The sequence below is a fragment of the Taudactylus pleione genome, unplaced genomic scaffold, assembly GCF_031769625.1.
Source record: "Taudactylus pleione unplaced genomic scaffold, aTauple2 ptg001272l, whole genome shotgun sequence".
NCBI classification, from domain to species: domain Eukaryota; kingdom Metazoa; phylum Chordata; class Amphibia; order Anura; family Myobatrachidae; genus Taudactylus; species Taudactylus pleione.
The window spans coordinates 133,696-277,874 of NW_028285672.1; the positions used below are offsets into that span (position 1 = coordinate 133,696).

At 41.5% G+C, this 144,179-nt stretch overlaps 2 protein-coding genes across 3 annotated transcripts; one reads left to right on the forward strand and one right to left on the reverse strand.

Moving 5' to 3' along the window:
• The first annotated feature begins 25,069 nt into the window (after nucleotides 1-25,069).
• Nucleotides 25,070-75,642, forward strand: NOS2 (nitric oxide synthase 2). The gene is made up of 26 exons (XM_088462838.1): nucleotides 25,070-25,173; nucleotides 29,045-29,117; nucleotides 29,452-29,559; nucleotides 30,217-30,365; nucleotides 31,309-31,471; nucleotides 31,779-31,870; nucleotides 33,541-33,682; nucleotides 36,178-36,317; nucleotides 38,706-38,880; nucleotides 42,043-42,144; nucleotides 43,361-43,555; nucleotides 45,321-45,403; nucleotides 45,743-45,887; nucleotides 47,385-47,489; nucleotides 49,051-49,100; nucleotides 50,231-50,405; nucleotides 52,001-52,133; nucleotides 58,002-58,080; nucleotides 60,325-60,506; nucleotides 65,618-65,781; nucleotides 66,742-66,952; nucleotides 69,145-69,232; nucleotides 70,244-70,365; nucleotides 72,532-72,680; nucleotides 74,386-74,580; nucleotides 75,347-75,642. Exons 1-26 carry the CDS (start codon nucleotides 25,070-25,072, stop codon nucleotides 75,416-75,418), a joined length of 3,396 nt encoding a protein of 1,131 aa, XP_088318964.1. The 3' UTR covers nucleotides 75,419-75,642.
• A 10,967-nt stretch (nucleotides 75,643-86,609) lies between these two features.
• Nucleotides 86,610-120,708, reverse strand: IFT22 (intraflagellar transport 22). 2 transcript variants are annotated; one of them, XM_088462836.1, is made up of 5 exons: nucleotides 120,452-120,708; nucleotides 111,980-112,062; nucleotides 107,246-107,332; nucleotides 105,143-105,345; nucleotides 86,610-88,151 (listed from the first exon to the last, which is right to left on the reverse strand). In XM_088462836.1, exons 1-5 carry the CDS (start codon nucleotides 120,488-120,490, stop codon nucleotides 88,003-88,005), a joined length of 561 nt encoding a protein of 186 aa, XP_088318962.1. In that variant the 5' UTR covers nucleotides 120,491-120,708; the 3' UTR covers nucleotides 86,610-88,002. The 2 variants fall into 2 exon arrangements, with proteins under 2 accessions (XP_088318962.1, XP_088318963.1); XM_088462837.1 differs by lacking the exon at nucleotides 86,610-88,151 and adding an exon at nucleotides 100,056-100,492.
• Between the last annotated feature and the right edge of the window lie 23,471 nt (nucleotides 120,709-144,179).

The window sequence follows — 144,179 nt, forward strand, 5'->3', positions numbered from 1 at the left end:
AGATAATGTAAATAGCTCTATTTACAAGACTTGGGTAGCAGTGAAAACTGCCTTTGATGATAAATGACAGGAACTGGAGGGACCGGACTGGGACCGGCAGGAAGACTTGTTGAATTGAACTGATGAGCTTGGAACTTGACTCTGGACTGGAACAACGTGGACAGAACTGATGAGCTTGGAACTTGACTCTGGACTGGAACAACGTGGACAGAACTGATGAGCTTGGAACTTGACTCTGGACTGGAATGTGACAATGGCTGAAAGGAAGTCAGGTAATGCTGAGACGAGGGCTAAACAGGGTAATCTGGAATTACTATGACAAGGGCTAGAACTCTGGTGCAGGCTGAATTGGATAATAGGGAATAACAGGTTTCAGGAAGGAATGGGTAGGTTTGGGGATTTGCAGGCTGGACAGGATAATTGGAAATAACAGGTTTCAGGAAGGAATGGGTAGGTTTGGGAATTTTAGGTTCAGGGAGGGAATAGGTAGGTAACAGGGGCAGGAGTTGATCCACAGCAGGAAGCAAGGCAGGGTGACACGATACAGGTTTACAGAGTGCCAGGGACCAACCAGGAGTAGGACTAACAGCAGAGCACAGGCCAGGTATGCTGTAACAGGACGTCTGGATGCCAGGTATTACTGTAGCAGGTTTTCGGGATGCACCAGGGGTTGCTGTCAGCAGGCTTACTGGATTGCCAGGTTTGGCTGTAACAGGTTTTCTGGAAGCATCGGGGGTTGCTGCCAGCAGATTTACTGGATTGCCAGGTACAGTTGAAACAGGTTTTCTGGATAGCGCCAGGGATTGCTGTAACAGGTTACAGGGATAGACTTGAATGCAGGAACAGCATGAAACATACACCACGGGAAGACGAGATGTTCAGGCCCAGAATGCTATCAGGAGAGGATATATATATCATGGGTCTGGCAGCAATTGGTGGATATACGGACAGGTGGTCTGGTAGTAGCATTCTGAGTGGTGGAAGGCACAACATGCAGAGGGAGTATTCATCTCTGCAGCTCTGAGAATCAGAACCACACCTGTGATTCCAATCAGGGCTAGCAGTGCTCACAGAAAGAGGAGAGACCAGGTGCAATAATCAGAGCAAATCCTCCAGGCAAATTACACACACAGCTCCATGGGGAAGCTGACAGGGGTAAGTCCCAAGGCAAAAAGGTGACAACTAGACAAGGTCGTGACATATACAATATATATATATATATATATATATATATATATATACAGTATAGAAATAGTGGAAAATATATTGTAGGTTATGTAAGGTCTGTTCTGGTGATCACACTATAATATCCTCTTCTAAAAGGTGGCAGCTCTGTCCCTTCAATAAGCCATCTGGTATAACGGTATATGCTGAAATTTAGAAGAGGGGAGAGGGGACAAGCGCCTGATAGTGTGATATTGTCAGATAATACAATGAACAATTTTTTAGAAGTAAGTGAGTACCTGTACCGTAAGTACACTTGTATATTAAGCGTAATAAATCCATCCTTGGACAGGAATCCCTCACGTTCTACCTTTCTAATTGCTCTCTTCCCCCGACTCCAGTACGCCACCAATTTGGATATCCTTAAAAGTGAACTACACTGTTTTGGGTCACTAGCCCTCCTCCCTTATCTGCTGCTCTAATTACCAGGTCTTTGTTATTTTTTAGTTATTTGAGGGCATGTTTCTCTGCGTTGGTCAGATTTTGTTTTTTGATGTCTGTATTTTCTCTGTCCAATAGGTCTTTTTTGACCAATTCTATGAAATATTCAAGTGATGACCTTTGGACTCCAATGGATAAAATTTGGAGGAGTGTTTTAGGTTAGATTTGGAGGAATTATAATTGATGATCGCTGCGTTTTCATTCTTAGCAAAATTACGTTTTAATGTCAATCTCGGTATAAACTTATTCAAATCAATGTACATTTGAAAATTGTTTAATTTTTGTGTTGGAGCATATCTCAATCCTTTACTTAGTGTTAACACTTCAGGTTTTGTTAGAGAAGGTGAAGACAGGTTGAATATGCCATGATCTCTGGGGTCTTTGTCTACTGATAATGTTTTCTTTTGTTGGGGTCTCTTCCTCCTACCTCCTCTCTTTCCTCTTCGTCTGGTAATCTTTTTAATGGAGATGTGTGTGGTAAGTTTTCCCGTGCTAGATATTTCCGATGTGTTGTCGGTGGAGGTTTCGTTAGGGCGGGTGATAAAAAAAGCTCCTCAGTAATTGAATTGTTCCTGCTAAGTGCAGAGAATCTATTCGTAGTAGCCACCAGATCTCTTCTGGGTAAGTAGACCTGTTTCTCTGTTTTATGCCTATTATTTGTACGTGTCTTTGGATTTGATGGTTTGGATTCCCGGTATTGGATACTATGATCTCTGGGTGGAGGTCGGAATCTCGACCAATTTTTCACGCGGATATTAGCATAATCTTGTTTGTTCCTCTGGAATTTCCTTTCCTTATTTTTGATAACATTATCTTCCATCCTTTCCATTTTTTTAGTAAGTACTTCCTGATTGATTTTAAGGTCTTCACTGTCCTTATATTTGTCCAGTGATGATTCCTTAATCTTAATATCTTCCTCCAATTTACAAAGAAATTTGGCTTTCTCTTTGATGATGAGTCTCATTAGGTTGGAGGAACATTCATGTAGAATACGGTCCCACTCTTCCATAAACCTGGAATCTTCCAATCCAAAAGTCGGATTTTTCAGGATCCTAAGACCTCTGGGTATACGATTAACTTTCAGGTAATGTTCTAGTCCCTTAATGTCCCACCATATTTTAGTTTCTTTGGTGAGTGCTTTTTCTAAGTCCCAGAATAGTGAGTCTATGTCCTCCAATGTGCCAGGTTCATTATTTTCATTAAAAACCTTTTTACACCAGTCTATCTCTTAGAACTGTGTGATTTAAACATCCTACTGATAGGGTCGGGCCTGCTGCCTAGTTCCTGTGGTTACCAGTTCTTGAGATAACTTTAGCGCCGTGGGCCGGAAAATATATTGTAGGTAATGCAAGGTCTGTTCTGGTGATCACACTATAATATCCTCTTCTAAAAGGTGGCAGCTCTGTCCCTTCAATAAGCCATCTGGTATAATGGTATGTGCTGAAATTTAGAAGAGGGGAGAGGGGACAAGCGCCTGATAGTGTGATATTGTCAGATAATACAATGAACAATTTTTTAGAAGTGAGTACCCGTACCGTAAGAACACTTGTATATTAAGCATAACAATAAATCCGTCTTTGGACAGGAATCCCACACGTTCAACCTTTCTAATTGCTCTCTTCCCCCAACTCCAGTACGCCACCAATTTGGATATCCTTAAAAGTGAACTACAGTCACTAGTATCCAATAGTTAATGTTTTTTATTTCATGGTAAATAATTTTTAAAACAGTGTTACAATAGAAATTCAAAAATTTATCCTAAAAACAAGGTGGCTGGTCTATGTCCTCCAATGTGCCAGGTTCATTATTTTCATTAAAAACCTTTTTACACCAGTCTATCTCTTAGAACTGTGTGATTTAAACATCCTACTGATAGGGTCGGGCCTGCTGCCTAGTTCCTGTGGTTACCAGTTCTTGAGATAACTTTAGCGCCGTGGGCCGGAAAATATATTGTAGGTAATGCAAGGTCTGTTCTGGTGATCACACTATAATATCCTCTTCTAAAAGGTGGCAGCTCTGTCCCTTCAATAAGCCATCTGGTATAATGGTATGTGCTGAAATTTAGAAGAGGGGAGAGGGGACAAGCGCCTGATAGTGTGATATTGTCAGATAATACAATGAACAATTTTTTAGAAGTGAGTACCCGTACCGTAAGTACACTTGTATATTAAGCATAAGTCACTACAGTCACTAGTATCCAATTCTTGTAGAATCGTGATTTCCAGGGATATACAGGATAGTCTCTTAATCAATGGTGCAGGGTGTTGGACAGAGTTCCCAACATATTTCGCCTCATAGGCTTCCTCAGAGGTTATGAGGGACCTTATTCTGAGTCTCCTTATATACCTGGCTGATCCCGCCCTCTAATGTCTCTGTGCTGTTTATATCAAGCACAGATACTAGAGGAATAGTAGCATCAGGCTTCTTAGTCTTCACCATGGGAGGCACCATTTTGTTGGTGATTCCTCCAATGTATATCCTCCATGTATATCCCTGGAAATCACGATTCTACAAGAATACTCTCCCTTAGGACCAGCCACCTTGTTTTTAGGATAAGTTTTTGAATTTCTATTGTAACACTGTTTTAAAAATTATTTACCATGAAATAAAAAACATTAACTATTGGATACTAGTGACTGTAGTTCACTTTTAAGGATATCCAAATTGGTGGCGTACTGGAGTCGGGGGAAGTGAGCAATTAGAAAGGTGGAACGTGAGGGATTCCTGTCCAAAGACGGATTTATTGCTATGCTTAATATACAAGTGTACTTACGGTACGGAAACTCACTTCTAAAAAATTGTTCATTGTATTATCTGACAATATCACACTATCAGGCGCTTGTCCCCTCTCCCCTCTTCTAAACATATATAAAGTATATAACATGTACACACATATACAGTATGTTTTCTTACAGTACAGTGTGTACCAATAACTCTTTCATTAGGTTGTATATTTAGAAATATTTCCAACATGATTACTGTATGCAGGGCTGTAACTAGAGGCACCATCGCCTCCTCACGGTCCTCGCTTCTGGCTAGGCACCCTACAGCCAGGATGGCTGCTGCAGCATCTTTGGAACGCCCTTTAAATGCTCCAGACAGGCACCCTGCAGCTTGTACTGCCAGTCAGGGCCATGACTAGGGTGGTGTGGCCGGTGCACCCGCACAGAGCGCACATGCCCTGAGGGCAGAGGCGGCCGCGCCCGTGCATGATCGCGGCCACTACCTATCTTCTATCTTTGTATGTGCCAGGCTGTGATTCTATAGCTCAGTCAGCAGGGGCTGTCCTTCACTTTGGCAGGTGTGGGGGTCCCAGTGGCAGTCCTTCCAGCACCCTAAAAGCAGTGCAGTCTTCATCTTCCAGGATGGCTCTTACCAAAAGGGCACTCCTCCGGCTCTCCTCTTTCTTCCTTCGCAGGATCTTCCCTTACAACAGGCCGCTCTCCAGGCTGCAGTGGCTCTAAACACCTCACAGCAGCAGCTCCCTATCCCCAGTCCTGGTGGCAAGCTTCCCCTCGGGGGCCCTCCGAGTCATGGGCACTCCTCCAGGTAGCTGACAACAGTGGGGTCTTGTTCCAGTGTCCTTCTGCTTCGCCAGCAGTTCCCGGTGGCAGTCTATTCAGCAGTGACTCCAGGCTCTCTCAGCAGTCCAGCAGGTGAGTGGCTCCTATCTGTGTGGTCCGGTTCCCAGTGCGTGGAGGAGGAGTAATGCAGGTCCCCCCCCCCATTGGCTGTGTACTCAGCGGGAGTCCAGTCCTGTTCAAAGGCAGACAGGTTTCTCTTCAAATCAGCAGCAGCCTCTTCGGTAGGCAGTCCCCATGGTGTCCTCAGTGGCGCGGTGCCCGACTCCACATATCCAGTTCAGTCGCAGAAAAGTCAGAACCCCCCCCCAGTGCTCCAGGGAACTGTTATTTAACCCTAAGTGCCTACTCAAACCCACCTCCCCGGCTCGGTCCGGCAATTCTCATTGGACAGTGGGCCCCAGTAACAGCCCACCCAGCAGGCCCTCTACCCTGCAACCGAGGGGGCCAATCAATGGGGAGCTTTTTTCCCAGGCTCCTAGGGTTGCTAGCCGGCTGGCAGATCTACCCATAGGCAGTGAAGCCTCAGATGAGACAGGGGTCCCATGGTCAGCCAGAGTTCATCATCCATGGATATTCTAGTGTATAGGGCAGTAGTATATATATCCTTAAAAAAAATTATAGTGGTGGACCCCTTTAGTGCATATAAGGGTGTACCACACCTGTAATGGGCATTACTACTGTGTGGTCATAATGTGTAAGGGGCATTTGTACTGTTGGCATAATGTGTAATGGGCATTACTACTGTAGGCATAATGTATAATTGGTATTACTGCTGTGTGGCATAATCTGTAAGGAGCACTACTACTGTGTGGTCATAATGTGTAAGGGGCATTACTACTGTGTAGCGTAATATGTATAAGGGACACTACTATGTAGGTTAATATGAATAAGGGGCACTACTGTGCCACACCCTTTCCCTACGAGACAACGCCCTTTTTTCATCCGTGTGCCTGCGATGTGCACTGTCCCTGTTTACAATAAGTGGGGGCACCAATGCTCTTTCTGGCACAGGGCACCAAAATGTCTAGTTACGGCTCTGCAGCTGATCGAAGCTCCAGTCAGCACATCACTTGCAGGTGCTGTCAGTCCTGCCCAATCTGCGTGACATAATGATGTTGGGCACTCAGAGGGAGGGCCAGCACAGGGTGCATTTGTGCCCTGTAACAGTACTGACTGTATGCATATTTAGTGTGTTTTTATATAGTCTACCTCATTGCTAGATCTCTGTGTTAGTCAGGGAGGGAGTATACAGGCAATACTCCTTAACTGGTTATATGTGTTATGGGAAATCCTTGTTGCAAATCCTGACGTTAAGACCATGTAGATAATATTGCTGTTAAGTCAGAATGATTGCTAAACCTAAAATTAAACCTTAGGCTATTCATTTGGAAACTTGTATAAACTGCAATAAAGTAGAAATCCAAGCACATTTCAGCCACAGTCTGTTGCAATTGTATTGTTGCAGTTAACACATGATAATTTGTTTCCCCAAAATCGCAAATAGATCACACATCCAGGAATTATGTACAGTACATATTTACCCCCAAATCAACTTTTTCGTTAGTTTAGGCACCCCGAATTTAATTACAGTATTTTTTTAATTCAAAAATATTTTTTTTTAAATACTTTTTTTACATTTTTAAATAGCTATGCAAAGTGCCCTTAAAGTAACCCAAAATCACCTTTTTCCTACTTTTTTTTTTGCAGTTTTCGTTTAATTCGTTTGAGAGTAAACTAAAAAAGTTTGCTTTTTATAATTTTTTTTTCATTTAAAAAAAAATAAGCAATTTGACACCATTTAAAAACCTTCAGTACTTTCCTTATGCCCACAAACACCCATCTATATTGTCCTGCTAACAAATTAAATCCTGCTAACATTGCATTTGGCAGTCAATTTGCAAACCCCCACTGCGAGTACCGCAAATAGGCATTTTCAATTGGATTGGAGAATTCTCGGGAGCGCGCATTTGTGCAAAGTCGGCAAGTTTCATGAAACAAACTTGCTACTCACAATTCGCACCTAATTGGATTGACCTAATTGTTGGGATTTTGATGTGTCAGGATTTTGTCCATGTCGGTATTGTGGTTGTCGGTATTCTGTCCATGTCAGTATTATATCCGCCTGGATTTAGTCAGGCGAGATTTTAACTACATTGATGGCCACCACTTCAAACAATATAACCTCAGTGCTCTAGAATTAAATGCTGTCAGCTGGATCGCTCAATTCGCAACCAGCCAATCAGAAGCATTATCATCATCTTTGCTTATTGTCAAACAAACTCTCCACCACACTACATTTTAGTAAGCCACCTTCATTGCCTCAATTAATATTACCAGATGCTATTTTCTGGAAACTCACATCCCAATATCCTAAGAATTTAGGATGAAATTTAAGTAATTGAACTTAAATAAATCCCTAGGCCTAGATGAGCTTAATGGTAATTACTAAAAAGATGATTTAGGGCCTGATTCACTATGGATCGGTACTGCTTATACGCACGCAACGCAGTTGCTAATATCAGCGGTGACATGTAAATATTTGCATTCGCATTGCGATCGCAGCCTGACATAAAGATGCCCACTTCCCCTTACTCACATCCGTATACTTGGCCAACATAGAGAAACAATCGGTAACATCGAGTAACATCGGACAGTTAATGAAGCCCTGAACTTACTCAGGAATTGCTTACTATTACGCACACTATGACGCCTCAGGCGGCATCTGGTATCGTAGTGGATAATTTATGCACGCCCCTGCAACGGCGTTGAAGCGCACTGGCATGCTTGCGTTCATCCAACCACCCACCCATCACCACCCACAAACGGCACTTCCTGTCAAACACTCTGCCATGGGTCTGCGCAGCCTCTGCAATCGCAGTTCCAATCGCAGCATCTGGCTTGCGCACGCACACTGCGATGCATATGCATGCGCAGTGCAAATTAATCAACCAATTGCGTGCATATAAGCAAGTCCGTTCCTTGCTGAATCAGGCTCTGAATTGTGATACATTTGTTCCATAAAACCCAAAAAGAGAATATAACATACCCCAACTTTAACAAAGTATTTACAAGTCGTATACCTAAACTATACAGAAAATATGGAAGCGACTATCATACCACTTCCTAACCAAGACCTTTAAACTATTGGCCAAAATAATTGCCACAAGACTATATAAAACAATTTTCAGAAATAAAAGCGCACAATGTTTATGATTTTCATAGTGTAAAATTAAAATGAATAATGCTTATTAATTATATTTGTTGATAAAGCTTGATCCTTCTTATTAACCAAGCAGCTGGATTCACTTGAAACAAGTTTGGTAAAATTATTGTGATAAATGTTCTCAAGAGTTATGACATGGGATTATTTTCAATTTTACGTTATATAATTTTAGTTTAAAAATCAACATTTATTCTCTACCTAATTTATTTTTATTTTTAATAATGCATTTTAAACTATAAACAAGTAGCTTGATTACATTTTTTTTTCTCATGATTATTTTTTCTCATGATTAACAAGAGAGATAAAAAATAAGAGACCAAAAAAATTAAACTAATAACTATTTTCCTCTACCTTTCCTAGATAACAAACAACCACTCATTGTGGATGAAGAAGACCCTGAAGATGCATCATCAGAATTTAACATTTCTCTCTGCCTGTGGGCTCGGCAATGGTATAATTGAGGATACAAAGGAACGTCACTGCAGGGAGAAAGTATACAGAGTTGCAACACTCAAGGAGGTGAAGGTCCTGCAGAAGCAGCATTATCAGTGACAAGAGGAATAACAAGGGGAGAGTGGCAGAACCCATGGGTCTAACCTACAATCTGGCACATGTAATCCTGTGCCAGAGAGAGATTAATTCTCAACACTGGCTCTTTTTGTGCAGAGGTCACTTTTTTTTTAATTTACAAATTTAAAAAACAAGAGAGAGAGAGAGAGAGAGCACTCCACAGGTAGTTCAAGCACACATTAGTGTTTATGTAAGCATAACAGCAAGAAACAGCGATGTTTTGTGCAGCATATAGCCCTTTGTTAAGCATTGTGGCCAGAGCGAGTCCCAGCACACCTTGAGAACTGGATGTGCCAGGACTTGTAGTTCACCGCAACTGGAAAGTCAAATGCAGTTATCTCATAATCATATTTATAATTGAATATGTGGTGTACTTAATTGTGACTTATATTTAGGTTTTATTGTAAAAGCAGTCATGTTTTCCCTATGCCATAAGTAGTAGTGAAACATTGATTAAATAAATTTTTCCTTTCATTCATGGGAGCATTGGGGGGCTTTGATATGGAGGTGTATTGCAGGATCCTGGGGACTGTAAATCTCCCACCTCCCATTCTGTGCTCCCTTGGGCTGCTATGACTTCAGTATTTCTAAAGTATTTCAATTAGGTGAGTGTGTGTGAGTGTGTGTTTGTATGTATGAGTGTGTGTGTGTGACCCCCAATGTCCATGTGGCCACGGAATGGGCGCTGGGAGAACTACATCTCCCAGCAGCCCTTGCCCCTCCCACCAGCCCCTGGAGCCTCCCAGGAGCCCCTCTTCAGTAAGAAGAGAGAGGGGAGGCCACCGGGAGCCCCAGAGACCTCCGGCCAGGTAAGTGAATATTTTTTTTTTTAATTTACGCGGCACTGGGTTTTCAGAGCTGAAAACCTAGCAACCATTATTTTTTTAATTGAATACCAGGGGTATCGGGAGTGCGCATACTCGCGGTATTCCTAAATCAGGAGTGAGGGGTGCAAGGTTTTTTCCTTGCTAAACCTTGTGCCCAATTGTATATGACACATAGAGTCCAAAGACCCTATACTTTCAAATGAGGGCTTTCAGTATGGCTCTCTTTAAAGAATTTTCTCCCTCATGTCTGCCTTTTGGTACTTCCTCTGATGAAATTTCTAGTGCAAGTTTACCACCCTCAGACATTTAACTCAGATACACTAGTTTACTCTCTTCTCAAGATTGTACAGTACAGGATCAATCAGTCTGAAAGAAGAAGTCTCGGAAGAATATAAAGAACCAACAATCTGACACTATCAGAGTTGGTTATGCTTCCCTCTGTTCATCTCCAGTATCCTCTATGGTTTCTAGTCATATCAATTCTTCCATTCTTCCATTAGATACAGACTTGGAGTCAGAATTAGATCCTACACAAGGCAATGTTCTGTTTCCTGAGGATCCTCTGCTGTCTGAGCCTATCCTTCTGATCCAAAAATTCCCCCAAGAGTTACGTCTGAGAACTACAACTGTTCGGAAGAAAAATCCATCCTTTCATACAAGATATTGACTGAAGATTGTTAAATCTACAATTTCCTCATACCGAGTCTGAATTTTTTTTTTTCAGTTTTTCTAGTGTCTCAAGTTTCGAGTTCTTGAAGTTTTCTAAAGATTGGTAAATCTACAAGTTCCTCATACCGAGTCTGAAATTGTTTTTTTTTTTACATTTTTCTGGTGTCTCAAGTTTTGAGTTCTTGAAGTTTTTCTAGTGCACTTCCTAGGTGTCCGGAGTCCACCCTGAAAGGGGGGGATACTGTCAGGATGTGTCCTGGGATCGACCACTACTCACCTCCATGCCAGCGTCCTTGGGCTTAGGTGTTCAGTTGCTGGGAGTGGAGGTGAGTGGTGACTGAGTATTCTCCCTGGGATTTGCTAGGGCTTCTGTACGTGTGTCCTTGTTCCCGTAGTAGTGGGCATGGGCACAGCCATGTTGGTCCATATCACCTGACTAGTCTCTCCCAATGGTAGTCCTGCGGTCACTCAGCTGATCCTCTGATCCAATGATCAGCTACCCAGGGGTAATTAGTCTGACTCCAGGAACAGGAAATTGCTGTTCAGCTTCACTGCTCCAGTGACTGTGATACTCTCCAGTGTTTCTCCATGTAGAATCTCCAGTGTGTTGTTTCAGCCCTCACGCTGTCCTCTAGTGTTACTTGTATCAGCTCCCATGGTGACTGAGTGACTGAGTATTCTCCCCGGGGTCTGCTAGGGCTTCTGTGCGTGTGTCCTTGTTCCCATGGTAGTGGACATAGGCACAGCCATGTTGGTCCATATCACCTGACTAGTCTCTCCCAATGGTAGTCCTGCGGTCACTCAGCTGATCCTCTGATCCAATGATCAGCTACCCAGGGGTAATTAGTCTGACTCCAGGAACAGGAAATTGCTGTTCAACTTCACTGCTCCAGTGACTGTGATACTCTCCACTGTTTCTCCATGTAGACTCTCCAATGTGTTGTTTCAGCCCTCACACTGTCCTCCAGTGTTACTTGTATCAGCTCCCATTCTGATTCTCAGTGTGCTACTTCAGCTCTCTCACTGAACTCCAGTTTTTCATGTAACAGCTCTTGTGTTGTTTATTAGTGTGCTGTTCAGCACACTAATAAGCTGTTCCCCCTGTGTTACATGTGTCAGCTTCCATGCTGATTACTAGTTTAGCTCTCAGGCTGAATCCCTGTGTTACATGTGTTTGCTCTCATACTGATTACTAGTGTGCTGATCAGCTCCCATGCTGATTCCTTATGTCATTTGTATCAAGCTCTCATGTTGATGCCTAATATTTCATGGTTCAATTTACATATTGATTGCTAGTGTTTCCTGGAACAATCCCTGTGTTTCTCAGAGCAAGTCTGCAGCTGGATCTCTAGCAATTCTCAGTACACTCCTGTGTCTACATTCCCTGTGTTTCTCAGAGCAAATCTGTGACTGGATCTCTAACAATTCTCAGTACACTCCTATGTCTACATTCCCTGTATTTCTCAGAGCAAGTCTTCAACTGGATCTCTAGCAATTCTCAGTACACCCCTGTGTCTACATACTCTGTGTTCTTCAGAGCAAGTCTGCATCTGGATCATCTCCAGTAAACATCTCAATTCTAGTGTTTCCTAGTGTTAATACATTTCTAGGGTTCCCAGTGCTAACTCATTCTATTATAGTTTCAGGTCTTCCTGACGCTCCCAGGTACCTATCTAGAGGGCCGCGACCTGCTCACTTGGTGCAGCGAAACCCAAACCCCAATTGGAGGGGTCACTGGTGAAGACCACCAAGTGGGTTAGCCTCCGGGCAGGTCTAGCAAACCTGGGTTTGGCCACAATAGGGAGACTTAGTCACTGTCACTCACCTAGTTGTTCCCTAGCCACCCTAACCCCTTGGCTTTTTGTCCTCATCCAAGGAATGTCCCGTAATGGATCGTGACACCGGGTCCCAGGCACCACTAATGCCCACTACTTCCCCCAGGTCCCACCAATGCTGATGCCCACAAAGGACAGCCAAGTCTGTGCACCCAGGTGAAGTCACAGTACACCCCCTGCTGGAGGCCACCTACAGAGACTGTGCAACAAGTTGAAGCTACCTATCTATATAATGGGGCATTTGTGAGGTAATAGTTTAAAAACTAACTTTCTCAATTACCTGAACAACAAAAGCACCTACACTGGAACAAGAGCTACCTAATAAAACAGACCCCAAGTCTAAATTCACCCTCTTCCCTAAGTAATGCCTTCCCACAAATGTCCTAGACACAGATACAGCCTATAGAAGGTTGTGGTCACAATAGTGGTCAGGCAGAATGTGAAAGTGACTGTTAGGCTACACTGAGAGACTTTAACCAGGAAGCAGGTTTATTGATAACAACAGCAGGGTAACGGGTAATAGTGGTATGCATGGTAAGCTGCATAGCAGTATTGTAGGCCCAATCCATACAGGCCTTCGTGTTCAAGTCTTCTAGAGTTACAATAAAGTGAACATACCTTTTTTGTGTTCAGCTTAGGTTTGCCTGCCCCTTCCACCTTTCCATTCATAAGGAAATGAAAGAGCCAGATACCGGCTAGCAGGGCCATCAAGAGCAGTGACAGGCTGAGGTACTGGGATGCAGGGCTGTAGAGAGCTGGTCCGGGAGAAAGGAGCATGGCCTAATCGTGGGAGGTGTGGCCTCACCCCCTCAGAAAATGAATAAAAAGGAATAACCTATTTGCAGCGCCGCAAAGCATCTGTGAGCCCTCAGCAGCTGTGAGCACCTCAGCACAGTGCAAATCCAGGGGGGGGGGTGATCAGTGTGCTCATTCCCCCCCACAGGCAGAGGAGACTGCTGCTGCTTCTCAGCAGCAGCGTACAGTCTCCCACTGCAGCCCAGAAGACAGCAGCGTGAGCTGGGGCTGCTGACCGGTAAGAGGGAGGGGGGCAGCATCGGACCCAGGGCCCCGCCAGGCTCTTCCAACAAGCCTGGGTAATTAGTACCCGCTTCACCCCATCTTGGCACCTCAGCTGGGATGGGGCATGGCCAAATTGAGAAGGTATGGCCACGCTCCCCTATTCTTTAAAAAAAAAAAAGTACAATGCACGCCACAAGGGAAGAGATTTGTGCTCCCCCGTAACACTTGCAGAGAGGGAGAAAAGACTTCTGCTACTCCGCGGCAGCAGTCTCCACCAGGACCATCTGCAGCCAAGCACACAGGCTAGGGAGAGAGACTGCTGCCACCAAGCAGCAGCATTCTTCTCTCTCTCTGACTGTCAACTGTGCTACTGACCCAGGCCCCCATCAGGACCCTCCAGCTGACACGAGCCCAGGTAAGTAGTACCTGCTCACCGCCCTCTCCGAGCCCTTAGTCTGCATAGGAACGTTTGCATATAGTATATTTTGAGTTTTATTTGCGAGCATGCGCAGTACCAATTTGCATATTGTATGCTAAATAAATAGCTGTAGATCCAACACAGCATGCCAACCGGTGAAGCGAAGACATATATAAATTGGAGTAAGCACTATAGCACAGACAAGTCTAGAATGGATTTAATAGGCAACAATACTCGCTATAATTAAGCAGTTAGTAAACCAGGCAGCTATTGGCCACAAAAATGAGTTATCACTTGTCATAACTTTCAAATTTGACTCATCACTTGACATCTATGGAGGAAGTCAATTTAATCACTATGACAACTAAATGAAGCAACTGCCTTTAGTGTAAAGCCTACAATTAGATTTATTCCTGCAAGAGGAAGGTAAATAAGCTAAATACAATTTGCAGGATTTTCCCTGGAGTTATGTAACTAAAATATTTTTTGTCACTGTCATTTCCAGGGGCAATCCCTCCTCTACAAGTTCAAGGCTACAGTATATATAAAGGTTTCACTTTACCACTGGTCCATGTCACACAGTGAAAAGTCAGACTGAGGACACAACCAGGTAAGCATCAAGTGTCTAGAACAACAGTGTGTCTGGATATCTTATGTATTTCAACATTTTACTCCTTTTAAGTTTCTTATATTTGTAAAATATCAATTTGTAGTTTTAAATCTTCAGCTTCAACTCAAAATTTAGAGCATCATATTTTACAATGAAGCTGTCTTACTCTGAGATGTATATATAAATATATATTACAATGACACGTTGCTTTATATAACAGAACTATTTATAACAATCACAAACATGTAAGTAAAGAGTTAAGAGGCTTATTAGGAACTAGATCTATGATAAGATTTGATTTCTAAAATAACCAGTGAGTCATGGGGGAAGCATTTTCCCTTATGCAGAATTCCTGTCACTAAAACTATTATATTACAGGGGATGTTTTGGTGCCTAAAATGGATAATAACTGACAACAGCTTAAACCTAATTAATAAAGATGACTAGGCTACAATTACATATAAAGTCAATTCTATATTAGTACCTGTTCTTATATATATTTATGAATTAACAATAATATGTGAGTCCACCTCTAGCGCTCCTCTGAACACAAATTCACATAGGTCAGTGTAGAAAATATAATAAAAATAATCACCATAAATGAGTCCACTTGATAATGGAGAAATACACAATAAATCCAATAGGAACTTCTTATAAACAGATGGTTGATGACATCTATATAGAAAAAAATCTCCTCCGTTTGTGTGTTAATAAAAACAACACCAATAGGGAGAATGAGAAGAGAGACAAAAAATAGTGCAGATCAAACTTGGACACATCAATTTTAATGACAAATTTGCACTTACAACATGTAGGTTTAAACAAGCATTTGTTTAAAACCATCAACGGTGGTAAGCTGACAGCACTCCCAAAGACTCTGTCCTTCACCTCCTAGGACTCCCAAAGACTCTGTCCTTCACCTCCTAGGACTCCCAAAGACTCTGTCCTTCACCTCCTAGGACTCCCAAAGACTCCGTCCTTCACCTCCTAGGTGACAATGTCACCTAGGAGGTGAAGGACAGAGTCTTTGGGAGTGCTGTCAGCTTACCACCGTTGATGGTTTTAAACAAATGCTTGTTTAAACCTACATGTTGTAAGTGCAAATTTGTCATTAAAATTGATGTGTCCAAGTTTGATCTGCACTATTTTTTGTCTCTCTTCTCATTCTCCCTATTGGTGTTGTTTTTATTAAAACACAAACGGAGGAGATTTTTTTCTATATAGATGTCATCAACCATCTGTTTATAAGAAGTTCCTATTGGATTTATTGTGTATTTCTCCATTATCAAGTGGACTCATTTATGGTGATTATTTTTATTATATTTTCTACACTGACCTATGTGAATTTGTGTTCAGAGGAGCGCTAGAGGTGGACTCACATATTATTGTTAATCTGTATGTTCTTGGAGTTTTTGGGTGTTTACTCCTTTGTGTTTTCATCACCTGCTGCACTTCTGTATTTATTGCGCACTGATTATCAAAATTGTTTTTTCTTTGATATATTTATGAATGTTCCAAAATGCCATTTAATTTATATTTCTGCAGAGTTTAAGGCTTCAATTTAAACTATAAGTATACAGGATATAGCAGTGGCCAGTAAAGAGCGTTAGCATCCATTTCTATTTTAAGGTACTTCCATGGAATTTGCCTATATTTTAGCTTTAGTGTCATCCATAATCTCCTTATAGACATACTATAGTGATTTTAGACCATAAAGTTGCATCTTTTGTGATTTGTTGTGAATATCTTGCTAAAATAATATAATAATATAGAAAAGGGGCAGCAACTCACGTTTTCATCCATTTTAATTGTAAATCCATACTTATACTGCTAAATGTAAATGGCACTTAAAATACACATAATATATAAAATATACAGTAGACATGAACGTGACAATGTATTTTCTATGGAATACTTTTCTTTCCAATATCCTACTGGTGTTTTCAGCTTTACAGAATAAAATCTAAGCTGAAAAAAAACTGTTTATCGCTTATTCATTTAAACACACACAGCCTAAAGCTGGGCATCCACTATACAAATTTCTGTCAGATATCTGTCCAATATGGATGGTTGGAATGAAAACCTGGTAATGTATGGGAGCAGATGACAGTCGTCCATTTGCTCACAAACACTGGAAAATAGCCAAAAATGGTTGTTCAGACAAATTGGTTAAAACACACAAATTAACCAATTTGAACAATTTTATTTGTCTTTTTTTCAGTGTTTAAAACCATATGATCGACTGTCATGTGCTCCCATACATTACCAGGTTATCATTCCAACCAGCCAGATTGGACAGATATCTGACAGAAAAATGTATAGTGGATGCCCAGCTTTAGTCTACTGTACTTTCTGTGTCATTGACCAATGCTTAGGGGTAAATGTAATAATCTGCAACTTGCAGCCTTCGGCGAGTCTGCCTGATCTTTTAGAAGGGCAATCATGAAGGCAAAACCAGTCTGGTTGGTGTTCAAAGTGTTCCGGCGTCGTCAGATGTTTATGGGGAAATTGTCACAATTACATTTTAGTAGTTGAATGAGTTTTTACGTCTTTCCTGCTGGCTCTTCAGTGACAAAGATCACATAAAACCAGATGAACATACTACAAATAAAATAAATAAAAAAAACCTTTTGTATGAAGTATCTGTCGGATGGAAATATAATTGTTTTATGTATATGTTGCTTAAATCTAATAATTTTCCTAGCACTAGTATATCACACAACACAACCTGTCAGACACACATACCTAAGTAGTAAGCTCTAACACCTAAGCTCTAATCTTTCCACAGTCACAATCTTGAAAATGTAACTATTAACATATTTGTTGCATTCAATTAAATAATACTTGTAGTCCATTAGAAAGGAAGAATACATTTTTGCATTGTTCCATTCATGTAGCTGAATTGCAGCTGTAAATACATACTTATAGCAACAGTGACACCAGTAGACAACTGGAAGGAGCTGCAATCTAGAAATAAAAACTATAGATGTCTGCCCCTAGCTATTGAATTATTATTACTCAACAGTGGGTGTGTCATAATCATAATCAGCATAATCAGCCCCACAATACATACAATATCAAATTATAGTTTGACTCTAATTTACAAATAATAGCAATTTTGCAATTTGTTTTGTAAACAAGATAAGAGGTGCTTATATTGTTGAAAGATGTATGTGAAATTACCTTTATATGCTTGTGATATAAATCTTGTAGCTTATTTTGTGTCATGTGTACTTCTGAGACTGTAGAACCCGAGCATTGCAGAGTTATGATAACATTCCATTGTTCTCTGCTGATTGGATTGATAATGAAGTAGGAACAAGACAGTGTTTATAGATCCACCTGTGCCACATACTTAATAGTCTGGACTCTGGACACAGGGTCTGGGATATTTCCACACTTATCATTATCTGCCTGTCGCTGAACAGTACTATGACTATAGTGGACTACAGTTACATTCTGAGAGTACAAGAGGATTTTTCAAGACAGATTAATGATAGAGCAACAATCACAATTTTCGGACAAGTTTCTACAACAGCTGCTAATGTAATTTAATGTGATTTTTATACCACCTTATTCTTGTACAGCTTCAGGAACTAACTCTCTACACATTGTAGAGGATATGTGTATTTTTTTTTTTTTTCAAATTTACCGTTGTTCCATACTAATGGGGTAAGTTCGTGTTTTGCTTTTTTCTGTATAAGTGCTTTTTCCTTTTGTTTTTTGTCACTGATGAAACTAGCAAACTTACTTTGTACTAAGGCAATTTGGACTATAATTGTAGTTTAATGTTTGCACTTCAACGGGTCAATTCAATTATTTCGAGACACAGTGCAGAACCTCTGGTACACGCCTCCCAATGAATAATGACACACTTGGAGGGGTTTAAATAGCATAATTTGGCCAATAAAGACATGTCAGCTTTCAGGTGAATTTCTCTAAAGTGCTCAGAGGTGTAAATGATGTGGGACAGGTATGTGGAGGTGTAAAGGATGTGGCACAGGTATGTGGAGGTGGAAATGATGTGGGAAAGGTAAGTGGAGGTGTAAATGATGTGGGAAAGGTAGGTGGAGGTGTAAATGATGTGGGACAGGTATGTGGAGGTGTAAATGAGGTGGGACAGGTATGTGGAGGTGTAAATGAGGTGGGACAGGTATGTGGAGGTGTAAATGATGTGGGACGGGTATGTGGAGGTATAAATGATGTGGGACAGGTATGTGGAGGTGTAAATGATGTGGGACAGGTATGTGGAGGTGTAATTGATGTGGGACAGGTAGGTAGAGGTGTAAATGATGTGGGACAGGTATGTGGAGGTATAAATTATTTGGGACAGGTATGTGGAGGTGTAAATGATGTGGGACAGGTATGTGGAGGTGTAAATGATGTGGGACAGGTAGGTGGAGGTGTAAATGATGTGGGACAGGTATGTGGAGGTGTAAATGATTTGGGACAGGTATGTGGAGGTGTAAATGAGGTTGGACAGGTATGTGGAGGTATAAATGATGTTGGACAGGTATGTGGAGGTGTAAATGATGTGGGACAGGTATGTGGAGGTGTAAATGATGTGGGACAGGTATGTGGAGGTGTAAATGAGGTGGGACAGGTAGGTGGAGGTATAAATGATGTTGGACAGGTATGTGGAGGTGTAAATGATGTGGGACAGGTATGTGGAGGTGATGTATTGATGGGAGAGGGGTTTTTGAACTTCCAGCTAAGAGGTAAAAGTGTTTATTCAAACTTTTTACAAACTTGTATAAAAACACTGAAAAATTGCTATACAGGCATTTTCATGTACCCCAAAATGCTGGAAAGACTTTAATTTGCTGAAAAACGCTTGCTTCAAAAGTTTGTAAGGATATATAAGACATGTAACTTTGACTTCACCTGGCGCAGAAGATGGAAATGGATGGCGTTGGACAGGTGCCAGCAGCCACCGTTCACACACCCAGGTAGTACAATTCAGTCTTTCCCACGGTCCTCCCTGGAGATCAGTGTCACAAGCCTAATGAATTTCGGTCCATAGGGACCTTCATCAGAAGCATAGTGACCAAGACCTACAGTACACAGCTGTAGATGCGGCTCCCCGCACTTCCGCACTGTTTCATAACCTGAAGTTACGTTTTGCTGATTCCCGGAAACAAGACTGAATTGTAATACCTGGGTGTGTTATATTTTTAAGAAGATATTGCACCATGTGGCGATCTCTTTGTTTGCTTCCATAGTTTTGCAATGCTAAAGGCTGTGAAACAATCTGGCTATAAACAAAGAACTTACTCATCACTGTACATATTACAGGGGGAGAGAAACAGGAGGAATAAAAAGATCCACTTTGATTTTTGTCTGAAAAAGTTAGACTTTATTTAAAACCCCTCACATGGTACTTTGGACATTATATTGGGACATACTGTATATATGGAACCCACATGAGCGCCATTGTCTTACTAATTTTTCTATTAATATACAGTGCAAAAATCAGCCATTTGACACCTTTTATAAATCTCCAGTACTTTCCTTATGGCCACTAACAGCCTAATATATGGCCCTGCTATCTCAGTTGCCTCTTTTATTTATTTTTATTTATTTTTTGGTGGGGTGTGTAGGAGGAGGGGGGCCCAGGGTGATTTCCCCACTTTTTCATGCATTTCTCCCAGGTTGCATTTTGTAGAAAAGTTGTGCACCCTTCACCGTGACTAACGCAAATTGTCATTTATAATTGGAGCTCACATATCTCGGGTGCACATGTTCATGTGATGTATGTGAGTTTCATGAAACAGTCTTGTATTCCCAATCTCACTCCTAATTGGTTTGAGCCGCAAGAATGGAGCAACATTTACATCCGTTTATTAATAAGGGTTGATTTATTAAGTCACAATTGGAAAATTCAATTGAGCACAGGGTTCCGTAGGAGCCTCCCCACGTTGTTACGGTTATGAAACATCATTATTTTTGCTTGGAGATCATAGAACTGGGAGCACAAATAAGCAATATTTACAGAACCGTACAATCTGGAATTGTTAGACAACTTGGTGGGTCGATGTTTATCTTCATCCTGTCATTTCCTCATTTCCATATGTGAGAGGACACTATGGGCGTGATTCAATTGAACGCAAATTAAATAGCTCCCGGAGCTATTCAATTCAGAGCGCTGTCAGGTCGGAGAATGCCCGTTCTCTCGCCCTTCGCGCCTTAAACGGGGTGTTTAGTCGCAAGAATGTGCCTTCTCTGACTAAACTGCCTGGCGCAATGCTGTTTCCACGGCGCTAAGGGCAGAAAACAGCATCGTGTCTGAACTTTTGAATTGAATAGCTCTGGAAGCTCTCTCCCGGCGCTATATAATTCGCGCTCAATTGAATCGAGCCCTATGGTGGCTAGCTCCGATTTGTCAACCAGTCAACATGTACAGGTCATAGCAAACCATTGATTTGTCTGTCTCATCCAATATATACAAGAGATTGCAAACTATTGGTGGCAAAAATGTCCATATTCATTTGTCTCATAATTTAGCATTTTGTTCTAATCATGTAGATTTTCTTTATGCAATGTGAATCTTTTATAAAGATAGGCATAGTAAACAGACACTAAACATATAAATAAAGGCCTTTCAAAGTTCTGACATGCAATTGGTTGTAGGCCACCAGTACGCTCAAATTTTAAATGCATAATTCTTCTGTGAATAAGGGGCCTATTCATCATCACTTATTTTATACAAAAGCAGGTGCAAAATAACATTTTCACCTAATTTGGTAAAATTTAAGTGTCAGGGCTATTCATCATTCATGTAACACAGTAGATATCACAAATATCTCCTGGTTACAAATATGCAGCAATAATTTCCACAGTCCCCATACTATAGCACTATATAGTCCCCATACTATAGCACTATATAGTCCCCATACTATAGTATGAGGACGTAGAAATTATGAAATTCATCAAGTTCAGAAAAAGCTTTTATTTCTAAACTTGACAGTGATGCTGTATGCCACCCTGAGATGGCGTACAGCATCCGATACAGCAGAAGGATCTAAAAAGATCCCTCCCTGCCGTGTCCTCTTACCTGCCTGACACTCCCTCCCATCTCCCAGAGCAGTACTTCTGTGAGCTGGGGCCAAGAGAGGGCACAGCCGCAGCGGCCAGCGAGGTCAGCGGCGGTGGGGGTCCTGCAGCGGACAGCTGGTGTGATGGGGGTGGGCCAAGTCTCCGGCAGCAGCAGCTTAGCCGAGTAGGTCCCCCGCACAGCAGCAGCGGTGGGGGGCCTAATCGGTGTAGCAGGTCTCAGCAGGGAGGGGAGAGCGCACAGTCTCTTGTGGCCACGACAGGGGACCTGCTCGGTGGAGCAGGTCTCAGCGGGGGGGAGGCAGAGCGCACAGTTACAATGATAGGGGGGTTGACAGACACCGGCAGGGTTAGTTGAAGGGAGGGCAGACAAGCAGGGGGCTCAGTCTCTCTTCACAGGCAGTGAAACCTGAAGAGGGACAGGAGAAAAGACTCTAACTTCCGAAAAACTGCTTCGTAGAAAGTGATAGTATAGGGCCGGAGGCTTGACGGATGCCTCCTAAACTGGGTTTGAACTCGCAGCTTGTTCAAACCATAATTATCACAAGTGATATTTATGTTTTGATGAATAGGCCTCTAAATATGTTTGCAATTATTAATATATTGATAGATTTGTAATTAAAATTACATCATAGCTGCACTACTGTACTTATAGGAAATAACAAAATAATACCCTATGGTCGTACCTTCCCCTTAGAGAAGGATCCCTGGGTAAAAAAAAAATCTACTAGCAGCATCCTCCATTTCCCACATAGCCCTGGTTGAAACCTAGGGAAGATGGAAGCGGCATGTGATTGGTCCTCACATCTATCCTCACCACCTTTTAAATTTGGTTAACAAATTGAATTTGTTGGTTTTTCATAATAGAATTAGCAGGGCTCCCTACAGTAGGTGGCAGTGCAACTCTAATGCAGTCTTCAGTTCCACCAGTTGATAGAATGGAAATAGTGTACAAATAGCTTGTATAGGGCTCTATTCATTATCCCTTAATTTATTTAAAAGCATGTCACCTGCTTTCGTAGAAATTAAGTTTTGAGGCCATTCATCAAAAAGGTAAGGTAGGAGATATCACAGATATTTTCTGCTTACCTTAAGCTGGCTACACATTAGATGAGGTTTACCCAGCACGACATCGTTCGCGATGGACTCGGCAGGAGTGCCGGCATTGGCAAGTGCATACACACTGGCCGATGCTGGCAACGACGGAGCAACAGCGGGGGGGGGGTAACGGGGGCCATGCTGCATTTGGCATGTAGAAAAGATCTGAGGTTGCGACGGACGACCCACGTGAGCGCACGTCGGCATCGTCATACTGCGTACACACTGGACGATTTGTCATTCCGATGCATTGGAATCGGGCAAATCATTAAAAATATCGTCTAGTGTGTACCCAGCTTTAGTCTCACGATGTGGCCCGCTGTCCCCATACACTAGTATGGGGACCTAAATTCATGCTGCAGGAGCAATTGCCATTTTCACATGGTGTTTGTTCCCACAACCCGCTCTTTCCCTACGTGTAGGAGTCCCAGGTTACAAGTTGTCCAGCTCCTGTCCGAGGCCTTGTGCACCTGTGTGAACTCTATTCACGTAGGCGCACTAGCACTGCCGAATCAGACTCAGCAGTGCTAACTTTCACTGCTCTAAAAGGAGCAGAGAAAGCTTTCAGGGAGACAGATGATTTTCGGATCAGCGGTCTCCGTGCCGGAGCAATGATGGATTGCTCTGGTGCTTTCAGCGAGTAGGAATTTTAATTACCGTGGTCCACCCAAACCCCGATAATTAACATAATGAATAGATCTCATAGTGCATTACTATAATATTTGTTGGGTTACTTATGTGGATTGTGTTTTCTTTCCCATAAATCACAGCGAAAAGAAATTAGTAAATTCTGTAAATAAATAAAATATAAATACATAAATATATATGTGAGGTAGGCAACACCTCTGGTAGTACTGGTGGTGGCAGTTGTGCCACTGTCTTCTTTGGTGTGGTAAATATGTGCGACTGTCACAATGTTGTCATGTGTCATGTCAACATAAAAATTTCAAACTGGTTATGATGTCGACATTGACCATGTCAACATGGATTTTATGATGACATTGTTAGCATGTCGACATAGTATTTTGCTTCTAATTCTGTAATTCCGCTAAGCACAGAGGGCCTCATTTAGGGATCAATTCAATTAGGTGCTTATTGGGTTCCGAAATGCGATCCCTCATGTACGTGGATTTGTGTTCGCTCCCATAGAGGTGGGCACACAATCCATTATTCTGCAATTCCAGGTGTACCATATCTGGAAAATAAACATGAACATCCACATCGCCGGCATTGCATCCTCTACTTGAATTGACCCCTTAAGCTGGCCACACACATGGCGATCTGCACACGATCAGCCGATGTGTACGATTTGTGTACGATTTCCCTTGAAACTCTCCCCGGCAGCTCTGCACACGATCTCCACACGATCTGCAGACGATTTGGTGTCCAATCTTCATACGTCTCTCCTGCATCCAGACTTTCACAGTGCATTGGGTCCTAGATTGTCAGATCTGCCCTACTGCACGGCAGATCTGACAATGCGATGTGCGACCAGCGGGGACGCGCATCGCATCGTGAGTGGGGACTCACGATTTACTCAGGATTTGGCCATATTTTACACGATCTGTCGTTCCAATGTGTCGGAATCGGGTAAAATATCGCTATGTGTGTGGCCAGCATTAGAGTTAAGAATTGGATTAAATCCAGTTTGAAGAGTTAAGACCTAAATTGATTCTAATCGCAGTATAAAACTATAGCCTAGCAAAGTGAGATAAATGAAATGAGGAGCTATTTGCTTTGTACCAGCTCAGAGCTGGTGCTAAAACCATGAACTCTGCACATATTTAAATAAAAATTTTATTTTAGTGATAGTTAAGTCACAATTTATCAATAATTTTACAGACAATTTCTGCAAAATAAAATTATATTCATACACCTGTGATAAATATGTACTTCTCGTGGATTTGTGAAAAGAATACTCTAGAGCAACGGTAGGCAATTTGTGGAACTAGAAGTCCCAGCATACCCTTGCAGACATGTCTTACTATTAGACATAATCTCCAGCAGATGTAGATCTCTTGGTGGTTGATCCTACTGTTGTAGAACTACTACTACAAGTACTGGAGATTGACCACTACTATGGGACCTGTAGAGCCACAACAGCTGTAGAGCCACAATTTATCTAATCCCTATACAGCTTTGCATTTTGTCCATATGATTCCTTCTCTATATTAAACCCCAGCAAGTTCATTTTCATTGTTGACATATTAAGCAAAACATTGGTCAAATTAGCAACTGCTCTAGTAGATTGTGATCGCTTTGGTGTATTAAACTTTTTTTTACAAAAACCCCATCAAACTCTAAGGTCATGTATTTTAAGTGCAGAGGGAGGATGTCGCTTTGTATTACTGTTTAAAAAAAAAGTGTTTCCTGGATTTATTAGAAACTTTTTTTCTTTTTTTTTATACTTTACCAGGTTCTTTTTTTTTTATTTAGAAGACCAGCCCCTGTGGAGAACTTGTACCAAGTGTAAAGCCACACATATAATACTTGAAAAATGATGTGCCCATGGAAGCTCCACATTAGATCTGGAAACATTAAGGGTAAAACCTCCTATGACTTAAACAACAATCTGCCTAAGGACACGGGAACATATCTCAGGTACTGTAGTAAGAATCCGTCTACAAATGTTTATTTATCCAATTCAGTGTCTTTTATGGATCTTACAGTGCTAGTGTTTTGGTGGCTTTAACTTACTACTGTACATACTATTCCTTCTTCTGGTAGCATCATACATTGTAGCTTGAAGTTTTTGTCAGCAAGGAGTCTTTCCTAAAGTTTTAAAGAGTATTTCACGATCAATTTATTTTCTATGGTAAAAGTTTTAATGTGAACTTAATGTGTTATATAACTAACTACAGCATACTATTGCTAACATGATTTTAAATATATTATTATTATTATTTCTTATTATTATTACTGGGATACATTATTGAAGGTGCTTTGTTTGGTTTTTTGAGATTTTAATAAGCACCTCTACTCATTTATTTGTTTTGCCTCTTTCGTTTGGTGTTGTTTATTTAGAGCAATACAATGTATGCAGGTAATAAATTAGTAATACACTACAGACTGTTTTGCAATTTAAGGAAGTTTCTGTCCACCATCAACCATGCTGTGCTTATTAGGTTGTAGAATATCCAATGTAATATATTACAAAGGGAGAACATTTTAGTTATTATGTATACTGAGCTTTAGATGGTTATGTAATAGGTCCCAAAATGAAGGCACTGGCGTGATTTCGGCAATTTCGCTGTTGAATTCAAAGCGGCAATCAGTTATAAGGGCGACTTTTCCTTATTTCCTGTTACATAACTGCATTATAGTCAATGAACACTTAAAATCCAGATCTCGTAGATTCTTTTTGTACAACTGCTCAAGACTAATGCCTCTACCATTGGCTGCGTCTAAGATGGATATATAATTATGCATACATCAAAGGATAACCAATACCAACTGACATGGTTGTATGAGAATCAGAACATGTATGGGCATTTAGCTCCGTGGCAATACTCAGATAAGTTTGATTTGCAAAATGACATTCAGCACAGGAAATCCAGGAGGTTCAAGGAACAGTCACAATTTGTCACACAGAAACTGGACAGTTATACTGTTTATATACAGTATGCACAGGACATAGACAACATGTCAGTGCTGCAGACAGAGAGGACAGGTTTATGTTGTAAGTAGCAAGCAGTGAATAGAAGTCATGTACATGCGCTTGGTGTCTATTCAGTGGTGTGAGGGAGTGGGTGCATGCCCAGCAGTTCCCGGAGCGATGGGCATGCCCACAAAAATCCCTCTCTGATTACTCACACAACACCACTCCTAGTGGTCTATTTTATCATAGGTGGTAGTAGGGCCTCACAACTACATAAGGGATCATTTATTGCCTCTACATATCCCCCTGATAAGAAATTACTTTCTGTGCTAATTTTTCAAAACACGTTTGCGGAGAGAGTGACTCCGATAAGACTCTGTCCATTTGAAGGGGTTAGCAGTAAGGTAAAAGCTATTGCCATCTCTTTATTGCATGTTCTGACTCTGCACATATGGTCGCACATGAGCAGTATCATTTTGCATGGAGGTGGCCGGGGAGGGGTCTTCTGATCTTACTCCGATGTTACTCTCCCCATAGGGACACAATGGCTAATGCAATCTCAAGATGGTTTTAACTTTTCAGTGCCAACTCAAAAATATAATGGGTGCAGGGTTTGTGATGCACACAGGCCTGTGGGTCCGGAGGGTTCACACCGCACAGCCTGCAGCCATGTTTAATACTGCGTTGGTGCTGCAGTAGCAGCACTAGTCCCCGGCAAAATGGAGCAAGTCTCTGGAACCATGGCACGGGTACCATGTTACTGGAGACAAATCATGTGCAGCCGGAGTCTACCACACTCCAGAGAGGAGCGGGCCCACACAAAGTCTGCACAGGTCCTCTCCATCTCTCTTAAAGTAAAACTTTTTGGAGCTTGGCATATTGCCCGGATCAGGGAAAAGGGGAGTTGAACTTATATGGGAGAAAGAAACATATAGACTTACAATCTAACCCTATTTAATTGCAAACGATATAAAGTATATAGGGGGATTATAACAACAGCCGCACTTTACAGCAAGCCGAACTCACACAAAAGTGCGGGCTGTGAGCAAAATTGTGCGAATTCGGACTCAGAGCAGTCCGTGAGGGGTGTAAAATGAGGTGCCGTTGCTGGAGTGTCAGTGCTGTGGCTATTTGCACCCTTTGGGCTATTTGGATTGACCCCTAAAAGTGAAAAGGTCAGTAAAACATAGGCTAGACTGGGCATAATGAAAGAGCCTAACAGTGAATGGTCCGGTCTCATCTTAGTTGCTAAGCCAGATGGCAGTACAATATTTTGCAATGATTTTTGGAAAGTAAATGAAGGAAAGTTTGACACTATGGGGTAAATTTACTAAGATGGGAGTTCTATTAAGAAGTGATGCTGCCCATAGCAACCAATCAGATTCCAGGTATTATCTTCTAGAAGGTGCTAGATAAATGAGAAGTCAAATCTGATTGGTTGCTATGGGCAACATCACTTTTTAATAGAACTCCCATCTAAGTAAATTTACCCCTTAGGGGTAAATTTAGACCTTAGGGGTAAATTTACTAAAGTGAGAGTTTTTAGAAGTGGAGATGTTGCCCATAGCAATCAATCAGATTCTTTCTATTATCTTCTAGAAGGTGCTAGTTAAATGTAAAGTAGAATCTGATTGGTTGCTGTGGGCAACATCTTCACTTCTAACTCTCACTTTAGTAAATATACCCCCAACAGTATAAAATTCCTAGAGAGCAATTAATATATCTCGGAAAAGTCAGGTTCATCTATACCTTAGATCTGAATTCGCAATATCGCCAGGTCCCTAACAGAATGTGTGATATGCAAAACCACATTTGTTCCGCTATAGAGCCTAATCCTACACGTTGGATCATTTTCATAGACTGATGGATAATCTGTTACACTGCATTGCACCTGGGTGCAAGTCGAGTACCAATAGATGCATCATAGGGAAGCTTAGAGGATGTTTTTTTAACTCAAATAATGGAAAAACCAGACTAATGCCTACAGATGAAGACGGTACTGTAGCACACAGGGCTGAATGTGACATTTTATTGTTTGTTATGCTGAACTGTTTGCGCTGCTGTAACCTTGCTAAAAGTGTCTGGGCCTGGAAAGGTTGTTTTAAAGGGGTCATAACTTCTTAAAGACTGCATGTATGATGCCATATATTGGACAAGTTACACGCACAAAAGCCACATGGAGAAAAGCCTATTTACACTCAACGCTGAGGCATATTCATTGGAAGAGGCATGTAGGGGTGCACTAGTAACAGGGCCGTAACTAGGGTAGTGCGACCTGTGCCATGGCACAGGGCACCACAGGACAAGGGGGCGCTGTTTAGGCCTGTCAATTTTCTGTTTATTATCATTCTCACTTGCAGCTTCCACTTATTTCATCCCCAGCATCTCCTGACCGCCCCTCTCTCTTCCCTGACCCTTCCCCTGGAGGCCATGCCCCTTTTTTGGGTGCATTATGTCCCTATTTGAAAAATAAGGTGTGCGCCAATGCTCTTTCTGGCACAGGGCACCAAAAAGTCTAGTTACTGTTCTGACTAGTAACATACAGATGTGTACACATACATCTAGCCTCCTTGCGCTTTAAATAGCCCCTCTTGTTGCACCATGCTGTGGCATGACTCGATAACGCAGAGCATCTTTTCATGCAACTTTTTCTCTTAAAATGTGTCTTATTCACAAAGCGATGCGATTAGAACACACAATCAGCTTCTGCTGATTACAATGATATGCGACATGCCTATAATCTGTGTGCAATAAGAGGGAAGCAAACCAATATTACCATTACTGGCAAACAATATTTCAACAAAAAAAAAAACAATTAATGATCGTGCTGCTTATATTTATCCATCATCTTATTTTTTTCATTTTCTTTTAAAGTTCTGCTAAACAAGAGGATGCCAATTTCAATGGCATGAAAAAAGATATGGAGGAAATTACAACTGCATTAAAGGTAAGTGCTGAATGTTCACACAAGTATATAAAAGACCCACCGTGGTTGTAAACTCATACACCTTTTCCAAAATTAGGAAATGCTTAAGCAGCCCAAAGTTACATCCCAAAAACGAACATTAAGACAACATAAACTTAACCCAATACCCATCCAAACCACACCTACTTTCTGATAGACCACACCCCTTTTTGAGTCTTGTATTTAGAACTCACCATAATTGAGACTGTAGGATGATATGAATCTACTGTATATTATAAATTTACTTTGTGATTGATAGTGTATGACAACTTTCAATCAGCTTTGTCAAATATATTCCTGTATCTATATCTTTCAGAAGAGTGTTCCGGAAAACCATGGACATTCACGCCCCAGATACCAGAAGCTAAACAACTATGAGAATGGGAAAATCTTACAAGACACTTTACACCTCAAAGCAAAACAGGTTTGTTGTATTTATATATACCAAATTTCTAATAATTTTTGTCAAAATGCACTGTGCATATTGCTCTATTAGTGGTGCTATATACAAAAGCAGGGCCGTAATTAGGGTAGTGCCATGGCACAGGGCACCGTAGGGCAGGGGGCGCTGTTTGGGCCTGTCAATCATTCTCACTTGTAGCTTCCTCTTCTTGTATCCCCAGCATCTCCTGCCCCCCCCCCCTATCTCTTCCCTGGCCCTTCCCCAGGAGGCCATGGCCCTTTATCAGGTGCACTATCTTATGTCCCTATTTTAAAAATGGGGGGGGGCGCCAATGCTCTCTCTGGCACAGGGCACCAAAAAGTCTAGTTACGGCTCTGTACAAAAGCATAAAACAGATCAACAGACCAGAGTGTGCCTCTATCTATCCTAAACTGTCAGGTGTGGTGATAAATGTAATTTTTTTTATCCACATGTGATTAGGCAGGATGGAGGTAAATTTATATCTGCCATTTTATTGAAAGGCATGTCCTTTAGTAAATCACCCTGTAAGTCTATTTTCTCACAAAATTTATGTTGGCTTTTATTGAATTTCTGAGAATTTAGCATATAATATCTGCCTATGACAATTGCAGTGAATATATGACCCTAATAACAAGTGAGTCTTATTTTAATTTACAGAATCTCAGCTGCCAATCAACTGTCTGTCATGGATCAGTAATGACCCCTAAGTGCTATTTCAGAGGACCACGGGACAAGCCAGTACCACAAGATGTTCTTTTACCTCAAGCAATAGAGTTCATTAACCAATATTATAATTCTTTTAAAGAGTAAGTTGTTTTTCTTGGTGCCAGTTATTATTATTATAATTATTTTTATTATTCTTTATTTATAAAATGCCACATATTATAAAAAACTGTACATTTAGGGGATCAGTATATAAATACATAGAATGTTATGAAACAGAAGTTAAAGTTAAAGGGGTCTCTATTTATCAAAAGCAAAAGCTCTTAGGTTTTCTGCTTATTTATCAAAGCCCTTATGCCTTCACCAGGGGAATCTGCAATACGTCCCCATGTAAAGCATGGGGCACCCTATTTATTATGGACAGCAGCAGTATACGCACCACTGCTGTCTTACTGTATGCATGTTTTGTTTTAACAGTGCGCATGCAGGAGATTATAAGTGAGAACTTGCATGCACTCCATCATGGAGCTTCCATGACACCTAACTGGCTGCAATGGCTGAACTGACCATCTGGCAAATGCCAGAAGGGCCATTGGACTGATGGACCCATCCAGCCGTCAGGATTCCCAGCTGAGCTGCTCTGCCTCCCTGTGCCTGTGCTCTGCTCGGCCGGCAAGGGGTGTAACACGAGTGTGACTTGTGGTACGCACCCGTGGCCGCCCATTTTCCATGCATGCACACACCTACGGCACGAGCATAGACAGTCCATGTTGACTACCCACTTCCATTAGCTTTTTTGAGTGCTGACATAAAATCGGTCTTTTTGGGCCACTTTGATAAATAGGCCCCATTACTTGCGTGATGAGCAGCATACAAACTCTTTGAAAAAGTACTAAATCTGGAATAAATGTTGGCTATCTTACAGAAATTCAGGAGTTGCTGGGTTCATGCTGCACTGTTTCTGTAAAAAGCTTTCCTACATAGTGAACATACAGATGAATAACAATGTTAGCTGTAATGTAGTAACTTGTGTAACCTGTGTAGTAACTGCTTTACTTCAAAATTCAGAGAATTTTTATTTTTTAGGCCACAAATAGAAAAATATCTTCATAGACTGGAAACAATTAGCAGAGATATTGAACATACTGGAACATATCAACTAACTCAGGATGAGCTGGTATTTGCAGCCAAGCAGGCCTGGAGAAATGCCCCCAGGTGCATAGGCCGAATTCAGTGGAATAATTTACAGGTAAACTGATATTAACTAACCTATATTTACAGGCATTTCTTGTGACCTTTGTTTGTTTCCTCTGATTTGCATAAAATGCCAGTGGCTATAGCGGAAGACTGACAGACTAGGAAAGACAGGATAGGTGACAATGAAAGCTAAATATTTCCGGTACAAGTACTTAGTACGGTATAAAACTTTTTAATGTAATATTGAACTGTTAATTTATCATGGGACATAGTAACTTTAAAGAATTGTAAAAGACAATAATGTGCATTCTATAGCAGTTTGAATTGCACCAATTCTAAATAAATATTTTTCATTTAAGATATTTGATGCCCGAAACTGCAAGACAGCCAAAGAAATGTTTGAGCTCATCTGTCGTCATATAAAATATGCAACAAATGGTGGGAATATAAGGTAATTTAACTTACAAGAACATATAATACCAGTAAGGTTCATATGGCTCCACATAGCGGAGCCATATTCAGTATGATTTATTCATTTACATGAATTGCAAACAGAGCTCTGAAGATTCTTTATAATCTTGTGAAGTTTTGGGGCCTGATTAGACAAATACATTTGTTTACCACCGAAATATAGCAATAATAAGAACTCATGCAAATAAATGCAGTTTGTTCCAAATAGAGATGAGTAAATATCTGGTAACATTTTGCAGAAGTTGTTTCAGAAAGACACAAAGTTCCAGCAGTACAATCTTTGAGCTCCGACTTTAACTTGCTGTTCTGTGGAATAGTGTCCTACATTGTTACACATAGCAGCATTTGGGGTCTATAAATAGAGCTGGGGTGAAATGTGTGTGAAATCATTTTACTATGTGGTTTATAATAATAAAACAGATCGAATATGACAGAGGAGTTTCACATGGGGAACACTTAAGGCTAATTTACCTGATAAACAAAAAATTCTGGAGCAAAATGCAGAATGAAGAGAACATTTTGCAAAACAGTTTTGAAAATGTTATCTCTAGTTCCAAAAGGTTCTCATGGTCCAGTTAATGTTATGCTAAAGTATAAAGCCCAACAAATGTTGTAGAACGGGGATGGGGAACCTCAGGCCCGGGGGCCGTATAAGGCCCCCGGCATCATTTTGCCTGGCCCTCTGAGCTTTTCTCTGTTAACCTCATCTGGCTAGCAGGGTGCCTAGAATGACACCATGCAGGCAGAATCTATGCAGCAGTGCCGCCTGGAGCATCCGTAGAATGCTTCAGATGGTCACACTGCTGCCCTTACAGCTCCCCAGAGCATCCTCAGGATGCTTCGGGTATTGCTGTAATCACCGGTGATTGTGGGCCCGCCCCCATGTGACTTTACACAGAGGGGGCATGGCCTGCACCGGGCCCACAAATAATGTTACATATATCAAAATGGCCCACGGCAGAAAAAAGGTTCCCCACCGCTGTTGTAGAAAGACACATTTCGTCATCAGTTGGGTGTTTATGAGCTATGTGACACTTAATTGATCATGATTTATGGCTGACTGTAGTGCAACTCATGTTTTTTCACTTGCTGATTCCTGTACTTGCAACTAAGCTGATTACAGTCCCAAAGGGTCATTTGCAGTCTCTCTGTTGTGCTATTCTCAATGAGAGGTTTAGACTAAACAGAGAGACTGCAAATGGCCCTTTGGGACTGCAGTCATTAAGAGGCATTTAGAAACACCCATGTAACAACGGCAGTCTCCCTGTTACTTAATGCTCTAGAATAAGTCATAATGAGGCTAAACCAAGCAGGATTTTTGGCTAAATATGAATGGGTGAGTCAAAGTGTAAGTCAGTTGGACTTTAATGTGACCTTCCTACTGTTTCCACATCATCTGGGATTTCATCCAACTCACAGATGTAACCTGAATTGATTTTATAGGGGAGTTCCCAAAGTTTGAGAAGTGCATGTTAAAGGGTGCTAGGCAGACAAGTGTGGCTTCATGTTACGTTCGGGCTGTAAATGAGCTTTATTGTGACATGTATTTACTATATAAAAGTGGTACAAAGCTATTTTTCAACATTTAATTTTCGTTTTGCTGTCTTTTCTTGTAAAGATGTACACAAAGCTTTATTGTCTTTCTCTCAGGTCCACAATCACCATATTTCCTCAGCGGACCGATGGAAAACATGACTTTAGAGTGTGGAATAGCCAGCTGATTCGTTACGCTGGATTTCAAATGCCAGATGGGTCAGTCATTGGGGATCCTGCCAGCATAGAGTTTACAGAGGTATCTCATTTCTTAGACATTTGCATATTTGAACTACATTAGCAGCAATAATTTACGTTTTCAGTCTTACGACCATAAATAAGGCTCTATTGGAGAGGCAGATAAAGGCCACTAAACAGGAATTCTATTTGCTCTTAGTAAGCCTCAATTTTACTGCAAATTCCAAGAAGAAAAATGGTTCTTACGCCACGGCCACCACCACACAGATGGTTCCACTGTATCCATAAAAAGGAAGGGATGGGTGCTAAAACAACATCAAACTAGGTGGGTGGAGACTAAGGAGACCGCTGTACAGTATAAATAGCACAAAGTATATATTCAAATGGAAGGATAGGGGCTAAAGAGGCCTCTGTATACATCATAATGGGGCGATGTGTACAGAGATGTGGCATGGAACCATAGTACTCGTGCAAGGGCATACTGCCCCAACCCACTACAGAAGTGTTCACTGGGGAAGGGTCATAGCCAGCATGTAGAGGCAAGATGAAGTGTAAAAAAACAGCAGGTGCAATGTCAGACTGGAGCACTGGTGGTATGCAATGGGAAACCTGAAAATAGTGTTTACATTCTACAGTAAGACACAACAATGGCAGGCATTTTAGAGTGCATCTTAATGACTGGCATACAATACACTGAGGATTCTAGTGATCACTATACAATACACATAACATTTTTAGTGACCACTATACAATGCATACAGCATCCATGTGACCATTATACAACAGAGGCGTCACCAGGTCTGGTGACACCTGGTGCGCACTTTGGATACCCCCTGCGCGTCTCGGTCAAAAAGGGGGTGTGGATTAACTAAAGGGGGTGTGGCCTCATGGTGGTTCCTGATAACATCACTCCGAGGGCAGCCCAGCTTCATCAGAGACACCCGAGTGCGGCCTGCAACCCCCTCATGATGCCACTGTCATACAATACACAGAGCATCCTAGTGACAGCCATACAATACACAGAACATTCTAGTGACTATAGTATAATGCAGGGACCCATACACTATAGAAACTATCATAGTAACCACCATACAATATATTTAGACTGTAAGCTGTCACGAGCAGGGCCCTACATCAGTGGCGTCACTCACCTTTGTGACAACTGGTGCAGACTCCAGAGAAGATAGTAGTGCATCAGTAGAAAAGGGGTGTGTTGCGTGACCTAGGTAGTCACTCCAGGGGTCCCGAAGATGTGGACTTCCCCCCCGGGACCATACTGGGCAGAATTCAATTGATTCCAGCCCCTATCGCACCCGACGGAGCTATTCAATTCTTGCTACTGTTGGGCGCGATCAGCTGGCAGCGCTACATTTCAGCTCGCAGCCCCAGGGGGATGAGAGCTGAAATGTGCGAAAAGTGACCTGTTTGGGCGCCCAAACAGCACTTTTCGCAGGCGCGCCCAGCACTTTGGTCGGGTTTAGCTGCTTTACGCGGCTAAACCTGACCTCAATGGGCGAGATCAGCTCGAAAAACGGCATCAATTGAATAGCGGCCCACGATCTCCTGTCACTTTAGATGGGAGATCCGGACCGCATAATCAATTGAATTCCGCCCACTGTGTGCAGTGCCGACTCCCTCACTGTGTCAGGAGATGAGTACTGCATGTAATGCTACAGTGCAGCACCCGGCTCCAGTCACTGAGGAGGAGATGGCACTTTGGTGTCACCCCTCGGCAGGTGACACCAGTACCCCCCTTGTGACTCCACTGCCCTCCATCCTCTTGGTTCTCACCCCACATTTTCACGATCTCCTGTATGGCTGATCTGCCACATCTAGGGCCACACCCTCCAGAGCTTGTGCTTGGAGTACAAGCTCCACATGCTCCACTCAATCTACGCTCCTGCTAATGAGGCCACTGTATACAACAAAAAAGAAGGATGGAAGCTACAGAGACTGCTGTATACATCACAACGGAGGGATGGGTGCTAAGGAGACCACAGTAATATCAAAATAGAGGAATGGGTGCTAAATACAGCATAACAGAGCATAGAAAGGGGGGGATCAGAGCTAAGCAGACTGTATATATCAATAGGTTGTTATATAAGGAGAAGCCCTATATCTGGAAAAATCACCCTTTTTCTTTACAATATACCACTTAGTGAGATGAATGAGATAAGTTTTGTCTGGTCCTAATCAATATTAATGATAATGAAGGCTAGCAAGTCGGCATGAAAAAAAAGTGGTTTAGTCCACAAAATATCTGACAGGCCCACGTTAAATAAATTTTTTGCATTAACAGGTCACAACTTCACATTATGGAAGTTTTAGGAGAAAGTAAGGGATAGGATAGACTTTGTGCGAGGAGATGTTTTGTGAACACTGAAGGACACTAATGAATAAGTGTGGATGACTACCAGAATAATTCCAAATCTTAATAATAAGCTATAGTATCTCATTGGTATTTATTAGTAAAGAGTAAGGTTAATAAGAAATGTTAAATATGAACAACACTGTAGTTAAATCGTTTTTAAGTGCTGTGTAAACTTGTCTTTCTAGCTATGTATACAGCTTGGGTGGAAGCCAAAATACGACCAATTTCAGATCCTTCCTTTGGTGCTGCAGGCAAATGGTGAAGACCCCGAATTATTTGAAATACCAAAAGATCTTATAATGGAAGTCATGATGGAGCACCCAAAGTAAGTCACCATTAACAATGACAGTAATTCCCAGACAGATTAGCACTGATCATTCTTTACTATGAGGCCAGGAAAAATATATTGATATCATGTATATGTTTAATTTACTCTGTGCAGAGAGGTTGCTGTCAGTACATATTTGCAGTGATATACAGTAGGTGTCCTGTATATAGGTCTTGCTCAGAGCTACTGTATTTGGAAAAAAATATATAAATAGCATTACAGCAACAACATCAGTATTTAGAAACAGCAATTCCATAGTTATCTAACATTATATAGACTGGCACATGCATATTTATGGATATTACATTATATAGACTGGCACATGCATATTTATGGATATTACAGAGTTCTATATCATACAGAAAAATGTTGTAGTTTAGATCACTGCCTATTTGTCTTATGTTACTTTAACAGATAATGTGTAACATAAGTCTAGCACAAGATAACATTTCTTAGACAATGAGGCACAGTACAAATATCCTGTATAAATTTACAAAAATGTGCCATATACAGTACCTTGCGTTTTAAAAGTTGCATATAATTAATTTCCTGTGGTATAAAGAAAATGCAATACTACACTCAGTGGCCACTTTATTTAGGTTCACCTTTAGCACTGAACCTAATAAAGTGTTCACTCTTTGCATACAGAATAGCCTGAATTCTTCAAGGCACGAATTCAATAAGGTCTGCAAACATTCCCGTAGGTGCTCGATTGAATTGAAACCTGATGACTGGAGAACACTGGAGTACAGTGAACCAATTATCATGTTCATGGAACTAGCTTGAGATGTGTGCTTTGTGACAAAGGGGTCTATTTACTAAGTAGTGTTAGGAGACAGAGTGAAAAGTGATAAGGTACCAGCCAATCAGCTCCAACCTGTCATTTTTCAAAAACAGCCTGTGAGATGGCAGTTAGGAGCTGATTGGCTGGTACCTTACCTCCGTTCACTTTATCTCCTAACACAGCTTAGTAAATAGACCCCAAAGTGTGTTATCCTGCTACAGGTAGCCATTAGAAGATGAGTAGCCTGTTCCCATAAAGCAATGTGCTTGGTTAGCAATAATGCCCAGATAGGCTAGTTGGCATATCTATAATGGGTGAAGGGTGTGCAGTGCACACGGGCCTCTGGGTGCAGGGGTCACACACTGCACCTACTCAATATACTTATCTTGTGGCCACCTCAAAAGAAATCTCCAGCACCATTTTCGCCAGGATATGAGCATGGCGTCGGCACCCTTGTTGCAGAGATATGCTCAGTAGGTTCAGTACCAGAGTCTACACTGTGCCTGCACCTGCGTATGGGGTGGTGCCCTATCACAAGATGCCCCGTGTAGGTTGTGGCGGCATTTAAATGACGCACAGATGTGTGCTCAGAAAACCTTTCCTACACCATTACACCAACATGGCGAGATCAGGACCAGATTAAGGGCCATATGAGCCTGGGGCTGAAAATTACCAAGGGCCTATTGTGAGAACTATCAGCTCAAATGTCCCCCGAAATACATAAAAGTATAAAAATTATGCAACATATTGTGAGGTAATTAGAAAAACTATTTTAATAATTTTTGATTCATGGCAGACCATGTGGCTTGCTGTTATCTGGTCATCATCATGCTGCTTCATGATGGGCCTATTTTTATGTAGAGGCCTGGAGCTGTAGTTCCATCCACGCCATTGTTAATCTGGCCCTGGGTGAGATGAATACACGAGTTCATGTCGATTACATCAAATTGCCCCATTGTGTTGCAGCAGAAATCCAGATTCACCAGACCATGCTATATATTTCCCATCTTTACCTGTCCGGTGTTGGTGAGCCAGTTTCCTGTTATTAAATTACAGGAGTGGAGCTGGTGTGGTCTTCTGCTACTGTAATATCAACTTCATGATATAACATTCTGTTCATTTAGTTACTGTCATCTTCAGTTCAGCTTAATCCAGTCTGGCAATACTTCTCCTCTGTCCACTTTCATTACCAAGGATTTTTGCGCACAGAATTGACTCTCTCTTTGTGTATTTTGTTTTGCGCACTATTCTCGGTAGGCACTGGAGATTATTATGCATGGAAAAGCAAGGAGATCAGCAGTTTCTGAGATACTCAATCCTCCCCCTCTGGCGCCAACAATCATTACAAGATCAAATTTGCTTAGATCACATTTGTACCTATATTGGTGTTTTGGTCTGTTCAACAACTGAACCTCTAGACCATATACTGCATAGTTTTATACATTGCGTTGCTACTACATGATTGGCTGATTAGATATTTGCACTAATGAGCAAGTATATAGGTGAACCTAATAAAATGATCGCTGAGTGTATATTTAATATTGAAGATCAAAATAGTCTGTGTCATTTACTGTACTTTCTTTGTTCTTTGGTTTTCAAAGGTTTGAGTGGTTCAAGGAACTTAATTTGAGGTGGTACGTAGTACCTGCAGTCTCCAACATGCTTCTTGAAGTTGGAGGAATCGAATTTACAGCATGTCCCTTTAATGGCTGGTACATGGGGACAGAAATTGGTGTTCGGGACTTTTGTGATGTTCAACGTTACAATGTTCTAGAGGTAATTTCATTGGGGCACAACTAAAACCTAAATTCTGTATCTCTAAGTGATTACTGACTAGTAGGTTCTAAAATTCTAATATTCTATTAAAAAACGTTTGATATATTCAGAGGTGTATTTGATACCACAATTGTCAAACATCAGTGTAGCCAAAAGATTTTTTTACATTACTGCTACTGAGGCTTCTTTCACTTCTAGCTCTCAGTATGAGGACTTCTTGCTCGCCTCCAATCCTCTCTTAACATTATGAACCCATGAGCACCCAGTCCTCATAATCTCACTAGTGGAGAGGTCACCGCAACCCACAAGATCAGCATACTAAATTATATATTTTGCTTATTTTATGTTGCTACTTCAGATACTACAGAATTTTAATACAAAGCTATTTATTAATTTTGAGTATTTGTAACCTTAGACAAAACGCTCATTTGGGTATTATGACTGGTGCTACAGCAGCAATGTTTAGAAGCCTTGTCCATGTTCCTCAATGTTTAGTACAGTACTTTAAGTTACATTTTTCTTGTTTTGGTCATACTTTACGTACTCTGTAAGGTGCTGTGGAGCGCTTGTGGTGCAATATAAAGGATAACATTAATAATTATAATATTAGCCATACTACAAATATTTTTCCCATAGCAGGCCTGATATGTATTTACATTTATGCTGCAATATGTACACATCTTCCATGTCAAATTGTAATGTGTAGCGCCAAAGCATTGACAGGTCTGTACTACAGTATATATCTTAATTGTTCTATACTATATATATTGTTTTTACGAAACACACGCACACACACACACCTACGTACGTACACATCTATCTATATATCTACACATTTAGTATAGTTGTAATAGAAATTGGGTAACTGGAATTGGAGGGTATGACACTGTTGCAGTTTCTACAGCAGAGATGACTGGTCAGAGGCATGGGAACTTTTGCTAACAGGAACTAACATGCTGTCCGCCCATTTCTTGTGTGCTGTGAGAGTCACAGGTCGGTTACATGACTGGAGACATAACTGTCATCTTTCTCTGAATTTATAATTGCAGCAAGTTTCTGGTTATTTGAAACAACTTGCTTTACTTCTTAGAAACAAATCCTGTATTGTCTATAACATGAATGTCACATGGAAGAGATTTGGCACTAGGGAGATACTTTTAAGCATAAAGAAAGAACTAAAGGGAAATAAAAACAACACTCACAAAGAACAAGCATCCAGAGACAAAATGGCGAGCGTGTTATGTGAGCCCATTCTTGTTTGTATTGGTATGAAAGTACAAATGTTTATTTATGGATGTACACCCACCATAGTACATAATATTACGTCCACCATAAAAAATATTCACTGTTGCAACAATACAGGTAGAACGGGGAGTGTGAGGAGTAGAAGCTGCAGCCAATAAGGAAGCACAGTAGAGAAACTGAACCAATATATATATAAAAGGGACAATGAAATTATTAGTACAGTAAAGAAGCACTAAGGAACATATAATAACAATCCACATATTTTATGCGCATGTGATAAATATTTTTAACGCAAATTTGAAGATGACATCTTCACGCAAGTTTACTAAAATCCTCTTGTCAGAAGACATGCTGCGATAAGCAACCATTATGGCGAAGAGCTGGAAACAGTGAGATAGCGGAATGCAGCAAAACGCGGATGCATGTCCGTCCACCAGTGCATGCATCATCGTGGGGAGACATTTTGCAAATTAGTAGCTCCTAGGCTAATATAGGACAACGCCATCTGGAGACGGCATGATGCTCTCGGTGCCAGGCTCCGGAATACTTTGCATTTAGGAGCTTGGTAAATCTGGCAGCTTCGCAGCACTCATAGAAATCTATGGGGGCTGCGGCTGTTGCTGGAAATGGTGGGACCATAGCTGGTGTTGGAGATATCTGCTGTGACAACTTAATCATACATTCGGGGCTCTTTACTATTTGTGGGTATCCCCCGAAAACTGGTATTTTCCAGTAATATCCAGCAGTAATATTTGATAAATAAGCCCCTAACAGGGCTCAAAGAAGAGGAAAAAAACAATTTATTGCTGAGAGGTACAAATTAGGAAGAACCAAGTGACATCTACTAAAGCTGGGTAGAGAGAAAAGAAACAGCTGCATATTGATCCTCAATTTTTTTCAATGAATTGGTTCTAAATAGTGACAGTTCCCTGGAATTTCTTAAAGTTTTTAATCAGTTTGAATAAATGACTTTAATTTGACAACATTGAGCCAATTTGTTTGACCATGTTCAAGCCGGATTGCACAGGATCGTCGTGGTTCTCATATGGTTGAGCTGGTGGGCACATGTGCATACAACCTCAAACATGTTTAAGCTAAATTTGGTACATTTTATGACAAACAGTGAATGATAAACTTTAAATGCGAACTGCGAATACAACATACCATGAGTGAGTTAGAGCTGTGAATTAAAATTAAAGTCAAATGGGAGTACTGAAAGACTGATTTCTATAGTGGAGCGTCTCATCTTTACTGTGCTAAAGGCACCTTACACACATTCAGTGGCGTATCTATAATGGGTGTAAAGTGTGCGGTACACACGGGTACAGGGGGACCCCCGTACCGTACACCCTGCACCCACTTAAATAAGTAACTTACTGCAGCGGCTGTCTCCGGTGCCTGCATCAATATGTGCATGCGCAACAGACTATGCCAAAGGCAACACTGCACATGAGTTACCGTCAAATTAGGAGGCGGGGGGGGCTCGAACAATGTATCTGGGGCCTCTCCCCTCATGATGCCCTGGTAAGATTGTGTATCTTCAGTATTATAGGTATAGTATATTTCATTTGTAAAGTTTGTGACTTTAGGTTTTGTGGAAAGTTTTTTCCTAATTTGAGTACTAATGCCTAAAATCTACTAAAACACATAAATATTCTTCCCACACGCTGTCCCTTTTATCCTCGTTCTTTTGCTTAGCATAGTAGTAGTGGTTGTAAGTCTATAAAACAGAACCTGCTGCTCATATCATGATAAAATCATCAAAAATCAAATAAAAAAGTGAATTAATTATTTCCTTTTTTTCCTTTCCATATTTCTGAATTGTATGGATATTGCATAATGATTTTCTGAATAAGAGCTCCCGTACCTGTATATCATCTGACACTTACACATTTCCCATTATCTGTAAATCCCCAGGAAGTTGGAAGAAGGATGGGCTTAGAAACACACAAGCTGGCATCGCTGTGGAAAGACCAGGCAATTCTTGAAATGAACGTGGCTGTTCTCCACAGCTTCCAAGTAAGTCCTGCTGCCATGTGCAAATTAAAATCAATACATAAGTTATTTATAAATTTACTACACATTGAATTTTATATTTTGCAAGACTAACATGTTTGCTTACAGGGTACTATTTATATAATGCCATAACTTAGGTATTAAAGGAAAATGTATTAAGTGAATGGGGTTTGTGTATATTGTCAGGACCAACTGATTGGACAAATTGTGACATTATAATTAAAATGTAGCTATATTGAGAATACAACAGATGTCTTTTGTGGTTCTTCTGGTTTGGAAGATACTCGGCCTCACTCAACTTAGCCTATGTGGAAGCGCCACACTACAGCCCAGTACCACCCATCCAGTCACTAGTGGAGATGTGCCTTAGATGTATATGATTCGGCAATGCTGTAACCGGTAATTGCGTGTTCTTTGTTCCAGAGCATGCGTAGTGTGAAAAGAAGCACAATATCTTGCATAAATAGACCAAAATTTAACTCTGCATCATCCACATCATGTTTAAAATGTGTTTGAAGAACATGTCTTTGGGCGCAATGTGTCGGGGGTGGGGTGGGGATTCGAGGCATGCTGGGAGGGGTGAAGAAGCATCCAGAATACAGGGACCGGAGCTTAGGGTGCCCAGTCTGAGAGGCAGGGCACTGCATTATAGCTGTTTGCGGCTGTTTACATACATTGTGTCTGTCCCCTGCATTACTAGTTTATCTTTAATGGGGGAGGGGTGCATAATCAACTCTAGGGACCACCTCTGGGGAGAGCACCTTACCTCTCAGGGTGCTGACAGACAAGTTGCACCACTGCATACAGTACATGATAAAAATCCACATTTACTAATTTAGTAGTATTTGACAAGTTTCTTAATAAATAAGTGTCCAGATATTATTAATAACTTATAAATTACTTATCCTCTCTGTAAATTGTGAGATGTTATTTACTTTGTATGAGTAGTACAGTTCTTCCCATATACAGCAGTATTATATGTTCTTTACGTTTAATGACTCACAAATGAGAACAAATTAAGATCCCTGCCCATTATACTAAATGAAGGCACCTGTCCATTATACAAACATAAGGGTCTGTAAGGAGGAGAGTCCTCAATCCAAAGCTGCGGAGTTACACAAATGCACTTTCAAGATACATTTATGAGAAAGATAGCAGATTTCATCATATTAAATATCTTAAAATAATCTCACTTTACAGCTCATTTTCTTTCTTTCAGAAACAAAATGTAACAATAATGGATCACTATTCTGCAGCCGAGTCCTTCATGAAACATATGGATAATGAATACAGGGTGAGGGGAGGCTGCCCAGCAGATTGGGTTTGGCTTGTTCCACCAATATCTGGAAGCGTCACTTCAGTGTTTCACCAGGAAATGCTCAACTACATTCTGAGCCCCTTTTACTACTATCAGGTAGGACGAGCACCCAGTCAAACTCTAATATTTAATCAAAGGTCTACTCTGCAGGTGTGTGCAGTGGTAGTAGCTATAACAATGGCTTCTATCCATGTGCTTTCAAACAAAACCTATTTCAACTGTATCATTCACTGAGACATTATGAAGTCCAGAACATGATCACTAAAGGCAATAGATACCACACAATCATTGTCATACTAATGCAGAGCCTCCTAACTATAAAGACTCATACACTTATTACCAGCAAGAACAGGAACATGAAATGGATACTAGAGATGGCCCAAAGGAGCTTTCAATCTAATGTGATGCACAAGATATTGGAAAAACAATTGAAGCTGCTGGAGAGTGAAGTGTGATTGTGACTGCTGTAAGGCACAATGGTGTAACAACTGTCACTATGGAGAAGAGGAATAGGCATCTGTAAAGAAATGAGTATATCAAAGACCATTTACAGATTTTAAATGTTTTGGGGAGTCTGGAAGTGTGGGGCAGATAATTCCATTAAAGGGGAGCTGCATGGCAGGAGTCTTGCAATCATGTATGGTATAAGGATAGGAGAGGGGTAGACATTAGAGGAACAAGGTATTTATAAGGGAGGTCAAAAGTATAGATGGGACACTAAGAAGAACCAATCAATGAGGTATTCCCACAGGGATTGGTGGTCAAGGATGAGGCTTACTCTAAGGGAACCATGAAAGATAAGTACGGTAAGACAAGAAGGACTTGGGTTTAGATTTGCTAAGAAGTTTATACAGATACGTCATTTTCCTATGGCCGATAAAGTGATTCTTTAACTTTTACCAATTGCATTGCATCCGTGCACTTCTTTACAAAAAAAATATGTGGGGTAAATTTCTAAATATACACAAAGATATACATATATTTAGTTACAGTTTAGTTTTTAGCTATATGTGCAATTAATTTATTTCCACAATCCCCATGTATTGCTCTCTTTTCCTCCTCCATTCTTGCTGGTATAAGTATAATTCAGGCTAATGTATCTCACCTAGGGCAGCACGCATGAAGCATTGCATTTTGCATGCGATGCATTCCGCCACTCACGGAAAGCATAATGGTGTTTACTAATGCCTTATGCTTGAAGGAAATCACAAAGGTCAGCTCTCCTGGTAAGAGCTGTGATAGACAGATTTCCGAGTGACGCACACGCCATGGGGGGTGCTGAGAGGGATATGATTGGTACTTTATCTCTCTCCACTTTATCTCTCTCCAAGCTTTGATAAATCTCCCCCAGAATCTTAATTTTAGTCTATTTAAAATAGGAAGAGACGAACAAGTACCAAAAAAGGATTAGTGTCAGATTGGATGTGAATAAAATCTGAGATTTGGGCCTAGATTTATTAATTGTTGGTTTTGACTTCAACATTTAAAACAGCAATAATCTTAAAAGCAAACCCCAGGTGTGTTTCACATTCAGGGGTCTATTTACTAAGCAGTGTTAGTAGACAGAGTGAAAAGTGATAAGGTGCCAGCCAATCAGCTCCCAACTGTCATTTTTCAAAACACAGCCTGTGAGATGACAGTTGGGAGCTGATTGGCTGGCACCTTATCACTTTTCACTCTGTCTCCTAACACTGCTTAGTAAATAGACCCCTCAATATTATTGCTATTTTAAATTTCAGTAACGCAAAGCAGATGCCACTTAAATCTAGCCCCCTGATTAGCATGCAAATTGTGATCATTTGTGCACTTGGCCAATTCCATTAATAACTTATTAAAACAATTTTCTAAAATATGATTTTAGATTGATGCCTGGAAAACTCACGTGTGGCAAGATGAGAGTCGCAAATCAAAGAAGAAAAAATTCAAGCTTGGTGTTATTGCAAAGTAAGAAAATAAGATTTTCAAAACAGATATCTGAATGGGAACTAAGGTTTTTCGGCTTGTAATAGCACTAACTGACTGTAGTCACATTCATTCTATCTGACAAGTCAATGGAGTTATTTCGGGAGTTTTAAACATTGCTATAATAGAATAAGCAGGCTGACGATCTTAGATAAATCTCAAACTGCACTTGGCTGACAGACATGTATTGTGGAAGAATATTTTGCTGAACCCATAGGAAATAAACTTTCAGTCACTGTACAGAATTAGTTGGTGCACTGATCTGATACACTTTACCAGGTGTTGATGTGCTAACATCCATACTCATACTTATTATTTCAGGGCAGTCCTATTTGCTTCAATGCTTCTAAGAAAATCTATGGCTGCCAGGACAAAGGCAACTATTCTCTATGCAACAGAAACGGGAAAATCTGAGACATTTGCCAAAAAACTGCAAACAGTATTTAGTTATGCTTTCAACACTGAGGTAAGGCAGCATTTAAAGTTACCTCACCAGTCATCTGCATACAGCGCAGACAGCCATTTTGTGAGAATGCATAACAGTAATTCACTAGAAACCCATCATATCACTGTTTCAAAGTGACTCCTGTATTAGTTATGCCACCAGACTCTTAGTGAATAGATAGACTGCATTATCATGGCACAAAATGGCTGCCTACACTGCGTGCTAGTTGAACGGTCTTACTTAAGTACAAACTACTTCAGTATATATATCCATTTTTTCTGGATTTTTAATAGTTATTTTTATTTGATAAAATGTTGTATGTATTGGATCCTTCCTTTCCATCCATGATGTCAGCAGCATGACATCCAAATGCACTGGAGGAGACAGATTTAGCAGTTGCTGCATTAATTTACTATAAAACCCTCTGTGACTGTAATGTTGTGTAATTTAGAAAAACTACAAGATATACAGTAAATTGATGCTTAGTTTAAATGCATCAATAAGGTTTTACTAAGGGGATACATTCAGTATCACAGCACAGGGGATGCCGGAGCTTAGAATACTGGCGCCGGAATCCCGACACCTGGCAGAATCCCAGCGCCTGCATCCCAAAGGTAAGTAGCGGGGATGGGGAGCGGGTAAGCGTTAGTGGGTAGGGTTAGGCACTAGGGGGGGAGGGTTAGGTTTACGGTGCGCTGAGGGGGAGGTAAGGTTTAGGCATTAGGGGGGAGGTAAGGTTCAGGCATCGGGGAGGGAGGGTTAGGATAGGGAGAGGGTTAGGATACATACTGATAGGTGTCGGTATCCTAACCATGTCGGGATGTCGGCATCTGGATTTTGACCGTCGGGATCCCGAGAGCGGCGTCCCATCCCTTTATTAAGGCCTAGGCAGTTTACTTTAAATATTATTTATATTTATAATGCTTTAGCTAACGGAAATCACATCCACATAAGTCCAAAAATAATTAGTAAAAATTTAAAAAGTAATACTAATCATACAGAGAACACCCATATATGGCAAAGTGAATTTAATAGATAAATGTAAAAGTATTATTTTTGGATTTTTTTATTATCTATATACAGTAATCTGAAATATTTTAAAGGTCTATTTAGTAAGCATTGTTAGGAGACAGTGTGAAAAGTGATAAGGTGCCAGCCAATCAGCTCCTAACTGCCATCTCACAGGCTGTGTTTGAAAAATGACAGTTGGGAGCTGATTGGCTGGCACCTTATCACTTTTCACTCTGTCTCCTAACACTGCTTAGTAAATAGACCCCTTAGTCTTCTTCCTAATTGCCGCTCATCACTTGTAGAGTTATATGAATCCTTTGGCTGTTAAAGTTGGCAAATAACTCTTCCTTCTATTTAAACCTGTTTCAATACTACAAGGACCATTGAGGAGTATGCATGTATTGTCTCCTTGCACCTACTTTGTTATACAATAGAAATAATGTACAGAAGTTAAAGTTGTGTGCGATAATCCTGACTAGTTCTTGGAACTAACAAGTTTGATTTTAGGTCATCTGTATGGAGGACTATAATATCAGTAGTTTGGCTAAAGAGACTCTTCTTCTGGTGGTGACAAGCACATTTGGAAGTGGAGACTGCCCTGGTAATGGAGAGGTAGGTATCTTAATGCTAAGTAGCACATTCTGTACATGAAGAAACTCGCCAGTTTGGAATAGTATTTACAGTTACTCGCTTCCTCTTGGGGAAGGTCCAGGAAATGTCCTGAATCAGTTTATTTATGCACAGATTAAGAAACAAATGTTGGCTATAGTGGTGGGATGTGAGATATTCAGTTATCAAATATAGGGGTCTATTTACTAAGCAGTGTTAGGAGACAGAGTGAAAAGTGATAAGGTGCCAGCCAATCAGCTCCCAACATTTTTCAAACACAGCCTGTGAGATGGCAGGTGGGAGCTGAATGGCTGGCACCTTATCTCTTTCTTATCACTTTTCACTCTGTCTCCTAACACTGCTTAGTAAATAGATCCCATAATCATGCAAAAGGCAAAAACTGATTGTAAAGCTTCCTGATCACCTGAGAAAAATGCTGATCAAGAGGTGTGCCAGCGATGAGGTGTTCTGGCCACACATACATGAGGAAATTGGGATTTTGATTCAGTGAAAATGTTGCAGTTTTATGAATGAATTCTCCCTCTTTGGGCTTGATGCTGATTTGAACTCAAATCGTCTGTAGATGCTGCTGCATTCTGTGGACAGACATAAGTACACAAGTGCAACTGTATGCAGAGTTTTATGCATCATTGTGACCCGCCTGTCCCCTCTCTGTATACTTGGTTCCTATTTGTCATCATTGCTAAATCGCACTAGACTGCAAATGATACACCTGGAAACAGGTGTATATACTCATCAGTCTGACTTTGCATAGCCCCCAGTAACGTTACTTCAGGCATAAGTGGAGATGTGGCTACATCGTCTATACTGGTGCCCTCTCAGTCTATGCACAATACAAAAACACGCACAGTAATGTTTTTGCTCCGCACATGGTCAGTAGCCAGGCATATGCAAATACAGATGATGCAGAGACATACTCCGCTCAAGCGTATCTCTACTTGAACTAATACGGAGCCATAAGGCTGCAATAGGGCATTCTCACATAGGCTGAGCTTGTAAAAGACGTGTTGATGAAACTAGTTGTGCAGAGGTGCGCAGAAACGTATGGGCGCCTGTTTTCAGATGATGATGACAGATTTCTATTTAAGCATAAGATTCGGATAGGGGGATGGAGCAGTAATATGTCTACAACTCTGCATATGGACAATAATACACATTTATTTCCATTCATGCAATGCCAGAGCTATTACAGCCAACTTGCATTCAGCTCCGCATTGCACCCAATTAGGCATACATTGCGGTTACACAGTTGCAAAAAGAAAATCACAAATTCAAAGTACATCTCAGAATCTACAAAATAGATGATCTAGTTCATCCTGAAACAAAGTACGCTACACCCTTCTTATCTGCCATATACACATTTTCTGAATTGTGTGTTGGGTGTAATATGTCAATTTACAAGAAAAAAAGCCCATTAGGCGGACTTAATATTTTTAAAATAGCTCATTATAGGAAATTGATGTTTATGTAGTAATGTTGTTACAGTACTTAATGCATGTTTTATACATACTTTTTATACTTACCCTTTTTGTTTATTCTATAGAAATTCAAGAAATCAATCTTTAATCTGAAAAAAGTGGAAGAAACATTAAGGTACAAATGACAACCTGATCTATATGCCCTTCGCTATCCCTACGCTATCGTGTAGTATAAGTATATATTCACTTTAGTGCCTTGGGCAGGAGTGAGCACTGGCACTGTAATATTCACACAAACATAAGGCACTAGTAAAGGGACCCGGAATATGCTGGATCATCTCAGTCTGCATCCCGGATCTGCACCTGCTCAGTCAGGCCCCACCCCCTCTCTATCTGCTGCTCCGCCCCCCTCTTGCTGCTCTGTCTCTCTCTGTAAACTTGCAATGTCACTATATTTAATTAGGTTTCTGGCACTAAAAGGACCAGGGAAAAGTGCACCACCAAACATTGTGATGGAACACAGTCTGAGCTCTATCCCTTTACGGTATGGTAGAGGTCTTCAGACAGTAGTGCCCACACAAGCTATCCCCTGGATCCCAGTATGTCAGTTCAATGCTGCTTCCGCCTCCAATTTATTGCATTACAGTAACCAAGTTCCACAAAATAAAATCTTGTTTTTGCACTGCTCTATAACATTATTTACACCTAAGTACAAAGTCCAAACTAGGAACACATTCGATCTCCCCATCTTCTCCTGTCTGCCTGTACAACCCTCTACTCCTCCGCAAATGCTGTTGTCTTGCTCCATAGGGGCGATTCAGTTGTTCAGCCGGCGGCTATTTTTTTAAGGCGCCCGACAAAGCAAGTCAATTGTTACTCCGTCTGAGCGCGATAGTCGCTGGTGCCAGCATTTCTGAAAAAATGTGCAAGAAACCTGTGGTTTTTACAACAGTGGAGAATCAGTGGTAGCCAAAGCTGCAACAGTATGTAAAGGGATAGAGTAAATGCATTTCCTAGGAACCCAGCACAAAGACTTCAAAACCTTCTCTCTCTTATATTCTGTAGAATATAATAGTAGGAAACTTAATGGGATATTGCAAAGCATTATATAGTATAACAGAAAACAGTATATGATAACTTCACATAGGATGGTAAAATACAGTTCATGAGTTCATTCACAGAATATGCTTTAATTATTTTTATATATTATTAATTTTATTAAAAAAAAATATGTCTTGTGTTATTATTTTGATGCAAGATGCGTGTCTATCAAATATGTCTCACACATCCTAATTATTACTACAGGTATGCAGTGTTCGGCCTTGGCTCCAGCATGTACCCACAGTTTTGTGCATTTGCTCATACCTTGGATCAGAAGTTGGCACAGCTTGGTGCCTCTCAGATCAGTCCTACTGGTGAAGGAGATGAACTCAGCGGACAAGAAGAGGCCTTTTTGGCATGGGCTGTTCACACATTTAAGGTACAGTATATCTCCAATATAAATGTTTCATACATTATGTGGCCCCGAGAATTGTACAGAAATACAGTAAAATATAATGTGGATCACCAAAGTGTGGTTCACCTTCAGTAAATTAAATTTACTGACTAAAACATGCTATACATATACAGTATTATAACAAATGCTGTATATTTTATGTATACAATATATATTATTAGCTTTTCAGCCATACTTTTAAAACATCATGCAAAGTTATTTATTTTCATTGTCATTGTTTGCGCGGCAGGTCTGCTCTGATCCCGATATTACAGTGCCCAGAGACCAGGATATGTTTGTCTAGGACTGTGATTTTTCAACCTTTTTCAACTCACAGCACACCGAACAAAATTTTAAAATTGCTAAGGCACACCATCAGTCCCTCACGGGAAAAATACACACACAGTCTATTTACTAAGCTGTGTTAGGAGATAAAGTGAATGGTGATAAGGTACCAGTCAATCAGCTCCTAACTGCCACACAGGCTGTGTTTGAAAAATGGCAGTTAGGAGCTGATTGGCTGGTACCCTATCACCGTTCACTTTATCCCATAACACAGCTTAGTAAATAGACCCCACATTGTCCTCCACGTGATAAAACACTCACAAATTGTCTCCCCACAGGAAAAAGAACAGACAGTGGCCTCCACAGAAAAACAAACACACACATTGCCCCCCATAGAAAAAAATAAAACACGATGGCCCCCACAGATCAAAAACAAATACATTAGACCCCACAGAAAAAAATATAAAACAAAATGGTCCGCACAGAAAGAAAACAAACACACACATCGGCCCCCACAGAAAAAAAAATCACATTGTTTTTTTCTGTGTGTGCCAGCCATGGGATTCTTTTTTTCTGTGTGGGCCAATGTGATTTTTTTTTTTATCTGTGGGGAGTAATATGATTGTTTTTATTTTTCCTGTGGTGCCAGCCAAACAATCATATTGCTCCCCACAGATAAAAAAAACAAAAACAAAAAAATCACATTGGCCCTCACAGAAAAAATAAAATAACCAGCTGAAATGGCTCATTGTCATCCCTGTGCTGTCCCTCATTGGCTGGGGTTGCTCACTCACACTCAGTGACTGAGTACACAGTGCAGAGCTGGGAGCAGTGTGCAGGGGGCGTGCAACGTGATGTACGTGACTAACATCGCCGGGTCTCCCTAGGTCACGGCCCGGCCCGTGCCTGAGCCTCCCAGAAGAGCCCAGCACTGCCCGGGCCAGCAGTACAAGTAAAGCCAGCTCTGACCTCGCGGCACACTTGACAACCGCTTGCGGCACAGTAGTGTGCCACGGCACTGTGGTTGAAAAATGCTGGTCTAAGACAACAGAGATAAACAATTGTGCCTGGTATTAATTGTAAGTAGTATTTTAATTGTTAAACCATTAGTTAACCTTGACAGGTCCACTTCCAATGATTTTAAGCTGTTCTTCTCGACCTCTGATCCGTATTTCTTTTCACCTCTGAATAGGGCTCTATATGTGACACCAGCTACTACAGCCTTTCCTATGTTGTTAGCTTTATAAAATAGTAACCATTATTAACAATTGATAGCATGTTCGTATCTTTTTTAGACTGCCTGTGAAGTGTTCAAGATTCGAGACAAACACAAGATTCTATTGCCGAAATCATATACCTCAACAGAAGGCTGGAATCCAGAAAATTATCGTCTTGTGAATGAATCTCAACCATTAGAACACATCAAAGGTATTTGGATATACTGAGACTGACAAATCGATCAGAAGCTGATTGTAATTTATACTAAAAAAATTGCAACTGTAAAAATAGCGTGTATACGCCCATAAGATGAGGCATCCACATCAGAAGATGTTACTAGGTCGGGATCAGTACTGTATGCGCTAGGTTTACCACAGGCGTACATCACATACCATTACTGTACATCCATGTTTTCGGTTTTTTTTTTATTTAAAAAAAAAAATTTTTTTTAAATGCACAGAAAGTTTCATAACATTGGGTTACAGTTTTACAAGCAAATGCAATTAAACATCCAGTAACAACAAGAAGTAAAATGTAACTGGAAGTCAAACATATAAACTATACTTACAGTACCTACTCTCCTGGAACGTCTAGGAGATTTCCGTATTTTCAGGGAATCCCACAAGGTCTACTGGAAAAGTAGGTGATCCTCCTGCACCACTCCCACTTCCTATCAGAATGGGCTGGACGGGGAGCATAATGAGGCAAACTGCTGGTCAATTAGAATGGGGCAGGGCCAATATGATGCGATTCCCAATTCTCAACATTATGGGAGCAATCTCTAATGACAAGAAGCTCCCGACCTGTAAGTGTCGGTGATCGTAAATGTTGGCCTGTAAGATATAAACATAACTATTTGTGTATGTTCTGTCAGTGAGTTGGGGGGTGGGGCTGTGGTGGAGAAAGTTAGGGGAGGAGAAAATAAAAAAAGAGGGGGAGAGGAGGTGTCCATATACATCCATGTTTTTAAGCACATGTTTTGCTTGCAAAATATTTATTATTAGGCATCAATAAAAATTCAAAAACCTCTCATGCAGCAGAAACATCTCTCCATCTTGTGCATTAAAACAAGAAAAACATTTACTAAAACACAAAAACATAATAAAAGCTTGAGTGGTGAAGATGAAGAAGAATGTCCGTTACCTACCCCCTCTCCTGGTGCAGGCAGGGGTAAGTGTCAGAGACATGCAAATCTGCATAGACGCCCCTCTCTGCATGCACAGAGTGATTTCTTCTACCATACATTATGCAAACTGGAGAAGTACTCAGTCTGCATCCAACCCATGAAGGTTTACATTATATTTATTAGCTTGATCCATTAACAAGCACACACACTTTTATGGAATAAGCACAATATTCACATGAAATTTACAACAAGTTACAAATTGTAAGGTTTGCAGGTGGATGGGTATGGGACGTAAAAGAGGTGTCTGTGGTAGTTCCAATACAAAATAACCCAAGACTGTATATTTATAAAAATGTATTAAACATATATTGGTTAAACATGTATAAGAGAACTGCAGTTCAAACTAAAAACATATACTTACATTAATACACAGTATAAATGTGCCTCCAATCAATGTGACCTGTTGCAAAAATTACTAGCACAATGTTGCTATTATTGAACTACACAAAGTGTCTATGCGACGCTTCAATAGAATATTTGAGACCAGTGTAAAATTCAATATCCTCTATATACCTTATATGGAATAGATCACATATACATAAGGAAAAAAAGGCTTTAGATGTGAAACGATATATATTGATGTATAGTCACCATACGAGATTATTTGTGGAATGAACCACCTGTCCAATGCAAAAGCTCATGTATATATTGTATGACCACAATGCGTTAACTCCGTATCATAAGAAAATCAGGAATCAACCTATTGCACAATCCTGCATCACATTCTGGATCATAGAGCTCCAGTGTATGTGTTAAGTTGCTCACAATAGATCCACGTTCTGGCATCTCCTTATAGTGGCACCGCTCCAGCGACACCCAACCAGGCCAGGGAAATAAAATGTGACGGTGTCCTTGGATTAGCATCGCTCCAGCGACTCGCAACCAGGTAATAAAGGGGAATATAACAATGTCCAGTCTACCATGTGTAGTTGCTGAATGCAGTATGATTGGTTATAGGTGGAGAAAATGGATACCTGTATGCTGTGACTCCATGTGATGTGTCGCTTCTCCACTGATAAAAAGAAGGCTCTGCCCCTGATGGTGATAGGCAGTTCTCCAAATTCTGGGATGCCACTAATAGCCACAGAAGTAATGTCCCGTTATTAGGAGGTATGCAGGTATGCAGAAAGTATGAGAGCAGTCCACTGTAAAGCCCTGAATAGTTTCTCCCCTCTCTCATGGGTTTTTTCAAAAGGAAAACAGCCACTATACATGGTAGACTGGACATTGCTATATTCACCTTTATTACCTGGCTGCGAGTTGCTGGAGTGAAGCTAATCCAAGGACACTGTCACATTTTATATCCCTGGTTGGGTGTCGCTGGAGCGGTGCCACCATAAGGAGACGCCAGAACGTGGATCTATTGTGGGCAACTTAACACATAAGCTGGAGCTCTGTGATCCAGAATGTGACGCAGGATTGTGCAATAGGTTGATTCCTGATTTTCGAATGATACGGAGTTAACGCATTGTGGTCATACAATATATACATGAGCTTTTGCATTGGACAGGTGGTTCCTTCCACACTCGTATGGTGACTATACATCAAATATATTGTTCCACATCTAAGCCTCTTTTCCTTATGTATATGTGATCTATTCCATATAAGGTATATAGAGGGGATTGAATTTTACACTGGTTTCAAATATTCTATTGAAGCGTCGCATAGACACTTTGTGTAGTTCAATAATAGCAACATTGTGTTAGTTAATTTTGCAACAGGTCATATTGATTGGAGGCACATTTATACTGTGTATTAATGTATGTATATGTTTTTAGTTTGAACTGCAGTTCTCTTCTACATGTTTAACCAATATATGTTTAATACATTTTTATAATTAAACAGTCTTGAGTTATTTTGTATTGGAACTAGCGCAGACACCTCTTTTACATTATTTGTTTGTATGTGAGGGTTTGTGCAAGACCCCTCTGGTGTCAGCAGCTGGTTCCCATACTGGACAACATTTGAATTACAGTGCACCATCTTTCCTTTTCTTTTTGGATGGGTACGAGATGCCAGCGCTCAGGATCCCGGTACTCAGAATCCCGACACCGGCATCCCTACATTGTTAGGATACCGACACCTGTCGGCAGGTATCCTAACCCTCCCCCTACCCTAACCCTTCCTCCCCGATGCCTGAAACTAACCTTCCCCATAGTGCCTAAACCTAACTTCCCCCTACCTGCACCCTAAACTAACCCTCCCCCACTACATTAGTGCCTAACCGCCCTAGTGGCTAATCCTTACTCCTAACCATAACGCTAACCCCACCTAACCCCACTACCTACCTTCGGGATCCTAGCGGTCAGGATATTGACCGCATCCCTTTGTGGATAATTGGTGATAATACTGTATGTTGGTATCTGGTGCTTCATAACATATTTGGCATTGTAGCTGTACAATATGCTGACTATTGCATGCAGAATAATAACCTGGATATGATGATTAAGGCAGCTCCCAGCACAGATCTTGTAGAAAGGGTCTCCAGATATGTTACACTTGATGCTGCACATTTATTTAAACATCTTGGGTGGTCTTTAATTTAATTTCATACTCAGACATACAAGGAAATTCATTCTCACTTGGATAACTCTAAGTCGGCATGTTTATTACAAACCTAATGATATTTCAGCAGCCCCGACATCAAGGCAATCTGTTATGAACACAGTGAAACAGAAGATTCAGTTCAGCCGGCAGTAAGTGATAGGCAAAGGAGTTTATCCAAAGTGCACCCAACCATGTTCTGTAATCAGTGAGCAGCACAATTTACTTTTCATAAAAGTGAGGGAATGGAGAATGGAACATATCGAGGAGCATGTTCTTTACAGATCATGTTTCCCAGGGCATTGCACCTGCTGGCTGACTGTTCTATCATAATGTTAGGAAGTCAAGCTCACATGTTTCCAGCAACCATACAGTTCCCGATTAGCCCAATCTTCACGCATCACACTTGGTTCATTGTTGCCCAACATCTGTCTAACAGCGGAGATCAGAATCAGGATAAGGTGTGGTCCTGTGTACTAAGGAAACAGGCTGCAAAATGATATGCACATTAAAAGGCGAGGAGGGGAAACACTTTACCCCCTGCCATAAGAAAGGCTGAATTTGTTATTTAAGTGAATAATGAATAGCGAATGCAGCATATAAATAAATGCCTAATTGGCTGTAATATAACTAGTATATAAAAAAATGTAATAAATAGTTAATTTATAAAAGAGAAATAAGTACCTGTTAGTCATTACGATTCTGACGTCCTCAACAATGTAGACAAAAACAATAAAAGCAGTTTCCGAACATTGTGTGGAATGCAACAATAAAAACCTATTATCTGTTTGAGTCCTTAAGTCAACAGAATTTATATATCAGATGGAACATTAAATGTGTCCTGTGATTACACACAAAGGGGCTGGCGCAGAGTGGGAGTTACCACAGACTGAGCAGTATACTATATCTAAATCTGCACTGCGCACAGAACACAGGAAAAACGCATATGCGCAACAAATAGTATAACACCATACAGTGCTTAGCTGCAAAGGTATAATACATGGATAAAGGATATATAAGAAATGCAACTTGTAAATCATTAACCACAGCAAACAAGCCTTATAAAAAATACACAATTTTATTCAAGAGTAATCAAATCAATCTGCAGATGTGCAATTATCAGGTAATCATGCAATAATAAATAACTCCACAAATTCATATACAGCTCATGTGGACAAGAAACAGATTGCTGCAGTTAAAATATTATATGTGATAATTTAGGATAAAATGTACAATGTTTTCAAATAAATTATAAATGTTTTCAAATAAATTTCAATAAATGTGACAGAAATAGTGGAGCAAAGAAATTATATCAGCAATGTTCATTCAGTGTCTCACTATCACTCGGACAGTCTGTAATGACGGAATTTGTTACCAGTCAGAGGAATCACCATGTGCCTCTGTGTCCAATCTGCTGTCACCAAGTAACGCACTCATCATGCCTTATATTATATGTATGTAAAGTCTCAATCCACAAGGGGTAAAATGTTAGCAATACTGTAGCTAAATCAGATTTTCTGTAATAGTAATACCACTGACACGTTTTGTTGTAAATATCTACAACTTATTCAGCAAATAAATAAGTAAAATGGTGTGCCCAATCCCAATCCCACTCATAGCCTAGTCTGGTAGCGCCAAAGTTAAAGGGACAAACAGCAGTCATACCCCTAAAAACCGATACCAGCCTTATCTGTGATAGGCTGAGCTGGGGTCACTATAATAGGGGAACCTGGAACATGGGGTCCCCATGACATAATGTCACTCAACCTCAGTGAAGAATGTTGTACCTCTAAGGGGTTGTAAAGTAAATTGAGGAATGTTAAGGTCACGATGTGCCACCATTATGACGTTCTCACACCATTCCAACAGCATATAATTGAATCAGCTCCATATAATCCATCTGCATTCCACTAATTTGTATTGTACCTTGACCAAAGTGAGATGTGAGTGTCGTTAGTGACATGAAATGTATCTTTTGTCCAGGAACTAGAAATGTTTGTGTCAGAAAAAATGGGAAAAATATTCTGTTCCATAAATAAGAAATATCATCTTTATTCTATGGCACACCGGTCAGTACTAGTATGAGGTGTAATGTAGTGTACAGGTGTAATGTAGTGTACAGCTAAAGCATGTGTCTTTTAGCAAATGGTGCAATCTAATGACCCTTGAAGCATTGGATCCCATCACATAACCCCACCAAATCCATTGTACTTCAATGGTATGGGGTATGGTTAGTGTAATCAGCGCACTGTGTCTGATAGCAGTATTCTATGCACATTCTGTACATCCATATAACTACTGTTTCCATACTATAGTTTTGTAATATTTTCTTCAATTTCTTTTTGTAGCGCTCTCAAAACTGCATTCAAGGAGCATCCTGAAAATGAGACTAAAATCAAAGCAGAATTTGCAGAACTCTCAATCTGGGTAAGTTCCCTGCACTGCAGGTAGGGCATATTTAAAATGTGCAAAGTTAGTTACAGTACTATAGATGTGAGAGGAACGTGTCCTAACGCAAATCTAAAGTGTAGTATAAAAATGAAGCTATCCAGAATTTATGGGCTACATGCAAAAGCAGCCAGCATTTACCCTGCAAGCAAAGAAACATAAGTGTATTTGTACCTGCTTGCATTGCAACATGGTATGTTCCAGGTGTAAAGTTGTTTTTATAGCTTCGCTCCCAAGTCAAAATTAGCCCCATTGTATTTAATAAACATACAGTATGTGGAGTCAATATTACTATTTTTTAAATACTAGAGGCATTAATTTTATTTTAAAACAGTACAGGGGGCATTGTAAAGGAGAAGGATTTTTTTTATTTTTTTTTAACAATATCGTGTGTCAGGTTTGAAATTGGGAGTAAGTTTTACTTTACTAAATCTGGCGGTTTGTAAGGGGGCAAAAAAAAATAAATAAACTAAAATCAATGATTTTGTAAACTTACTTGCTAGCTTAAGAATTATAAGGTATAGTTCTATTGTTTACAATCAATTATTGGGTGGCAGTATTCTGTGGTATCTAGATAGATATATCATTTTTATTTTGGCAAACAAAGAAATATGAAAGCTCCAGCTATATATATATATATAAATATGCAGATCAGTGACCTCTGATAATGAATGTTTTATTTTTCATATGTACCATTCTAGTATGTATAATACAGGTGCACACATTATTTTGCATTTGGCATCTCACTCTTGAAATCCCACGATTTTCCCTGAAACTCATACCCAATTATAAAGAGTGGTCTATTTTCCTTTTCACTTTGAATTTAAACAATAACATTACCATGTAAATTTTAATAGTGTTAATTGGCATGTTAATACTAATAGTGTTAATTGGCATGTTAATACTAATATGTAAGACTCAGGGCTCCATTTATCAACGAACCAGCCGCATATTTTGTTTAGTATCACAGTGATACGAAGGAATATAACACTGGTATTCATCATCACTTACCTCGCCGGCGATGTCCAGCGACATCCCAGTTCTTGGCTGTGCCCTCCGGTCACATGCGAGCAGCCTATGGCCAGTTTCACACCTGCCGGTTTTGGCCGCCTGGCCAAGAAACAGGCAGAAGCCAGATGGTGTTTTTCAGGCACTCAGTGCCTTTCCCAAGCTGCGGCTTTGAGACGCTTTTAATGTTATTTTTTTTCACTTATCGACTGGGCATGCGCAGCGGCAGGAGCTGCACAAGCCGGCCAGTGTATATGTAAGGAAACATTGTTTCCTATACACCACTGGCGTGCACAGATGTAACGGGCACGGCATGGCAGCTGTCCTTCCAGTGGATATTCCCGGCTGTAACACGGCAACCGTGCCGTGCCAGGGTCATGTGAAAGGACCCACCTGCTTCCCTGATTAACTATATTTCACACCCGGCAATAAAACGGGCTGCTATTGGCCGCCCGGTCAAATCGGCAAGTGTGAAACTAGCCTATCGCTGCCAGCAATAGGCTTCTATGTCATGCGCATGCGCGATGGTCAGTCTGTACATGTGCATGACTGTTTTACCCGGTAGTGCCTGGAAGGCTTTGCTGAAGCCAGAAAGGCTGCTGCCAGGTCCCTATTGCTGGCAATGGGGACTGTATCGATCTCGTCATCTAAAGATGGAGCGACAATGCAGTGACAAACAGTGGTATTTACTGCTGTTTGTTGAATATTGAAAGGATGACATAACCCCTTTGGCAAGAGCTAAAGTGGTTATGTATCATTGTTAAATGGGAACCATAGTTTGACGTGACCAATATTGCTTAGTCAGACCTGTAACCCCACTGCAGAGTACCAGGATCAAGTTCCAGCTTTGATCAACAGAGGAAGTTGTACTCATTCATGAACAGTTTGGCAAACTGGTGATTACCAGTCTATTACATGTTACAACTGTGCTCAAAATAAGTTAATGGGCAGATTTATGACCTGGCACCATCTTAGACCGTCTATATTCAATTAATTTATCCTATTTGAATATATTAAATATATAATTGAATTGGCAAACATCAATTTACCACTTTATTATATTACAAAATATTCAACTGCTAATTACTAGATAACGATAATATATTTAGTGACACAGCTAAGCCCCACAATAAAAACTTTGTTGATTCTGTAGAGAAGAAGGAAATCCTGTATACGTATTTAGTCCTATTAAGAGTTCCTACTTCTTGTTTTCAGCCGTGCCACCCTTTTAGTGAAACTTTCCAGCGAGAATTACCAGGAAGTTCAGTATCTGCCAGGAGAACATGTTGGTGTTTTTCCTGGCAACCAGCCAGAGATAGTTAGAAGCATAATTAAGCTTCTGAAGGATGCTCCCCCCAGCAATCAGGATGTCCGACTGGAGACACGCAGCGAACAGGGTAAGAATCTGTTTTGTTTTGGTGAACGCCTTGACTTCCCTTCATGGTATATTTAGATAATTGTTGCGTCATTATATAAATAAAATACTGATGATTCTACTGTCTCTTTGATATAATGACTTCCTGACTCGTCATCAAAGAGTCCAAGGTTTTGGTTGTCCTTATATGCAAATTGATTGATTTAAAATGAATCTGTTCTCTGCACCAATTTTTGCTTTCACGACTCCCATCACAATAAACCCAATATTATGTGGCATATAATATTATAAAGTCATAAGTACTAATGTACAGAGCACAGTAGCAAGATGTGTTTAACACTTAGCAGGCATCGTAATTAATTCGTCTTGACTGCTCCATCATGGGTAATGATCTGGTCTTGAAGGAAATATGTCACCCGAGTCTGTGTACCTCACATACTGGCTCCATGTATAACTAGGACAGGCAGTCCCAAGTCCTAGGGGGAAGTGTATCAAACCTTTTACAGAGTGGAGAAGTGGGCAAGTAGAAAAAATTGCCGATAGCAACCAATCAGCTCCAACCCATCATTTTATAGAATGTACTTGATAAATGCTAGCTACAGGTGTGTCCACATACATCTTACCTTTGTGCGCTACAAGTCGCGCTAAACATAATGCGTGAGTGCCGTGCAACTAATAGTGCTGAACATCTGTTTGTGCAACTTTTGCCTTCAAATGTGTCTTATTTGCAAAGTGATGCGAATAGCTTCTGCTGAGTAAAATGATATGCAGCATGCCTATATTCTGTGTGCTTCTGCGGCTATATCTGCATGCAAAATGCTAAGTTACAGTGTCAGTGTGACACTGTAATGCAGCATTTTGAATGCAGATACCCAGGGCCGGTGCTACCATTAGGCAACCTTAGGCAACCTAAATATGAATGGCTTAATTCATGGCTGAGTGGCATATAATGAATTTGTGGCACAGCTGTGTGGCATATTATGTATTTGTGGCAGTGTTATAAGGTACATTATGATTTTGGCGCTTTGCTGTGTGTAATATTTTTTATAGTATATTATGAATTTGGGACACTGCTGTGTGGCATGTTATTTAACGGGGAAGACTGATGCGTGGCAATTTATATTTTGGGGGGAGCAGGGGCGGTTGGTGAAATGTTGCCTAGGGCGCTCGGAAACCTTGCACCGGCCCTGCAGATACCCCCGCAGTTGAAGACAGAATATAGACATGCTGCATATCATTTTAATCAGAAGAAGCTGCTTGTGTGTCCTATTCACATCATTTTGCGAATAAGATGCATTTTAAGGTAAAAAAAATGCACAGAAAGACGCTCTGCACTACCGAGTCATGCAACTGCATGGCGCAACTAGAAGGGCTGTTTAACGCGCAAGGAAGTAAGATGTTGACACATCTGTACAGTAGGAGTTGATTGGTTGCTTTGACCAACTTTTCCACTCTTTAGAAGGTTTTTGATACATTTTGCCCTAGTCTTTTAAGTTTAAAAATAAATTTTAACTAATTATATTTGGACATTTTGGCTATAGTTTGGAGTTTTGCCAATGTCTTGTGCTTTTGCTTATGTTTGAGCATTATTGCTAATGCTGGGTACACACTGGCCAACATATTGGCCGTTTAATTGAACGGGCGATATATTGTGTGTGTGTTGGCCAGTGTGTACACACTATATGTCTGTGAACGACGTCGCTCGCAGACATATCGTGTCGGCTGAGCAGCACAGCTGATGGCAGAAAAATCTGCAGATATATCTGAACATCGTGTTGTGTGTATGGACAGTCAGCCGACCCCCCGTATGCTTGCTGCGCAGGCCGCCGGTGACTGACATCACAACTGGACGGGCACATGTAAATGCCTGCCCAGTCGTGACATCAGTTATGACACATTGGGCCGACAATTGGTAAGTGTGTATGCACTTACCAATCATCAGATACTACATGTACATTGACTGTGATGCATTTGATTTTGTGATGCCATACAAATAAACAATGATGATTAAATACTACATGTCTGCTCACTTGCAGTCATATATTGCCACCAGAGTTCTGGTTATCAACCTTACACCAAAGACACAAACTAAAGAACTAAAACAGCTGACATGCTGACAAGTACATTGAAATCACTACATGGCAAATGTCTCTCCCCAGTGGGCAGAAACATTCAGCTTACTATGAGCCAGTGGCCTCACTGAAACTGTTTGTTGCTCATAATCAATTTACTGTACACACTACATCATAATAATAAATCTTGGTTCTGTCCACAAAGTGCCTTCACCATTTGGTGTGAGCCATAGAAATAATGGGTTCAACTTAACAAATGGCAGCAGATGTTGCAAGTAAAAAATAGGGATGGAAAATATTTTTATTTGAGAAACATAAATAATTCAGCACAGCCACTGATTTATACAGTACCAGTAATCTACTTATACATGCTAAAATATACAGTAATGCAAACTCTAATAACTATTTGCATAACTGCTCTAAAGTCTGATTTCACTGGAAACCGATTCATTTAAAATAGTTGTTCTGGAATTAGTAAACTAAACCAAACACTGATTGTTTTATAATTGATGGTCAGTATTTATTTCAAGACGCATTGTATTATTCATATGGAGAAATCAAAATCAAGTGTCTTTCATTTGCCATGTACCATACAATTATAGTAAGTATGGGCTTTAAAGTCTGCTGTATATGTTTTATCACGCCATGTAATTATGTAAGTTGCTTAGTGGATCATTCATCCGTAAGAAGATAGGTATTAATTAGGCTGGAAACCTTTTCAGTCTGACAATGTACACACTTTCCTGACAAAACCAAAATAAAAACTGATATTAGCTCAGCATCCAGGGTGCTTATTAAGTAAACGCTCATATCCTATCAGCTTACAGCATTTTGTGTAGTGTGTGTTCCGTGATTACATTACAGTTATAATGACTTGGATTTAATCAGGCTCTGATTTGTGGAAGTCCAGAATTGCAGGGCCGCAGTTTGCTTCTTAAAGCATCCCTATCTGGGGTTTGTCATTTAATAATACTTTTATTTAGGACCAAATAATACTTTTATTTACGCCCCCTCTGCATGACATCATTCGTAGGGTGCATGCACTGCACCAGCTGCCTGTAACCACAGGCGCTGCCTTTATTTCATTTGTATTATATATATTTAATGTGTATATGTTTTGATGAGCTAAGGAACAGATTGTGTCACACATCGACAGAAACCCAATAACAGAATATCTGTCCAGCAAATCCAGAGCAACTAGATATATTTTTCAGAGTGCAATTTAGAACACGTTTTCGTAAAAATAAAAATGCTGTGGTTGTCTGTCTGACTGTAACAATAGAGATTACTTCTGCATTATGGGAGGACTTAGAACAAGTACCAGCAACCAAGTTGTCAAACACCAAATGCAGAAGTCTCTCTCACATGTGATTGTTCTTTCATTATTCACATAGGCTGTATGGAAGTCCTTACATAGGCAGCACCACCTTTATAGTGCAGAGAAGGACACACAGCTGCTGCCTGGCAATAAGGTGGCCAGGAAACTAGGACAGGACTATGGAATGGAGGCCCACCGTCTGTTCTCCCTTTACACTAGGGACTCCGTAAACCAGCTGCTACTTAAGCCAAACGAAATGGAAAAGGATACCTTTCTAATGGCAAATACATATACATTAGGAACATGGCAGAAACTGTGTTGAGATATTCAGAACATGGCTCAGTATATATTCTTTATAAATTTCCATGATTATTGAGGTCTCCAATAAAGCAAAAGGGCACATAATGCTCATTATAATAAACAATTGATATTACTTTGAATAACTTCATCCATTCATTATAATAAACAATTTATAGCACTTTGAATAACTTCATCCATTCATTATAATAAACAATTTATAGCACTTTGAATAACTTACCCATTTACCCATTATGATCATATACCCCCAACCAAGTCCTTACAATTGTAATTCTTTTTGAGTCTTGTTGTAAATCTCTAGTGTCAGGCACTATTGGCTTGGTCGGCCTTTCCTTTATTATGCTTCCTATTTGTGGAGATGGACAAATCTCATATTTTGTTTTACAAATGTTTCCTGTTTCTATTTTTACAATGGTTAAAATCTAATTTTTAGAGTATATATGTATATATGTATGTATATTCATATTTATAGGTATAAAATAAATAATAATAAAAAACCTAATTAAAATATATTTTCATTACAAGAAATATTCCCTTTAAAAATGCACCCCTAGTAGAGAATCTGTTATGAAGGACCCCTTAAAAAGTGTAATAAGATTTTAATGTCACAATGGAAGCAATCACATAGTGAGCTCTGGACATCAGGCCCTAAAGTGGAAATATCCTTTACATGACCTAGAAATGTCCTATTAAATAAGCTATAACGTCCTATTAAATATACCCCAATAACACGGTGATAGTTAATTGTGCATTTGTAGTTTTCACATTTTCTTAAAATAAATGAAATGCTAAATTAGTTTAGGACAGTTCTGTAAAATGGCATAATATCACAGGAGAGGAGACCAGGAGCAGTATGCCAGGTGTGCCACAAGGACTCACCTAGTGCCTTTCAATGTCGCAGTGCATCCTTGCAGGTACCTTACAAGCTGAGACAGGTTCCTCCAGGGCATCAACTTTGCCGCCCCTCAGCCTTGTTCCTTGGGTAAAACCCTGGTCGCACTGCCCTTGGTACACCCTGGTTTAGGAGAACAACATAAAATATTTGCATTTCAGAAACTGGTAAACATTATAAGTCAAATTACTGAATTTACTACCTACAGAATGCAAAGAATGAGGTTATGACCCTTAAACAAATTCAATTGAAAGACTGTGCTGTCTGATTTTTCTATCATGCAGAACACAACTATATTATTCATTATATATCATACTAAATAAGGTCTGGTAGCAATATGTTTAGGATATAAAGGAAGGATATATGATACTGTCCAATGTCATGTCAGCTACATGATTTTACTGAATTCCATAACTCTTGTTTGTTAGTTAAAAAAACTCCCCAACACTTTGTTGGTAGAGGAAAATTAGGAACTGTGTCAGGAACACTTTGGAACTCATACAGATAGATTTCCTCTCCTTCCTGTATTTCAGGTAACTTCTGGACAGTCAGTGAGAAAATCCCTACTTGCTCACTATCCCAGGCTTTGACTTATTTCCTAGACTTAACTACTCCCCCTTCTCAATTACTTCTGAAAAAACTGGCTCTGCTGGCTGCTGATGGTAAAGATAAACGGAGACTGGAAGACTTGTGCAATGTACGTATAAAATTCACTAAATCTGCACCCAACTTTGTCATTAGTTTTGAGTACAATGCAGCACTATTTTAGGCATCTTTTTGTCTTATATTGTAGATTATGTTTACAAATCAGCAGTGTATGTATTTAGAAAATCAAGATACCTTGAGTCACTTGCCTATTTTAAATGGTCACACTACCTACAATTCCTTCTTACTAAATAAATAGTCAAATGGACATTTCTGCAAACATAGATTTTTTTAAAATAAAAAAGTGGTTTTCAACAAAAAATTATAAACACTCCAGGATGCCAGAAGTAACAATAATTGTATACAAATGTTGATCCAACCCTCACCTCTTTTACATCAAGGAGCTGCCCGGGTTAACCCTGCAATAACCCGGGTTTTAGCTCGGGTGTAAAAGGGGTATAATTCATGAGTGTCCCGGTATAGAGGGATAGTATTGTATGTCTAAGGTCGACTACACACTTGTACGACTGGCAGTCATGCAGATGGAGGGGGCTATTTCCCTTCACCCCACTCCAAAGGAGATTGCCGGTACACACTTAAAAGATTGAATGAATGACGGAAGGATCACTGTTCCGTCCTTCATTAATATGTACAGCCCCGCATGCTATATTGTGTGATTGGCCGAGCAGCATGGCCAATCACACAAAATCACATGCAACCCACAGGAGCGCACAGTCGGGCATATACACTGCACAATATGCCCAATTTGTCATTCTGATTTGACCAATATTGTGCAAGTATGTACCTACCCTAATATAGGACCTCCCCCCTTTCCAATCTGTCTACACATTTTAAACCCCCCTTTCCTGCTGTGCAACATGGTTTTGCCATGGTGCAAATTCTATTGATTTTCTTTTTTCTGTTTTGCTTTGCTCATGCTCCTAATTCTGAATAAAACCATAAGTACTTTGTTTGCCATTAAGCGAATTCTTGGGCTACTTTTCATCTCTAGAACACAGACAAATACAATGCGTGGAAGTCCTACAACTATCCAACATTCCTTGAGGTACTGGAAGAGTTTAAATCTCTAGAAGTGACTGCTACATTTCTGTTAACTCAGCTGCCTCCACTCAAGGCACGGTACTACTCTGTGAGCTCCTCAAAGGACCTGACACCTGGGGAGATTCACCTGACAGTTGCTGTTGTAAACTACAAAACTAAAGGTAATTGGTCATCCGTTCACGTGTGGTCTTTAGAGGATGTGGTCCTGAAGTCCAAGTCCATCAATAGGCCCACTGTTGTTGTTAACATCACTTCATATAAAAATATATTTTAAGTGTAAGGTATCAGCAGTTGATCTCAACTATGTCTATTGGTACAACATGACCATCTTTTCTATTCCAAATAGGTTTTATGGACATATCACCTGTTGTCACCTGACACAGGTTGGATTTAATTAGGGATGTGCAGGCTCGGATAGGTTCAAATTTGCATGCCGAGTTCGGATTTTTCCCTCCAAAAATCGGGTCTCAGAAAGAGGCAAAACATAATCTTTCATGGACAAACTACATCACTCCTGGACAAAAGTCCATGACTTTTTGCCTCTTTCTGAGACCCGATTTTTGGAGGGAAAAATCCGAACTCGGCATGCAAATTCAAACCTATCCGAGCCTGCACATCCCTAGAATTAACTAAAAAATGGGGTGCAAGAGAGATGTGATCATAAAAATTGTATAATAAGAAGGAATTGATCTACTGCACTCATCACCATAGTTGGGGGCAATAAGTATGTGACTACATTGTATAAATAAAAATGCACCATTAATACTTTCAATTTGTACTCTGTATTAAAAACAAAGAACGTTTGCAATATACATTAAGCTGACCAATTCAAGTTTTCCCTTCTGGCCAGTCCTACACTAGATATCCCTTTGAATTCACATGTGATAATTGCTAAGCTCTTCTCTGGGTTGAGGCTTGCTGTATTCATCTTTTAAAGCTACGGTATGCTGTGACCTTTTCATTACACAATTTTAGGGGTCACATCTCTCTTGCTTCCCATGTTTAAGTTAATTAAATCCATCTTGTGTCAAGTGACTCCCTTCTGTTGCTTGTGGGGAGGATTTGTCTTTAAATCCTGTGTGCAGCAAGCCTCAACCCATTCAAAAAGGATATCAATTCTAATGCTTACATTCTAAATGATATCTGGGGCTGTAGCATTCAACTGGGCTATAGGGGTTTATTATGCCTCTCATCAAACATGGATGGACTTTTAACAGAAATAAACAAACAAAAATATACAGTAGAACATGAAAAAATAAAACACAAATACACAATACAACACTCTCACACAACAAAAAAAAACAGACTTGGTGAGTAGCAAGTAGCTAGGATTTTTTTGTTCATACAATGTGGTCACATCTCTCTTGCACCCCGGTTATGGATGTGTTTAGTGCAGTGGAGCAACACATATCAGATTAATTACACTGTTTCATACAACAGAGTCATTTATTTTGACAGTTTAGCTTCATAGGTACTTTTCAGCAATTTAGCTTCAAAATGTTTTCACAATCAATTTTCAAGGCTCCATAATTTCCAGGGCTGATCTTGGCTTTGAGAATGCATCTCTATAGACGCAGAATAGTTTTTCTTGTTCTGTGTGCTGTACGCAATTCTCATTGTCATTTAGCATTAGCATTGCTTATTATTGCTCTGAATATAAATGTGAGAGAGATCTGAGCTCTGCTGTACCACCCCTAGCGGACAGATCTCTTCTCTCCATGCTGACAGTGTACGCATGTAATCTGGTAACTATGAGGGAGATGTATCAAGTCTTTTATAGAATGGAGAAGTGGACAAACTTCCCATAGCAACCAACCTTTCATTTTATAGAGTGTACTTGATAAATGCTAGCTAGAAGCTTATTGGTTGCTATGGCAAACTTCTCTATTTGTCCATTTCATCTAGTTGATTGGTTGCTATGGGTAACCTCTCTATTTGTCCACTTTTCAACTCTATAGGAAGCTTGATAAATCTCCCCCTATATGGTGGTGAGGCATGCCTCATTAGCAGAGTATGTACATAGGTGTACAGACTTCCTGATGCTTTTCAGGGATGAGGAGGAAATGCATTTTGTTTGCAATTTCTAAAACTATGGAGATGTGTGTTTACATAACCAATATAGATCTCTTGGAGTTCTTTCCTAACATATTAGTATTTTAACCAACAAAAATAATAATTTTTGGAATCCTTTTTTGAATTACCTTAGTCTTCATGCAGGTGCTCTTGGGCTGAGCCCATCAGCAGGAACACATAAAATGTTATACACACTCATTTCAAATATGTTGGATTTACTGTACAGTATATTAGCCATGTCTATTATTCTCTGCATAATTATTCATTTGTTTCTTTTTAGGAGGTCACGGTACACTTCACCATGGAGTGTGCAGTACATGGTTTAACACTATGTGTCTCAATGACATGGTTCCCTGTTTTATTCGAAGGTATGTACAGAATATAGTGATACATGCTCTTCACCATACAATGCCATAGTGCTGTATGCCATGAAATATTTAACAAAAGAGTATGTTATTAAAAAGTGCACAGATTGTGTAGCATAGACACATATTTGCAGGGCAGTTTGAATCCCAGTGTCAGCTTCCTGTGACGTAGGATAAGTCACTCTGTTTCCCTATGTGCAAAAATTAAATTACAATCTCAGGGGCACAGAGAAATGTAATCTGAAAAACAAAATGTATACAGAATTTATTTAATAAAAACTTAATACATTTTATATCAGGGGCAATTCAGGGTAAGTCGGGGATAGTATACACTAATCACTGATGGGGAGTGCGCCTGGTGCTTTGCGTCATTGCCCTTGTAGCATAATTTTCATAGAGATGCACCCTATTGGCCCCGCCCACTCACCATGATGTGGAGACTCCCCAGAAGTTGTTGAACATGTCACTGTAGCCCCACCCAGATTTCTCCCAAAACTTGGTAGTACCGCATGGGACTGGGCTAGGGAGACTCATTGTCCTCCCTACAGCTTGATTAAATAAATGTGGGGAAAAAAATATGTCCGCCGGGCCCTAGGTGGCCGCATGTTATTACTATTTATTATTACCAGTTATTTATATAGCGCACACATATTCCTCAGTGCTTTACAGAGAATATTTGTCCATTCACATCAGTCCCTGCCCCAGTGGAGCTTACAATCTATATTCCCTACCACATGCTCACACACACACACACACACACTAGGGTTAAGTTTTGTTTGGACCAAATTAACCTACCAGTATATTTTTGGAGTGTGGGAGGAAACCGGAGCACTCGGAAGAAACCCATGCAAGCACAGGGAGAATATAAAAACTCCACACAGTTAGGGCTGTAGTAGGAATTATCCTTAAGATGTTCCATCTTAAGGATAATTTTAGCTCTGATAAATATATATATATATATATATATATGTTTGTTGCTATTTTACTATACATGTTGATGTATCTATTTTGCAGCACAAACACATTCCATCTCCCAGAGAACCCTCTAACACCATGCATTCTGGTTGGCCCTGGAACAGGAATTTCTCCATTCAGAGCATTCTGGCAACAGAGATTATATGACCTAGAAAAAAAAGGTATGTCATATATATATACTGAACCAAATTAATTACCATAACAGACAGTAATGTGATGTGAAAGTGACATATTATATTAAGTATTATTTTAAAGTAGAGAGGAACAGTTAGTTAGAGAGGCAAACGTCATCTTTCATAGACATTCTATATAGTGTTATGGTACTTTTTGGCGGTGTGTGTGTGCATGAAAAAATGTCTCTGTTTATACTTAATATCTGAAATGCTATGTCGTGTGCAGTGTTATTAGTATTGATAAACAAACCAAATAGCATAATGCAACATACAGTATGTATCAGACAAAGGGATAATCGCACATTTGCTACAACAAGATTTGATTCAAATATTTTTTTTTCCTTGGGAACTAAACATGAAGAACTTGTACATTTGTTCAACTGCAAAATAATTCCAACTTTTTTGTACTAATAACAGGCAGACTATTAGTTGAAGGGGTCATCCATTTTATTACATGCCCTGTCACTAGGACCTGTCTGAATATTAGGGTGGAGGTCAATTCCTTGGGGACATTATAACAGTGGTAAATCTAACCTGAAGAAAAATAAGAAAATAATAATTACATCTCCAGACCACTTGTGATTTATTTAGTTAATTACAGCAGCAACAGCAAATAGATTTGTGAGATTGTAAATCAGTGACTCATGAATAATGCCCATTGTAGTATCAGGCAAATCACAGTGCATGGAATGTAATGGTAGCCAATCAGCAGGCATCAGTAAATGTCACATGTCTATGGCCATATAATGGAAGCATGCAGCCCATTCAACACTCATTCTTCATACATTGTATCAGGGGAAAACATCTGTGGATACTCTCTGTGACAGTAATTATAAGTATGAAAGAGTCAATGCGTGAATGTGAATGTCTATCTGTGTGGAGTTTGTTTGTCCTCCATTGATTGCGTGTGTTTCCTCCGTGGGCTCCTGTTTACTTCCACATTCCAAAGTCATACTGGTAGGGTAATTGGCTTCCAATGAAATAAGCCACTGTGTTTTGCTTAGTAGGGAAGATATATTGTAAACTCCACTGGGGCAGGAACCGTATAATGTAGACACTATATAAATGCCTACCATGCCATTAGGAGAAAAATCACCAGCACGTGTGTGGAGAGGTGTAAAAATGTGATGAGGTGCATTATACAAACTCACATCCAAAGTCCAACCTGCAAACACTGTAGAACCACGCGTTTCAGTAAATAATGAGAGATAAGGTTAATGTTAATGTTAGACAGTCATAGACTATGACAAAAGCACTTAGAGATCATAACTGGCTCAGACACTGTTGGTAGTACCGCCATAAATTAATTCTACATGTTGCAAAGAACAGATGGAACTAACTTAATGTCCTGATTTGTGCAATAAAGAATAGTGTTTGCACTGCCAAATTTAAGAAACAGGAACTGTATGTCACAAGTTCTTGCACATTGGTGAAAGTCTTCTATTGCCAAGACTCTGCTCTAACTGATCATTAAGTAATTAGACATACTGTAGGCTCGCCGGGTCATAGCGTGATGTTACGGCACATTTAGGGCCTGATTCAGGTTGGATCCTAACGGCGATTACTCACGCTATGGGCCGATTGTTGCCTTCTGCACATGCGTACTGTATGCATTGCAGTGCGCGAACCAGTCCCTGCGATCGGGACTGCGATCGCAGTGACTACGCAGACCCATCGCAGAGTGATTGACAGGGAGTAGCATTTGTGGGAGGTGACGGGGAGGGGGGAGTCAGCAAAAAGCAGGCGTGCCAATGCGTTTGAACGCTGTTGCAGGGGCGTGCATAAATTATCCACTGAGATTGCTTACGCAGCTTAGGCTCTCACTGCGTATTGGAATGTTAGCAATTTCTGAGTAAGGTCTGACCTTGTGCAAGTGTGTGTGAGGCTCTGATTGTACTCGATGTTACCGATGTTTTCGCAGTCTAGTTAAGTATTACGGATGTGTGTAAGGTAAGGTGACCGTCCTTATGTTGTGCTGCGATGGCATAGCGATCGCAATAGATTAGCATACCTTTGCAGTGAGACTGTGTGCGTAATCGCAGCTGCGATCCAACCTGAATCAGGCAGGCCCTTAGTACCATATGAATAAGTTACGGTATATTATGATTCCTTTCACATATAAATTACTTTTTAATAATAATGGTCTCCTTATAGGAACAAAGGTTGGTCATACGATATTGCTGACTGGTTGTCAACAATCAGGAGTTGATGAAATCTACAAAGAAGAGAAGGAGCACATGAAAAGCAAAGGCATTTTAAAAGATGTATTCACTGCTTATTCCCGGGAGCCAGGACAAGCAAAGGTGAGAAGTAAATGATATCACATAGGTGTGTTACCTGAATGCTATACATCAGACTGACATATTGTACTGCATCACATGCTCTATTTATATTAATGCGGAAATAAATTCATTTTTCACTAAGGCCACAGGGGTTTAGCCTACACTTATTTTCTAAGGTTAGCCAATACAAAATGATAAGACATAATTAACTTCATCAAGTTAGTCCTTCAGATTAGGTTAATGCAATGTAAAATTAAGTGGGGAAACCAGTGCGGACCATTGTTTGTTGGTTAAAAAGAGCCATGTAGGTAAGTATTACTATCTTGTAAATATTACTACTGTATAGTAGTAGTACATTTGTATTAATAGTAAGATACTGTAAATAATATATCCATAGTATACTCATTATATCTCAATTTAATTTCAATTTGGTTAAATGTAATGTGATGCTTATGCAAAAAGGTTTAAATATAAAATGAACTGTTACGGCCCTTCGTAGAACTCTTCAGCTTTTTAACTCCTTTGGGGACACATCTGTCATAGCTGTATCCATCGGAAGCTGCCATATTGGAGCATACTTTGCAGCCAGACACAGGCTCAAAAGGAGAATTCCTGGACACCTTTTGCCTCTACTCTAGGATGTCGCTTTACTTAATACTGTGTTTGCGAGTTCCCAATATTTGCACAGTAACAGCCTCAGTTAAAGACTGGTCAAAATGTCTGGTAAACAGAGATTAAGTGTATGATGGAACTTACCTTCCTGGGTGTGCTCAGAGTGCACCACAAGGAGGAGATGGTGTATTATGCAGGTGCAGTGGGTTTACATTGGCCAAGAAAGTAAGGGCGTGGTATGGGTCATGTAATCGCAAATTGAGACTAACATGGCTGCTGAAAGTCTCAAACGCAGCTTCCTGAATTGGTCTGACCCTGGTGTGAGGTGAAAGTTTATAGCGATGATGACAAAGCTGCTAATGTTACTGGTTGTAGCTGTGAAAAACACACCCATTTATTCTAAGGTAGTAACACAGCAAGAACTCTGTTTAAAAAGTCACTGCAAGAAATGATCATTTTTCTTTAATAGAAATAAAGATGTGTTAATGTGCAATAAAGGAAGGGAATATAGTTTGGCTATAATTAAACCTTCCCTATTCAGCACTGCCTGAATATCTAATAATCTAATAATTCCTTGAAAACAGGTTAATAAAGACCTATTTGTCCTTACTCTCTATTTGTGGAAAGACGGAGGAGTGCCGTTCTACTGTGCATATATATATATATATATATAAAAAATAGGCTTATTTGTGTGTGTATATATATATATATATATATATATATACACACACGCAGTATATATAGATATACTGTGTATATATATATATATACACACACGCAGTATATATAGGTATACTGTGTATATATATATATATATATATATATATATATATATATAGGCTTGCCGTATCATTTTTTTTAACTCGGGCACGTGTCATGTGTCCTAATTTTCACAGTCATATCAGTTGTTACTTTTCCACTTATAATATAGGGATATGTTACTATTGTTTGACTTAAAATTTATCTTCATTTGAAGTTGCTTTTTTGTTTAGCTCATGATCTTCAACAGAGGCAACAAAAATGAGATATCACATACATACATTTGCCTATGTAGAAACAGGTCAATGACATTGCATTAGTAATTTCAAAATCCCATTCTGTCTTTTATCTTCAGACATATGTTCAGGACCTTCTCAAGAAAAACCTTGAAGATGTCGTCTACAAGACTGTCTTTGGAGAAGAAGGACATGTGTATGTATGTGGGAGTTTGGAGATGGCCAGAGATGTGGCTGATACACTGAAATGGATTATTGCGAGGAAGAAGGGGCTGAGTGAGGAGGAAGCACAAAACTGTTTCTCCCAGCTAAAGGTATGCTGCACATTAATGAGTGACCTTTCAATAACCAAATGTGAATGAATGTTGGACTGGTAAATGAAAAGTACACAATCTAAATGTATTTTATCATAATTAGCTCCAGACTCTCTGATGTGTGCAAAAATCAGTGGGTCAGGGGTGAGACGGGGCCGCACAGGGGGCAAGATGAAGTGCCGTTGCCAGTGTGTCCAAGCTAATGCAAAGTCAGCTCCCCCCTTCCCTTATGGTTAATTGATATTTGACAACGCTCATGAAACTCTAGAATGTTTAACAGATGCAGATTAAAATAATTTTGAATATTTCATGAAGTTTGTGGATTTTTACAGATTAGACAGTTTAGTGCACTAAACCAATATGACCAGACCACTGGGCATGATCTTAATACAAATGTATTGCTCTGTACAGATATAGGTCACTACATCTTCCCATCATTACCTTACCATGTATATATGATCATGATGTTCTTCACCTATCCCACCTTACATAACCATGCAAAAGTGACCATAAGGTTTTGCATCTATCTCATATTACCTGGTCACATAGACCCAAGATTACCTGACCACGTAGACATGATCGGAAATCACTGCAACCAACATTACTTGACCACAATGACATTCATTAAACCGACCTACTATGCCATATTGGTTGTTTTCAACTTACAAAGATGAATGTAATTAGAATGTATTGTCTAATGCTGATTTAGCAACCAATAACCACAGGAAATCAGATGCAAATTATTATTTCTTGTCCTGTTTTGCAGAATGAAATGCGTTATCATGAAGATATATTTGGAGGACCCTACAAGCTTCCACAGCCTCAAAACGGAATCTGATTTACACCCACTGGAGTCACTTGAGCTGCAATAATATACATCTCATTATGTTAACCATTGTAAAGATTTTTAAACATCGTATTATGCAACTCTTCATCAAATATGGATATTTTGAAAAGAAACAAATTCTGAAATCAGGAGGACAAAGGCATTCATAGTGCGATGAGTTTATCAATGCAAGACAACTGAAGTATTTCAGAATCCTATAATTTTATCCATACGTATAGCAAGAAACAAAGCATGAAATAAGGAATTTTTCATGAAAATGTTTAAACTGTACAGAACACTACTTTATAATGAACATTGTGTAAATCAACCAAGTGGCAATTATATATTTGAAATAGTGCAATCAAAATGACCCAGACAATTCCAATTAGTACTTTAGGATCTGAATTTGTTTTTCCATTTCCTATGGAATTTTTTTTAACTGCTTTTGAACTTCAAACTCAGTAATAAGGTTCAAGAATTGGAGTTTGTGAGGGACAATCTTGAAATGTGCCTATGGAATCTTTCGCATGGTATTTGTTGATTTTGATTACATTATTACTGTTAATGGACTTATTGAACGTTAATCTGTATCTAAGGAGCAAGGGATGGCTTCTGTGGAATGGGCACATTTATGTCACAAGTTTATCCCTGTTTTCTGTAGGTTTGCACCGTTTTACATAAGTTAAATGCATTCCCAAAGTTGTTTAATTTATATTAGGTTTACTATTTGACTGCACAAAATATTATTATGTTATTTATTTGTTACCACATGATATCTTAAACAATTTAAAGACTGGATGGAAAAATTATTTTCACCCCAGGAAATCTGCAGAACATTCTTGGGTTGGGCATATGGTAGATTTAAATTAGAATCAGATTTTTGTTATATTTGTAGCTTTATGGAGTCATGCAGACCCAAATAATACCCAATTCTAATAATAATACTTGTGTCTGCAGCACTTTGCCTGGGTGAAAACTGATCAAAACAATATCATCAGAATTTATTACACTTGAGAACGCCACGATGTGCCTGAATGATGTTTGCATAACTTGTATGTGCTATGTTTAACATATGCTATGCACCGGAGTGCCAAAAATGAATCTTTGTATTTAGCCATCTTTGGCAAAAAGAGACAATGGGGCAAATGTATCAATTAGTGATAACCACTCTTTGGGTGCTTTCGCTAAAATGAAAAAAGAAGTTATTACTGCTTCTTCAAATGCCTTTGGTTTCTCTTAATATTGGCGCCACAATTGCTCAAATTGACAATTTGTGATTTTTTTTTTAGAACTCGGGAATGTGCAATGGGGGCCACGCAGGCGCCATTACATACCGCATGCACACTATGTTAATACGAAACAGCCGGGCAGAGATCACCATAGGTTGAGTTTCCATAGCAACACTCTTGTTATGCTTTAATACATTGCTGGACTAAAACTCCTACATTAGTGAAATAGGCATCTATGCAGGATGTCTCTTAGTGCTGAGATAAGTGAGATGTTCGTACATCTCACCCTAAAACACACAGGGCTAAAGGGACCTCAATCAGACTAGATTTAGGAGGTCTGACGTATGCAGGAAAATATTTTCCCTCAAAATCAGGACTTATATCTCATATCTTCAGTTATGATAAGTTCCTGAAATGCTGACATATATTTATATATATTTGTGAATGTTATTAGTAGATCTATTATAGAAGCCAATTCGTATTTTGGGCTTAGTGGTTCATTAAGTTACAAATCAGAAGTGGAGTCACTCAATCAAACTACGAATCCAGCTGAACCTTATTAATAACCAACTACACCTTCTCCCCATAACTTGCAATTTGTCCTACGGGAACATTTTTAAGAAGGGAACATTTATTGTTTTATAGTGGATGAAACTCTAAGTTCCTCCAAAATCATCCTTAAAATGTTAAGTACCAATATATATAATTTTGTCTAGATGAAAGTCTGTAAAAAGAACACAGAAAAATCTGTTGCAAATAGCTATTCTAGTGTCGCTCCCCAAAGCATAGCCACTGGGGTAATGTTTGTTTGCGCACTACTTAGATGCTGCTCAATTGTCTTCTAATTAGCATATTGGATTAGACAGGAACTGTCCGCAGGTGAGAGTGGGTAATTAAAAATGGCAAATTGTTTAAACAGTGAGCCTTTCTTCAGCAATTAGTAAGACTGGTATATAGACAGCTGCATGAACAAAAATTACTGCATGGAAAAGCTGAATCTGTTGCTAAAAATAATGGTGGAAGCTATTTTGTGGGTGGATTCATAACAGCAGCCTACGAAATCACTGGGAACTGCTAGCACCATTGAGGTATATTGCTTACTTACTTCCAAATAAATTAATAGGTCACATACTGTATACCTGAAAATTGGTCTACTCATAAAATAGCTGCCTTAATTGTGTAGGTAAACTTAGCATACTACAGTATTTGCTTGATTGCAATGTTTTAAAACAATATCCCTCTACATTACTGTATGCACCCTCTATCTGCTCCTGTTTGGTCATTTCAAAGGTCGGCAGTATGTTTTTGGTAGGTAGCCTCCTAGCTGGTCTAGACGCTGACCTACCAATCTTGAAATTCTTTAGTTTTGTGGCAAAATATGATCTATGCTATTTAATGTAATAATATTCTATTATGTATCTGAATTTTATCAGAACCTTTATTATTGTATATATTATTTTAATAATATTTGATCAGTAGTATTACTAGAAAGTAGTTTATATTGTAAACAAATGTTCTTATTAAGCCAGCTATGTAGAACATGCTTTTCTAAAATCAATTAACCCTGTAAAATAAATATTATCTTAAAATGAAACAAAAAAATTGCTGCCTGAAATTACTAATTTTGCTCCAGACCATGAACTACAAGTGTCATCATGCAGACCTATCTTTCATAATACATTTTTGGATTTTATCATTTATAATATGGTTCATGAAAAGGGGAGTAATGTTATTCTTGACCTGTTTTATGTTACATATGTAATTTAGCAGTGAACACCTTATGTATTTGCATTTATTTATTTATAGGGCGCCAACTATTGTCCAAATACCCAATTGTGCTATTCTTTAATCTTGTAAATGTAACTCTTTCTTAAAGACACATTAATTTATACTTTAAATTATTTTTCTAAATGTCTAAGTGTAAATTTACATAAAAAATCAATATTACTACACTAATTATTCAATCCTAATTGAAATGATGCAGCTTGTTGGCCAAATCCTGAAAAACTGGATTATGCCAACTGAATATAAGGGATAGCAAGGGAGCAGCTCTGAAAGTTCAGAGGAATAATTACATGACCAATATTTGTTTACAGCTATTGTGTCACACATCGGAGTCTGGGTCCCCGTTACCGGGTCCGGCGTTACCTTACTGCCATCTGTGGCATCCCTGAGACTTGTAGTCACTCATCTGTCTTTTGCAGTTCCTAGACCATGATCCGTTTTGATAAGTCTCCAGCAACTCTGGTCACATGATTCATCCAACATATCAGTTCTAAGGGCACCCTATGTAAACCAGAAACTGCCAGAACATATCTATCTGAGGATCTGTACGCTGGTTCCTGATTCAGTATCTGTTTCAGTGCTGTCCAGAAAACCTGTTCCAGTATTGCCTTTCAGCATTCTGTTCAGTGCTATCCAGGAAACCTGCTTCACAATATTCTGCTCCAGTGCCACCCAGAAAACCTGTGCCAGAATTACTTCACAGCATATTTAATTGCGGTCTGCCTCAATTGTGCTTCCTGCACCCAGTTCTAATTCATTGCAGTCTGCTTCTGAACAGTCTACCTTCTGCTGCAGCTGCAGGTAATCGCGCTATCCTGCATCTGTTCTCAGTACCATTCTCCAACATTAGTCTTCTGCTGTTATTAAACCTGCATGAGGGACAGCATTATTAAACCACCCAGCTTCATTCACACTCCAGCCCATACAGCAAGGCCTAAGGTCCTCAACCCAAATCCACAAACCACTAGTACCGAGAAACATTGTAATGAATAATCCGTCTTGGTGCTAATTAGATCACAAGAAAATTGTACACCTCAGTGCAAATACATTACTCAATTTAACAGTCAAATAGTCCCAATAAGGGAAGTATAAGCGCTGGATAAAATAAATACCTAGAGCACTTATTCTTACAATTAAGAATAATTAATTACAGCTCATAGCAGAGGTCATGGGTTCAATTGATGGTAATGTGTTAGGGGCTTCCGCAGCTGCTCCTAATTCTGACGGGTCAGTGCTAAGCGACCGGGACTCTGCGTAAAGTCAGCCACAATGGTTGAGGGTCTTGACGGTTGCTAGGCAATCAGGACTCTCTGCGGCCTCACTTTCTGTTGGTCCTGGCTGTTACTAACAGCCAGGATGCTTTCTTTGTACCCGTAACTACACTGCAGCAGTGTAATTAATTGTATGGGGCCTGTCTCTGTATGCGCAGCTACTCAGCTGCAGTGTAATGAATTACATGGGGCCTTTCTCTGTTCTGGTTGGCTCCCTGAATAGTTCAAGCACAGTCAGGGTCTTGTTGCATTGCCAGTAGCAGCTTGTGTCCTGCCAGAAGTCGCCTGCCCTGATGCAGCATACTAGTAGTTTTCTGCTAGTTCTTGCATTTCTACATGTCCCTGCTTGTAGGAATCCGTCTGCAGTCAGTCTTTGCCAGTCTGCCTGGTTATCTACATTTTTCTGGACCTGGATTCTCTTTTGCTCCCACCTCAGTCCATTACTTGTGCTGCCTAGTTTCCACATTGACTCTTTGTACTTGCGTTAAGTCCTGGCGGCATCCTAGTACCTGGTGAACTTACTTCACCTGGGAAAGGCAGCTGTTAAAGGTGAAACCATTATTATTCTGCAGGAGTCATGTGGTGATCTAGGCATGCATAACAAAATGTGCCATATGTATTGAGATATATGGAATTTGTATGTTTTCCTCACCTGCTCATAAAAATTTGGAGGGTTGTATGATCAATCCAATCATTTGCTCCTGATCTGAGTACAGAGTCAATCAAGCTCTGAATATACGCCTAGCGCAGGATCTGCGTGGGCCCGTTCTCTGGTCATGAAGCTGATCCTGCGTCCTGCTCAGTGTGACAAAGAACCTCAGAAAAATGCACTTCAAACATATTCCCCAAAACATCAATAATTTATTCACTACTGCCAGAATTGCAAGTGCCCATGGGTAGATTTATAAGCTTTTAATTAAACCGAATAGGCCCCATATGTGTACCAAGAGGCCACAGAAGTATGATTCTGCAACTATCCTGTGGCCACAAGCACTTCTATTGTTTTGTGATTTTTTTTCTGGCTAATTTTGAAACTGGCGGCCTAGTACATTTGGCGACTTCTACCTTGAACATTGGAAAAACCTGGACAGTGATTTGCGAGGCCTGGTGTGTATATTTGTACACCTTTTCTACATCACGTTTTCTTGTGCGTTCTTGTGAAACAAAAGCGTAAAAATATCAGTGTCTTGGTCTGTGATATAACATTACAAAAAAAAAAAAACATATGAAGCGGAGGCCCAAGACTTAAGTACCATGAGGGTTGATGGTAATTTTAATCGGAAGTTAAAAATATGCTAAGAAATTAGTAAAAAGCTGTACATTGCTGCATATTTACATATTTTTTCACATTTCTTAAATTTAGTTAGTGGGTTGATTTTTTTAGATTCCGAAAATACTTTATTTTGGAAAATATGAAACATTTGGATGAATATTAACTTTAGGTCCATTTGGATTATGCTTGCAATAATAAAGTAACTTTTATTACATCTGTAACAGCGGAGGCCGAGTAGCAGAGTTTGGCTGAATCAACCCCTTCTGTTCAATTTTTTTTTTTTACATTTTCTGAATGTACAATGACCCAGAGTCAATGAGTCCAATTAATGAGCCAACCACAGTCCCACAGTATATACACTTAGGCCAGTATCCATTTAGAAGCAGTAAATTACAGCTGCTAATGGACCCCCCATTAGCAGCGGTAATTAGCTCTGAAGTCTGTTCCCCCAAGCCAGCACTTATCGGAGATTTTTGATAATCATCGAAGTGAGGCGTGTTTTTGCCGCCGCAATGGCAAAAACACATAGGATCCGTGATAAGTCCTATTTGTTCGTCTGAACAAATAGGACTTATCCAATACATGTGATGAAATCAAGGATACAGTGATGAAAAAAGCTGCAGCAAAACAGGGATTATAGACAAAAAAATCACTGTTTTTCGACCCAAAGATATATCGGATCTATTTGGATACCGGCCTGAGGCATAAATTTAAATGATGAAATATAACTTTTCCGTTTCTGCGGAAAAGTATCGCCGGTGACGTCATTTCGCCATGCGAAAAGTTTCCTCCGTATTCAATTCCAAAGACTTTTTTCGCCGATGCGGAAACTCAATGCAATGGGACCTGCGATAAATTTTTGCCTATGAATAGCTGTCGAATAAAGTGCAGAAATGGGGTTTTGGGGTGCAAAGCTGCGGGAAGCCCCCTGCACCTTTGGGATAGTCCCCCAAAGGTAAACTGCGCTAAAAATTTTTTTAAAAAGTCCTTAGATCACCCGAAAAGTTTACTTTTGTTTTGGGGGCAAAAAAGTCCAAAGTTGGGGGACAAACTTAAAAACTAGCAAAATAGACTCCAGGGGGGTCCCCAACTATTCCCCAGGTGTTTTTAAGTTTGCAGGTGCTTGCGGCAGGTGGATTTTTAAAACTTCACTTTAGTAACTTAAAAATATGCTACCACCCATTTTCAGGTACCCCAGATTTGCTGGGACTACTTAATTGCTTAAAAAATAATTGCTAAATGCTATTCTTTACCACTTCTGCAAAGACAATAAATAGCAGCTATTGAGACCTTTTAAGTACCCCAAATACCTTCAGCAGGCCTATTCGGGGGTAACTAGAGTGAACCCCAATGTCAGCACATCTTTTTAGGGGTGTCAGGCTGATTTCCCCAAATCTGACAGCACTTTTCGCATATTACAGTTTCGCTGGGTCCCGTTTTCACCGATTTCTAATTGAATACGGGGATAAGTGGGGTCGCGCGATACTTTTTCGCATTGAAAACCAGTGATGTCGGCGAAAAGTATGGGACTTTTCGCGGCTAAATTAATATGCCCCTGAATATGTGCTTTGAAGATTTAGAAAACTACCAGTAACATAAAAATGCATACAAATATTATATATAAAAGTCAGTGATAAAATGAGTGCTGTTTTTCGGGAAGGATATCATGTTCTCAATAATATGTTCTTGTACACGGCTGTAGGTACAGTCCGTCTTGGTATCTGAAGGAAATATTTGTCATACCTTCCATCTAATGAGAAATGTTATGAATTAGACACAGATACACAGCAGTATATTGGAGCTCTCTGATCTCCAGACAGATGAATATTTGCACCTGGTCACGTACAGCGCACCTGTGAGTTCTGAGCACATCTTTCTTTAAGGTCTTGAAAGATAGTTCTGTTTAACTTCTCTTCAGGGTTCCCCAGTGTTCCACTTTAAAAATGTGTTTGTTAGTGTCATAAGTTCACCGCCGTTACATACTGAAATTGGCCCCAACAGCTGACTGGCTGGGAACTTTATTTTGAATACATTTCTAATTTAAATTCATATTATTGAAAGTTCAAATTAACTAGTTCTTTAAATAGAGCTTCTGTATTTTTTTGTTAAATATGAACCATATTTATAGGAAAACTAAACATAATAAAACAAGTTTAATTAGGTATTGTTATAGGTATCTGAATAAGCAAGGTAAACATTTCATTATATTTAAAAAAAAGGTTTCACAAAACACAAAGGGCAGAGGGTAAGTACTGTGCACTATACATTACTGGCCAGTTCTGCTGCTGTAACTACAGGGATTATCTTTAGTGCAGGACATCCAGCTGGCCAAGGAATATTTGTCCTTACACTATGAAGTATAGTTAATATATGTAGAATTGTGGCTTTACTTCTTTACACAAATGCATTGCGCTCAATATGTGTATTTTTAGTAAAATAAAATAGCTGTAGCCAAACCTACTAATTTTCATAATCTCAACTCCTTATTTTACCCTATACATTGCATAGTGTGGCATACTCAATGTAAATAAATATGTAATTAAGGGCAATTTGGGCTAACATAGGCAACATAGGATGAGAACAGGAGTTATGCCAATGCATACTATCATGTTATTATTATTAGCATTAATTTACAAAGTTCTGCAGTTGGAGCAGTAACAGTGTTACAGAGCAGTAATAAAGATGGGGTATAGAAACTAACAAATGTATGAATACAGTTACACACATACTGTACATAGTTGCAAACATATACATAATTGTATACATGTAAGTATTGGCATAGTTATGAGAAATGTAGTAGGGAGAGATCAAACAAGAGGAGAGAGGGCCCTGCTCGTGAGAGCGTACATTCTAAAGAGGTAGGAGTGGGTGTAGTGGGCAGACACAAAGTGGATAGGGAGATAATACATGATGATCTGATAGACTTGAGTGAATTAGTGACTTTTAAGGGAGACTTGGAAGGAATGAAGACTGAGGAAGAATCTGATAGACAGGTAGGTTAGAACTTTGAACTAGAGGGTGAGGAGTTTAAATTGAATTCTGAAGGGGATAGAGAGCCAGCGGAGGGACTGACAAAGTGAAGAGGTAGGAGCAGAGCATGAAAGAAAGATCAGTCTAGCAACAGTGTTAAAAAGAGATTGAAGAGGAGAGTGGTGGGTGAGGCGGAGACCAGAGAGAAGAGATGATGAGGAAATGGACAAGTCTTTTGGTAGTGTCGGCGGAATGGTCTAATTCTGCCAGTTTTCCGGATAGGAAAGAAACAGGAATGGGTGAGGGACCATGTGTGGGCAGTGAATTAAAGGAGTCAAGGCACTGGACTTGAAGAACTGAAGGGATGGTGGTATTTTTAAGGGTGAGCAGGGGTGTTACAATAACTTAATGGTGGGGGGAGCCAAGAGATGATTTAACTTTAGTGTCTCCCACCCCTCCATCCACCGACGCCTCTCAAAAACATTTGGGGTGGCGAGCCGCTCCTGTTCCAACACCTATGAGGGTGAGAGAGATGTAGGGAGTAGTGAAGATGCAAGATTGGGTGGAAGATGAGGAGAAAACTTTGAGGCAGTTTCTGCATATTTGTCAGTTACACATTCATGCTGCAACCCCCCCCCATTCCACCTCTTTCCATAGGAGCTGCAGTCGCAACCATTGGTTGCACCATCGGGACCTGCATCAGCCCTGTGCTAGGTACAGAATCTCCGTCTGACTATGGCCTCCAATGTATGTGATCAAGCATCTGAGTTCGCAACCACTCCTGACACATATCCGCAACTCTCCTATAACACACCCATCAAACGGAATCTCTTTGTATGTCAGTTTAGCCACCTCCCAGGATTGCCGGATACATCCCAACTTTAGTGTGGCCGTTATGCCCCTAAAAATAGATTCCACATCAATTCCTTCATTGAGACCATGAAGGGGCCAAGTGTTTAGCTCAAAAATACTTAGAGAGATCCAACTCCCTATCCCCTCTGGGGTGTTGAGGGACTATTTCTAGCCCTCTAAATCAAAAACTTGCATGATCCTTCTTCTGTTCAGCCGCACAGTCCCTGGGCAAATGGTGTGTCAGTATCCCGGCTTAATACTTCTCACATGCTCCTGCATAATGATTTGCAGCTGCCTATAGGATTGCCTACATAACATAGGCCAGGTACATGGCCTATGTTGTGATATTTTTTCCTATACAATATTCCACGAACTGTATTACAGAGGTTGCAGGGGTATAACCCAATTTAGACTGTCCCAACCAGTGTTGGACTGAGGCATGAAGGGCCCACCGGGGGAAGGAAGTGGTAAAGGGCCCATGCTTAAAAAGTGTGGTTAGCTTCCAGAGGGTTGTGACCAGCCACCACAGAGGCTTGGCTAACCATTATAAATGACATAGCCTGTAGACAACATGAATTCTACACTGCATGGTCTGGCTCTACAAAGAATTCAAGTGGATTGTCTGAGACCTGACATTAGAAGAGGTGGGGCCCTCAGGCAGTGGGGCCCACCGGGGATTTCCCCTGTACCCCTGTGGGCCAGTCCGACCCTGGTCCCAACCAGTTGGAACTAATCTCCCCTTCCTGTATTTGCATTTCCTTTCTGATATGCATTTTTCATCAGGATTTCAGTATACAATCTCTCTAGAAATCAATTTCTCAGCAAAGTAGATAGTTGTATATAATCTTGTTCTGTGCTATAGTTCCAGTGTAACCTATGAATTGTGAGTATGGGAAATAGTTGAATTATGGTTCTGATTATATCGTGGTCAACTTCCAAAGCAAGATCAAGGTACTCAATACGCTTATCATCACTCTATAGATGTAATCTTAAATTCCAACTATAACTATTTAATCTACAAAGTGTTGGATCTCAGTCAGCGTTCCATCCTATGTTAACAGCAAATCATCAATGTAGCTGCAGCAATATTTTAATTTAGGCTCAAAAGATACTGATTGATACAGTAGATGTTGCTTTCCTCCCAGCTGGTATGCAGTCGGGATGCCGACCGTCAGTATCCCGGCAAGGGTCTAATGAAAGGCGTCGAAATCCAGACGCCTGTCATTTTACCTACGCCGGGAGCCCGGCATCCCACTGGGGTGGGTGTTAGGTTAGGGGCTCCCCAGGGGGGACTTAGGGTTAGGCAAGCCCCCAGGAGGGTTAGGCTAGGGGAAGGGAGGGTTAGGCACCCCCGGGGGGAGGTTAGGGTTAGGCACCCCCCCAAGAGACTTAGGGTTAGGGGGGGTTAGGGTTAGGCACTTGGGGCAGGATAGGGTTAGGCACCCCTTAGGGAGGGTTAGAAAGGTGATACATACCTGAATTTACGATCAGGATTTTTCACCCTTGCCGGGCTGCCACTGTCGGGATTAGAACCGATTCCTCCCAGCTCCCCAGGAGGATGTTTGCATATCCTGGGGCAACTTCATTGTGGAATGGAGTGTGTGAGGGTTGAAGGGGGGTTTCTGGTAGAGAAGATGGCACGACAAGCACCAGTCAGAGCAAGGGGCAGTGCAGACTGAGGTGAACTGGCCCCTTTACTCATGTATGTATATATACAAACACTACATTTATAATTGATTGAACAAATATTTTGACTTTTCAGCAAGATGTAATCATTTAATAAGACAAGTCAAAATAAATATAAACACTAATTACAGGACATCTGGATTTTATTTTACATTCAACAAATACATGTGCAGGTTTTAAGAAGTGAAGATGTTGCCCATAGCAACCTATCAGATTCTAATTAGCATTTATCTAGCACATAATAGCTAGACTCTGATTGGTTGCTTTGGGCAACATCTCCACTTCTAAAAACCCTCACTTTAGTAAATATACCCCTAGGTCTCCACCTAGAAAATCCAGTTTGTTATACTAACCTCATGTACAATGGTAAATGTTAAATAACTCTGTGACATGAACAAAAGCCATGGCTGAAGGCTATTTTTCAGTGTTTATCAAAGGCATAGATGTTATTCTGCATTCAATTAGGCTATCACACACTGGCTGCTTACACACCACACAATGTCTTACTGCCATGATATGCGCGGATAGGAAATTATGCTTATTGCGGCAAATGAGAAATCGTCTAATAAAGCTGACAATGAACTAGAGAACTCGTAGTATTGCTGTTGTTTGACAGCTCTGAGGTTTTTAATAGAGATGAGCGATTCGGTTCTACTCAGATCTGTTCAGATCTGGATAATGGCATCTTATCGGCCATACGGCTCTGAAGTGTTCTGGAGAGCCAATAAGATAAAACCGAACTTGCGCTAATTTGGTGAAAAGAACAAAGTACAACCAAACCGCTCATCTCTAGTTTGAATCAATTGGACGTTTCAGTGCTATGGTTGTATTTCTTATAGTGACTTGTATAGAAAATGCATTGTCAGCATTGTAGCAACGAGTAGGTTGTATCCTTTGTACTGCTGGAGTCGACACCTGAACAGAGTGGTAGCTCAAGAGGGATCCTTCCCCAGAGCCGGGTACTGTATTCGCTAAGGAGGGGACTGGTTTGGTGGCATGTGGCTGCTGTAGTAGGATGCGACTGCATAAACATAGAGCTGAAAATGTGGTTTTAGAGCATTTTTATAGTGGCATGGACCTATATATGCTGGTATAATGGTATTGTGATGAATGAATGGGACTGTTAAGAAGAACATGGATGTTTTATATAGTATACAGGATTTGTGGCTAGGTAATGCAGACAAATTATTTATCATAGCATTGCGCAATAAGTATCTCACCATATCACAAAAATGTTTACTTTTAATCAAGCTATTTATTTCTTAGCTGGACCTTTCTGTACACAGCAGAACAAGTTAATACTATTTTTAGCAGTGTACCATGCCAGGTTAATATTTTTTTGGAACACTAAAGATGTTTGAAATATCCCACTGTGAAAACAGATAAACAATATTCATATATTCGGCTTTATTATACAAACATAGACTTTTAATATAATGAGAAATCCTTTACTATAAATATATGCTAAGCAAAGCCCAGGCTTCACTAATGAATCTCATCATTAACAGATGTGCGCTTCTTGCGTCAGTGTTATGTGATAATAGACATCTCTTCCTGGTCTCTGCTCTCCGATAATGAGCTGATGACACCTTGTAGATAGTTTACAAATTCCTTTCTTAGATCCTCAGGGTCCTCTTCTAGATTGGAATGTACAAGTGTTAATTTGTCTAGTGCTGGAGCTGTCATGAAAAACAAAGAACCTTCGTATAACGATAAAAGAATCAGGATTGAAAACAAAAGATGAAATCACATAACATAGCCCTAAAATACATGTCTCTCTAAAATAAGCTAAAATATTTTAATATTCACAGATATATAAAATGTAAACAATATACTCGTACATTTCTTGTTCCCTTATGGACAGCTCTACCCAACACAAAATCCTCAACCCGGTGGTCGTCAAAGTATGATTCCTAATCTCCCCTAGCTACACAAAGTTGTTTCAGAGATCTTTCCTTCTCTACTGAAGTCCATTAACATCCATCTCTTCTCTCTACTCACCCTTCGCAGCACTGTCATCTATCACCCCCCAGGCTCAGTCTACCAAACCCTTGACAACTTTGGAGCTTGGCTCTCGAATACAGCCGTGGCCAAAAGTATTGAGAATGACACAAGTATTGGTTTTCACAAAGTTTGCTGGTTCAGTGTTCTTTTTGTCAGATGTTACTATGGTGTTCTGAAGTGTCAAAGGCTTTTATTGACAAATACATTAAGTTTATGCACAGAGTTAATATTCGCAGTGTTGTCCCTTCTTTTTCAAGACTTCTGCAATTCATCCTGGCATGCTGTCAATCAACTTCTGGGCCACATACTAACTGATGGCCGCCCATTCTTGCCTAATCAATGCTTGGAATTTGTCAGAATTTGTGGGTTTTTGTTTGTCCACCTGACGCTTGAGGATTGACCACAGGTTCTTAATGGGATTAAGGGCTGTGGAGTTTCCTGGCCATGGACCCAAAATTTCGATGTTTTGTTCCCCGAGCCACTTAGTTATCACACTTTTGCCTTATGGAAAGTGCTCCATCATACTGGAAAAGGCATTGTTAGTCACCAAACTGTTCTAGGATGGTTGGGAAAAGTTGCTCTTGGAAGATGTTTTGGTACCATTCTTTATTCATGGCTGTGTTCTTAGGCAAAATTGTGAGTGAGCTCACTCCCTTGGCTGAGAAGCAACCCCACACATGAATGGTCTCAGAATGCTTTACTGTTGGCATGACACAGGACTGATAGTAGCACTCACCTTTTCCTCTCCAGACAAGCGTTTTTCCAGATGTCCCAAACAATCTGAAAGGAGATTAATCAGAGAAAATAACTTTAACCCAGTCCTCAGCAGTCCAATCCCTGTACCTTTTGCAGATATCAGTCTGTCCCTGTCCATGATATTTTTCCTGGAGAGAAGTGGCTTCTTTGCTGCCTTTCTTCACCAGGCCATCCTCCTAAAAGTCTTCACCTCACTGTGCGTGGAGATGCACTCACACCAGCCTGCTGCCATTCCTGAGCAAGTTCTGCACTGGTGGAGCCCCGATCCCGCAGCTAAAGCAACTTTAGGAGACGGTCCTGGTGCTTGCTGGATGTTCTTGTGCACCCCGAAGCCTTCTTCACAACTATTGAACCTCTCTCCTTGCAGTTCTTGATCCGATACATGGGTGATTTAGGTGCAATCTTACTAGCAGCAATATCCTTGCCTGTGAAGCCCTTTTTGTGCAAAGCAATGATGACTGCACGTGTTTCCCTGCACGTAACCATGGAACAATGATTTCAAGCTCCACCCTCCTTATAAAGCTTCCAGTCTGTTATTCTAACTCAATCAGCATGACAGAGTGATCTCCAGCCTTGTCCTCGTCAACACTCTTACCTGTGTTAACGAGAGAATCACATGATGTCAGCTGGTCCTTTTGTGGCAGGGCTGAAATGCAGTGGAAATGTTTTTGGGATTAAGTTCATGGCCATGGCAAAGAGGGACTTTGCAATTAATTGCAATTCATCTGATCACTCTTCATGACATTCTGGAGTATATGCAAATTGCCATCATAAAAACACTGAAGCAGCAAACTTTGTGATAACCAATACTATGTGTCATTCTCAAAACTTTTGGCCATGGCTGTACATCCAACTCATGGACCACTCCACTCTCATGCCTCCCGCTCATACATTCCTGACCTTAACATACACTTAATATTCTACCAGATAAAGGTCCATGTGAGCCTGGAGTTGACATTTATGAAGGGTCTATTGTGTGCAACCCCACAGGGGTGTGACTAATGATGTGGGAGGTGTGACCATTGTTGTGGTCTGCACAGAGCATATATTAATAGTGGTAGCGGAGGAAGGTGCTTCTGTAGCAGCGAAACGACTTGTCAGGCAGTCGCACTATATGATTACTACTACTGCAGCTGCACAAAAAGCAGGATTGGGCATATTAAAAGAGATTGCCTCAATGATAAGTACTATTTATGTAAGTTTCAATACATTTTTCCACCGTTTTTTTTTTTAAAAAAAAAAAAGCCTTGAGTGCTAGTCTCTGGTGATTACTCTGGGTTGCACCTAAAGATCAGTCATCTAGCCAAACCTCCTTCATGGAGCTGGGGTAGGACTTGGCTGCTTTTGGACGCGGTGGTGTGTTGGCACCTACGTGACATCACGTGGCGCAGATGAGGAGCAGGCACAGCGGCATAATTAAAACTTTGTGGGTCACATAGCAAAATTTTGAGGGGGCCCCCAATGCTTTTAAAAAGACCTCTATTCATAGTCCTCAGCGCCTCTTCAGTCATCAGGCCGAGTCTTGTGGGTAAGGAGCTCCCCTTAACCCATCTACCCTATTACAGCACAGTAATTAATCAGTTAAATGCACCTGGTTCCTTGCACTGCTCAGGTACATCTCCTAATGAGGAGCGGATGGAACTACATAGGATATCCGAGAGCGCATTAGAGTGGACTGAATATTGATTACTGTAAGTTCACCTAACGTACAAGTGCTGAATTAGTTCTTTGAAAAAGGGTGGTGGGTGGGGAATTTTGCAAGTTGAATGCCTTCACACTTCTAGTGTGACTTATAATAGGAACATAATAATTGAAGAGCTCAATTAAATATTTGATATAAAAGGATGTGGAGAGGGGTATGCCTGTTTAGGTAGATTGGATAGACCAGCACTGTACCCTATAGGGAGTAATAAAGTTTTACTGTGAGTATATAGGGGAAATGAGTGAATGGACAGGAAGGTGATAAAGGACAAGCAGTGCAAACTTGTTTGAAATCTATATAGTAAAATTACAGATATAAATAGACTAATAGAATTCCAGTACATTGGTATACAATGATATACTTAAAAGGTAGGAAACAAAAATTAAGATGCGTCAAGCAGGTAAATTCAAAGGATTATATATATATATATATATATATATATATATATATACACATATACATACATACATACACACACATACAGTCAGGTGCATAAATATTGGGACATTGACAGAATTTTCATATTTTGGCCTCTATTCACCACAATGGCTTTGAAATGAAACAAACAAGATGTGCTTTAACTGCAGACTTTCAGATTTAATTTGAGGGTAATTACATCCAAATCATGTGAACGGTGTAGGAATTACAACTGTTTCTATATGTGCCTCCCACTTTTTAAGGGGCCAAAAGTAATGGGACTATCAACTCAAAAGCTATTTCATGGACAGGTGTGGGCTATTCCCTTGTTATTTCATTATCAATTAAGCAGGTAAAAAGGTCTGGAGTTGATTCTAGGTGTGACATTTACATTTGGAATCAGTTGCTGTCGACTTTCAATATGAGATCCAAAGAGCTGTCACTATCAGTGAAGCAAGCCATCATTAGGCTGAAAAATCAAAACAAACCCATCAGAGAGATAGCAAAAACATTAGGTGTGGCCAAATCAACTGTTTGGAACATTCTTAAAAAGAAAGAACGCACCGGAGAGCTCAACAACACCAAAAGACCCGAAAGACCACAAAAAACAACTGTGGTGGATGACAGAAGAATTGTTTCCCTGGTGAAGAAAAACCCCTTCACAACAGTTGGCCAAATCAAGAATACTCTCCAGGAGGTATGTGTATATGTGTCAAAGTCAACAATCAAGAGAAGACTTCACAAGAGTGAAAATAGAGGGTTCAACACAAGATGTAAACCATTGGTGAGCCTAAAAAACAGAAAAACCAGATTAGAGTTTGCCAAACAACATCTTAAAAAGCCATTACAGTTCTATGGACAGATGAGACAAAGATCAACTTGTACCAGAGTGATGGGAAGAGAAGAGTATGGAGAAGGAAAGGAACTGCTCATGATCCAAAACATACCACCTCATCAGTGAAGCATGGTGGTGGTAGTGTCATGGCGTGGGCATGTATGGCTGCCAATGGAACTGGTTCACTTGTATTTATTGATGTGACTGCTGACAAAAGCAGCAGAATGAATTCTAAAGTGTTTCTGGCATATTATATGCTCATATTCAGTCAAATGCTTCAGAACTCATTGGACAGCACTTCACAGTGCAGATGGACAATGACCCGAAGCATACTGCAAAAGCAACCAAAGAGTTTTTTAAGGCTAAAAAGTGGAATGTTATGCAATGGCCAAGTCAATCCCCTGACCTGAATCCGATTGAGCATGCATTTCACTTGATGAAGACAAAACTGAAGGGAAAATGCCCCAAGAACAAGCAGGAACTGAAGACATTTGCAGTAGATGCCTGGCAGAGCATCACCAGGGATGAAACCCAGCGCCTGGTGATGTCTATGCGTTCCAGACTTCAGGCTGTAATTGCCTGCAAAGAATTTGCAACAAAGTATTAAAAAGTGAAAGTTAGATTTAGGATTGTTTAGTTTGTCCCATTACTTTTGTCGCCTTAAAAAGTGGGAGGCACATATAGAAACCGTTGTAATTCCTACACCGTTCACCTGATTTGGATGTAATTACCCTCAAATTAAATCTGAAAGTCTGCAGTTAAATCACATTTTGTTTGTTTCATTTCAAAGCCATTGTGGTGTTAAATAGAGGACAAAATCTGAAAATTCTGTCAATGTCCCACTTGACATTGGAATATATATATATTCCACCTTGAGGATGGCACTCCCATCAGCCAAAGTATGCAGGGCCAGGGTGCTCAGCTTCTGTGTGTGTCACAGCAAAAATATCCTCCAATGAGCGGCACTCGTCTGGACTTAGAACAAACTTCAAGAGACAGTAATAATGTTCCAACATTTCGGATATAACTCCTTGTTCACGGAGCAGACAAATACAAAAAACAAACACATGCAAATACACTTACCTATTTAGTGTCTAAATGCTGACTCACGCCATGTGCTGTCCCTCCGGCCCGTCATCGGCATCCACCGCACTTCCGGGTTCCCGTTACTTCCGGTTTCGTCAGCCGGAAGTGCGTGAGTGGGCATGCTCGGTCCCGTAGCCATGGAGACAGTGTACACGGGGAGTCATCACCACACTCCCTACCATGTGATATAAACAAAACACCGATTATTGCACAGTCAAGCTGCAGATAATAAAGATATACGGTAATGATGGTACTTCACTCATTATCAAATATGAAAAAATATCCCATAGCAAAAGAACGAGAGTGAGCAAGAGGACAGCAATATAACAAATACAATAACCTTCTCATGCAGACTCCCTGTTGTTGACTGTAATCTATGTAATGTTGCTAACATATATCTAATGCTAAGACTATGAATAGATTGCACATATTACAATGAGATCCCTAAAGAGAAGCCTAGTCACGTCAAAGCAAACATTCAGTAGTGCCTGTCATATCACATATGCAACAACGCTAGTGCTGCAATGTGTGAGACAACACTATAGAAATACGGCATAAGAGATATGTTCATTAAGTCCCCTGGGTCTGACAGTGTCCAGACGATGGATCCAATGCATCTCCCTCTGCAAGAGCTGCTTATCACGATCTCCTCCACGCATATCCTCCAGAACCTGGTCAATAATAATATAGCGTAAAGCAGCAAGGTTGTGCTTGGCTGCCACGAAGTGTTTAGCAACGGGCTGATCAATGTTCTTGCCACTGAACGCCCCCCTAATGGCAGAGCGGTGTAGTGCCATCCTGCCTCCGAAGGGTCTGACAGTTTTGCCCACGTAGCAAAGCCCGCAAGGGCACTTTATCATATGTACTACGTGGGTGCTGGTGCACGTTACAGGACTCCTGATGTCGTACCTTCGTCCAGAATGTGGGTGAAAAAAATATTTGGAATTGATCATATAGCTGCATGTTGTACATCTCAAACACCTATAGCAGCCACCCGGCTTAGTTCTGGTTTTAGGAGTTCCCAATCGTGAAATGTCCGTTCGTACAACCCAATCACGCAGATTTTTCCCTCTCTTGTAGCAAGACATGACTCTGCTGCGTTTAAATATCTTAAGGTCCTTGTCTTGTTGGATCATAGGCCACAGCTTGTTAACCGTTTTCTGGATTGTTTTATCCCTGGTGTTATAACTACGTATCCAATGTATGCGGTCTTGTTGAAGTATCGGTGTTTTTGCAATTAATGTGCTGGATCGTGTGATTTCATTCACTTTAGCTACTGCTGTGTACTGAGTAATGACTCGCTGGTAATTCTTTTGACCCTTACAAGTTGTGAATAGGGCAATCCTTGTTTGAGGGATTCTGGATGATGGCTCTGTGCCAATAATAAGTTGTTTCTATCGGTGGGTTTTTGATAAATCGATGTATTGAGTCTGCCACTGGATTTGACAATATTCACGTCCAAGAATTGGACGCAGCCTTTGTCTCATATAGTACGTAAATTTAATTGGACAATCCATCCCATTGATCTCTACAATCCATCCTCTGAAGTTGGTTTCTGTGCCAGTCCAAAAATGAAGAACATCGTCGATATATCGGGTGTAAAACGCTATCGAGCTGGTATGTACAGAAGAAAAAAATAGCTTCTTTTCAATGAGGAACATGTAAGCATTCGCGTACGAGGGTGCGACGTTAGAACCCATCGCACACCCCGTACGCTGTAAAAAAAAAAAAATATGATAAAGTGCCCTTGCAGGCTTTGCTACGTGGGCAAAACTGTCAGACCCTTCAGAGACAGGATGGCATTACACCGCTCTGCCATTAGGGGGCGCTCAGTGGCAAGAACATTGATCAGCCCGTTGCTAAACACTTCGTGGCAGCCAAGCACAACCTTGCTGCTTTACACTATATCATTATTGACCAGGTTCTGGAGGATATGCGTGGAGGAGATCGTGATAAGAAGCTCTTGCAGAGGGAGATGCATTGGATCCATCGTCTGGACACTGTCAGACCCAGGGGACTTAATGAACATATCTCTTATGCCGTATTTCTATAGTGTTGTCTCACACATTGCAGCACTAGCGTTGTTGCATGTGATATGACAGGCACTACTGAATGTTTGCTTTGACGTGACTAGGCTTCTCTTTAGGGATCTCATTGTAATATATGCAATCTATTCATAGTCTTAGCATTAGATATGTTAGCAACTTTACATAGATTACAGTCAACACTAAACAGGGAGTCTGCATGAGAAGGTTATTGTATTTGTTATATTGCTGTCCTCTTGCTCACTCTCGTTCTTTTGCTATGGGATATTTTTCCATATTTGATAATGAGTGAAGTACCATCATTACCGTATATCTTTATTATCTGCAGCTTGACTGTGCATTGATCGGTGTTTTGTTTAGATCACATGGTAGGGAGTGTGGTGATGACTCCCCGTGTACACTGTCTCCATGGCTACGGGACCGAGCATGCCCACTCACGCACTTCCGGCTGGCGAAACCGGAAGTGACGCGAACCCGGAAGTGCGGTGGATGCCGATGACGGGCCGGAGGGACAGCACATGGCGTGAGTCAGCATTTAGACACTATATAGATAAGTGTATTTGCATGTGTTCGTTTTTTGCATTTGTCTGTTCCGTGAAAAAGGAGTTATATCCGAAACATTGGAACATTATTACTGTCTCTTGAAGTTTGTTCTAAGCCCAGACGAGGAGAATATATATATATATATATATATATATATATATATATTTATTAGGGGTGAGCGGGTTCGGATTTCTGAAATCCGAACCCCCCCGATCCGAGGCAGATCCGAGTCAGGCTCGACTTTTCCCGCCTGACTCAGATCTGAAATCGAGGCAAAACGTCATCATCCCGCCTTACGAGTCTCGCGGGTTTTGGAACCTATATAAGGTACCCGCGTCGGCGCCATTTTCTCACTCGGCTGTGGACAGTGAAGAGGGAGGGTGGGAGTTAGGGCTGTGTAGTGTAGTGCTGCTGTTGTCCACTACTTCAAAGTCCATAGGGGCTGGCTGTGTTGCGCTGTGCTGCTGTTGTTAATAGGGGCTGTGTCTACTACTTCAAAGTCCATAGGGGCTGGCTGGACTGTGTTGTGCAGTCAGTTGTCCATAGGGGCTGTGTCCACTCCAAAGTCCTGTGCAGTGTCCCAGTCCTTAACGGGTGCTGTAGTGTTGTCCAGGGGGTGCTCTGTCCATCACGGGTGCTCCCCTCAAGTGCTAAAAAAATAATATATTTTCTGTGTTTGTGAATTGTGTGCGCAGTAGCCGCACGTGCATCAACAAAGTAGTGCCAAGCGTGCGCCTGTGTCATAAGTAAAGGGCCGGCTGGCTTGACCGTTAAAGGGTGCTGTAACCCCCAAAGTACACTCCAGTCCAAACCAAAAATAATATATTTTCTGTGTTTGTGAATTGTGTGCGCAGTAGCCGCACGTGCATCAACAAAGTAGTGCCAAGCGTGCGCCTGTGTCATAAGTAAAGGGCCGGCTGGCTTGACCGTTACAGGGTGCTGTAACCCCCAAAGTATACTCCAGTCCAAAAAAATTATATATTTTCTGTGTTTGTGAATTGTGTGCACTGTGGCTGCACGTGCATCAACAAAGTAGTGCCAAGCGTGCACCTGTGTCATAAGTAAAGGGCCGGCTGGCTTGACCGTTAAAGGGTGCTGTAACCCCCAAAGTACACTCCAGTCCAAAAAAAAAAAATATTTTCTGTGTTTGTGACTTGTGTGCATTGTGGCTGCACGTGCATCAACAAAGGAGCAGCGCCAAGCATGCACCTGTGTCCCATAAGTAAAGAGCCGGCTGGCTCATTTCTTAAAGGGTGGTGTAACCCACAAAGTGCACTACTCTCCAGCAAAAATAAAAAAATATTTTCTGTGTTTGTGTGCGCTTTAGCCGCACGTATATATCAATATAACATAAATGGAGGACCAAACTTTCTCCGATAAAAATAAAATAGGGAAAGATCAAGAACCACTTCCTCCTAGTGCTGTTGCTGCTGCTGGGAGTTGTCCATCATCCCAGAGAGGAAGTAGGAACATCACTACTTTTACTAAACAATTGACCCTCCAACAGTCCCTAGCGATGAGGATGAAGTACGACAGCAGTCATCCTGAAGCAAAACGTATAACTGAGGCCTTGACTGCTATGTTGGTGTTAGACGTGCGTCCGGTATCCGCCATTAGTGCAGTGGAATTTAGACAATTGATGGAGGTAGTATGTCCCCGGTTCCAAATCCCGTCTAGATTCCACCTGCATCCTCAAAGCAGCAGCAACAAGCGTGCGTCTGTCTGTTAAAGGGTGGTGACACCCTCAAAGTGTGCTACACAAACAATTAAAATACTGTTCTTTTTTTTTCTGTCTTTGTGAAATGTGTGGGCTGTAGCCGCACCTGCATCCTTAAAGCAGCAGCGACAAGCGTGCGTCTGTCTGTTAAAGGATTACATCGGTGACAGCATCCAAGTAGGCATGTCAGACAGTCCGTAACTGTACTGGCAGGAAAAAGAAGCAATTTTGAGGTCCCTGTACAAACTGGCTCTATTTTACCTGAGTTGCCCCCCCTCCAGTGTGTACTCTGAAAGAGTGTTTAGTGCAGCCGGGAACCTTGTCAGCGAAAGGCGTAGGAGGTTGCTTCCACAAAATGTGGAGAAGATGATGTTCATAAAATTAATTATCAACTCTTCCAGGGAGACCAGCCTCCAGAACGTACAGAGGGACCTGTGGTTCCAGCGGGGACGAATTAATACTCTGTGAGGATGAGGATGTACACACTGAAGAGGGTGAGGAATCGGTGGATGAGGATGACATCTTGCCTCCGTAGAGCCAGTTTGTGCAGGGACAGATTAATTGCCAGCTTGTTTTGTGGGGGCCCAAACGAACCAATCATTTCAGCCACAGTTGTGTGGCAGACCCTGGCGCTGAAATGATTGGTTTGTTAAAGTGTGCATGTCCTGTTTATACAACATAAGGGTGGGTGGGAGGGCCCAAGGACAATTCCATCTTGCACCTCTTTTTTTTCTTTGCATTATGTACAGTTTGGGGCCTAGTTTTTCAAACTGCCATCCTGTCTGCCACTGCAGTTTCACGCCTAGATGGGTCACGTGTTTGTGCCGCCCACTAGTGTCGCTTAGCATAGTCATCCAGCTACCTCGGTGCAACCTTTTGGACATAAAAACACTATTGTGAGGTGTGAGGTGTTCAGAATAGACTGGAAATGAGTGGAAATTAAGGTTATTGAGGTTAATAATAGCATAGGAGCAGAAAAACCTACAAATTCTGTGATTTTAGCTGTTTTTATGCTTTTTTTCAAAAAAATACAGATCCAAAACACAAAACCCAGAACACGGAAGGGTGGTTTTGGCAAAACCAATCCAGATCCAAAACACGAAGAAAGATCCAGATCCAAAACACGAAAAGTGGCCGGTGCACACCCATATATATATATATATATATATATATATATATATATATATATATAATCCTACATGGATCGGCACTCACACAATGGGTATCCAGCAACTCCGGTGCCCTCCGTGTTAATCCATTCAATAGCAGCAACAAATAAACGGCGGCACTCTGGACATTTAAATACACATTTTGTTATGGAAAAATCTCTGAGTGCCGCCGTTTATTTGTTGATATATATATATATATATATATATATATATATACACATATATGTACATATACACACACACACATACACACACACATACACCAGTAGTCCAGTACATATAACTATTTTGAAGGAAGGATATAATTAGCAGTTTAAATTCTGGGGATTCTCCATCTCACCTCTGTATGACCACCAGCAGTACAGGGGCAGATTAAAGGAGGAGGGGCCAGTGTGCAGTGTTTGACACCTTGAAAAAGTCTTTATAGTTGAAACGCATTGGTGATGGCGAGTACCTGGTTATACCATCCTGGAGGGGAAACACCCTGAAGTAGGACTCTGCATGCCTGGGAAGAGCCCAGCTTTACCACCTTTAAGCACTATACTTCCTCCATATGGTGGATGTATTATTTTATATGTATGCTGTTATATCTAGGAGATATCATTTAATAAACAGTATTACACTACATAGAGTTTACTCTCCTATTTTATACTGAGTCAAAATCAGAGGGAAGAATGAGTCAACAAGGTTGATACCATCATTGGTTATATGCCTACATATAAGGGAATCGGTATGATTTCCCAGCGTACGGACGCGGGCGGTCAGAAGGCCGACAGCGGCATCCCAATTGTGAAGATCCCGACAGGGGTCTGGTAAGTATACTTACCTTCTCCCCTTCTTTCCCTAACCCTCCCCACCCCACCCCGCACTCTAACTCTCCCTGTAATTGCCTAACTCCCCCCCCCCCAAGTGGTGCCTAACCCTAAACGTACCCCAGTAGTGCCTAACCCTAACCCCTCCCCCCCCCAAAAAAAAACTAACCCCGCCATTCTTCCTAAACCTAACCCTCCCTCTCCGCTTACCTTCGTTCGGGATGTTGGCTTGTCGGGATTTCGGTGTGGGTCTCTACTTTTCCACCCATGCCATATTTCTCTCCTTTTAAGAGGTACCAACCCCAAAGGGAAGGATTCTGGATATTGCTCACTTATTGTGGACTAGTGCACCTTTCATTTGAGCTAATTAAAAGGAACATTTATTGTTGTACATAGTGTCTAATATCAGTGTCCTTACACCACATTTTTATATTTAGTATTGCAAAACATTATGTAAAACAAATTTATCTGTATGAATTTATTTTTTGGCAATAAGTACACTTCTACCACAATGTTATCGTGTTGTGAAATAGTTTTTACCTCAACAGGGGAGTGCTTGTTCCATTGTTATATTTTTTACTAGCTGGGATACCCGATGTTGCCCGGGTTGAACAATGGACTTTGAACTACATCTACAGCCTTAATTTTTTACATTGCAGAGCAGCATTGGAGACCATGGAAAATGAAAATGTGCTTGGAGGGAATTAGTAACGGTCAGTGCAGGTGCAGTGTGACAGTTGATCCTCAGACTCACTGCTCTTCCGTTGGAGCTCTGCCTGCCACCCACTGGTACATATCAGCCGGTGCCTTCAGATCAGGGCAGTTTTAGGCACTGGAAGCCATCCTGAGCAAACTTGCTTAAACCAAGATTTCAAATCAGAGACTCCACGGCCTACTTAGTAGGCACCATGTAGACCTCCATGGTCCCGACGGACTTCAAACATAGCAAAAAAAAAAAAAAACAAATCCTGGTCAAACTACATTACCATGCCAAATTTGGTGGCGCTAGGAACAAAACTCTGGTCATACATAAGAGACAAATAGACATATACAGACACTTTTTGCTTATTATATAAACGTATTTTGTTTCCTTGTGCACTGGATGACTATGTTGTGTTGCGTGGTGTGCCGCAGGTAGGGAAGAGGCACCGAATTCTTCACAGTAAATCAGAAAAATTGAAGGAGTTACCGCACTCAGCCCCTATATATATTGTGTGTGGTGGTATGTGTATAGGCAGACTAACTCTAGTAATTATGTATAGATCTATTTAATGGTTAAGCACAGCGTTAACCTTACAGTAAGTAATTATACAGTCAATTAGCTGGTACAGGTTATATAATATAGGGTCAAATTTTAGTATATAACATGTAATTACACTATCAGATTATTCGCCGGGTTGCGTTTTCACTTCTTTTGGAATTGAATATGGTGAATAGCAGGGGCGCGCGCGATAAGTTTCCGCGGCTAAAATACGTGACGTCAGCTAAAAGTACGGCAAGCGAAACTAACTTCATACGGGCCTATGTCGTGATAGCGCCTGTTCAGTGCTTCACCTGGGGTACTTATCAGCTTCCCTTACAGGAGATGCTGCAGACGGCGTACCATTGGGCCTCGATCTCTGACAGGGGGCCTGCTGGTCGAATCAGTGTCAACGCGGATTGCCTTGTGGGGGGCTTGCTGCAGAGGTGTTTTTCTTTCCTCTGCCGATGCTTGGCTAGCTGCTGGGTGTTCAACCGCTGCTGAGTGCGCTGCAGCGGTCTTGCACTTACTTCCGCATTGGCGTGCGGAGGCTCCGATCACGTGACACGGGGGCTTGATGTTTGCTGGAGGTGTGGTGTTACCGCATAGAGGTCTGGCTTCGTTGTGTTTTCCAGTACACTGATTAAATGGGTGTGTCTGGGTCGTCCCCACTTTTCTTATTGGGCATGAATGATTGATGGGTTTGCCGTGATTGCCTATTATATGAACGTTTGTGTAAAGTGGTTGGTGATTGCCACCTGTGAATACAGCTGCACCTACAGTATATAGGAGCGCAGGAGACTTTTTGCTTGTGTTTATACCTCTTCACAATAGCCTATGCCATATTTACAATTTAATTAAGACACACACACAGACAGATCTGCAGAATGGTTCTGGATGACTTATTGTTCATTGGACTAATTTCAAAAGGCACCTCCTCGGTTTCTCACCTATACCAATACCTGAACATCACTCTATATTCAACAACTGCCCATGCACAAAGAATGCATTCAGGTTTACATAAAGTGTAGACTGGTGTGAAAAAAAACAGGGAGGGCATGAAACTAAAGTTTCTGTGCCACCGCCTGAAATGGTCCTCAATGTAACATAGAAATTCTATAATGTTTAGAAATTAAAGTGGGCTAAGCCAATTAGATCATCTGACACTCCTTCCACTTCATCATAGTTTAACTTACATGCGCTTGGCTAAAAACCAATAGAACAGAGCAGTGCTTCTCAACTTCACACCTCAAGTTTTCTTAACAGGCCATGTTTTGAGGATGTATGTCTGTGGAAGCAGGTGTGATAATTACTGACCCAGCAAAATAGATTAACTCACCTGTGCATGAATAAAGAAATCCAAAAAACATGACCTGTTTGTTGTACTTGAGAACTGGAGTGGAGAACCCATAGAATAAAGCTTAAATAATTATTAAGGACAATGTTAATTAACCATTTGTAATTATTTTCCTAAAACATAAACAGAGTTATTACCTTTATAAAATGTCCACTCTCTCTTACAGAATAATTTTTTTAATGTAATCCTCTTAATTGTAAACCGGTGTTCTCCCCATGATATTTCAGAATCCTCTTAAAGAAAGTTTCAATGATCAATCTTTTGGCATAGCCAATTTTTGTTATGAATGCACTGTAGGTTCTTACATTCAAGTTGTTAATCTTTGTCCATTGAAACCATTTAACTACCAAAGAACTGACCATCATGGTATTATACTGCCACCTAGTGTTAAAAGACAGACATCACATGAATTAATAAGAAATGTGCAAATATGCAACAGGAGTTTTGGTAGGATGTAGTTGGCTTCCCGGCGGTCGGGATGCCAGCGCTCAGAATGCCGGCACCGAAATACAGACACCAGTCAGAATCCTGGCACCAACATCCCGACGGTAAGTATTGGGGTTAAGGGGAGGGTTAGGGTTAAGCATTCTCTCCTGGTCGGGATTCTGGCGTTGGGATTTTGAGGGCCGGGATCCTGAGCAACCCGTTTAGGTGTACTTGCAAATGTAATTGGTATGTGATGAGTTTAAAACAAGTAGTAAGCAATATATTTCTCTCTCCAGCGACGATCATTATAAAATCTTAAAACAATATGGGTTGTTATATTTATGGATTAAAACTGCCATGTATATATATGAACTCTCTACTGTAGAGAAGCATCAGAGCTACATGGAATAGAACAAACATTATTTATGATGTTCAATTAAATTTAATGTTACATTAAACTTAACATAATATTTTGATAATAACCAGAAATGTGGAATTGCATCTATATATATATTTATGCAATTAGCCCCGATAACCCGTTTTTCTCGTGAATAGTTTTCACCGCTGAAAACTTCTCTCTAAAGATGGTTATCGGAAACTGGTATAGGAATTATCGCAGATTTCTTCTCATCACCTATGAGCAGATTATAAATTGTGCAAACCCCTATATTTGGCTAAAAATGTCAGGACCTGGTGCAGAATCACTGGGGCACCTGCAATGCGAGCGCATCGCGTCATCGATGGTGAGACTAGCGTGTCTGCGCGTGCACACCATAGACTTCAATGGGGTAATTGCCGGCTGCAAGTGCTCGCAGCCTGGCGATTGCGGCCATGCGTGGGCACATCGTTCAAAGATGAGGCTGGCTACATCTGTATTTAGGCAAAAATAATTGTTAATTAGCTTAATTTGGCAAATAATTACATCATTTTTGGGGGGAAAAGCAAAATGTGTTGGAAAATTGGTTTAAAGTAGTGGGACAGGTATATAGGGGATCTATATGGATGGAAGAAGTGTTTTAAACATTGCAGGTGCAAGTGACATAGGGAATTTTAAAAAAAAAAATACACCTAATGACAAAAATACACTTACACCTATTTCATAACTACAGCATTTATTTTGTCCAGAAAATATTGCTTTCTATAATTTTTTCACTGTTAGAGAAAAATGCATATAAACAGCCATTTCACACGATTTAATAACCCCAAACTCTTGGATTATGGCCACTAACACACTTCTATACTATTACCCTACCTTAGTTTACAATTTTTGGGGGTACAGGCTGATTTCCCCATTTTCACCTGTACTTATCGCCTGTCATCCATGAAAGAATTAGTGTAAATTGGTGATCTCCGGTTTTGCAATAGGATAGCGCGATAAATGGGAGTGCGCAAACATGGGATAAGCTGCAAATTCGGGCGAATGGTCCGAAAACTTATCGTTATTGCGGCTAATTCAATACCGCCCCCCTCAAATTTCCTTTCCGATATATAGGATTCATGATGAGTTGCTCTAGTTCCTATGTGCTCTTCCTGTATACAGTTTACCATCTAAAATACAGATGTGGTCTCATACACCATTGCTGCAGTTGTACCAAACGGCGTAGCATACTTTAGTGATACTTTTTACGTTTCGCATTCTATACCATTTATTGTTTTGATACTGTAATCTTATTTCTATTTTATTGTTTCATGTTTTTCTTATAACCGTTTAAATGCAATGTATTGTCTGAAATAGCGAGAAAATTGTATATTGCGATATTTGTCCACAACAATTTGCTATTTAAAAAAGAGGCAGTTATATTCCCTTGACACTTATAAATAAATGGTTATCCTCTGCTTGGACATTAATATTTTATGTAGCTTACTTTATGGAAGGTATTTGTCCTATTGAGTATCACAGCGTCACACGCACCACTTTCATAAATGACTCACATTCATCTAAACCAGGAGTATTACCCCAAATAGAATTACAGAGTCATAGACACTATCTATAGTGGATTTTTAAATACATTTTCTAAGCATTCATATCAGCACCGGAGACTACTACTGATCCCATTTCTATTTTGCTAATTACTAACAGACACATACCAAATTGTTACCAGCCCACAGAGGCATAAGTAATATGGCATAATTATGTGCTTTCCACAAGCAATAAAACCTTCATTTACAATTGTTAGGTAGAGAACCCTTTCAGATTTTTATCCTTCTTTCAATCACAGCCTTCAAATTTATCACTAAAGCTGCATACACACACAACGATTTTTGAACGATTATCGTTAAATAATATCATTTAACAATAATAGTTTGCAAAAATCGTTCACTTTCTGAGTCAAACGATGAATGATTAGCATTCATGTGCTTTCACGTTTGTAGTTCAGTCAGACTTGTCAACGCAACGATTTTCATTAAGGGAATATGCAAAAATCGTTTGTAGTTCAAAAAAATCGTTCATTACACTTTAAAAAAATCTGACAGATAATCTGACAGAAAATCAGTCATAAAATCGTTCATAACAAAATCGTTGTGTGTGTATGCAGCTTAATAATTAATCACATACTTACATAAATGTGGTCTCTCTGCCTTATCTCCTGATCCGGGCTTGACATGTGCTATCAGAAGACACTGGTTGTCTTGTAATCGCTGTTGCTGGATAAAGTTGATGTGCCACATTTCTATTTCTTTCAGGTGACTTGGAATGTCTGCATTAAAAACAATGATTACCCCATGGGAATCTTTCATTAGGGCAGGCCAGCAACTCTCAAACCTACAGGACCCAAAGATAAAACAAAATTTACTATAAAACAAATAGTGAAACAATCAATGTTCTAAAAAAAATAATACAGAACACCAAAAAAAAAAAAAAAAAAAAAGATGCATTATACAGCAAATGTTATAGATACAGTAGGATACAAGTAATATTTGCAATATAGGCCCGTATTCAATTTGAAGCGTTAAGTCCGGATCCGCATTAAGTTACCACCGATGACGTCATTATCGCCTGTTTTAGTTTTACCCCGTATTCAATTTGAAAGACTTCCCGCCAATGCAATGTATCGCCTATGAATGGCAGGCGGAAAAAAAGTGCAGAATTGGGGTTTTGGGGTGCAACACTGCGGGAACCCCTGTGCAGCCTTCAGACAGTCCCCCAAAGGTAATCGGTGTCAAAAAAATAAATAAAAAAAATAAAAAAACTTAAGGACACCCCAAAATTTTACTTTGAAAAAGGGGGCGAAAAAAAAAAAAAAATGTTGGGGTGCAAACTTAGAAACTAGCGAACTTGACTCTGGGGGGGTTCCCAAGTATGCCCCAAGTGTTTTTTTGATTGCAGGTGTTTGCGGCAGGTGGATTTTTCACAATTTTTTTAACTTTAAATATGCTGACCCCCATTTTCAAGTACCCCAAATTTGCTGGGATGACTTATTTTCTGGAAAAAATACTCCTAAATACTATTCTGCATCAGGTATAGAAAAACGCTATTTAGCAGCTATTGAGCCCATTTAAAACCACCAAATACCTTCAGCAAGCCAAATCAGAGGGTACCATTGTGAACCCCCATGTCAGAGCATCATTTGGGGGGTGTCAGGCTGATTTCCCCAAAACTGACAGTACTTTCCGCTTGTTAAAGTATCGCCGGATCCCGTTTACGCGTACTTTCAAATTGAATACGGGGTAAAGCGTGCACGTGTACTTTTCCGCCTTCAAAACAGGCGAAGTCGGCGTTTAGTCCGGGCCGCGTTAACTTAACGCGGCTCGCTCAAATTGTATACGGCTCATAGTACCTTGGTTGTCTATTCTACAAATTTAAAACTCCTCGAAAGGAAAAAAAAAACTCCACAAAGGTGGTGTTATAGAGTGAGTCTCTCCCACATTCTGAGAAAAGGGTTAACCTCCTGTAGCCAGGGAGGAACTACACCCTTACCTTAATTAAGACCAGCTAAGGTATAAAAACCTGGTAAGTTGAGTTACTCAGTGGAAATGTGAGGGAGAGGTTGCACCTTCAGCAGCTCTCTCTATGCTGGACAATCTGAACCATGCTGTGAATACTCTGCTCGTTTGAACTGCTGTCTCATGTAAGCTGATTTATTGTTCGTGAACTGTGTTTGCCTTATGTAAGAAGCCATTACACTGGCTATGGCTTTTCAACTGTGGAATAAAAAGCTTACTTGTTTGCAACATCTCAGTCTCCCATTGGTTGTCTGAACTTACCCGCTACAGGCGGACATACACTTTAAAGCATTGCCTTATAGGCTGCCATGTTAATTGTGTTCCTAGTTATTATAATACAAACAAAATAAATAGGAGGACCAGAATTAAAATGATGAAGTTTCTCAAATGATAAAAAATAAAAACTATTTAAAAAAAAAAGAGTAACAAAGCGTAACAAGTTCCAAAAATAACCATGCTCCCTTAATTGCTAGATTCCCTAACAAACACTTTTGCTAGGCCAAAAATGTTTGAAAGGAACGTGGGACTTGTTGATGCAGCTGGAGTAAGCTTAGCTGTTCAGTTGTATAAACTGCCTTTATTGTTATTATTTTACTATTAAACTTTACCCGGCTGTCAGCGTGGGAGAATACTTGTTACAGTGACGATTGGAGTAATTCAGAGAGACTAGATTTACAAATAGGTTTGTTATTGTTACAAAGCAAGGTATAGACATTTACTTGTGATCGCCTCCACAGTCCCATAGTTCTACTTCACATGCGGGTCCCTTGTTCCCATTAACATTTGGACACTCAAATTCTAATATTCTGCAAATTAAAAAAAAAAAAAAAAAGATTGGTAATTATGCATTAGAACCATAAGAGAACTAATAGAATCAAGACTGTAATATGTTTATTTACATTACAATCCTAAAAAAAGGGCCATTATCTTACAGTCCATAAAGGTTTATCGGAAAACTTTACATAAAAGTTTAGGAACACTCTACACATCTGTTCATGACTAGAATTGTGTCTTTGTTATATAGAGTACAAAAGTAATCTAAACAGCTTTCTGCACACAAGAATGTAAAACACATGCAAAAGATAAAACAAACAATAAAAATAGTACAACGAAACATCTATTGTTAATTTTTATTTTAGTGTATTGTGGAAACATTTCTGTATGGTTTTTTTTTTTTTTTAATTCTCCATATTTATTAAAGGCAGCAATAACAAAAATAATAAAATACTCATGTGGGATGTATTATCCTGGACTCCAAAAACAACACAGATAAAATATACAATCGCTGGTGCTGGGTGAGGATTGTGTCAGACGCACAGATACGCCTCGGTTTACAATCACCGTGAGAAGCACTGCTACAATTAGTAATAATGTAAAAGGGAATGCTGGGTGCAAACTCAAAAATGACAAATGTCTGCATATTTTAATGAGCAATTGGGTTTTGTCTCTGATCTTTCCACCAAGTTCGGATCTCGGAGGGAGGCAAAACTTCATCTTTCACTGACCCTTCGGCGAAGATATCAGTGAAAGATGATGATGTTTTGCCTCCTTCTGAGATCCGAACTTGGCAGGGAGATCAGAGTCAAAACCCAGCCACTCATCCATAATTATAATGCACAATTACTATTTATTTGCTGAACAGATTGAAATGTGCAAACATTTGAGCACCCATCTATAGATAAATATTCTGACGCTACTATTCTATCTTTCCTATGACTTCTTACTAAATTCAATATATGAAGTATGAATAGCAGTACATTGGGAATGATTCAGATCTGTGTGCAAATGCCATCACGGAACGCAATTGCGAAAAGTGCTAATGACCCACTCATCGTCCAGCACTAAGACACGCCCACTGAAAGCATCTCACATCCACAGCTCACGCACAAAACCGGAATCATCGGACGCACATCAAGCGGCCATCAGCCTTCTAAGTCTTAGCTGTCTCAGACATAGCGGGTCTCCAGTCACGTAGAGGACTCTCCTGCTGCGTATATCAATGCAGGGGCTAATTTATGCACGCCTGGAAAACAGTGTTTAAACGGTCCGACATGCCTGCATTTCTCTATCCACTACCTCGTTACCTCCTCCCCAACGCTGACTACCTGTTACTAACATTGCGAGCGGTTCCTCTTTGTGTGCGTGATCGCAAAACAATCGCTGTGCATCCACAGTGCGGCTTTCGCGCATGCTCAATGGCTAACAGTCACTCAAACTGCGTAAGTAACGGCATTGCATGTGGATCTGAATCAGGCGCATAGATAAGCCAGAAACTTTTTGAATACAGTGCAATGCACTGATCAAACCCCCGTTTTAATTTTTGCACACAACCACAAAAGTTAGAAAGTTCAGCCAGACCACAATTGAAAGCATAACTCAAAATCAACCAAGAATGTAAATATCAGAATTAAAAATTAATGTTTTTGAATAGTCATCCCAGGATCAGAGCTGATTATTCTTCTTTGGCAACAGTGAGCAAATAATCCTAGAACAAGTATAAAAAGTCTATTAGAGGTCTATTTATCATTGGTGGTAGTAAACCATGTAAACTATTCTTTCTTATCAACATATCTGTTTATTAAATCAGACAACTGCTGTCTACAGTGTTAACAATCATCATTTTACTGCCAGGTTCTGACCCTGTGCATGCCCAGACGTTAGAAATTGCAATAGAAGCATGGAGGGTGCCCGTCAGGAATAAGAAGATTCCTCTCCAGTGATGTTCTCCCGATAGGGAAAGAATAGCTAATCCACCCTCAGATGGTCTTAGCTATTGGGGCTGTTTCCTGGAATATGGGAAACTTTCCCAGACAGTAGTACCCATTGTAAATTGCATAGATATATACAAAAAGAAGTGCCTTCATGATTATGGCTTCACAAATAAGCACATTTGGAAGCTGCCTTTTGAGTAATGACTGATGGGGTCCTGACCTTTCACACGACACATTCAGTTTTATTTTCAGCTAAAATATAGTAATTCCGTATTTAACTATGCATAAAAGTTTCAGTTTGCGTACTGCAGAGGTAGGATTGTATTATTTTTACTTCATTGATAATTTGTTTTCCCAAAAGAGACCTAAAAAATGTAGATTATATTTTAAAATTAATTTAGTTCACAGGCCCCCATTGAAGAATAATCGAGACATCGTTCCCCAGTGGGCTTAGAAACCCCCTTCCCCATTAACCCTGACCCATGCACAGTGCAGGGGAGCAGCGGGATCAGCTAATAGTGCTCAGAGAACTTCGGTTATTCTCTTTGCACTTAAAAGTTACTTTAATGAAGGGTGCACACGCTCCAAAATGATGAATGCTTGGCATTCTGTTGTGAGAATTTGGGGGAACCGGAAGAGATCCGTTCCGAGAAGCTAATGCGACCATGTATGCGACAGCCCAGTTGGTTGCTGCTGCATAAGTGCTTAAAGGTTCAGTGATACATAAAATTTGACCAGAAGTGTCCAACTGTTGCAAAACATCTCAAGTCTCATGGTGCATACACACGGTCAGATCTGTCAGATGAACGATTATTACCAACGATTTGAACGATTTTACAAACGATTTGAACAATTTCAGACAGTATTAAAATGAATGAAATCGACCAAATCTGACTGCAAACACATCAGATGTCAGATATCGTTATCTGAGAATCAGGAACGTGCATCGTTCATCGTTGCAGGCTCACATGTCAGATTTTCTGTCAGATATGAATGATTATAACGATTTTAAAAATCGTTCAGTTCAAATCTGACCGTGTGTATGCACCATTATGCTCCTTACACACGGAGCGATCAGACGATAAAGATATTGTTGTCTGATCGTCCTGCATGTTCGATATCGAAAATCCAGCACCTGCACCAACCCTCAAACGACTAACGACCTGGGATCAAAGATCACGTGTCCCCATAGGAACCAGGCTAACCAGGTCGATATGGACCAGGTTGGCCTGCATGCACTGGCGATGGTCGATATCGACCACCCGTGCCTCGACCATCATTTGGAAGGGCCCAAAAACAGGACGATATGAATGATAACTATATGATCGATAGCGTTCATATCGTCCTGTTTAATCCAACCGGGTGTGTACACACCATTATGGTGCATACACACAGTACGATCTATACCACCAATGACTTGAAAGATATCTTTCAGTGAAGTCATCCTGCCACATCTCTGAACAGGCAGAGTTGACGATATCGTCCAAGTTGGCCTGCATGCATGGACGATGAAAGATATCTTTATCGTCCATGCGGGAACGCACGCCATTGGTCGTTGACAGGTTGGTAAGTACATAAAAATGAATGATATCGTCAGTTTTATCGCTCCATGTGTACGCACCTTTAAGCATTCTGCATAATAAGCCTGATACCTGCATTTATCCCTAACGCTAGAACAAAACACTAAAAAACAATTATGTTTCAGTCCAATTTGCAATATGTACAGTGTTCATATGGGCTTCCTGCTGCAATTCACATATACTTCTCCCTGTAGCTTGCTCCAGCGGTTCATATATTCTGTGTACTGCTAGTGTAATGGGCTTCTGACTAAACTGCCACGTGTTTCTATATACATTGTGATCTGTACTAGACTAGGTACTAAAGTGCTGGAATACATTATCTGATTGTTCAGCACTAAAAGATATTTTGGTGCTATTTAAATAAAGGGTAGTAATAATAGCAAACAGTGCAAAGCTGTCACTATAAAAACACCCTACTTCCCAACACTGAGTTAATGGTAGAGAATGCACTTTTACTGGTATCACCAACAGCTCCTTGGCACTGACATGTTTAACGCTTCAAAGAAAACAGAACACAGATGGTACAGTGGTTAGCAGTTTTAAGGTCATAGATTCAAATCCGATGTGGGCACAATATGTGTGGAGTTTGTATGGGTTTTATCCAGGTTCTCTGGTTTCCTCCCACGGTCCAAAAACATATTTGTAGGATGAACATAAATTGTCCAATGGGGTTAGATATGGGTTCCCGGCGGTCGGGATGTCGCCGGTCAGAATACAGACAGCGGCATCCTGACAGACAGAATACCGACACCCATAGATAAGTATAGTACGACTAACCCTAAGCCCTACCCTACCCCTCCATCCTTCCCTGGTGCCTAAACCTAACCTCCCCCGCTAGTGTCCAAATCTAACCTCCCCCTCCCCGCACCCTAAACCTAACCTCCCCCCCTAGTGTCTAAACCTAACCTCCCCCTCTCCACACACTAAACGTTCCCCTTAGTGCCTAACCCCTGATACTTACCTTCGGGATGCCAGCGGTCGGGATACTGGAGCAGGGTTCCCGACACTGTCGGATTCCGGCGCTGGTATTTAGACCGTTGGCATCCCGCACACCAGAATGCTGACTACATCCCGTACAATCCACTGGGGCAGGGACTAATGTGAATAATTAAGCAAGGTGTAATATGTAGGCGCTGTTAATAAAATAACTGTTGTATATTACCTTACACCTTGAGTTGGACTGTATTCTCCACCAATATATTCTGTGGCATCTGCTAGAAAGTTTGCCAAGGCAGTCTTCCCACACTGAAAAAGAAAAAAATAATGCATATGAAACCTGCAGAAACTATACAAACATTTTGAATGCATCCTAGGAATATATGTAACAGAGCTTTCCTGACCAGGGGAAAGACAGAAATGTGTTGTAAATGCAGGTGCACTTACCCACACATTAAAACGTGAGACTATATAAAAAGGGGGCAAGAATGATTCTCAGGAAAGCAGAGGTAAAAGCTATTTGACTGCATAATAACCTACTGCAGCTCTAACTTACAAGCTTTAGGAGCCTATTTATCATTGAAAAATACTGACTAAGCTTAAAGCGCCTTGGTTTGGGGGTGAACAGCTTACCATTGCTGTTATTTTATTTACAGGTCCTCAGCATGCTTGCCTATCTCTTCTGGAATGACTGGCAGAGTCACAAATTTCAGGGGGTTCTACTGGAATCCCAAAATTGTGGCCAGGCTCCAGCCTGCTGCCCACTTATCGAGCGAAGTGGGAGTCCCAGGGATATGAAGATCACATTGAATCTATTATTATGGCCCCACTGCTCGCTGTAAAATGTTGCAGGTCGCATTTCCCCCTCACACACCCTTGACATGGTTACTGCCTCCAGGACTTTCCGGATGGGGCCTTTTAAAAAAAAAGCCAGCAAGTAGGGTCCTCACTCGTGGTGCTGGCCTATTAGGTTAGTGAGGGTGGATTTTATATAAGATAAATAACCTGGTTATGGGAGGGTTCACCCGCTGTTCCAGTTTTGTAGTTACCGCTCACCCTTCCTGTATTAGGTTGTTTGTTCTATGGCTTCAATTTTTGTTTTTCCACTGCACAGTCATATGTGTGTTTGTTTGTTCCACTAACCTTGTTTTATTATAGGTGAGACACAGCTAGGCTGAAAAGCATCCCTAACTAACTCTTTAGCGGCCATAGCTCACATAGGGGGGGAATTAAATATTATTTTTTTTGCACATCTTAAGTAATGGGCGTCTATCGGAGCAATTTAATTGTCTCTCTGATAGACGCCTATTAGCTATCGCAGACATTTTTTTCTCGCAGCCTCCTGAGGTGCGAGAAAAAATAAAAGATATGGTAAGAACTTACCCTCGTTATCTCTATTTCTACGAAGTCCATAGGGTTCCACAGGATACCTTGGGTATAGGTGATGACGTCAGTCTTCAGGCACCACAGAGTTAAAGTTTTCAGCCTCCCAGGATGCATCTGGGTCCCTCTCCTATACCCCGCCCCCGGGCCAAGGCATCTCAGTTACGTCACAAGCCATAGGCTGGAGGAGAAGAAGAAAGAGAGAGAAGAAAGATCTGGACACTCACGAGAATCACATTCTCACCATAGGGAGACGGAAAAACCGGTGACCAGAATAAAGCCCATCTGCAGTACAGGTGCGACAGGGCGGGAGTCCTGTGGAACCCTATGGACTTCGTAGAAATAGAGATAACAAGGGTAAGTTCTTACCATATCTCTTATTTTCTACTGCAGGGTCCATAGGGTAGCCACAGGATACCTTGGGGATGTCCCAAAGCAGTATCCTTCAAGGGTGGGGACGCTCCTGTGCTGAGAGGAGAATCCGCCGCCCGAAGGAAGCATCCTGAGAGGCAAAGGTGTCAAAAGCGTAATACCTCACAAAGGTATGGACAGAAGACCACGTATCAGCCTTGCAGTATCTGAACTGCAGAGGCACCACGTCTAGCTGCCCACGAAGGACCCACAGACCTAGTGGAATGAGCCCTCACAGAGGAGGGAACTGAAAGACCTTCATGGAGATAAGCTTCTGAAATTGCCATACGAATCCAGCCTGCCAAAGTCTGCTTTGAAGCAGGCAAACCCTTTTTACGGAAGCCATAGAGGACAAACAAAGCATCCGACTTCCTAAACGAAGAAGTGCGGTCCACATAAATCTTTAAGGCCCGCACAACATCCAAAGTGGCTTCACCCACTGAAAGTCCAGGTGAATTGAAAGCCGGCACAACAATTTCTTCATTGATGTGAAAACTGGATACCACTTTGGGAAGGAATCCCGGACGAGTGCGAAGCACCGCCCTATTCCTATGAAAAATCAGAAAAAAGGGGGTCTACAAGAGAGAACCCCTAAATCCGAAACCCTTCTGGCCGAGGCAATGGCCAGAAGGAATATGGTTTTAGCTGTAAGCCATTTAAAGTCCACTGAGTCCAGTGGTTCAAACGGCGGGCCCTGGAGAACTCTCAGGACCACAGCCCAATTCCAAGGTGCCACCGGTGGAACAAAAGGTGGCTGAATGCGAAGAACACCTCGCATAAAGGTGTGCACATCAGAGAGCGCAGCAATCCTACGATGAAACCAGGCTGACAGGGCAGCCACCTGCCTTTCAGAGAAGCCAGGCGAAGCCCATGATCCAGTCCAGCCTGTAGGAAAGCCAACACCCTAGACAGGCGGAACTCCCTAGGGGAATACCCTCTAGGTCTACACCACCGGAAGAAAGTATGCCACACACGATGGTAGATTCTTGCCGAGGAAGGTTTACGAGCTCTTAGTATGGTTTGCACCATGGAGCCAGAAAAACCCTCTGGACCTTAGCATGACCGTTTCAACAGCCACGCCGAGTCAGGTCCGGGTGAAGACAAGGACCCTGTGACAGCAGATCCGGTCGTAATGGTAACCTCAGAGGAATGTCTACTGACAGACTCTGGAGGTCGGAGAACCAGTGCCGTCTGGGCCACTCGGGAGCTATCAACAGTAGCGTACCTCCTTCTTGTTTTGAATTTCCTTATTACCCGCGGAAGGGAAAACGGAGGGAAAAGGTAGGCAAACTGGAACGTCTACTGGACGGACAGGGCATATACCAGAGACGTCTTTTCGTCTCTTGTTCGAGACCCGTACACCGGCAACTTGTTGTTGTGCCGGGACGCCATGAGGTCTATCTCTGGAAGACCCCACTTGTCCACCAGACTCTGAAAGACGTCCTGGTGTAAAGACCACTCTCCCGGATGCACGTCCTGCCAGCTGAGAAAATCTGCTTCCCAGTTGAGGACTCCCGGGATGAACACTGCGGAGATTGCGCTCCGCCCAGACCAGAATACGGGACACTTCTGCGAGTGCTGCCCGACTTCGGGTTCCTCCTTGCTGGTTTAAATAGGCCACCGTGGTGGCGTTGTCCAACTGGACCTGCACAGGGTGACCCTGGAGAACCGGCTGTGCCAGCTGGAGAGCTCTTAGCACTGCATGGAGCTCCAAAATGTTTATTGGAAGCTCCGCTTCCGCCCGAGTACACCTGCCCTGAAACAAGTGTGGACCCGTGACAGCTCCCCAGCCCCGGAGACTGGCTTCCGTTGTTAACAGGACCCAGTTCGCCACCCAGAACGGGCGACCCTTGTTGAGGTGGGTTGTCTGCAACCACCAGGTTAGAGACAGGCGAACGTCCGGAGTGAGCCCCATCGTCTGGGACTTGAGACACTGAGGCAATCCATTCCATCTGGACAGGATCAATAGCAGCAGAGGTCTGGAGTGAAATTGGGCGCACTCCACCATGTCGAATACCGACACCATTGAGCCCAATAACCTCATTGCCGAGTGTATCGACACTCGACGACACTGCAGACAACTGCGCACCCTCAACTACAAAGCAAGGATCTTTTCCTCCGTCACAAAGATCAGCTGCTGCCTGGAGTCCAATAAGGCCCCGAGGTGCAGGATCCTCTGAGACGGGGTGAGAGTGGACCTCTGCCAGTTTATGAACCAGCCGTGACGTTGCAGTACCGCAATCGTCAGATCCAGATGGTGTAAAAGAAGCTCTGGAGACCCCGCTATCAACAGTAGGTCGTCCAGATAAGGCAACAGTCAGACTCCCTGCGTCCGCAGGAGAGCCGCCATGACCTTGGTGAATACCTGTGGAGCAGTCACCAGGCCAAAAAGCAGTGCCCGGAACTGGAAATGTTCGTTGCAGATTGCCAATATGAGGAACTGCTGATGGAGCAAAAGGATAGGGACATGCAGGTAAGAGTCCTGGATGTCCAATGACACCATGTAGTCCCCAGGTTCCAGTGCCAGAATAATGGACCGCAGGGTCTCCATCCGAAACAGAGGCACCCTCAAGGACTTGATGAGGGCCTTTATGTTTAGTATTGGACGGTAAGACCCATTGGGTTTCTGCACCAAAAATAGATTGGAATAGAAACCCAGGCCCCTCTGGGAAATTGGAACATGCACTGAAACTCCGGCCTGGAGCATAGTGTGCAAAACCTGCCGCAGTTCCGAGGCTTTGCTCCGGTCTAGCGGAAGGCCTGTGGTAAAGAACCGGGATGGAGGCCTGTGCCGAAAGGAGAGGGCATACCCGTGAGAGACCACCTCCTGAACCCAAGTGTCTGTCGTAGTCCTCGACCAGCACTGGGCGAACTGAAGCAGGCGGCCCCCCACTTTGGGATCCCCCAAAGGGAGGCCCGGACCGTCAGGCCGCAGGTTTGTTATCTGACCTAGGAGCCGGACGTCTGGTACTCCAGACCTGTTTCTTGGGCTTGGACAATTTCTTGGTCCCAGCCTGCCATGGAAAGGACTGTGCTTTAGGCCTACCTTGGGCCCTGTGAGGCCGAAAGGACGACCCACCAGCACTAGAAGGAATCGTAGCAGACGGAAGACATGCAGATTTTGCTGCTGCCAACGTAGCTACTATTTTGTCCAGATCTGGACCAAATAGTACCTGTCCAGACCTTCTAATTCCTTTTTGGAATCCGCGTCCGCTTTCCAAGAACGCAACCATAAGGTGCGACGAGCAGCCACGGCTGCAGAGGAGATCCTAGAGGTGAGCATACAAATATCTAAGGCCGCTTCATTAATGTAAGTGGCGTAGTCTCGGAGACTGCCCACCAACTCGGTCTGTTCAGCCGAACAGTCAGAGTCCAAAGACGCCTCCAAATTATCCGCCCAGCACTCCATAGCTCTGGCTATCCAACACACGGCCATAGCCGGTCTGGATGCTTCCTTGCAAGGGAATAAACGGATTTGAGGCAGATCTCCACCTTGCGGTCAGTGACATCCTTCAAGGATGACATCGAAGGCAACGTGGCACTTTTGACTAGGCGTGTGACATGTGAATCCACTTGCGTAGGGGATCCCCACTTAGAAAAATAATTGACCGCAAACGGATAAGCCACGGCTAAGCGCCTCTGGGGCTGAAACAGTTTACCTGGATTTTTCCACGCCTCCTCTAAATGATCCACTAATTGATCAGAAAGAGGGAACACCGTAGCCTCACCCTTAATATCCTTAAAAAGGCATATTTGAATGTGGCCACCGAAGGATCAATATCCTCAATAACTAAAGCCGTGCGGACCGCTCGAATAAGACCAGGGATATACACCTTGGACTTAGCGTCCGGCTCTTTGGTACAGAGAGGTTCTTGGTCAGATAGATCCAGAATCTCCCCATCATCTGACGTCTCATCGTCATCTCCATAAGGAGCAGATAAAGACGCCACCGGCCGTTTATGAGGCCGCAACACAGACTCCCTCTGTAAAACATCGGACAAATGCTGAACCGATGTAGTTAGAGTATTAACCCACGCAGGCTCCGGAGAAACCTGGAAAGGGACAGGGAGACTGTGGGGTACCATCAATTGTCTCGGGAACTCCTGCATGGGTGACGGCACCACTGACTGCTGGGACAAACCCGTCTGGGTAAACGCAGGTGGCGGAGCTAGCTGGCCCACAAGGGTTGTAAGCGCCTTAGCGAAACAAGCCCAGGGAGGTTCCTGTACCGGGACTGTGACCATAATCGGCCGTGACAGTGCCAGGCACTGGGGACATAACCCCTCCGCGTTACCCTCCCCCTCCGCTATTGGTACCTTACATTTAGTACACATGAGCTGGAGAGGAAAGTCAGTCTCAGACATGATGGTAAGTATGTGACACTCACACCTATACGTATTGGTATAGTGTGAATAACACCCTGCACACCGCGCACCGCAAGGGCTTTGAGCAGAGCAAGATCAGGGACAGTAATAAGGCCGACAGTAGAAAGTGAAAGTACAAACAGCAGGCTAGCAGATTAGTCACATACAACGCAGAAGAAACAAATCCCTGCACTATTAGCGCTGATTCTCAACTACTCAGACCCTCAGGCTGGTAGGACTCAGCGCTGCATACACTGACCTGTGACAAACGGAGGAGAGGTATGCTGGGGGACCCAGACCGCAATGCCACCGCTCACAGGCTTCCAGCAGTGTTCACCATGCTTCAAAGATGGCCACCGAGGAGCAGAGGATGAAGGAGGCCGGCCTGGGGGAGGAGCGCTGACACACTATGGCCAATCAGGCAGAGCGGAGAGGATGTGTGCAGCAGGGGAGGCGCCGGCTGTGAGACAGGGAAAGCGCGCTCCCCTGGCATGCATTTAACCCCTGGGACGCCGCAGCGCATGCCGCTCAGCAGCGGCCCGCTGTCCCAGGGGGTAGTGGAAGCGCAGGTTGGTCGCCTGGCTCCACGCTGCAGCCAGTCCCCAGGGAGCCCCCTGCCTGGGGACTCAGGACCATGTGACCAGCGGGGACCCACCGCGGGACCCCGCTGCTTACCTGCTATCCCCTGGGATCCGGCCATGGTCCAAGACATCTGGGGGCACCGCTAGCCGTGACCCCAGATGTCTACCAGCATCCCCGGATCAGTACCGGCGGGGTGTAGGGGAGACGGCATGGACGTCAGTACTGACTGTCCATGCTGTACTCCCAGATGTGCAGCCAGCGCTGCCTTTAAAACAAACTTCAGGGGCTCTTCATAGCCCCCCTCTGCACAGTGCCTCCGACTCCGAGCCAGGCACCGACGAAACTGAGATGCCTTGGCCCGGGGTATAGGAGAGGGACCCAGATGCATCCTGGGAGGCTGAAAACTTTAACTCTGTGGTGCCTGAAGACTGACGTCATCACCTATACCCAAGGTATCCTGTGGATACCCTATGGACCCTGCAGTAGAAAAATGTGTGCAAAGTCCATAGTTTGGATGCCCTAACCAGAAGTTTAGTAGTGTTTAGACATTTTGGGCGGGTAAACCTGTTGCGTTAATCACTAATGGGCGTCTATCGGAGAAACAATTGAATTGCTCCGATAGACGAATATTAGTTAAGATGCCCCCCAAAAATAATTGAATTACCCCCATTAGATGAGATTGTGGGGCACTTCCCCTTTGAAGGAGACCTGGGCCTGTCTCTGAGGAGCATCCAGTCTGGCCAGTAAAGGGGTGGTTTCTCCACAGTCCAGGATGCACCTGGGGCGTACATTCTGGTCACATGTATAATTAGGCGGTCTTTGACTGCAGCTCACTGTCTGCATGGCTTTCATAGCCACCCAGTAGTTTGATTCATTATTATTCAATTAATAAAGTTGTGGCTTTCACTGCCAGCAACGTTGTAGGTGTGTTTATTTGAGTAGGGAGGAATAGGAGGTTATTGTGTTTATCGGTTTGAAGCAGATCAACCAATAGGCAGCTTATGATTTGTTAGGGCTATATAGCAAAAAAAAAACCCTTGCTGGAAAAGAAACTCCAAAATGTGCCTGTCCCAGTAAAGCCATCACTATACTGTCTGTTTTGTAACTGTGCATATGTTGCCATAAGTGGGTACATAAAAAGTATAGTTTTGCAATAACTGGCCAGGGAGAAGCATGGGGCTCCCGGGAATGATTGGCATAAATCGCTCTATAAGGTTCTGAAGATGGCATAAGCTCTGAAAAGATAAGCTGTTGAGAACTTGATACAGTAAATGGGGCTCGAATGCATTCCCTTTATAATAATGGGGGACTGTCGACTGCAGTGTTAGTATGACTAATGCGCATTCAGGCCTTTTTTAAACACATTTAAAAACAATTGCCCTGGTCCTTGAACAATGTGGAAACTGCAGTTTCTGCATGGTTTTACCATTAATAGATCATCTTTAATACAAGGCCTTGCCACCATTTGCATAACTTCATTTATAAAACAACATTTCTATAGAACATATCTGACATTTATAAATGACAATGTTACTGCAATCTGCATGGAACACTGAACCTACAGTACCTGAAGGTGGAATTACCATAGAGTGCGGCTGGTGGCTGCAAGGGGGCCTGCAGCAGGGAAGGGGGGGGGGATTATCGCCACCCTTGTCATACATATGTCATGTCTATATTTTTCCATACTACAGAAAAAAGTTCTTCCACAGTTTGATATGTGGCCCAAAATGCTCATGTGTGCCCAGACATCTAACCACCATTGGAGTCTACAAACTGCATCACAATTTAAAGAGACAGAAGATAAACATATTGAGATAACATCATCACAATCACACAGCATCACCCTGGGCCCAAGACAAGGTAACCAGATTATTATACAGAGACAACTATGGACAATATTCCACAGACTGAATGCAATTGGTAACTCAGCTATCAGCATACAATAATGGTGCCAATACCTCACTGGGTCCAACAACCAGGACTTTTGCCTTAAGCATCCTCCTCACACTGGCTGTAAAGACGCAGACAGCGGTGAGAGACAGGCAGCTCACTGCTCTCCCTAATCGCTGTACAAGAGTCTAATAGCCGGCAGCACTCGTCCCCTCCCCGGGTCTCCAGCTCTGATCATCGGTGTGCTGCGCATATGCAAAGTGCAACTCCCTGCGGCCTACTCCTCGCCGCGTCCTCAGTGTTACCATAACAACAGCTCCTGTGTTCATTGGCTGCAGCCGTTTCCATGATTACAGTACTGGGTAAATCTCTCCTATAGGTATCGCGCTCGCACATTCGACACAACTGTCACACGCCAGGCGCCAGCGAGCAGATAGGGTGACTTGCGAACTTGCCGCACATTAATCAGTTAATGACAATATGATAAATTATATTTTCAGAGTTGCAACAATTAGGCAGTACCTTTTTTTTTTGTTATTGATTTTATAAAGAATAGATGGTGACATCAGTGATAGAATGTCAGTATCATGAGGTGGGATGTGTAAAAATGTATTTTATCTTAACTCCAAGAGACATCTTGCATTGCCTCGGCAAGGAGGTTCTGAAATGTAGCAAAACAACAATCACTGGAGAGGTGGCGCACTAAAGGTGCATACACACTGGGCGATCAGGAAAGACAGTACGATTACGACATCGTAATCGTACCGCATACCCTCCAACATTTTTCAGCAAGAACTCAGTACAGGGGCGTGGCCACATATTAAAGGTGGCGTGGTCACAGATCAGGGGGCGTGTCCACGGGGGTCTTGCAGCAGCTGGCGCTAGCAGGTTTCAAACTTGCAGTATAAGTGTTATACTGCAAGTTCTGTTTACCGGCGCAAGCGTCAAGCCAGACTGTGGAGAACCACAGAGGACAGAGAAGATCCGGCTGTCACTCAGCAGCGCTGTGGGAGTCCTGTGTTCAGCAGCGCTGCTTAAGAAATCAGGAGATTGTACCCACCTGGTACAATCGGTACAGCCCCTGTTTGCCAATACAGATCATTAAAAACCCATACTGTACCGGCTAAAACGGTAGAGTTGGAGGGTATGGTACTGTCGTTCCATATCACCTGTAGTGTCTGCACTGAACGATCAGTCCATCATTCCTGAACATGCCAATCTGTCGTTATCGGCAGATTGGCCTGCATGTTCAGACGATGGAGAATGTAGGAAACGACCAGCGGGAGCGCGCATTGCTGGTCGTTTCTGACATAAAAGTGCACGATTACTGAGCGATTCCACGATTATGATGTCGTAATCATGCAATCGCTCAGTAATATTGCCCAGTGTGTACGCACCATAACTTACCCCATCGGCGAGATCCCCTCAGTTAGAGGGCCATTATGTCATCAGTCATTATCCACTTGGGCGTAGAGTGGCAATAACCTACCCTCTAACATGACCTATTCCATTAGGTACAAAACTGTCAGCTCCTGTACTTCCCACCTAATGTATGATTGCAGTCACCTGTGTTGAGCCAGGTAATTGATGAGACAGGTGTTTTAGCACAGGTGGCTGCAATCATCAATTAAGAGGGAAGTCCAGGAGTTGTGCATTTTGTACCTAATGGAACGGGTCATGTTGGAGGGTCTGCAATAGTAACCTGTGGCGAGCAAAGCGAGCCGCCGTTCCCGAAGTGTGGAGAGCGGAGCAAGCCCACGCGGGAACAAATTTGTACTATTGGTGGCGGCCAGATACTACAGTTGAGACAAAATAACAGCGCTGTCAGGGCATGGAACCACACTTCCGCCCTCACTCGACGTCACGTCCGGGTCCTTTAGCTTAAGGGGAACTAGGATCAACCCTCCGGCGATCTGTTGACCACCTAGTATTGCAGCAGTGTAGTGTTGATTCCGTGTGCCAGATTGCACATGCGGAGGACTAACCATCAGCAGCAATATTTTTATTTTCCCCGAGTGTGCATACGAGAGCCTTTAAGGGAGCACATGCACATTATCTAAAGACAGAGGGCTTGATGAATCAAGTAGTTAAAAGAGTGGAGAAGTTTCTCATAGCAACCAATCAGCTTGGATGTAGCATGTCATCAAGGACTGTACATTCTATAAAATGATAGGTAGAAGCATGGGCATCGAGAGGGGGGGGGGGCGTGTGCAGTTTACCCGGGCCTGGGCTTGCTAGAGGGGCCTGGCATTGCCGCCCCCCCCCCCCCTTCCACCACAGAAGCTCAGCACACAGCTTGTGCTGGGCTGCTGTGTGAGACTGCTCGTGGCTGCTGCAGCAGCCGGAGCAGTCTCCTATGGCTGTGGGGGGGAACAATCACACTGATTGCGCTCCCCCACTTAGCGCCGAGCTGGGGGGCTTATAACGCCCCACTCCCTGGTGCGCAGCGCCGATACACGGCGCTGCTAAAGTGATATATTTTTTTTCAAAGGGGCGTGGCCATGCCTCCCCACGGTTAGGCCACGCCCCCTCCTTTACCCGGGTGCGGCCAGGCTCTCTACGGCCCTGGGTAGCAGCTGATTGGTTGTTAAAGGCAATTTCTCCACCAGTTCACTTCTCCACTCTTTTCACTGTTTGATACATCAGCCTCAGAGTATCCAAAGCCGTGCCAAGTCTAGCCTTTCATCGCTTGCATCATAGCCAAAGCAGTTCTATGGTGGTGGCAAAATTATACCAAATGTTAGGCGCCTCTATGGAATACCTCTTGATACATTTTGAGCAATGTTAAAAACATTTTCTCCTCTTGATACAAATGTCCCACAAACTTTTTTAAATGAATAAAGTAATTAAAACACACCACATAGTACAGACAGAGCAGTGGCAGAATAATATTTGATAATGCATTAGGTCAGTGTTTCCCAAACTTTTTTGAATCACGGCTCCCTAGAGTATCAGCATTGTTTCATGGCACCCTAAGTTTAAGTTTGTTATTAAAGTTTCATCTTATTCATCTTTAAGAATTTTCATCATCCTGATGAAAATTCTTAAAGTGGAATTGAAACGTTGACTCAGACTTGCGGTGTATCCGTGTCTTCATTTTTTGGTTTAACTGTTCGAGTGCCGCCTGAATCCTTATTCTATGTCGTTATATTTCTCTGAAGGAGGGCACCGACCATTGTTGAAGTGTGTTTAGGTGCTAGTGCCGAGTGTTTGGATTGCTATCTATCTATCTATCTATCTATATATATATATCTATATATATATATATATATATATATATATATATATATATATATAGAACAATTGTAATCCTGCACTCAAATAGACCAAATGGCAGGATGCCCGGGTTCCCCTCCAGAGAATAACTCATATACAGCAAGGAAAAGCGGATGGAACTCTGGTACTAAAATCACAGCAGACTGCAGATAAACGAGGTCAACGTTTCAGAGTCTTAAGCTCTTTTATCAAGACAATATCACAGAAACAAGAGACAAACAAAAACTATATATACATACCATGATCAAACACCCGGGTGCTCGTGTCACGCTGGCCCAACGGAGTCCCGATGACGTCATGGGCGTACGATGCACCTGCGGTCGGTGACTCACTAGGGGGCGTGGTCATGACGTGTACCTTCACCAGGGGAGCAGAGGGAAGCATAATAAACAGAATGAATGGTCAGCAACATTAGACAAAAGGATCTCATGCGCGATCTATATAGTAGTGAACAAACCAGGCAACTGTGTAAATAACATGGTATGACTGATAAGCTGCCAGATTGCCACAAAATAACAGGCTATATAACCATTAACACTGTAGAATGGCACTGCAGAAAGACCAACTGCAGTCCTATACTAACGGATAAAATAATGCCTAAAGGGAAGACTGACAGTAACAAGTTAACATTCTATCAGGCAGAAACTGTCAAATTATAGACGTAATGTATGCAAAACATGGGGATCATAGTAAGGACAGGCTGAAAAGCATAGAATGCTGAAATACAAAAATTGTACATAACCTAACGGTAAACACATTGGCACGGATGAGAAACAAACTAGAAACAAATTATTAAATAGTGGACTCTGGAAAGAATTAAAGAAAACAACTGAGGGATAACATTTCATTGAGGCCCCAAGGTTGAACAGTTTGCGAGGTGTGATTCCAGTAGGCTTCTTTTTGCAGGAGCGTACGATGTATACTATCAAATCCTGCACCACTATACCTCCTCCCTTATCCGCCAGGCGAATAATGATATCCTTGTAGTTGCCCAGCTGGTGTAAAGCTTGATTTTCGCTGTACGTGAGATTGTGTTGGGCAGAAGGATCCAAAGGGGTATATTCAGATACCACATTATCCATATAATTAGTGAAGCATTTAATGCTTACGTTGACAGACTGAGGAATAAAAGTAGATTTTTTACGGACTGATGTTTGAGGGATAATATTCTCACTTGGACCAAAAAATTATTTTTAGCTTTAATCGCCGATAAAATTTAAATAGATCAATTTGTTTTGAAAGGGGTCAGGAAAGGGGTCAGGAAAACAAGTAGGAACGAAGGAAAGACCTCTGTTTAAGGCATTAGTCTCATCAGCAGTTAAGGCACGAGACGACAGGTTGAATACTAGGTCTTCCTGGGGTATACTCTTCTTTGCCTTCCTCACCCATTCACCCCCGCGCCTGGTGCGGGCTCTCTGGTGAGATCTAGGGTAGCTCGGGTCGCCACCCCTAAAGGGGGCTTTTGTTAATCGTGGCTGTATTTGCACCTTCTGCATCGCTAGAAGAGACAGCTCCACTTGAATTATCCGTCTCCAAAGGAAATCTCTTTTGTTTTCTAAATTTCTTTTTATCCTTTTATTTTCAGTGCTATTTATGATCAAAAGAATGAGTCTATAATCAGTTTATTGCCCTTTCCAAAATGGACATTATGTATGTGGACATGAACTAGACTCATATAGAGCACTTCTGCCGCTGACAAAATGGCCGCTATAACTATACTAAGAAGACAGACTTCTCTACAATACGATTCTTCCTAGCAGAAATCTACGGAAATTACGTTACGCTATTCACGTCCCAGCCTGGACAGGAAGTGACGTCCGGATGATGCTGCATCCCAAGGAGAATAGGAAGTGACGCTCGAGAGATATGCAAGTTGTGTTCCAGCCCGGACAGGAAGTGACGTTCGGGCGGTACCAAACCTTAGTCCTAAAAGGAAGTGATGATCAGGAGATGCGTGGTTAATTAGAGCGGCCTTTTTATCACGGACCTTGTTTTCATAAGGAATGAGAATATCGGCGCACATGCGTTCCACTAGTAAATGTTGCTATAAGGTGTCTTAAATAGGTATTTTATACTATATCTGTCTGTAGATGGTGTATGTATATTGTTTTTCTTTAGTAATGTTTAATATATTTTTTGTTTATATGATGTAAACAGAATTCATTTCACTTCCTGTCTAATGAATGACAGGAAGTGCTGTTCCTAAGTGTGGCTCCTCCATCTTTAATTGGTATAGGTATAAATATGTCCCAAGATCTCTATTCCAATATCCCCTTGAAGAAGTCGTATTTTAACAGACGAAACGCGTTGGGTCCCTGTAATCCTGGACCCTCACACTATGGACAGATAAGCTTTTAAAAATGTGTTTTCTTGTACGTTGTTTACCTGCATTTATTTGTGGATATATTTTGTGTAAATAAAGCTGTGTTTTTTATGCTTAAAGTTATTGGAGTATTAATATTAGGGACTCGTAGTTCCATGAACTCCTAGATTACACAGTCATTATTGTTTCATGCAGTGTAAAAATGTTACATATGATGTTTTGCCTATTTTCTGTTTTTTATGTATGAATTATGGCTGGTCAGATGACTAAAGATTTTCTATTAAAGATAAGTGGCTTTTCCAACTGAATTCACATATTTTCACAATTTGTTTAATAATCATTCACGGATAATTGGCTGAGACAGGACCGGTTTAAAATTAAATCTGCACGATGCCATATTGCGAATGGCAATGAGACGCCATTTTGCGACTGGCCGCCCAGCGCCATTTTAGTGAATCTCGCCCATTATAAGTACATATGGCAATGCTATTATTTAACGTCGTGCAATTCCCACGCAATAGAAAGAAGTTAAAAGTCCTCATATAAATACAGACAGTCACTAAAACATATAAAATGATCAACCCTGCAAAACACGTACCATGGTGTACTCCACAAACACGTAGTCGCACAACACTAACTAGCGTCTTTTCCCAAATCCCCAATACTTACACACTGCACACTTACTTAAAAGGTTCCCTAGTATTAAAGTGTAATATTCAAAGTTTATTCAGTATTAGTAATGTTGTGAAATAAAGGTTATTTGATATCTAATTCTAAGGTTTAGTACATGATAAGCAAACCGTGTTTGGTGTTGTACTGATCCACTGTGTTTTTGCAGATTTCCGGTATCATCGGTGAGAAGATCGCAACATGTGTCTGCAAACTATGGACCATAGAGAGTTAAACATTAAAATGTACTCTGCAATGTAGCCAGCTTAGATTTATTATGAAGCGGGAAAAAGGACACAAAGGGCTGTTGGAGGCTGGATTGTGTCCATACGAACTGACCTATGGACTATACTGAAACAGAAGAACCAGGAAGAAGAACCAATGGAATCATGCCAATCTATTGTATTGCCTATCTCTGTAAGAGTATATATGTGGGCACTCTGAAACTAGATGCCCAGTCTTCTTGCTTTGTTGTTGACGGAGGTTTCTACTTTGATGCTGGGATCTGGGTCCAGAGCGCGTGTATATGTAACGACTGTACCTTGGGTCTGTATGATTTATTTGCGCTAATTGTATTTAGATCACAGCGTGTAACTATCTGTTTTTAGGTAGGTAGGTAGGTAGGTAGGAATCGATAGGTAGGAATCTATAAATATTATATATATATATATATATATATATAGATGTGATGGTTCTTAGATCGCGCACAGTGTGATGTCCTGAATGTGTCACAAAATCCTTAAAGTGAGAGGAGGCAGCAGTCCTTTCCGTATGTCTGTATGGCAATCAGACGAGTTGTAATCTGGAAAAAGGGGTGGAGAGGAAAAGCGCGCAATAGTGTGATAAAATTAATAACAAATGTGTCCGTGCTCAAATAGTGATGTGCGTACCATATAGTAATTCTTTAAGGCTTATCTGAAAGTTCTGTTGGATGGATGTGGATAATGCTGGACCCGGATTTCTGGTGCCAGACAGGACCTTAGTGGAAAAAAGGCTCAGAGCCAGATAGGAGAGAAGAACAATATAGTGTAGTATTTCTTATATAAACACGCTGGTATTAGTAAATCTGCGTACCAGATATTTTCTTGTAAAAAGGTATATATAAGTCTTTGATTGGTCATCCAAGTTCCCCTTTTTTCCTCCTGCCCCAAGCGTCTCCAAAGGTGATGGGCTTCAAACCAAAAAAAGACCCATCATCAGTGGTGGCTTTAAAAAGGGGGGGCTTTATTACATATCACAGGGGAAAAAACAACAATAAATACAAGGAATAAATATAAAGTGCTTATCTGCAAGGTAGTTTCAAAAGAGCCTGTCACAAAAAGACTATATATGGAAAATGGGGTGGAGAGGAGTCTCATAGTAGGAGTCTCCCACTTACTTCCGGGTTAGCGTCTGGCGGCTTCGGTCACATGACACGGCTGGTGATGGTTAGTTGGAGGTGTGGTGTTGCCGTCTGGAGTGTGCTCAGTGTCCCAACATGTTTCAGCCCTTTGGCCTTCCTCTGGGTGTGTGTAACCAATAAACAAATCTTCACGCAAATTTATCTTAGCCTATTTGTAGATGCACGGACACACACACACACACATATAGGGGTTGTAGCACGGTAAATCTGTGTATGTAACTGAATTGTAGCCCAGTATCACTCTGGATGCCACCAGCTAATTGATCTCAATAGCCAGGTGCCTGGTCACTTCCACATACATTAGCTGGACCCTGGTGTCTCTTCAAATCAGGGTAATTAAAGAGCCGGTTGTGGTCACGCTGGTCAGCACTGTAAGGCTCTAGTGCAGCCAAAATTCCTGTCACTTGGTAAAGCTGCATCATGACTAGATCCATCATGTGAAGGAGAGCAGCTACGCATTTCATCCACAGCTGTGGATTTTTTAAGCTAACATCTGTACAGTATTGTCGTGTGAGTCTGGGCAAGATCATCTAGCAACAATAATCCTGACAGGTCAGGATCCCGGCACCAGTATCCCGACCACCGGCATCCCGAAGGTAAGTATCGGGGTGTTAGGGGCAGGTTAGAGGTAGGGAGCGAGGTTAGAGTTAGGCATTAGGGGGAGAGAAGGGTTATGCGCCAGGGAGGGAATGTTAGGATTAGGGTGCAGGGAGGGTGGTTAGGTTTAGGCACTAGGGGGGGAGGTTAGGTTTAGGCATTGGGGAGTGTTAGGTTTAGGGTGCAGGGAGGGGGAGGTTAGGTTTAGGCACCAAGGAGGGAGGGTTAGAGTAGGGGTTAGGGTAGGGGTTAGAAAAATACTCACCGCTGTTCTCTATGGGTGTCGGGATTCTGGCTGTTGTGATGCTGCTGTCGGTATTCTGACCAGCGGCATCCCGACAGCCAAGATTTCATACCCAACCCATTTAGATATAGTGCTATCAGTGGGGAAGGATTCTAATATAATTACCCAGAAGTATATTAAGAAAGTAGACCAAAATAGATACCTTAATTATAAAAGCAACCACCTGAAAGTTTGGAGAGAGAATATGCCCGAAAGGTCAATTCCTCCGAATTAAAAGGAACTGTTCTGTACCAGAATATTTTGAAAAGCAAGCTGCAGCTCTGTATTCCTCTTTCCAGGAACAGGGCTACCCAGCACACAGGGCATATGGAGAGGTAGCTATGTGGAACAGAGATTCTTTAATGGGGTGAAATAACGAGAGGGAAGAAAATGCAGATAGAACCTTGGCATTTGTTTCTACCTGTAGCTTGTGTGCTCAAGATACTAAAAAGATAATTAAGAAAAACTTCCATTATTGAAATTGGATACACATATTGGTTCCTTGATTATAACAAGAAAAAATCTGTGATTTTTAGGAAATCAGATAATCTTAAAATAACAGTAGCCCCTAGCCATTTCAGAAGGCTGGATACAAAACAGGAAAGTTCTCTTAATTGGTTACCCCCAAAACCACAGGGGTTTTATAGATTTGGAAAGAACCAATGTATTACATGTGCATATACAGATAGGAGGACATATGAATGTAGGTCTTTTGTTTCAAATGAATATTTTACAATAAGAGACTTTTGCAATCGTAGGTCATCCTTTGTTATATATGTGGTGGAGTCTGGATGCGGCCTTCAGTATGTGGGCCGCACTACTAGACCGCTACATATTACATTTATGGAGCATGGGAGAAACATGCTGACAAAATTGAAGTCACATACACCTTCCAAGCATGTTGGTTATTGTCAAGGAGATATATTATATAAAATCTCAGTTAAAGCAATTGACCATTTGAAGCCCACTAAGAGGGGAGGAGACAGATACAATATCCTATGTAAACGAGAAGCTTATTGTTATTAGGATCTGCAGTTTCCAACCTGAGGTACAGCATTAATTACTGCCTGTCTGTGTGCAGCATCAGGTCCACACTGATTGATTCCCCTGTCTGAACACAGCCCAGGTGCTCAATAATCTGTTATTATGGAGACTTGCTCTGGTTGGGCCTTGTTTCTGTTAAATCCCAGCCAGGCCTTCTACTCCTTGCCGGTGATAGAGTTTTTTCATACTTCCGATTTCCAGTCACCTGCTTATCAGTCAAGCTCCTGAGTCAGTGTAGCTGTGTTTTGTGTGTGCCGTTTATTCCATCCAGGCGGCTCCACCTACATCTCATCCACGCGTGCTGTTTGTACCATCTGGGCAGCACGGAGCGCTTACTACCCCAGAAGCGTCTGTCACCATCCGGCGCCAGTGTCATCCCAGCAGCACTGGTAGCAGCTCTGCATTCCAGGTGTGCAACTTAGCACACCGTCGCCTGTGTCATCCCGGCGGCACTTGTAGCAACTCTGCGTTCCCGGTGCACAATCTAGCACACCATCGCCAGTGTCATCCCGACGGCACTGATAGCTACTCTCCGTTCAAGGTGCGCAATCTAACACACCGCCGCCAGTGTCATCCCGGCGGCGCTGGTAACAGCTCTGCATTCCAGGTGCGCAATCTAGTACACCATCGCCAGTGTCATCCCGGCAACACTGGTAGCAACTCTGCGTTCCAGGTGCGCAAATCAGCACACCGTCGCAGTGTCATCCCGGCAGCACTGGAAGCGACTCTGCATTCCAAGTGCACTATTAAGCACACCATCACCAGTGTCATCTCGGCGGCACTGGTAACAGCCCCACATTCTTGTTGCATACCTCATCTGAGTCTCATCAGCCCAAAGGCTGCAACGGTCCTGGGGCCCCAGGTCACTGACAGCCCTCAAGGCTACTAAAACAGCCCAAAGGCTGCTTCACACCATTAGTCCCTTGGCCACGACTATAAAGGCCACAATCAGCCCCCCCAAGGCTGCTCCAACAGCCCAAAGGCTGCTTTACATCACCAGTCCCTTGGTCACGACTATAAAGGCCACAACCAGCCCTCAAGGCTGCTTCTACAGCCCACAGGCTCCATCTCTCCTCCAGGCCTCTGGCCACAATGAGCCAAAGCTCGCCAGCCCCCAAGGCTGCCTCCAAAGCCCAAAAAACTGTACCACCTCCGTAAGCCTCGTGGCCACAATTAGTCCATGCAAAAGCCACCCTCAAGACTGCCACTATATCTGACCAGACTAACATCCGTTTCTAACAATTGGGTATTTAGTTTGGGACTCAGTGATACTGTAGAATTAAACAATATTGGATGATCACAGGTTAATGTATACATTGTAGACAACTGTCCTCTTTTATCGAGAGCCCCTGGGCAATGTTCAAAACTATTTATTTTGGGGACAACTCAGGCCCGGAGACAGGGGGGTACAACAGGTACTCCTGTCCCGGGCTCGAAGGTTTAGTTGGGCCCAGCTACATGGGGTTATAGTGTCGGCAGCGCTGAACACGCCTCGGGATGTGACATTGCTGACAGGGATCTGCTGCTGCTGACGGGTGTTGCTGTGTAGAGTGCCGGTGGTGGAGAACGAAGGTGCTGGAGGGTGTGTTGTAGTGAATCGTTCTGAATGCAGGCGGCACATAGGGAACACACATATACACACACTGGGGGTCCCTCAGAGACATCACTGTTTTTTTGGCCCCAAAACTTCTGTTGTTGGGGTGACAAGAAATATTACATTGAATTCTATCCTTTACTATTTTTTCATATAAGGGGTTTCTTTATATACGCTTGTTTTAATATAATTGGTAAGTATGGCCTCTATCTATGAACACCTTTGTGAGGCAATAACATACACACGATGTATACTGTGCGGATGAATCTGTGTGTAAGGTTATTAGCCTTTATGTGTATACAATTAGTATGAATGAATCTGTTTATATAAATATATACTCTAGTGGGGAATCTTTCTCTAAAGTTCTCCTCCTTATTGGAATTACTATCACTATTATCCCTTTTTGTCTATTAATGAATATCATACATTGCCTTTTGTGACAACATGCTTTATAGTTAAAGTAAAATGTAGCTATTATTTGTAAGTGAAAACTAATTGAATTATTTAAAGTTTATTTAGGATTTTTATATTAATACTGAACATCTTGTTCCTTTCCCAGTATGAAAATAAATTGCTTTGGCACATTGTATCTGCCATGACCTGTCAAAGAGCAGCCGACTGGAAAAACCCCCACACCATCACCTATGCAGGCAATCTTAACACGTATTTGGTACATTTATGAAATGCAATGTATAACTGCTATAATACTTCACTCCTCATAGTCCTTTGACAAAATATAGTCCCCTTGGCTGACTTCCCAAAATGTTTCCTCTCCATTCAGCATTTAATCCTATGATTTATTTTTGTTTATGGCATTTATGGGCATCTATTTATTTATTTTCCCCCCTTTCCTTTTGTCCTCTATCTTCTCTCTCCATCTCCCTTCCTTTTCTTTTTAAGCCGCTTAGCTATGATGGATTCCCTTGTGCCTAATTCCTGGTAGCATCTTTTATGCACCCTTATATGGTCATCTCTGACCCCACTCCCATTTCTCTACCTCTTTCTCTCCTAGACGGCTTGCCACATGTCGCTGAGAGATTACCTTCTTGCTCTTATACTTTCTTTAAAAATGGATCACTACTATATTGTTGTTTGCAACATCCCAGACTTTATATCATATGTATATTATGTGACGTATATGTATTACTGAGTCAGGTCTGTTGTATTTTTATTGTGATTCGCTCAATAAAATGTGTTTAGAAAATAATAAATTCTGTACCTGTTTCTACTGCACCTCGTGTGAGTTTTCGGATAAATATGGTAATTTATAAAATTATTAAATCATAATTATATACTAAATGTTTGAGCTGGATTTGATGCAACTGGTAGCAATAGAATATCCTGTGGTAATTGGCTGGAAACGGTACGATAAGCCGGGTTGCCATGGCAGCTATTTGAAACAAAGCAGGGTGAAGTGCAGAATGCAGTCGGAGCTGATATAACCAAGCATGCGCAAAATCTAAAGTACCCAGAACAGCTGGTGTATACCGCGGCCATATAGTATTTAAAATGAGCGCCTCAAGTGGATGTCCTAGAAAGCCGCTGATGGGTCTACGAGGCGGAGAAACGCATGGAGAGGAAAGCCCTTTGAGCTGAGTGACTTATGGAATAAGAAATGCTGGCATTGAAGAGTGTGGATCCCGGTATTAGTGTGCTTCACTTGTAAGGTAACAAGTTTCCCTCGTATTGGAATGTGATCACCACTAAACAGGGACATTTAAAAGCACATTGAAACATAGATTGTAAGCTCCACTGGGGCAGGGATTGATGTGAATGGACCAATATTCCCTATAAAGTGCTGCAGAATATGTGTGCGCTATATAAATAACTGGTAGTAAATAAATATATATTGGATGCTGGAGATCCTAAATTGGGATTGAGTAAAACAACAGACTACCATATATGCATGTTACTATAAACTGTCTAAACTGAACTCTCCCTGCTATTTGCCTACCGACCAACCTCTTAGCTCGCATATTAGTCTAAGCAAGAGGAAACAGACTAACATCCATTATTCGAGCTACAGAATGTATCTGCTGCTTCACAGTTCACACTAACAATAATTGCTGCTTTCGATGTGGTTTTTAACCCTCTGTTGATGTTCTTACAATATGTACATTAAAGATATTTGAATGCAATCTAATGTTTGGAGGGTAACATAGAATCTAGTAGTCATTAATAGTCTGTTATCTAACAAGGTGTTTTTTGTAGGAGTGTTTTTATATCTATATTTGTAATTGTATTTTTTCTGTTTTATTTTGTATTTTTATTAAATTATTATAACTGATTACCACATCTTTTTCTTTGGTATATTGCCAGAAAAATCGTTTTATTTCTCGCTGAGATTATCTGTCTATGTGAGATATTGTTCAATATTTTTCAGAGATTTCTGCATGGTGGAGATTTGGTGTCGAATGGCAAATGTATAGGCCAGGATCATATCATCCCTTGGAATTTCTTCCAGATCATAATAGAGGGATCCTTGATCTCCATGTTCCTGCTCCTGGTCCACCTCATATACCTGCTGCTCCCTCAGCTTCTCCTTCTCATGGTGTGGCTGAGCTGTGAAAAGCAAAAATAAGGTATTAGCACAGAAATGTACAGTACATTATCCACTTAATATAGCACTTAATATAGCAGGAAGGTGAAAGCCTGTGAGCAGGGCTGTAACTAGGGTGGTGAGACGTGCCATGGCACAGGGCACAGCAGGGCACGGGGTTCTGTTCAGCTCTGTCTGTCAATTTTCTGTTTATAACCATTCTCACTTGTAGCTTCCTCTTCTTTGATGCCTGGCATCTCCTGGCCGCTCCTATCTCCTCCCTGTCCGACTCCCCCTCCAGTCAGGTCTTCCTTTAATGCACACATTGAAAATACTTATCGTTTTATCATACGTAACAAGTTTTAAAACTGTGAAAAGAAATGGATCCATACTAAATATAGCAAAAGTTGGTTCCATTCTACATGCATACGATATACATGTAGGTACAGTACTGTATTCATACAATATACATGTAGGTACAGTACTGTATTCATACAATATACATGTAGGTAGGTACAGTACTGTATTCATACAATATACGTATAGGTAGAGTACTGTATTCATACAATATACATGTAGGTACAGTACTGTATTCATACAATATACATGTAGGTACAGTACTGTATTTATACAATATAGTGTTGATATGGCTAGTTTAGTAGAAATTTAGTGTATCCACAACAGCATGCATTATACAGTACATTAGACCTTTAATGAATACAATCAATGTTATATTAAAAATCACTATTAAGACAAAAGTATTATGTGGTAATTACTGTACCTGCTGCCTACACCATATTGGGCTCCTCTGGACCCTCTTACTTCCCATTGTCTTGGGCGGGCACCTCCTCCTGGGTGGGCACCTCCTCCTGGGCAGTCTCTTCTTCCAGGGCAGCCACCTCCTCCAGGCCAAACACATGTACTTGGGCTGTGTTAGCATAAGAAATGGAAAATATTTTTAGATTATTATTTATTATATGACATCTTCACAAATCTGTTGACCTACAGTTTAGTACATTGTAGTTATTACAGTAACCATAGTATACTGTTTCTCTCTCTTTTGCACCATTGTTGCCAAGTTAGAAGATTGATAACATGAATATAAATTGTTGACACAATATGACACATTTACTGTACCTTCTAGACCATTTAGGTGATATTATGTTTATTGTATAGTAGTATGTCATAACAACATTGGTATACAATAGGGCTTTTATGGCCTACAATCAATGTCAACATATAAAACTATGCACTACTCCCTATGGGAGCACAATGGTAATGTGAAATCACTTCCAGTGATTCTAATAGGAATGAATAGGATCGCTCTGATTTCTCAAAGCGCAGCAGATCCTATGCTCTGACCAATCAGAGAGTTGGGATTCATTCCTTTGCAGTACCCACGAGTGACCAAAATTCAGCTATTCTTGGCCCTTTGTTTTAGCATCTTTGTAGTGCACCAACATGAACAGCAATAAAAAATAATTTTATGAGTAAAAGACGCACAAACACGTCTCTCCTAACCACATACAGTAATTCCAGATGGTGTCTTGCAATACAGCACATCCAAAGGCCAAAGATTATTGACATTCAAATGATTGAGAAAAGCAGGTATAAGCCCTGCGAATATATGGTACTATGAATATTACATCAAGGCGGTGGAGTTTGGCTATTAAGTTTCTGTTGTCCAGCAATTCATTTACATTTTGCTAGGAGCCAGATGATTTTCTGATGTATGGGGAGAATAACTTTATGAGCAAAGCACTTCTCATTTGTAGTTGTAGATTACCTTTTCTGATTGGTTGATCACACCACATTTTTCATTGGCTGAATTTCATAGCACTTAATTTCTGTAAAATACCTGTAAATAATCTTCTGCCATCTGACAGTCTGTATTACTTTTGCAAAACATACACGTGCGCAGTCCAGTCCAGCAGCAGCGCCATCTGCCATGAGCTCCTGTATAGCTTTTGCAAAAAATGTCTCGTGCCACGGCATGGAATGTAATTTGTACTAACAGCAAAGATAACTAAGGACATATCTATATTATGTCGTTATCTAGTTAATGTTACCTGGGTTGATGACAACTATTGATTCCAGGCTAAGGTCTTCTTTTATTTTTGATGTCTGCTTTATGCTAAAAGTAAAAAAATAAGAAAAGAACGTTCAGTAACATCACATAGAAAGAGAGTAAGAGTTATAAAGAGCAATGTATAGCGGCACATTATATCATAGAGCAGCATATTGTATTACAGTACAGCAGGGTCGTAACTAGGGCAGTGCGACCAGTGCCATGGCACAGGGCACCACAGGGCAGGGGACCTATCAAGTTTCCTGCTTATCATTCTCACTTGTAGCTTCCTCTACTGTTATCCCCAGCATCTCCTGGCCTCCCCTATCTCTTCCCTCGTCCTTCCCCATGAGGCCATGGCCCTTTTTCAGGTGCACTATTTTATGTCCCTATTTAAAAAATGGGAGGGGGGGCGCCAATGCTCTCTCTGGCATGGGGCACCAAAAAGGCTAGCTACAGCTCTACAGTACAGCACAGTAACACAGACATCATTATAACACAGGCAGCACATTGTCTGGGTCTCTTAGTACAGGCTGGTCCAATAGTGGCTGCATTTCATTCTCGATGTCAGTGGTGCAGAGAGGGGGGCAGCGGATACTACCGGCAGGGGCCTAATTCCATCGCCGCTTCCCCATCCCTCTTACCTGCCAGCAGCCCAGCCCATACTACTGTGTGCTGGGCTGCACTATGACAGAGGAGACTTGCCGCTGAGCAGCAGCAGCTTTCTCCTCTCCACTGCCTGTGTGGGGATGGGGGGAAGCGATCACACTGATCATGCCCCCCCTGGATTAGACCCTGGCTGAGGGGCCATGTCTCCCGTGATTAGGCCACACCCTTCTAATGTAACAGGGCAAGGACCAGCTCTCTACAGCCCTGCTCAATGTTGGGAGGTATGCGCATTGTTAAATTTGGAAACATCATTTATAGGGCGCGATGTACTAAACAGAAAAAAGTCCAGGAATGATGATGTTCGTCCATGTAAGATGACGTTTTGCCTCTTTCTGAGTTCCTTTTATTTGGAGTGAAAAATCCGAACTCCACGTGCAAACTCGAACCTATCCGAGCCTGCACATCCCTAATTAAAACCATTGAAAAATTCAGTTTTTGGACATTTTTACCACATTTCCCATATGTACTAAGCAACGATTTGTCCCGGTGGGTAACCCCATCTTCAGGTGGCGTCACCCAATGGGCTTTTATCGAGATGCCCCCCTGAAAGGAATCTGATTGGATTCCTCCCATCTCCCCTTGCAGCGCACGTCCTTCTGAGGATACACAGAAGGACGCCACAGGAACTGGGTGTTAAATCCAGAAGTTCCTTTATCCAAGGACATTGCAGAGGACAGCTCTAATAGGGAAGGCTGTCCTTTGTGATTTTATTCACATTTCTAGGTACATACTGCAGTAATCAACTGCGGTATTATGTACCCGATAAGAGGCAGGATGTACCGCATTGTTAGTACATCCTGCCCATATTGTGGTTGAATAATAGTAATGGTTAGTAATGAGGAGGCAGAGTCCACAGAAGAGCAGAGTGAATAAATTCAACACCTGGTCAGATTCTATTTATTTTCTCGCTGCAGAGAGATACAGGGGTAACACTGAGGATACAGGGACAGGGGTGGTAACACTGAGGATATAGGGACAGGGGTGGTAACACTGAAGATACAGGGACAGGGGTGGTAACACTGAAGATACAGGGACAGGGGTGATCTGAAGATACAGGGACAGGGGAGGTAACACTGAGGATACAGGGACAGGGGTGGTAACACCGAAGATACAGGGACAGGGGTGGTAACACTGAAGATACAGGGACAGGGGTGGTCTGAAGATACAGGGACAGGGGAGGTAACACTGAGGATACAGGGACAGGGGTGGTAACACCGAAGATACAGGGACAGGGGTGGTAACACTGAAGATACAGGGACAGGGGTGGTAATAGTGAAGATACAGGGACAGGGGTGGTAACACTGAAGATACAAGGACAGGGGTGGTAATAGTGAAGATACAGGGACAGGGGTGGTAATAGTGAAGATACAGGGACAGGGGTGGTAACACTGAAGATACAAGGACAGGGGTGGTAATAGTGAAGATACAGGGACAGGGGTGGTCTGAAGATACAGGGACAGGGGAGGTAACACTGAGGATACAGGGACAGGGGTGGTAACACCGAAGATACAGGGACAGGGGTGATAACACTGAAGATACAGGGACAGGGGTGGTCTGAAGATACAGGGACAGGGGAGGTAACACTGAGGATACAGGGACAGGGGTGGTAACACCGAAGATACAGGGACAGGGGTGGTAACACTGAAGATACAGGGACAGGGGTGGTAACACTGAAGATGCAGGGACAGGGGTGGTAACACTGAAGATACAGGGACAGGGGTGGTAACAGTGAAGATACAGGGACAGGGGTGGTAACACTGAAGATACAGGGACAGGGGTGGTAACACTGAAGATACAAGGACAGGGGTGGTAATAGTGAAGATACAGGGACAGGGGTGGTAACACTGAAGATACAGGGACAGGGGTGGTAACACTGAAGATACAGGGACAGGGGTGGTAATAGTGAAGATACAGGGACAGGGGTGGTAATAGTGACGATACAGGGACAGGGGTGGTAACACTGAAGATACAAGGACAGGGGTGGTAATAGTGAAGATACAGGGACAGGGGTGGTAACACTGAAGATACAGGTAGCCTACCCGCTAGGCTGTTTTAGCGGTGCGCGGCACCCTGCCCTCCTTCTGGAGGGCAAAAAGCTCCTTGCCCTCACAACCTGCGGGTGACGTTCTCACCCGCGGGACGCAGTGTCCAGCAGGTGGAGAAACATGCGGTGACCCGGTCACCACCGGAGAATAGACGCCGGGCGCATGCGCCCAGCATCTATTCTCCCTTTCTGCAGCGCTTGGGGGCTGCCCGGCTTGTCCGTAAGCACCGGGAACGCCCCCAAGTATGACGAAAAGGGGATGTGTCTTATAGACACGCCCCCTTTTCATGACCACACCCCTTTTCATAACCACGCCCCCTTTTTGGGCGTACAGGGATAGGGGTGGTAACACTGAAGATACAGGGACAGGGGTGGTAACACTGAAGATACAGGGACAGGGGTGATAACACTGAAGATACAGGGGAGGTAACACTGAAGATACAGGGACAGGGGTGGTAACACTGAAGATACAGGGACAGGGGTGGTAACACTGAAGATACAGGGACAGGGGTGATAACACTGAAGATACAGGGACAGGGGTGGTAACACTAAAGCTAAAGGGATGGGGCATTAGGCATTAGGGCCAGGAACAAATCTGTCAGCACCAGCCTACTGCACCTAGTACTAAATCTGCCCCTGGAAAAGCCTGGAGACATATGCACCAACTAGATCACATTGTTGTATTGTGTAATGACAATATAGTAATAATACACCCATGGGCTAGGTAAATATACCACTCTGTACATGATATTAGTAACTTACCAGTAGCAAATGGCACAGACCATAATAGCCACAACAATTGCCAGGAGTATTGGACCCACAACCAGCACGGTGAGCTCCATAGTATAGATCTTATTCATATCTATGCAGAAAGAAACAAGTGAGGAGAATAAACCATTTAATTTGCAGCCATATTACACATATCAATCCTTTATTTAAAACAATTATAAAAATAGCAGGTCTGTGTAACATGAATATATATGTTATAAATAAAATAAGACAACATGGCACACCTTCCTAATTTCTATACACTCTCTGGACTAAATGCCAGGGCCAGTTAGCTAATGATGGTAACCAGACCCGGCACATTTATGTGACTGAGGCTACACACCAGAGGCTGGAATGAAGCATCTTATATGATCACAAGGGCTGGTTTATTAAACAGTGACAGGAGAAGGAAATGTAGTGCACAACATTTTGTGGGATCCTCCCCTTCCTCTGGGGCAGAAACCAGCCCCCAACCATTCTCTCTACTAAATACAACCAGCCCAAGTGCGCCATTGTCAGCTGTCTCTAATTTCCAGGGACATTCCCAGGTTTTCGTGAGTTATCCCTTGGAACCTATGTCCCCAGGAATGTCAAAACTTCACAGAGGGGTGGGCCATTTGTCTGGGATGCCTAACTTAATAATTTGAAGATTAGGTCCTGGTCGGACGGGGGATTAGTGTATGCTGGGCAGAACTTTGACCCAGGGAGTCTTTTCTGAGCCTCCACTGAATGGATTTGGATAAAAACATCACAGAGGGGTGGCATTTGGTCTGGGATGCCTAACTTAATAAACTTCAAGATTTAAACCTGATCAACACCAGGTACTTTAGCGAGTAATTCAATATTTATCAAAGAACAGTATTTAAAATACAAAAACGCCATTATGTTTAGTAAGCATGACATGATGGTGTTTGTAGTGCTCCAAGGGCAGCAGTGATAAGATGTGCTTAGATGTAGCAAAGTACCCTGGGAAATTATTTTAAATTGCCGGCACCTATGTAAGTGCTAAAGTCCACAATGGGTCTACCTTCCATCCTAGTGTCAATGGCAGGTCTGTAGGTGGACATAAGGCTGGGGATGGCACCATCATATCATGACATCACACGTGCAGGTGGCATTGTTAGGTGTGGGTGTGCCCTGCAATGGCTCTCGTCAGTAGTGCATATTTAAAAATGTCATAAATATACCAATCCCTTGTGTAATTATTTTTTTTTCTGATATACATGTCATATATCATTTTAACCACACCTGTATGTAAATAGAATATGTAGTCCTACAATATCAGTCTAAAGTTGACCCTTTATTATCACCATATAACTAACCCCTGGATACAGGTGAGTCTGCACCTAAAAACCAAACACTTCACCCAAATCCATCCTCACATAACATAATATGATAACACCCACTTAGGCCCATATTCAATTAGCCGCGAATCCGTGGAAAAGTATTGCGGATTACATCATTTCGCCAGGCAGAATCTTTCCGCCATATTCAATTCCAACTTGTTTTCGCAAATGTAATGTAATGTAATAGGCGGAAAAGATTAGCGGAATAGCAGTCGGAAAAAAAGTGCATAATTGTGGTTTTGGGGTGCAAAGGTGCAGAAACCACTCTGCACCCTTGGGACAGCCCCCCAAAGGATAACTGCGCAAAAAAAAACTAAATAAAAAAGTGAGGGACCCCCCAAAAATTGACTTTGAAAATGGGTGCGCAAAAGTACAAATTCGGGGTACAAACTTAAACACTTTTGAAATAGACTTTTGGGGGGTCTACAAGTATGGGTGAGGAGTTTTTTATTGCAGTTGCTTGTTGAGGATGTGTTTTTTACGTGTTTTAAAATTTCACTTTAGCAACTTTAAACCATGCTTGTACCCATTTTCATGTACCCCAAATTTGACAGGACTACTTATTTTCTCAAAAAAATCAGCTAAATGCTATTTTTCACCACTTTTGACACAACTTAGGTACCCCAAATACTTTCATTAGGGCTAATCGGGGATATCTATAGTACTCCCCAATGTTAGTGCATCTATTGGGGGGTATCAGGCTGATTTCCTCATTTCTGACAGCACTTTTCGCGTGTTTGAGTTTCACCGGGTGCCGTTTTCGCATCTTTGGTAATTGAATACAATGAAATGCGTGGGTGCGCAAGTAAAGTTTACGCGTCCAAACACGTGAAGTCGGCGAAAAGTATTGCATGCTAAAAAGTTTTGCGGGTGTGAAACTAATTGAATACGGGCCTATGTGTAGTACTGTGTAAGGTTTGTTGTATTGTATGATAACCTGTGTATTATATACTTTGTGTGCTGATATCTGCTGATGTATACATGTCTAGTTAAAATAACTGAGGTGTCTGCTTACCTTTTGCTCTCAAAATCGGGACTCCTGTGCATGACTTGAGCAATAATACTAGTAGTAATAGTGTATTAATACACAAGCTACTCATTTTCAGTCTGTCTCCTTTGAAAACTTCCTATCAAAAGACTCAAACTGTTAACGTCTATGACATCACCCTGAGCCAAAACTCTATTATGATGCGTCATGTGCTGTAATAATGATGCTAGGAAAGGGGTAATTAGAGACAATTGTACAGGGAAAATATAATGATTTCTGTACTACAGAATAATTAACTTTAATTATTAACTAATTAGTCTGGGAATTAAATAGTACAGTTTATGTCCCTCTTATAATACACCTATATCAGTTCTTCATTGTTGTTTTATTGCTTCTACATAGAGCCCTGTTCATTGGGATGGGTTCATCGGCCGGTCAGAATCTTAGGACCTCATTCAGAGTCGGTCGTTGCGGCCGCACGGTCGTACACAGCCGATGTTCGCTAAACTGCGCATGCGTAAAGTTCGCAATGCGCGTGCGCAAACTAGCTGTTACGATCAGAAATTTCTCTCTCCTTGAACACAGCCAGGTTGTTAGTTTGAGTGACAGATTAAACCGTTTGTGGGTGGTAACAGGGGAAGGTGCTTGAAAACGGGGGAGTGGAGATCCGAACGCAGGCGTGCCTAATTATGCGTACAGCGTTTAATGGGAGTGCATAATTAACAAAGTAGTGTCATGGCACACGTGACATGGGAGGTTTGTACACTGACTTGATCGTAGTGCTTAAGAGAGGGTATGGTCAACCTTAAGCTCTACGACCAGCTCTGATGGTTCCCAATGGTCGCGATTAATCCTTAAATCCCAGGAGATGACGTGTGTGGTGATCGAGAAGGGGGCGTGATGTAGTCTTACAACCGCTTCTTACCCTCGGTCGTTCAGCTAACGATCTCATCTTAGGACCGCAACTTGTGATCGCTTCATTTGCATATCCGGCCCCTTTCCCCTACGACCGTGCGGCCGCAACGACCGACTCTGAATGAGGTCCTTAATGCGGTATCCTGACAGGGTTAGAATACCAACGCTTTTTGGCCAGTATTCTAACCCTCCGCCTCTCCCTACCCCTAACCCTCCGTTCCCGATGCCTGAACCTAACCTCTCCCCCAAATGCCTAAACCTAACCCTCCCCCAAACCCTGCTACTTATCTTTTGTGCTGGGATTCTGACAAGTGTTGGGATTAAGACGCCGGCATTCTGACCACCGGCATCCATTTGTTTTGTGATATTAAATGTATCCACGTTCATTATATATGTGGCCGTGGCAATATTTGTAGTAAATTAAGTTAAGGAAAACTTGGGGGAGGGGCAAAGGTGGGCAGAGCTGTGGGAAATGTGGGCGGAGTTACAGTGGGGTGGACTGGGCTACAGGGGGACCAGGGAGACTGCTGCCACTAAGCAACAGCAGAAGTCTTCTCTGCCTGTGCGGGGGGTTTGCTCCTGGCTGAGGAGCTCACAGCGCCCCTTTTCTCAACGACTCAACAGCAAATAGTTTTTTTATTTTTCTAAGGGGGGCCCACGACTCACGCTATTAGACCGCGCTCCCGATAAGTGCTGGCCCGGGGGATTCAATTAGCCGGTGGCAAAGTACTATGGCTAAGTACATTCCCCCCCCTTATATGTCTCCTAGGTATTAGATTTTAGAACATACAGTATGTCATCTTGGAAGATCTGCCATTTGGTCATGTGCCTGGTATTACACCCCAGCTGACAACCAGGGGGGTCCTATTAGTGAGACCCATGACACTGCTCCTTGCTGAGGATTTCTTCCTAATATAACTGATGGCTGGGTTTTGGGAGTATGAGAACCAATCACAAGCACTGATTTATCCTCCTGTTCACACATCCATCTCTGACATCATTAGAAACTGGTAATTTTTATTTATGTGCTTTTTCTGTGTCATAAAATCAACAGAACTCTAGGTAAATAGCTGTATAAATGTTTACTATGTGGTTGTGCAGTTTTAATCACTGGCCCCTATCAATGCTATTGTAACATTAGAAGACTTACACAGTTTGCATAAGTGCATAAAGGCATCCAATACCTACAGTCTGATATAGGGCCTCATTTACTAACGAGTTTTATCACCAAAACAAGTGATACATTTCACTATGTATGATAAATGGTGCTC

Bases quoted from the DNA above. Each gene is read 5' to 3' on its own strand.
- IFT22 (XM_088462836.1), bottom strand. From the start codon at position 120,490: ATGCTTAAGGCAAAAGTCCTGGTTGTTGGACCCAGTGAG. The intron at 112,063-120,451 runs GTATTGGCACCA...TTTCTTTTTCAG, and splicing joins TGGTTGTTGGACCCAGTGAG to TGTGGGAAGACTGCCTTGGC. The intron at 107,333-111,979 runs GTAATATACAAC...TTTAATTTGCAG, and splicing joins AGTCCAACTCAAGGTGTAAG to AATATTAGAATTTGAGTGTC.
- NOS2 (XM_088462838.1), top strand. From the start codon at position 25,070: ATGATGTGCCCATGGAAGCTCCACATTAGATCTGGAAACATTAAGGGT. The intron at 31,472-31,778 runs GTAAACTGATAT...TTTTCATTTAAG, and splicing joins TTCAGTGGAATAATTTACAG to ATATTTGATGCCCGAAACTG. The intron at 45,888-47,384 runs GTAAGGCAGCAT...GTTTGATTTTAG, and splicing joins GTTATGCTTTCAACACTGAG to GTCATCTGTATGGAGGACTA.